This window comes from Capsicum annuum, chromosome 7 (genome assembly GCF_002878395.1).
Source record: "Capsicum annuum cultivar UCD-10X-F1 chromosome 7, UCD10Xv1.1, whole genome shotgun sequence".
NCBI lineage: Eukaryota > Viridiplantae > Streptophyta > Magnoliopsida > Solanales > Solanaceae > Capsicum > Capsicum annuum.
Genome location: NC_061117.1, coordinates 36,768,285 through 36,876,611, shown reverse-complemented (window position 1 = coordinate 36,876,611; position 108,327 = coordinate 36,768,285). Strand labels below are relative to the sequence as shown.

The 108,327-nt window shown below is 34.1% G+C and overlaps 2 long non-coding RNA genes across 5 annotated transcripts; one reads left to right on the top strand and one right to left on the bottom strand.

Annotated features, from left to right (window-relative positions):
• Positions 1–22,183: 22,183 nt before the first annotated feature.
• On the bottom strand, positions 22,184–46,452 carry LOC107877785. 4 transcript variants are annotated; one of them, XR_007042699.1, is made up of 4 exons: positions 45,297–46,452; positions 40,248–40,635; positions 26,464–26,538; positions 22,184–23,635 (listed from the first exon to the last, which is right to left on the bottom strand). It is a non-coding gene; the product is annotated as an uncharacterized LOC107877785 (long non-coding RNA). The 4 variants fall into 4 exon arrangements; XR_001676518.2 differs by lacking the exon at positions 26,464–26,538 and having other exon boundaries at positions 45,297–46,451; XR_007042700.1 differs by lacking the exon at positions 22,184–23,635 and having other exon boundaries at positions 25,418–26,538; positions 45,297–46,451.
• A 1,187-nt stretch (positions 46,453–47,639) lies between these two features.
• On the top strand, positions 47,640–53,886 carry LOC124885564. The gene is made up of 2 exons (XR_007042698.1): positions 47,640–48,437; positions 53,366–53,886. It is a non-coding gene; the product is annotated as an uncharacterized LOC124885564 (long non-coding RNA).
• The last annotated feature ends 54,441 nt before the right edge of the window (positions 53,887–108,327 follow it).

The following is a 108,327-nucleotide window of genomic DNA, read 5'->3' as shown; positions in this document are numbered from 1 at the left end:
TTTTTTTTTAAAATTAAATATATTTTTGGAGGCAGGGGGTGGGGGTGAGGGGTGGGAAAAGTGGGTGGGTGGGCTGGTAGGGGTAGAGGTCGGGTGGGGATAACATATGGAGTAAGAAAAAATTTAAAATAATTTTTAAAAAATTAATTATTTTTTATGGGGGTGGTAGGGGTGGGGGTGATAGGGAATTGGAGGTCGGGGGTAGGGATAGTAATTTTGAGAGTTGTATGAATATTTTCAAGTTGAAAGAGAGTTTTGGAAAATGTTTTCCTTACTTTTTGAAGGGAAGTCTTTTTCTTAAATTTGAGGAAAATAAGTTGATTTAAAAAACATTTAAGCCAAACAAACATGAAAAAACTGAAAAACATTTTCCTTCATACCAAACACACTCTTAGTTAAGTGTACAATTGTTTATTGATTGCCTAGCAATGTATATCTCTCAGTCTAGAATCAGTCAGTGCTTTTTCTTTTTTTAAAAAATGATCCTTGAGGAGGTGAGGGGTTGAGTAGCACACCTATGCCTTATTATAAATAAAAACAAAACAGAACAAAAATACAAGGATGAGGACATAAACCATACCTCCTATCCATGGTGGTTCATGAGTCGGCTAGCCTAATAAGGTCGGCTTACTCATCCCCAATACTATAAAAAGAAACCTAGAAACTATATACGCACCTAAGTAGCGAGAACTCTTCTCAATACAAAGATTCTAGAAAAACATAAATAAGGAAGACTCTCCCCTTACAATGTAAGAGGAAAATAAAAACAAACTAGATATCTTCATAAAAAGCTATATACACAATGATATAGCCTAAATAAAGATATATTAGAACAAAGATGTACAGGTGAAAACTTGTGCCAAGGTTGGGAAAAACTCTACGAAGACCACTGAGGATCATGGAGGTTTGTTTATTCTTTTCAACTGTAATGACCCTTCAGGTTATTATCTCATTTTTGCGCATTTTTGATGTTTTGAGCCTTTCCATAGTGGTTGCAGGTTATTTATGACTTGTCAAAACTGTCGGTTTGATTACTGAATAATTTACTTGGGTTTTAGGCTCATTTCCCAATTTTGAAGCTTTAGTTGTTAATGAATTGATCTCGGACCAAAATTCTTTGTAAACGTCTTTGGATGATAAATGAATAGCTCCTTAGCTCTGAAATATTGATTTTAGGCTAGGGAAACCCTTGGTTCAGGTCCTGAGGGTTTTAAACTTATTTTGGACTATTGGGTGGAAATTGATTAAAACAGAACTCGGTGTGAGACCTGCATTTAATCGAAAAGATCTCGAGTGAAAGTTTTGATGATTTAGTTGAATTTGGTATGGTAGCATAGTTCGTTTGTGCCAACGGGGTTCCAAACGCATCTTGAGCACCCAGTCGAAGTACGTTAGGACTTAAATATTTTTGTTGGTTTCCAACATCTAGTACAACCTCTAGTTGTTCTTCACGATCACTGGGTTTTAGTTGCATTCGTGAAGGGTCAAATTCCTGACCATCACAATCGTGAGCCTTCCTCCCCACATTCATGATGTAGGGTCGAGCTGACCAAATTCCTCTCCCACTTTGAGTTCGCGAAACCTCTCGTCGTGTTCATAAAATACGCCTTGCTAAGCTTTCTCGTTTGAAACATTATCCTCGCAATCATGATGAATAATTCTTCTACACGTTGTGATCATGATCAGGGGTCCTCGCGGCCGCGATGAGTAACCCCTGGGCCTATATATTATTGTCTTCCTCAATTTTCTCTTATTTTCTAAGTCCTAATTTTCCATTATTGGACCCCAGGGCTTGGAGAAGATTTGAAAAAAATCATAAGTTAGAGCTGGAGATGTAGAGAGGACGTTGAGATGATTATTTTTCACTAATTTCATTGTAAGTTTTTTGCCCAAATCCTTTGTTTAATTCTTGTTCTTACCTCTTTTTCACTTATAGTTTGGGGCTGATTTGAGCCCCGATTTATACTCTATTTGTGCTCAAATTTTTCACACATTCCTTGTACTTCGAGGGACCTTACGATGAGTTCAATTTTGGAATTTCATTTGTAGGCTTCCTTATGATGAATTCAATTTTGGAATTCCATTTGTAGGCTTCATGGGCCCATTATTGACTCAATTTTAGGCCCAAAGTTTTATATAGAAATATGGGTATTATTTCGCTCCTACTAATGCATAGATGATTAGTTTGGTCATGTGACATTACTTTTTGGATTGCCGAGCAAAGACGAGGGATTTATGGATGGTTTAAGAATGAGGTTCGACATTGAGGTAGGCTTTGGTCTACTTTTCTATATGAGATTGTGTATAGTATAGATTGCATGTTAGGTAGGGATTATAGGATGGGCTGAGTACTAGTATACCATGACTTAGTCTATTTAGGTAATTTGGGATAGAAAGGTAATCCGAACCTAAGAATAACATGGAAGTCATTTTGAACATAAGGTTGAAGCATACATCGTCATTTGGGTCATAATTTAGCTATAGTTCATAATTTCTATCCCTTTAGGCATTTTATCAAACACCTTACATGCACAACTTAAGGCATAGGTGAAATCATCAAATTTCACAAATCATAAACCACCAAATTCATTGATTCAATTTATATGCTAACGTAGTTTTCATAGTTTCACATAAGGATCCCAACATGGGAATTAAACAACAACCATCACATAACTTGAGCAACCCACAACATAATAATCATGATTCATAATTTAAAATAGGGTTCTTGAGATTTATGGATGAAAGGAATCCATAAATCAGCACAACACATACCTTAGTTTTTGGTTTAGCGAAGATTGATGGAGAAACTTTCTTGAAATTGAATCCCCAATTGAAACTCTAGCTTGTTCTTGAGAGAAAATTGAGAGAAACTAGTATATTTTGGGTGAAGAATGTCTAAATCACGTGTTATTGGGTTTAAATAGGGGTGGGAAATTGACCCTTTTAACCCTGGACACGTCTTTTAATTTCAGTAAAAATTTCCTGAACTGGACCCCTGGCGCGACACAGCGCGATCTGGAATTTGACAATTGAGAAATTGGGGGATGACGTGACGCGGAGCCATCACGTTGCTATTTCATTTGCGACCTGGAAGTTTGGCGCGATGCGCCAGTATCGCGGACCCCTACTGGAATTTTACAATTGCCATTTTCTCTTGTGGCGGGGCGCGCCACTGACTTATATGGTTCTATTTTATGACTGAAACTTAAAATAGTCATACCTTCTTACCTAGTTATCAGATTTGGGCGAATCGTATATCGATAAAAAGCTTATTGAATTTTCCACATGACAAAAAGTAAAAATCTTAAAAATTCCTCATGGAATAAACATTATTCAATTTAAAAGATAATACTAGGCATTCTTGAGACAAAATTAGTTAGGAAACTTCAGGGTATTACAGTAAAGCTTATCAATACAAACATGCACTTGATTGTGATGGTATCACAACTCACCTCCGGAAGAGGCAGAATAATTAAGGGAAGTTATTCTGAAATTTACTCCCGAAATAATAATTTCAAATATTTATTCATGTAATAGTAAATATGAAGTTTACTGAACTAAAAATCACATATACTAGTACAAACAAGTTCATCTATTGACATGAACGATTATGACATTCCAAAGATATGCATATTGAGTATTGGACATGTAATGAAGAATTATAAGATTCTTTAAGAATTATTCATATTGTTTGTTCTCATGATAAGATGGTTAGACCAACTAATGTTGGGATTGAATTCCTTAAATCTTAAAAGTATTAAAGGTGCATAAGGGGCCAGTCGCCTACCATCTGATATATATTAAGATGTATCGATACAAGATAATCACATAACCGTTTCTTATCAAACTACAGTTTGACATCCATAAAATTTTTTGCTCAATATAAATTGAGTTAAGAGTATAGTATCCAGATTTATAAATATCCAAGTTGGTTTAGCATTAAATAAGTTCAGAAAATTAGCTAAATCATTGCTTATGAGAACGAAGCTTCATGTGTTGGTTTGAAATATAATATATTTTACACAAAAGTACTTGTATGTAGCAAATTAATAAATTATGATTAATTCTCCCTCAAAGTTGATTTAGGGTCAGGAACCATATATTTTTCATCTAATAGTTTTAATGTGCAATATACGATTAATGGATATACCATAATGCATAAAGATGAACCCCTCAAAGATGATGGAGGATGTATGTTAGTTTTCTTAACATAAGGGGGAGATTATAAGTAGCTATGAAGTATGTTAGGAATTATCATCAGATCCTTATTTAAAAGATAATTTGAGTCAAATCCCGAAAGTATTTTCAAACTCAAATTTAATCTCATATTTAAGCTACAAGTGCTCATATTATGTGTCCCTAAAAGACAAAGTCTAAGGATACGTAAAGCGTTATAGACCAATCAATTCCAAATGAAATAATCCTAGAAAGAGATAAGGAGAAAATGATAATAAGAAGGAAATGTGTTCTAAAAAGTCTATGACATAACACTTCATGAAGCCTTATGAGAGGTTCATATACCTGAAAATAATGTAGTGATGAGATCTCAAAATATTATGTCACATTGTGAACCGATACAAAATGATATATCACTGATAATATCTTTGATACAATGTTGGCACAATATTATAAAAAATTATGAGGATCTGAATTCTATATTTATTTAAGCATGCTGACGTAGAAATATTTATCAAGTGACGTGAAATAATGCATTTTAGTAAGCATAAAATTCATTTGATTTGCAGTCCAGACACTTGAAGATGTCACACATGAAATATTGAATATTGTCACTTGTTTATATAAAAACTTTTTTAAGGATTCAAAATATTTGAAACATATAAAAATTTCTGAGAAACTTATTTATAATCCATTGCATAAGTTTATAACTTGAAAATTATTAAAGCTCTTGGAGAGTTCACAAAAGCAATAGATTATTTGTTGAAATGAGAAATATACCGAATTTGATTAATTTTGAAGTATCATAGCTTAGTGCAATTGGTGCACTAATGTATCTTGAAAATACTATAAGGCGTGATATTGTCTTTTCAGTTAATTTTTTAGTAAGGTATAGTTCTGCTCCTACTAGGAGACATTGGAATGGGATCAAACACATATTGCAATACCCAAAAACAATTATTGAGATATGACATTATTTTATTCTAAAGATTCCAGTCCTGATCTTGTTAATTATGCTGATGTTTGGTACTTAATTGGCTCGTATAAAAATTGATCTTAAATAGACTGTTCATATGTGGGGGTACTACCCTATCTTGGAGATCTACAAAGTAGTCTATCGTAGCCAGCTCATCGAACCTTGTTGAGATTATAGTTATTATGAAGAAAGTTGAGAGAGTGTGTGGTTGAGGTCCATGATACATCTTATTCGAGAAAAATGTAGTTTGAAATGTGATAAAGTACCCATAAATTTATATGAAGATAATGCAACATTTATAACACAATTTAAGGAAGGATTCATAATGAAACACATTTCGCTAAAACTTTTCTGTACATATGAGCTCCAAAAGAATGGTGATATTGACATGCAACATTTGTTCAAGTGGCAATGTGGCTGATTTATTCACTGTGTCTCTTAAAATTGAAACTTTTAAGAAGATAGTACACAAGATCAGGATGCAAAGATTCAAGAATGTTCTTATTAGGGAGAACTAATATGCGTTGTACTCTTTTTTTCTTATGAGGTTTTGTCCCACTGAGATTTTCTTGTAAGGTTTTTAATGAGTCAATTTATATGAGTATTATTAGAGATGCTTACTATTTTTTCTTCACTAGATTTTTTTTCCACTGAATTTTTTTAGTAATATTTTAACGAGGCATATCTATCAATTTGACATTCAAAGGGGAGTACTATAAATATATTACCATTATAGTGAATGTTTATTTATGAAAAAAGTTAGAAATCTCAACTATTGGGACAAAATTAGTTTTCTCCTATAAATATAGAGACTTTCCTTCATTGTTATAGAGCCCCTCAAGAAATCTTTTAAGAGAAATAAGAATTACTCTCTCTTCTCTTTCTATTCTTCTTTTTCTCTACTTTATATTTCACAACAGTGTGAAATATTTCCTCTATTTTCACATCTCAATTTTTTTCACTTTCTTTTATAGATTTTCCTCTCTTACATTCTCATTTTCTTCTCCAATTTTTTAGCTTTAAACTTCTAAAGTTTTTCAATTTTGATTTTCCTTCTATTACTTGAAGTTCTGCCATTAATGGCGAGCTTCAAGCTCTAGTCATGGATGACGACGAAAAGGGCTAGGTCTGGACACCTTTTTAACCTTCCCCTTCATTTTATTGCAACACCTAACGAACACCACTCTACAACCACCACTAAAGCTGTCACATTTTCCTTTTCGTACTATAACCACCATTAATGGCGAGTTTCAAGCTCTGGCCGTGAATGACGACAAAAAGAGTTAGATCTCGCCAATATGTATCAAAATGCAAATAGATAGCTAATTTCAACACAGTTTGAAGAGTGAACCCTACAAATTGAAAGATGACGAAAGAAATCGCTGAATAACTACACCAAATAGGCTGCCAATTTCAATATTTTTATATGTATTTGATGTCATAAAAATATTTATGTACTTTTATGTGGATAAATCCAAAAAATTTATAGTGGTATATGTAATTCTTAACAAATAAATGCTTTTGTATATGTTTTTCAAAGAATGATAGCAATGTTTAATGGGTCTATGTGTTGTATATGTATGTGTGATGTCAATAAAGCTTGATTAATTTATAATTTTATTTGTATGTCATAACAAATAAATAAATTTATAAATGTATTTCAAAGAATGCTGATAGTATTTTTAATGGATCTATGTGTTGTATATGTATTTGATGTCCTAAAAATAGTTATGTAATTTGTATGTGAATAAGTCTTGAAATCTGCAATTGTGTATGTATTTCAAACAAATAAATAAATTTGTATTTGTATTTCGAAGAATAATAATAGTATCTATGCAGGATGTAAATAGGACTTCTACTACTGAGGTTGTGACCGGATCACAATAAGGCCTGTAGATGTTTTTGTGTTATAAATAAAACCTCCCCTGTTCACAAAAAAAATAATAATTAAAGGGTCTATGTGTTGTATATGTATTTGAGCTCATAAAAACAGTTATAAGAGATATATTTGAGAATACAAAATAATTTATATTTGATAAGTATATATCTTATGCAAATGACATATATTTTTACAACTTGAATTATACAGATAAAAATAAAATTTATTTATATACAGATACAAATGATAAATATAACATATAAATACAAACAATTTATATTAAGGATATGTTTGATACAAAAAAATATAAAATATAAATACAAAAAAAATGAGAGAGAGAATATAAAATACAAAGAGGGTGAGAAATGTTAAAACATAAAATGTAAAAGAACAAAAAAAGAAAAGAGAGAGAGAGAGAGAGAGATAGAATAGTGAAATATAGAATAGAAAAAGGGAGAGATGTGAATATATAAAATAGAAAGAGAGAGAGATATGAAAATATAAAATAAAAAAAGGAAAAAGATAAAGAGAAAAGGAGAAGAGAAAGAAAGACTAAAGATAAAAGCGAGAGAAAGAGAGAAGATCAGGAGAGTATTTTGAATTTTGAAAATCATAAAAAAAAGGTTCCTACTTGGAAATGAAATCGTCGATTAATTGGGTGAATTTAATTTAAGGAATTTGAAATTCATTTATCTTTTTAAATTCAAGTTGTTACCTAAAAATAAGATATTTAATATATGTATTTGATGCTGTCTAGCGCATCAAATACATATTCAAATTGCTATTTTGAATAATTAATAAAAAAAATTATTATGCAGACCCAAATTAATGGATCCAATTTGTTATTTATGAACTTTTCCCATTATTATTTGACGTAAAAATTAGTCACTATTATTTTGGGCCGCTTGTATGATATTAACTAGATATCAACGGCCTATGCTATCACAACCTCGATATATATATATATATATATATATATATAATCTAAATTCTAGTTGTGTCACATAAATTGTATATTGTCTCAATTTATGTGACACAACTAGAATTTAGATAATCAATTATTAAAATAATTTCAGCTTTTAATTATTGTGATTTATAATACTTTTTATTCTATTTCAATTTAAGTGACACTGATATAATTTCATGAGTCGGCAAATATTTTATATCTTTTAAATTTTTTAATTTGTTAATTATATGCTTTATAATTTGTTGTATATAATTTTTTAATAAGATATGAATACTCTCTCCATCCCAGTTTATTCGGCACAGATAAATTTTTGATAGTCCATCATTTTTTTTATTTTTACATTAAGTTCTTAATTATTGTGATTTACAATACTTTTTATCTCATTTTCAAATAATAACTTTGTGCCTTCCTATTTATGTGCATTAATATAATTTTGATGGTCAATTAATTTTTTTATGTTGACATATCATTTTGTGTTTATTTTACCATTTTATGAAATATTTTTAAGTTTTTAAGGCTTAGATAATCATAATAATTAATTAAGCATGATATAGTAAAATAACGATTGAAGCAACGAAGCACACATGTTTTAAATAACTTGAAATGACTAATTTAAAGGGATATAGCAAAACTACTATAAAAAATACTTGTGAAAAAAATTAAGTGGTTCTCATATAAGACGTCAAGTCAGTTTGAAACATCAAGAGTTAATATATCATTTTATGTTTATTTTACCTTTTTCATTAAATATTATTAATTTTTAATACTTATATATGACTTATAATAGTTAACTAGGAGTGATACAGTAAAATTACGGTTGAAGCAGCTGAAGCAGATTTGTCAGAAATACCTATTTTACTTGTTTGTATTAAATATTATTAATTTTTTAATACGTAAATGACTTATGATAATTAATTAGGGGCAATATAGTAAAATAACGATTGAAACAGCTGAAGCAGGCAGCACAAACAGACATGTCGGCATACTGCCTGCTTCAATAGTGAAACTTGCTTTATGTCTTCCTCTGTCCCATTTCAATTTATGTGACACTAATAAAATTTCGACAGTCAATCAAATTTTTATGTTGACATATCATTTTGTGTCTATTTTATCTTTTTTTTACAAAATATTATTAATTTTTTAATGCTTAGATGACCATAATAATTAACTAGGGATGATATTAACTCGTCAAAACCCACAAAACTCTGAATCTCGATAGGATAAGTATGTCTATCATAATCATGAATCACTGCTATCTTGGCTGGATCAATCAAAATACCATCATTGGTCACCATATTACCTAATAAAGAGATAGAATCCAACCAAAACTCACACTTAGAAAACATGACATACAACTTCTCATCACATAGCCTCTAAAGTACAATCCTCAAATGCTTTACATGGTTGGCCTCATTCTTAGAATAAACTAAGATGTCATCTATAAATACAGCAAAGGAGTAGAGATACAGTCAAAATACCTGGTTCATTAACTCCATGAATGTTGTAGACGCATTAGTCAACCAAAAGACATAATCAAGAACTTCTAATGACCATATCGAGTTTGAAAAGTCATCTTTGGAACATCCGTAGCTCTAATCTTCAACTGGTGATACTTGGATCTCAAATCAATCTTGAAAAACACCAAAGCACCCTGAAGTTGATCAGAAAGATCATCAATGCGTGGAAGAGGATACTTGTTCTTAACCATTTCCCTATTCAACAACCTATAATCAATACACTTACTCATAGAACCACTTTTTCTTTATGAACAAAACAGGAGCACCCCAAGGAGATACACTAGGTCTACTGAACCCCTTACTTAACAAATCCTGCAACTGCTTCTTCAACTCAGCCGGGACAATCCTATAGGGAGGGAGGGAAATGGACATGGTGCGCGACTTCACACCAATAGAAAAATCAATATCACAATTCGAGATATACTATTCAAATCCGTAGAAAACACATCCATGAACTCCTAAATAACTCAAATAGAATTTATAGGAGGCGGTGATGCAAACGTCTCAAATTTTGGTCTCTGAATGATAACATTGAATCATTCTCGTGATCATTTTTTCCTTCTTCTTTTTCATCTTCGAGCATCAATTTCTTAAGTTCAATAGGATCCAACTCTGCCAAATTCTCTAACCTACAGAGCTTGTATAGAAGTTGTTTCCTTTTAGCAGTGCGACACAATCAACATAAGTTTTACTTATTTTTAAGAGAAAATCCAATTTCAACTATAAACAAATGTTTTTTTTTAACAAAGATAGTAAGAATTGAATCTTTACTACTCAAATATCCTAAAAAATTTAATTTGAAGATGGGCCGAATCAGATTTTAATTGGACAAAAAATGAATTGATGGTTAGTAATATTAAATGGGGTGATTTTCCATGTAGAGTGGGACATATAGGATTTTGTTATTCACGTGGTGTACTTGGTTCCACATCTAAAACAAATACCACTGCCAGCTCTACAAATACCCTGATGGTACTTGCCACAAGTCTGGCAAAGAGGATAGGTGCAGGCACTGCTAACTCTTTCCTGAGACTTAGAGCCTGGCACTCTATCTCTACAACTCTCTCTGAATCTAGGAGCTGGAGCACTAGCTGAAGAAGGAGCTAGAACTGATGACTTAGGATGAAACTAAGAACGGTTTCCACCTTCTAATTTGGGCTAAGCAGAGTTGAAACTACCTATCTTTGCTCTCTTATTCTGCTTCTCACTCATCTTAATCTTTTGCTCTTCTATCTATTGGGCATGAGTCATAAGACTGGCTAAAGTTATGTCACTATTCAATATTGAAGACCTACACTCATTGACCACACTATCATTCACCCCAAAAAAACTTACTAATCTTGGCCCTGTTGTCTGCAACCACATAAGGGGCATATCCTCTTTCACCGTCATGTTACCCTGCCTGAGGTTGATAATCTCAAACACTTTATCCTCTTTCAGCTCTTGGGGAGGAATCTATCTAAGAATGCAGTGACAAATTCCTCACACTCAATGGGCCCTGCATCATCTGGCCTTTCTGACTTCTACTGTTTAAACCAGGTGTGAGCAATGTCCTGCAACTGATATGCATCTAGCTCAGCTCTCTCACTATAAGTAACCCCTATGATGTCTATAATCTTCTGAACCTGATCGATGAATTACTGAGGGTCCTCATCTAACTTAGACCTGAGAAAGGATAGAGGATTTATTCGGATGAAGTCTCGAATCCTGGCTACAACTGAACTGGCCACTGAGTTGTCCGAAATGACAGCTAGTCATTTATTCTGAGTAGCAACTGACTGAGCAAGAGTAGTGAATGCAACTCTGAACTCTGCATGAGAAATATGTTCGCCCAAAGGATTTTCGGGCTGAGGGGCTGACTGATTCCCATTTCTTCTTTTAGGAGGCATATGTTGTAGAAGAAAGGAAGAAATAGATCAGACTGAGAGATTAACTTAAGATTATGCTCACTAACACGACATGAATACTGAAAGAAGGGAAACTATTCCTAAAACATCTCATAGCCTCCTTTACATAAATGTGGCACACAATACACCCATGTACAAGACTCTACTAGATGCGACTTTCAGACTTCCTAAGATACTATTGAACCTTAGTCTCTGATACTAAGTTTTTAACACCCCGAATATGATACCTGAAATGCTACACGATGCCCATGACCCCAAAGGACCACAAGCTGATAAAACATAACATCTGGATGGGGCATAAAAACCCCAAAACAACTAAAATAACCATCTGAACATTATAGTCTGAAAAGCCTCTAACTGTCTGAATAAGGAGTTGATGGGACATGTCCCCAACTAACTCCATCTACTGAAAACTAAAACTGAATTAATGAAATAACTCATAATATCATCCTCGAATAGTAAGGGCTCACTGCTAAACCTGGCTGCTACTGATGTTCTGGAGCTCGTGCTCTGAACCTATGGTATAAAAACACCATAGCACAAATGCGTCAATACGATTGAATGTACTGGTAAACATGTGAGGTAGGCTAAATGCAAGGGTTCACATGCATGAACTATACTAACTGGCTGGATAACATGAACGTGAGAATGCATGCATAAATACGTAATAACTGTAACAGAGATTGTGATGACATGATTACTGATCTTGAGTGCTGATAACATGAGATACTGATAGTGTATAACTAAAAGAACTGATACTGAGCGACTGTATCTGACAGTCTAGTTTCTGATGGAACTAGCTGAGTTCCATACTATTCTGAGTTGACTGTATTTGACAGTCCTGAATTCTAAAGAACTATCTGAGTTCTTTTACTGAAACTATATGACTGTATTTGATAGTCCTGATCATGTAACTAAAATTGTAGGAAGTATTTATCTAACCGACATACCCCAAATAATCACAATATAACTGAGTTGGGGTCTAATCTGTAACCCCAATTAGAAAGGTATGAATATCGCACCACTGGTAAGGACAATCTGTGAGTAACCCTCATATAACAGGTGACTCTAGTGAGAATGGTGGGAACCCTCATATAACAGGTTAAGCCACCTCATATACCCTCATATAAAAGACTATGAAGTCTCAACCTACGCTGGCTACGTAGTTTAGGATTGCTTCTAAGAATCACATCCTCATATAACAGGTGAGTTCCCATCCTTGGGTTCGCTCGGTGCTAATTGCTACTCCCATCTGAATAGACACTGGACATAATTAATTGAACTGGACTAGACTAATTTCATGGAGTTCCGTTGATTGACGGAATACTACTAAGATTTCTGAATTTACTGAGATTTCCTGAATCACATGACTGACTGAGTTCTATGGATCATGACTTGACTGAGGATATCATGAAACATGACACTGGCTCTAGGTACACAGCTATATTTTTTGGGTACAAGTATCCCAGGACTCTATAGAAGGAAACTAACAAAGCATGACTTTCTTGAATACATGGCCAACATCAACAATTCATACTACGACAGTAGGGGATATTTCATGAAGCACATGGTTATCATAATCTTGTATATAGCTTAGAATGCACGTGATCATGTCTTAACTTCATCATTTTAATATCATAATTATATCATCACACAATTGTATTACACAACAATCCTCTTAGAAATTATTTTAAACATAAGGGAACACGTACATTCATAACTTGGGTCATATTTTAACTATCAAGCATAATTTCTATTCTCCTAGGCATTTTATCAAACACTTGGATTGCATGATTTAAGGCTTAGGCGTGAGCATGAATTTAATACAACCTTACTTCGCAATTCTACCCAATTTCACGATTTCAGTCCACATATTAGCGTAATTTCACAAAGACATAATAAATGTTCCATCTTGGAATTCATACAATAACAACACATGAACATAATTCAGTTCATAGAATGAATATCACAATTTGTAATTTAAAACTTGATTCTTGGGCTTCATGGATGAAAGGAGTCCATGAACAAACACTATGCATACCTTAGATAGAAGATTGTTTATGATTCACGGATAAATTTATTTGGACTTGGATCCCCAATTGAAAACCCGAATGTGTTCTTGAGAGCATTTTGAGGGAAGTGGCTATATTTTGGTGTAAATAGGGCGTAATCTCGTGTTTTTTACTTATATAGGGGTGGGAGAATTACCCCTTTGCCCTTAAAAATGTGGACATTCAATGACTAAATAACTGGGCACCGACGTTACGAGCGACGTGGTGCGTCGATGGTTTCGACGCTATACCCTACACGGCACGTTGTAAATGCAGCGAGCCTCAATTGTTTTGGCTCTTGCAGTCTGCACAACTCGTGACCACTGCGATTAGCGATGAGGCATGCCAAGATCACGTTGGTCCACTGTTTTGGACTTCCAAACTTGCTTGAAACGAGTTTTAAAAAATCTGAAACTTGTCCGAGAATATCTATTGACCTTCCTGATCATGAATTAACAAGAATATGGACCATTAATAGACGTTAAGGTGGCGAAATGAATTTTCCAACTTTAGAAGGCTAAAATTAAGCTAAGTCTGGGCACCTAGCTAGAATTTTCTAAGTCAGTGAGCCCCTTGACAAGCTTACAGGACTGAATTAAGCTTAAGTATTTTACAGGGTCTTAAAGTATCCAAAGAAATAACTAGGCAAGACAAATAAGCCAAATAAAAGACTCAAGTTAATGATACATGTAATTCAACAACATCAAGAAATTACTATACCACTTGATCCACAACAAAGTTAGGGTAATAAGAAACACCCCGATTCCAATACCCTCAAGAAACTGTCATACTCACCGTACTTTTTACACACATACTAAGGGTCTTACAATCGCCCACTAGTCATGACTAATAGAGGATGAGATTCTTCCATGTACCATATCGCAAACATAAGTGCCTACCAATCTTATTTCATCAAAAACCTAATACATCCCACAAACAATCAACATATCCAGACATAGAACAATGATATCAACCAACCCTATAATACCATAAGATTTACATATAAGCTTATTGAAATATGACCATATTTATATAATGCAACAATATTTTTATCCTTTTTCATTCCTTAACAATATACATTGACAAGAAACACTAAGGAATAGTTAATATGCATGTATAACACAAATTGAATTGAACTACATAACCATCACCTATGTCAGGATCTAGGACCCCTATCCAGCACCTTAAATCATCCTATTATTGGTTACCACTATACGTTCTTTGTATACGACCATCATGCATTTCCTTTCTATTTAATAGTTCACTAAACTTAGACTAGTGACCGATAATTCACTACCTTAATTAAATAATAAGGAACCAATAACATTGTATAATACAATATCAGTAGGAAAGCAATAGTATGGTGTAATATGAATATTTCCTTCCAATGCCCAAGTTTATCCATTTTAATCGTTTAAACGTCGTGTTCGAAGGCTTAATCATGAAATCTCTCATCTATCTATGTCACGCTTATGCTTTTTTTTCTCAATATATACTACTAAATTAAATCTAGCTTACCTAGATGCCAACAATAGCTACAAATACAAATTTTGACTCTATGCTAGTCAATACAGACATGAAATCCCCAAGATTTCATTAATTTTACCCTATTCAATCCTAATATCCCTTCTCTATGGCTTGGATGAAACCCTAGAGGGGGTTTAGAGCCTATTCCCCCCTTATGCTACAACTAAGGAGGAGAAATGAAATAAAAATGCATCTATAGAGTTTTTGATCGCGTCATATCGCTATAACGACATGTGTGTCGCTATAGCGAGATAATTCCTACTATAGCAAAATGACATTAGCCCAAAGCCAACTATTTTTAATTTTTAAAATTTTTACTTGCACTGCCCCATAGAAACTTAAGAACGTATATCACGACACAAATTTGGGACCGTGATGGCACCTATTCTGTCCTCCGTGATAGGTAAGTCAAATACATTATTCCAAGAACAACATCTCAAACTCATAGAAGCAGAATAAAATAAGAACATAACCAATCCCGAATAATCTATAAGTAGATTAATAGTCTAGTAAAATCAAATAATCCATAATCCCAGGTTTGGAAGTCACTAGTACAAGCCACTAAATATAAAACCCAAAGAAAGTTTGAGTCTTTCAAAATGTGAAAAATGCATAAGAACAAGGCTGAGGGAGGTTTTAGTAGTTTCTAAAGCTAGTAGCAGCTACCTCAAATCTCCAATGATGCTAGCAAAGAAGGAACCACAGGAACCAATATTTGGAAGTCATCGGATCTATACCTGCACGTAGGGTGCAGAAAATCAAGAGAGAGTACGGAACCATGTGTACTCAACAAGAATCATCTACCAACCCTAATTCAAAGTGGTGACAGTGATACTACGTAAATCAACCAAAAAGAAACATACAACCTGCACTCAAGAAAAACCATCCTAATCTAACAGAATAGTCCAGTTTAACAGTCATAAGGATATCATGCACAATCCAAGAAATTCTCAATCTAGTGAAATAAATAACACATATACAGTAAGTGTAAGACCCCACAAAATTCTAAGCTTAACTTATCCCTTAGAGCTAAGGGATCCCATACTTAGAAATTTCAGCTAGGTGTTACACTTAGGATTATTTTATCATCATAAGTTGGCAATCTTTTTTTCCAGCCCTGAAGACCTTAAAGTTTCAATTTTTAGGTTGACTCATGATCGGGGAAGTCAATAGTTCACCTCAGGTGAGTTTTAAAATTTTTAGATTAGAGTAAGGGCATGTTTGGAATTCAGAAACAGTGGCTCGAGGCGATGAGCCCGCGACGCCTAGCCTAGAGAGGTGCTCCAAGGCTCGCGGATCCTCGCCTAGAGCGGTGCTCCAAGGCCCGTGGTGCCTCGCCTAGAGCGGTGCTCGCTCCAGAGCCTACGATGCCTTGTCTAGTCTAGCCCATGTATTTTCCTGCAGCTTTGTTCTGTGTTTTTAAGGGAAAATGGGTCATTTCCCTTCACCCAATAGCTCCAGAACACAGGATTAAAGCTACAAATAGCAAAATTTATTATTCCTTTCACAAAATCCTCTCAAGAACAATCCCCATCAAGCTCAAGAACCAAGCCTCAATAACTTACCCCAATCTCCACAAAATTTACAATCAAGGTATGTTAGGCGTTTATCTATGGGTTCCTTTCACTCATAGAGTCCACAAATCTATTTTTAAAACTACAAAATTGTTAATTCATGATTTATATGCTTGAAATTGGACTGTATTCATGTTCATGACATTAATAGCGTTTCAATCCATGATAAATTATAAATTCTATGAAATTGAAGTAGCATGTACCTTGAATTGTGTAATTCCCATGTTATAACCCATGAATTTACAAGATTTGGCATTGTAGTTGCAATGTTTATATGTTATTCATGAATATATGCATTAAGTTATGTTCTCCAAATGTTTGATAGAATGTCCATGTGAATTAAAGGGTGAAATCATGACATGCTAGTATATGTACAAGCTTATTCCCTACAAGTGTTTGATAAAATGCTTATGTGATTTGACTAGTGAAAACATAACATGATATTATGTGATCCCATTCATGCACAAGTTCATGTATATCAAGTGTTTAACAAAATGTCTAAATGAGTGTATTGTTAGCAAGCAAGTATTGTTATGCCTTTATGATCATGCTATGTTTTCCTTTCTATGCTATCGAGTCCTGGGGGTATTTAATACCAAAATATCTAGCTGTTTACCTAGATCCACAATCAGTTATAGAATAGTTTTAGTAGCATCATGATCAGTATCCCTAAGTCAGTTTTCAAACTCAGTAAAGCTCTGTATCAGTCCAGTTTATTTTAGTTCAGTTTAATAATCAGTGTTTTTCAGTTGGTTGTAGGATTTAGCACCGAGCGAGTGCAGAGATGGCAGATTCCCCATTAGAGAGTTAGAGTCATTAGTAGCAGTCCCTATAATCTAGAACTATGTAGCCAGCACAGGATGAAGAGTCACCCGTCAGATTAGGCTTGACTACCTCCCAGGGGTCACCTGTTAGATTAGGCTTGGCTCTGCCCAGGTATCACCCATCAGTTAGGCTTGGCATCCTGGTTTTCTAGTGTTAGTACCTGTGGCACAGTATTAGCACCCTTCCAACTAGGGTCACAGGTTGGACCCCTATCAGCTCAGATTTGGGGCATGTCGGTTAGATGATTACCTCCCATAGTCTCAATTTTAGTCTTAGTTTAGAACTCAGTTCAGTTCTACAATATCATGACTGTCAAACACAATCACTTAGTATCAGTAACTCAGTTATCAGTAACTTCAGATATCAGTTACTCAATTATCAGAACTCAGTACTTAACTTCAGAAAAGCTCAAATATAGCATATATATATATGTATGTGCACCGTATTACATACTCAGTATTTACAGCAGTTTCAGTTATCCATGTACTCTTATCTTCGGTTACTCTATATCATTCAGTCAGTTACTGTTCATGCATATGAACCCTTGCATTCAGCCTTACCTCATCTAGCATATCAATACAATCCACGTACTGACGCATACTCTTTCTTTGTGCTATGATTTCTTATATCATAGGTTTGGACGCTCAGGTTCCTGACCACACATAGATAGATTCAGATTCAGCAAGCAGTGTCAGAGTTAGTAGTGAGTCCTCATCTATCGAGGATATATTTTTATTCAGTAGTTCAGTAGTTGGATTTAGTTAGAGGCTTGTCCCATCAACTCCATATCCAGATAGTTAGAGGCTTTCAAACTAGAGTTTTTCAGACAGATATTTAGTTTTCAGTATTCAGTATTTGTTTCAGTTATGAACCTTATGGCAATTTTCAACCTATCTTCCGTATTTTATTTTAGATATATTATCATTCCAGTGTTGTTATTATCCAGTGCTCACAGCAGGTATCGATCATGGGTTAGCTAGTGGTCCTTTGGGGTCGCTAGCACCGTTTAGCATCTAGGGTACAGACTCGGGGCGTTACAGTAAGTACCAGATCAACAAACACAATTTAACCAATCTGAACCAAATGAATCAATGCAATGTATATGCTATGTACACACCTACTGAGAAATGACTTTAAGGTCAGGACCCATAGGAGACTCACAAGGTCTATGTACTGTACACGTATGCACTCCGATCCCAATAAATATACTGTGCAAGCATGCACTCTGATCCCAATAAATATACTGTGCAGGCATGCATTCCGATCCCAATAAATATACTGTGCAGGCATGCACTCTGATCCCAATAAATATAGTGTGCAAGCATGCACTTCGATTCCAATAAATATACTGTACAGGCATGCACTCTGATCCTAATAAATATATTGTGCAGGCGTACACTTCGATATCAATAAATTATATAATAATATTGTGCAGGGGTGCACTTCGATCCCATATGAAATACAATCCATGATGTGTAGGCGTGCAACTCCGACCCTAGATCATCAATAAAGTCAAGCAAAGCACTTCGTGTCTTAAACCAGATTAGACATTAATTTTGAAGTCAACTCAACTTATCAAGTAAGAGTATTCTCAAAACAGTTCAAACATACAATTAACTTATTTTATCCCTTCAAACAACACTGGTACCCGCATAAATGATAGTCACAATCACCTATATAGGACCCCCATTTTCCATTACCCCCATTACATATAACTAACAAATATTCAAATAAGCACTTTAAAAAAGACTCTAAGGGAAGTTTCAACTTGCCTCAAATCCGAGCCCAAATGTCAACTTATGAACTTGTCTTTTCGTAACACTTCTGAATGATCAAAATCTATTCAAATATATAAGCTCCATAAGAGTATGAACTAGTACGTTAAATTTCAAATAAAGCGGATCATTATTTGATCTCCAAATTAATAAATTCTCACTTTAAAAACTCTAGATTTTATACCTCAATTCTATAAATCTTGAAATCTAAAGTAATACTTGAGAAATAGTGAACTTCAAATTCTTCAAAAGCATGAAAATCATTAGACATAAACCAATTTCTATCACTACTTTTCAATTTTCATCACTGTCTATGATCGATAATCAATACATTATTGTTATAAAATATAATTAAACTATCAATTTCATGGCTTATTTTTCCAATCACATGCACTGCCACTGAATATATGAGATTTACCATCACAACATTAATTTTGATTTATTATCATCGCCAACAATCATTGTCTCAAGTTCATATATATAACATTTTTAACCAATAACTTTACAAGAAAACCTAACAATACTTAAGGAATACATCACCCAAGTTAATGGATTTTGCCTAACTTTGGATCTCGTGCCCATTCTACCGAAAGGCATAAAGACAACATGACAACTATATTATTTTTTCTAAGCATTGGACTGTGAATGAATACCAACTCCTTTTCTATTTTGGTTCAACGCTAAAGGCACCAGGAAGCCTTTCACAACTGGTTCATGAGATTTAACACATTATCTCGTAATAATATATATACTAATATATATATATGATATCAAATCAAGATATCTCTAACCTAAAGCATAGTCGAGAGATCTACTTTCAAAGCGCAGATGAGAGAGATAGCACTGCTAACTGTCGTTCCCTCTTTCCCTAATTTTTTCTGATGGTATTAATAAATATGATAACCCTACCCACTAAAATTTATTTTTATACATAGGTGTCAAAAGTTAAGAAAATATTAATTTGGACCATTACTATAAAATAATGTCTAAAAGTTACTAGATGGGTTAAAATAGGACAATTTTATAAAATAATTTCTAGGGTCATTTGTAAGATCCCGCAAAGTTCTCTTGTAGTTTGAGCCTTGAGCGTGTCAAGTAGTGTAATTCTGGCCCTAAAAGATTAAGAAGAGACTTGCCAAGTGATTAGTGTTTTAATCTTGTTGAATTTTCCTGAAAATGACTTTCTATAGTGTAGAGAATTGAATTAGCTTTCCAACGATGCCAATTTCTCCCAAATCCGATGCCTGGGTAAGAAGCTATGGATAATTTAAGTCCTAGTTGTAAAACAGCGTCAATTTAGTGCTTGACGCATCGCAGAGAGGGTCTATTTGACAATTGTCAAATTCCAGTTTAACTCCGCGATAGTGGCGCATCGCAGAGGACCCCAATTTCTCAATAGTCAAATTCTAGTGGCCTAGCGCGATTGTTGCGCTGAAGTTCCAGGTCCCAACCAGTGGGACAACGCGATGGCTCTGTATCACGGTGACTCCCAGATTTCCATTTGTCAATTTTCAGTGAGCCACCGCAATAGTGGCACGTCGCGGTGGCCCATAAAATCGGGTTCCCAGTTTAATTTTTCCATCTTCGTACAAAAGTTAAAAAGGGCACTTTGGACTTTTTCCAAGACTCTTAAACCATACGAAAACCAAATTAGAGTCATTTACAAGCATTCTATGAGTTTTTTCTCAAGTTTTCTCTCAACAAAAACCCTAAGTATCCAAAACCTCTTTCAAGAATCTCAAGAATCCACCATAGATTTTCCAAATTGAGTTGAAATTTAAGTTCTCCAAATTCAAGGGTTGCAAGAACCCTCTCTCAAGAGTAAGAAGAAGAGTTTGAAGCAAGCTTGTTCATCCAATTTCATAATCTAAGGTATGTGGGATTTTGAACAAGGGTAATCCTTTTACCCTTGTGCCCAAAGGCTTATTTAAACTACATTTTTTTGTAATTTATGAGATTTTACATGAAATTGAATTGGGTTTTTCACCCATTGTTATTGGTTGCAAGCTTTTAATGTTTTTCATGAATTGAGAGTCTAATGACATGATTTTTACATGTTTTCTTGAGAAATTGCAGCTGGGTCTATACCCCATGATTCTAATCCTTGAGAAGTTAATAGCTGAAATGTTTGAGATATTGAAGTATATGAGTATGTTGAGATTATGAGCTAAATTGCTGTAAATTCTAGACTTCTATATGATCTATGAATCTATATGCTATCTAATATGCATTTTGATGAGTTTTAACTTGAGATTAAATTATGGGTCATTCATCCCTACTTGAGACTTGCAATTTTATAAACTTTCATTCTATAAGCACCCATGATTTGAGTATTCTGAGATTATTGAGAAGTGTTTTGACCTAATGGTCATAGACCTTTGAAATCCACTTCACTACATGAGATTACAGATTTGATTGTTGGGTTCTTGTGAACCATGAGATTATTTTGAAAGTGGATTTTCATGAGATGAGCGAGATAAACTAAAGGGAGTAGTATTTAGAACCGAGTTGGGTAAGTTACTATGATTTTTTACACCAGAAGTACGTGCCACCATAGGTTTGAGATTTTTGGCCTAAGGCCGAGATGATTGGGCCCGAGGCTGAGATAAGTGATCACCGAGTTGAGGTTATACTCCTTGGCAAGAGTATGACGCCTCTCCCCAATGTGAGGTTTCTTTCTTAGGAGGACAAGACGTTGGACTTCATGTAGCTCGCATGGTTTATGTCGGTTAAGAGAACCTCCCTAAACTAAACTATTTTCCATTGAGATAGAATATTTTCCCTAAAGCTTTGGGATGAGATATTTTCCAAAATGAATGAATTGCTTTGAGTATCTTCCAAAGAAGTAAGTAGTTTTCTCTACTAATACGAGTTGATCACCGATTTTCAAACCAAAGTTATATGATTTTGAGTTCCAAGTGTTTGAGTTCAAAAGAGTTATAAGTTCTTGAGCATTAAAGAAGTTTTACTCCACATGAGATATATGAATGAGTTGAAAGTATTGTTTAAAGTTTCCTTCAGCCTATGAGTAATGAGAATAAGAGAAGAGTGCAGATTTTATAGCCAAAGTATAATGACTCACGAGATTTGTACTACATGCTTCATTCTACATGACTTATGAGTTTTTCATCTTAGACTTATTCAAGTCATGTGAGTCATTCCTATTTGCATGCATGATTTGATTAAAGAGTATTGATATTGTTTTATATAAATGCATACACCTACATATACTCAGTACATTCCCAAGTATTGATCCACATATACATCTATGTGCTACATTATCTTACAATGTAGGTGCAGGTGCTCAATCCCAGCCTTGTCAGTGATTCCCGAGTACCTTTGTCTACATTTCTCTAGCGGTGAGTCCTCATGGTTCGAGGTCTTATCTTCAGATATTTCAGCACTTGAGCGTTTATGTCATTACTTTCAGTTCAGTTTGAGTTAGTTGGGGACCTATCCCAACGAATCTCTTGTTCATGGAGTAGTAGAGGCTTTGTCAGGCTAGTCATCAAACTGTGGTTGTGTTGAGATTTCCAGTATTATGGTCGTTTGGACCGAGTATTACCTTCGTATTTCCTTTCATTTGGTATAACAGTGCCAGTGTTTTGTATATTTCTTCTTGAATGAGTTATTATGAGAAGTGATAGGCTCAAAGGGTTAGCTTGGGGCTACTTGTAGCCCTAAGCACCATGTGACATCCCGAGAGGTGATTTTGGGTCGTTACATCATTACATCATCCACCACTAAAACAAATGTTCATCCTCGAACGTAAAAAGAAATAAGGTACCTAAACTATCAAAGAAATATGGATATCTACTCCGTATGTTGGACTCAACCTCCCAAGTGGATCCAACAACAGGATGATGCCTCCACTGCACCTTCACAGAGACTATCTCCTTGGATCTTAACTTTCTAACCTGCCTATTCAAGATAGCTATAGGCTCCTCCTCAAATGTTAGATTCTTATCTTGACTCACTGAATCACATATAAATCATCTGGATGGTACCTCTTCAACATAGAAACATGAAAAAATGGATGTATGGCTGAACCACTGGACCCTGATAGATCGGAATAGGTTGTTGATCTGGGGTCTGCGGCCCCAACCTAACATGTGAACCCTGTGGAGTGCCAAGTGATCCGCCTCTCTGAACTATAGTCTCCAAAACACCCAACATTATATCCAAGGTATTCTGAAGATGGGATGCAACAACAAACCCTGGTGGTACCTGACTTGGGTGCACATCATCAGCTGGAACCTGAATACCTTCATCACCTACCTCAAACTCATCCTCGAGAGACCCTGCCTACCAGGAATTTGGGCAACTCCTTGAGCTCTCTCTATACCATGACCTTTACCCCTACCACATCTCCTACTCCATCCAGGTATCCCTCTAGCTCAATCAGCTCGGGGATGGTGGGGGCTCCTGACCGTGATCCCAAAGTGGACGAGTCCTCACCATCTGTGAGAGAATAAGATAAGAATTTCAGTATTTAAAGTTAAAAGATCAATATTTTATGATAAGAAAGAGAATAAAATGAATGTTTCCTAAAGTCCTATAGCCTCTCAGAGATAAATAACGGACGTCTCCACACTGATTCGCGAGACTCTACTAGACTCGGCTTGTATTTATGAGACCAATGAACCTGGGGCTCTGATATCCTCTGCACGACCCAAATTTAGGACCGTGATGACACCTATTCCATCCTCCGTGATAGGTAAGTCAAATACCCAATTTCAAAAACAACATCTCAAACTCATAGAAGCGGAAGAAAATAAGAACATAACCAATCCTAAATAACCTAATAATTAGATTAACAGGCTAGTAAAATTAAATAATCCATAATCCCAGGTTTGGAAGTTACTAGTACACGCCACTAAATACAGAACCAAAAGAAAATTTGAGTCTTTCAAAATATGGAAAATGCATAAGAACAAGGTTGAAGGAGATTTCAGTAGTCTCTAAAACCAGTAACAGCTACTTCAAATCTCCAATGATGCTAGCAAAGAAGGAACCATAGGCATCAATATCCGGAGGTCATCGAATCTGCACCTACACGTAGGGTGTAGAAAAAGCAAGAGTGAGTATGGAACCACGTGTACTCAGCAAGCATCGTCGATCGATCCTAATTCAAAGTGGTGACAAGTGACACGACGTAAATCAGCTAAAAACAAACATACAAACCTGCATTCAGGAAAAACTATCCTAATCTAACTGAATAATCCAGTTAAACAGTCATAAGGATATCATACACAATCCAAAAAGTCTCAATCCAGTGAAATAAATAAGACATATATAGTAAGTACTAGATCAATAAACACACTTTAACCAATCTGAACCAAATGAATCAATGCAATGCGATTCAATGCAATACAATGCATATGATATGCACACACCTACCGAGCAATGGCTTCAAGGTCAGAACTCATGGGGGACTCACAAGGTCCATGTATTGTGCAGGCATGCACTCCGATCCCAATAAATATACTGTACAGGCGTGCACTCCGATCCCAATAAATATACTGTGCAGGCTTGCACTCCAATCCCAATATATATATATATATATATTATGCAGACGTGCACTCCGATCCCAATAAATATACAGTGCAGGCGTGCACTCCAATCCCAATAAATATACTGTGCAGGCATGCACTCCAATCCTTATAAATATATATAATAATATTGTGTAGGCATTCACTCCGATCCCATATGAAATGCAATGCATGAAGTGCAGGCGTGCAACTCCGACCCCAAATTATCAATAAAGTCAAGCAAAACACTTCGTGTCTTAAACTAGATCAGGCATAAATTTCAAAGTTAACTCAACTTATCAAGTAAGAGTATTCTCAAAATAGTTCAAACATAGCATTAACGTATTTTATCCCCTCAAACAACACCGGTACCCGCATAGATGCTCGTAATAATCACCTATACGGGACCCCCATTTCTCATTACTCCCATTACACATAACTAACAAATATTCAAATAAGCACTTTGAAAAAAAGTCTAAGAAAAGTCTAAACTTGTGTCACGACCCAAATGGTCATGAGTGGCACCCACACTAATCTTCCTGTGGGAGAACCATTTAAACCGAACCATTACCCAAACACTTAGTCAATATTATATGGTATTATTATAAAATTCAATATAATAACAAATATCCAGGACTAATTATTATTAATGCAGAAATTCAAACAAACTACTTACTAAAATTCTCAAGATCCGAAAGTCATCGTACAAGAACTACTAACGAAGATCATATCTAAAGTGATATCCAAAAATAAAGTAAATAAAGAATGTTTCATTGTCCGAAAGATGGAAAAGAACAAATAAGATGACCCATGGCAGCCTGGAGACTGAGTGCTCACCTTTGGATCAAAATATGCTATCAAACTCTAGAAGTGATGTCATGTATGAGCCTAAAACACTTTCTACACGCCACAAAAGAAGTGTACAGGGTAGTATCAGTACAAACCACTATGTACTGGTAGGAATCATAGGCCAACTCAATTTAATAGCATATACACAATACAAATCAAATAACAAGTAGATAGGCATCGTCACACAACAAATATTCAATGAATCAACAATACAGCAACAATAGGTCAAACAGTGCTCACAAATAAACTACATAACCATTAAGAGTATCAAGCATACTGTAAACATCCACAGAAATAACACAAATATGTACACACATGTTATGGGACTTATTTTTTTTCAAATAGTCATGACCTGTAGGGAACAATCTATGTTTATGCACCGTACCGGCGTGGTATCCGATCCAATATAAATATAAATGTATCGGTGTGGTACCCGATCCAACATGAATATAAATGTATCGGCGTGGTACCCAATCCAACATGAATATTAAAGTACCGGCGTGGTATCCAATCAAACATGAATATAAATGTACCAGCGTGGTACCCGATCCAACATGAATATAAACATACTGCGAGGTACCCGATCCAACATGAATATAAACATACCGGCGTGGTATCCGATCTAACATGAATATAAATGTACCGTCATGATACCCGTTCCAACATGAATATAAGTATTATCAATATCATACAATCCCACAACATACAACACAATGTACCAAGTTTACAAGTACACTTAAAGTCATAAGACAAATCCATCAAGTAAATTGTCAATAAACATTTATACACGCATCAACAATCCAAACGTCAACAATTTCAAGAATGTCCGAATAACAATCAACAAGTATCCAATTTATGAGCCTACACACAATTAAGTTGAGTCTAAACTTCAATTAAACCGTAACCTACCTCAACCGAAGAATCCAAATGCAAGCTAATTTGCGAGGGTCTTGCCCTTCCGTAAATCTTCCAAATGGTTAAAATCTGTTCAAATACATAACACTAAACTTCACCCATCCTTCATTATAATCTAATAATTAATTCACTATTACTTTGTCCAGCATAATTTTTCTTTTTCCAGTTATACGCCTAATTAGATTGGCAAAATAACTAATATTATAAACGTTACATTGTTGAAACAATAACTTCTTGGTTTACAGGCTACGTACTAATGCATGTACTACTTCACTGTGTAAGGCTAAACACTACCCAAATACAATTTCAGTAAAGACTTTGCCTAACCTACAACCTGCAACCTTACTGACTACTGTTCATAAATTCCTATAACATTATTGTTAATTAAAAATATCTACTTATTTACTTTTCCATGATTTGTTGCATCCTACCCACATTCTCATAAAACTAATAGGTACAATCTTATTAAACCATAACCAACTATACTTATACCATTAAATTATAGAAAATCCATTAACTAAAGAAATTAATTAGTCACCTGGAACCGCAGTCAGCACTACTCCACTAGTATTATCGTGCTCCTCTCTTTACAATTGTCTGACTCTACTATTAATATATATGGTAAACCCTACCCAATTAAATTAAATTAAATTCTTGTATTAGCCACATAAGAAAATAACTTAAAACTTTGGCCCATTAATTCACTAATAAAATTAATTATCTAAAATATACCCAACTAATGACTTCACTCACTTCGAAATACCTCAAGAATCGGTACTACTCATTTCCATGAATTATAAATTCACGTATACAAACTATGGAGAGCGCTAAAATAGGGAGGATGAGAAAATTTCACAAATGACTAGGAGGGTCGTTACATTAGATACCAATTAAACAACCGTTCGTCCCTGAACGGACAAACAAGCGACAAGGAAGGAAACTAAGGAATTACCTTAATCAGCAAAAAGATACGGATACTTGTTACGCATGTCTACTTCGATCTCCCAAGTGACCTCCTCAATAGGAAGATTCTTCCACTAGACCTTCACAGACGCAATCTCCTTAGTACTCAACTACGGACAACCAAATATTTAGCCGAGCCTATGCATACCCCCACCACCCCAGACTCGGAAGGTTTAATCAGTATACAAAAATACAAGGCATATTCTTCACCCATACATATCCAATCATCCTATACCTGCTGATAAATATAGGTGCATACTAGTGATAGGCGATGCACATGCAGGAATGAAGGAAAAGTATACCGTCAGTATCACCACTCATCATAACTATCCTCATCAGGACTATCATCATCGTAATTGACCTCTGACTTTGTCGAATATCAACACATCATCAATAGTATTCTCCGACCTTGCCGGGTGTCAACATCATCTCAAGTATCTTCCGATTTTGTCGGGTATCAATATCATCACAATAGTATCCTACGGCCTTACCGGGTATCAACAGATCATCATAATATTGTCCTTCAGCCTTGACGATTATCCACATATCATCATAATAGTCATTACCGAATAATATACACTAAAATACTCAAAAAAAAAAATAGTCAAATCACCATAGAATATCTATCTAGTCAATACTCCCCAACTACTCGTTATTAGCTAACCAACACTCATTATAATAGAATCACTAGTGCGCCAGTCATCACATAACCTCTAGTTATTAGCCTAAACATTATCCTTTACGTAATCTTTATTCATGGGATAGCAACTAACCACTACTTATTTAATAGCCAACATCTAACATCTAGTCAAGGTTCATCACTAGACCGAAACCGCCATTTATCCACCATTCATTATTATCAACTAATCATCCTATATTCGTTAATCATTACTAGACAACACATTACTACTTGTCACCTAACCATTTTTTATTAACTGACTCTAATTCATTATCTAACCATCTTTTACTAACTAATTCTTGCTTAACTATTCATTAGTGAACCATATAGAAACTATTTAAAGTTATTAAATAGTCACCTCTTATGCCAAAAACTCTTATTATCTAGCCACATTAACACACAACTCCTCGTTTATCGACTAATTGACATCACAAACTTAGTCATCAATACCAACTAATCTTCACCTATGTTAGACCCGAGCTTACCATAAACAATGAATTAACCATCGCTAGCTACCATGTTTTAACTAAGAAAGATTCATTAACTAATACATTAGATTCCTAGCCATACAAATGCTATAGTCCCCTAATAGACAACTAGTTACAACATAGCTTAATCGTTAATTAGGTATAACAATCGTAAGATCATATTTAAGCTAAAATCACAACAATTACCGACATAATACTCATGAATGTACCAAATCTATGCATGTTATCACCAATATTCAATCAATAAAGTCGTAAGTAACATACCGGATCATCCTCCGTCCCATACTAGAGAGATATGTATACAAATATATATGTATTCATAAACTGTAATCATATCCTTTAAACTGATAAACACTCCTTGGATATTCATTCATTATCATAACACAGCCCTTGACTCATTAATTCATCCGGAATAGTCACAACATCATAATCACGGCCATAGAGAAATATACATATCCAAAACTCATATCGAGAAATCATATTTATAAGTCGTAGCATATCTCTAATCATCTCACATATAGGAGGTATCTCTCATATTAGAGAAATAATATAGATAAACATGTAATTGTCTGTAGAATATCTTATATTGATAGGTCATACATCATGACTACGAGGAATATCACCTCTCTAGGTCAATTTGCATATCTAAGAGGAAATAGCATCTCTATAGGTCAATCATCAAGTCTAAGAGGAAATAACATCTCTAAATACCCAATATTCCTTCCACAGGAAGTATCATAACTATAACTCAAAATCCACAAACTAGTAACATCAATACAAGCTACCAAGTTATGACATAACCTTATTCTAAGTTTTACTAGCCTCATTTATGTCTAACATCCACAACTTATTCCACAAGACTTAACACAAGTTTAGGCCTAAGTGGGCTAGATGATCCTACTTCTAATCCTCAATTTTCATAATTAGGTACATTATGCCCCAAACTAGGCTAAGGTATCTAGTTCATCTTCTAGATATCAAGTAAGTCATATTCAAGCCTAAGATAACAACTTCAGCTAGAAACAAGGTTACTTAAGTCAACTCTACACAACTTATGGTTTCAAGACTACCACACTAGCCCAATAAGGCTAAATATACAAATCATGCTTTAAATACTAAAATCACATCCCAAACATAGATTTACATCATAACTACGCTACAACTAATCTAAACTAGAAAGGAAAAGTAATAGGATTCAAAAGGGGTATAAACATGCCATTTTACGGGTCCCACAGAATTAGAGCCTACAACACATTATCCTCCACAGCATTGTTAATATACATCTAATCATTATACATTAACCATTCAACAAGAAATATCCACCAAGTATCACTCAAGGAAAGATCAATAATTTCATTTAATAATTCATTTATTCTCCCATTCAGGATCATCCTTAAATATTTTATGAATGTAACTAAGTCATTTGATTTTGCATTGCCACTATCATGAAAATTACTATCCTCTAAAAGTGTAATATATCATCCAACTTTGTGGGACATGTAAATGTATAATTCAACCACAAGGTCAAGTCAATAATACTTTGTCTTCTCAAAATTTTATCTAATGCATAAATCCACCACTACAACTTATGTCCTGATAATCACTAACTCAATATTTTTTAATGAAAAACACTTCACCATCAAGCCAAACCTTTCTTATATCACTAACACAAATTTAAGAAATACAGAGCCATTCTTATTTCTACCTAACAATATTTTTATTACGGGCTTTACTTAACTCTTAATTACCTCAAGGGTGGTCCCCCTACCACTAGAACATAAGCAAGGCCAAATAAAATAAATTGATTATAGGTTATTGACAGTCTCATCATCAATATCATATTTCAGACAAATTGTAACGCCCCGTGTTTCAGGCTAGAATGAAAATCGTCATTTCTATGCGTAGATGATCCAAAATCCATAAATCCTATGCAAATTTTCCATGTTAATCAAGTATGTTGTGTGGTAACCTATTTGAGCATGAATTGAGATCATAAAGGTGCCCTAACTCAAGGACAAGTTGAAAGATTTCCTACCATTCGAGTTTTAGTGAGCGTCGAAACTTGAGTCAACTTCAATCGACCATAGCTCCTTATATATAATGAAATGGGTGGCCTACTATATATTAAATGAAATATATTCGAATTAGATTTACATCGATACCACATTCGCCTAAAACGGACTCAGTGAAGAAGTTAGAGAATTTTTAGTGTCAGCATCCCCGATTGACTGGCCACCGCATCACGATGAGCCTTAGATTAACAATTGTCAATTCCAGGTCACCTCAATTTCCGGCGCGTCGTGGTAAAGTCTTTTACAGCGTTCCAGTTTTGGACTTTAAATTCCAATGTCAAATTACACATTTCCCATGTCCCCAAACCCATCCAAACACGGGATTTAATCTTAAATACACCTAAATACATACACTTTCACCAAAATTCATCAAGAATGCTCTCTAGGATTTAAAACAATAATCCCAAATAACTCAAGATTCAACCGTGGGTTTTCAAAAGCGATTGAAGATTTGGAATCCCCAATCCGCAAGTTTCGAGAATTACCTATTATCTTTCGAGGTTAAGGTAGGCGGGGTTTTCCTAAAATCTCATGGGAATAGAAATCATGATTTTAAGAAAGGGGTTTTCAGATTTATGAATATATTCATGTTTTAGAAATCTTAACGGTATTGTTTGGGTCTTTTGACCTTCCCTACATTGATTTGAAATTGTATATAAGTATATGTATGTGATTTAAGTTAATATTAGAATTGAGAGCATGACTCACATGAAATCCCTCTCTTGATGTGATTGTTCCCCTGTTTCACATGATATAGCTTGTTTTTGAAATACATCTTGAAAAGCATGTTACGAAGTATCTTGATTTATGAATGATTTGACTATGAATCTTGAATTCAAAAGAGAGGGTTGTTTGTATTGAAAAATGTTGAAAATACATATAATGAAATAGTGCATGGATTATGCCAAAAGCACATGACCACCTTATGTTTGACGAGTTCTTGCACAGTTTTGACTTATGCTTTCGGAACATGAAATATCTTATACTGTTTGCATGTTTGGGTGGTCTGAATCGCATTTTAATGAAAGAATCATGTATGATACATTATGGCTCAGAAATAGGACTTGCAAGTCTTGGTGTGATGACACCAACTCAGTTAAAGCCATAGTAATTCAAAATAGAATAGAGCACATATTTGAATTCAAATTTTCAGATTTATGAATTCAGAAAGATGCATGTTTAGAAAAGATTTAAAAATGAGCTTGAAGAGAGTTAGATGGTTACCCGAAGAAAGTATGATTTGAAAGACTCCATGCTAGAAACTATGATTTGCTAACACGGGATTATGGTACCATGCTTTGTGATCTTGTGTACTTTGATTCATGTTATCCCAAATTGGGACTATAGTTAGGAGCCCTGCTTTGTCATCTTGTGCACTACCATAACATGTTGATTTGATTAGGGATTTTGGCACCCTGCTGTGTGATCTTGCGTGTCCCCCTTATAAATACTCCAATTCATATGGAAAACTTAGATTGAGGGCTTGTCCGCCGAGTCAAGGGCGGATTCTATATAGCCCGTGGAATTACAGATTATAGGGTATACCATCTAGCTCAGAAATAAGACAAAGAGTGATTCATGATTTCAAATAAATGTTTGCCCATGTGTATTCATATATCATATGAAAAATATTTTATGAATTACTCTCGCTTATGTTATATATAAATATATTATTTTGGAATGCTCTGCGTACCAGTACATCTGTATTGACGCCCCTTCTTCCTCCAGGTTCTGAGGCTCAGTTTAGAGGTCCAGAGAAATAGTATTTATCAAACAGAGTTGTGGTGTCCAGTTGGTGAGCCTTCTCTATTTCAGAAGGTCAGTCTTTTTAGATTATGTCATTTATTTTTGTTTTGCTCTGCTGGGGACCTTGTCCCATTTTCAGACAGTTGTCAGATTTTCTTGTAGTAGAGATTTCACAGACTGAGTCAGATGTTATTAGATGTAGTTGATTTTCAATTTTCATACTTATGCTGAATTCAGAATTGACCATGTTTTCATAGCAGATTATGTTTCCGCATCTTCTTTATTTATATGAATGTGTGTATGCTTACTAGATAGAGAGGGATATTTTGGGCCCTCATGGTTTAGGATGTCCATCACGGCCAGGCCCTAGTTTGGGTCATGACAAACTTGGTATCAGAGCACAGTTTATAGTCCCAGGGTGTCTACAAAATTGCATCGGGTAGAGTCTTGTTTATTGGTGTGAAGCACGCCACACTTATAAGCAGGAGGCTACTAGGCATTTAGAAATATTTCCCTTTCTTTATTTTCTAGTTCGTGCTATTGAGCCAAAATATTCCTATTCTATACTTTAATTTGTGCTATAGTGTCGCTCATATGAAAGTAAAGCTATCCCAATTCTTTCCTTACTTTGATGTGCCCAGATATATCTCATTACTAGAATGATTTAAGTGCAAAAGTTTATAGTCTAAATGGTATGGTCATTTTTTGGTTGAGTCACATAAGAGTTTGAAATTTGTGCAAGGACTTAAGAAGAATCCCTTACTGCCGCAGAGTGTATTGATTTTAGTGTGAACTTTGATTTCGATGAAATCATACTTTTTGTCCTACGGTATTAAGAGTATTCTTTTTTTTTAGAATTTATACTGCAAATGTCATGCTTAAGAGGGAACGATGTGTAGCAGAATGTTGGAACTGCATTTCCACCCAAATAGTAGTATAAGTTAAGTGTCAGTGTCATGACCTATTGGTAGTGATGTTGGACCAAGAAGTTGGTTATGTGAAGTCACAAAGTTAGAAGTTAGAGTGAGGGTGACTTGTGCATAAATAAATATTTTAGTTGAATAACCGATGTTTGAGGATGATTTACCACTTTATAGTGATGGACTAATCTGGTAGCTAGTAGCATGTATGGATTGTATGGTAGTCTGTGGGAGAAATGTTTGACTCAGATTTTTTTTATACAAAGTAAGATGTGTATTCTTTGATCATTGATTATTGTGTGTCAATTTTCTATCTCTTGTAATATGCAATCTTGTTATCATGGTGTTTTTGAAAAATCAAAGAGTAGTGAAGCCATGTGGGGCTTTTTCGATTTGCTAGCATAGTTGCTTTGTTATTCATTTTATTTTCTTGCTCAAACATAAAAAAATCAAAGTCTAGTGAAGCCGTGGGAGGCCTATTTCGATTCACTAGCAACTTGTTGTTCATCTTGTTATTTTTGTGTTGGTTGGAACTGGGGGTTTAAAGGCGAAATGGCAAGAAAGGTGGTGAGGGCGATTTATTAAATATATGTACAGCTGAATATTTTTGCATGAGATTGAGTTGGTAATAAAGTGATACGTCCTTGTGTGTTAGTTTAGTAGAAGGTAAAGGAGTTATTAGTCAAAGTGAATTATTGTTTGCTTGAAGTATGAAAATGGCTAGATTAGCCAGTAAGTTAGGATTATAGACTCATGGTTTTTTGTGGAATTTGAAAGTAGTCTAAATGTATGCTTGGGTAAGTAGGTGTGATGTGAGAAAATCGTATAAGTAGACAAGATTGTATGCGGTTATGATATAAGATTAAGGGTGACCATGTCTATTATGTGACTTTACCCCCCCTTGACCTTCTTTTTGTTGGTAGTTGTAAACTAGTACTACTTGTGAGAAGGTATGTAGTAGATTTTTGAGGTATTTGGATAGAATGTCCCAATTTGATGGACTAGTATATTATGTCGCCTTCTTTTTAAATGGTAGATGATTGATACTAGACTATTGGCTTGAATTTAATGTAGGATGTGGATGTGAGAATAGTGGCTTTTGTGAGAATTGTGTGTAAGGTTGGGTTGTAAATCATATTTAGCACTAGACATTATGTTTGAATAGTTGATGGCCATGAATGCGGATGTGATGATTTCTTGATTAATGATACTAGTTTTATGGAAGTGATCCAATAGGCTTGAACAGTGTATGCCAGAGCTTAAGTTTGTTTGATTCATAATAAAGTATGATGTTGTATGTATGATGTAGAAGTATGCCCAAAGTGATATGAGGTTGCGATAATTTTTCTAAGGCTATTACATGTTGTGTGTGGCTAGTAGTACCGTTGAGTTGCTAGATGGTATATGGTGTTCTAAATAGCCAAGTTAAGGAGTTCTAATTGATAGTGTTGGGCCTTTTGATATGATCTTGAATTTTCATGATGGAGAGATATAAGTCGGAGTCGCGATATTGATTTGCTATGACGGAAGTAGTATAGTTCATCAGAGGCTTGGTGATATCCATGTTAAATGTTATAATCTAAGTTTAAATTTTTTAAGGTTGAACTAAAAGAAATAAGAGATAAAATGCTATAGGGTGTACACTCCAACTATAGAGATACTTATGAAGATCCAAAGTAAGTGTTCCAGTTTTATGTGATGACTATTAGGTCTATAGAATGATAGAGCGTGTCTCAGAAGGTGGTATTAACAGTGGGTTTTCCACTTCTAGGTGTATCCATTGGGGTTAAGTTATATTAATTGTGTATATTATCGTATTCCATACCCCAGAGTGCAGTGAGTGTAGTTCAGTTTAGAGTCTAGTAAGGGATCTCTCAAACTTAAGATAATATCTTAAAGCTAAGGGGGAGATCATAAAACAAGTGATCCAGACAGGCTCTCAAATTCTAGTAGAGATGTTAGTATGATATAGGACATCAGGAAGTGAGCGTAAGGCTCAACCCATTCTTATCTTCGTATTTTTTAGTTATCCTAATACTTACTCATGGATTATGTTTTAGTTCCATGATCATAGTTCATGTCCATGTATATGAGAGAGAATAACGTTCTCTTCCAGTTCTAAAATGAGGAGTTCCATTTCATTCAATAGTCGGAATCACATTCCATATGTTATGAACTTCAAATTGAGGTCATGCAGCTCATGACTCATGTACTCACTCTTTATAGTGTGATCAGTTCCCATAATTCATGCTATACTCTTAATGATTAACGAGATTATGCTTATAGTCATGTATGCCCTAATTCAGATCACTTTGATGAATCCCTGATATTGATTTGCTATTCCTTCGACCTCAGTTAAGTGTCAAGTCTTATATAATATCCTCTCATATTTCAAGGTCTTATGTTCTAACCTATTAGTGACTCCTCCATATGTGAAGATGGTGGTGATGAGTAAATGTTTCTTGTCAATGAAAGATAATAGTATGCTTGTTTTGGACAAGGCCATAAGTGTGAACTAGGATCTGGGGCCAAGTCTTTGATAAATGTGATGATTAGTGGAAATTTGTGTGTATATGTTCTTGGGGTAGCGCGTGGGAGTTATGTTGATAGTGGATTAGAGAATATGTGAAGTATTTCCTTATGGGTGTTTGCCTTGGAGTTTATATATATAACACTAAACTTCACCCATCCTTCATTATAATCTAATAATTAATTCATTATTACTTTGTCAAGCATAATTTTTCTTTTTTCAGTAATACGCCTAATTAGATTGGCAAAATAACTAATATTATAAACGTTACATTGTTGAAACAATAACTTCTTGGTTTACAGGCTACGTACTAATGCATGTACTACTTCACTGTGTAAGGCTAAACACTACCCAAATACAATTTCAATAAAGACTTTGCCTAACCTACAACCTGCAACCTTACTAACTACTGTTCATAAATTCCTTTAACATTATTGTTACTTAATTAAAAATATCTACTTATTTACTTTTCCATGATTTGTTGCAGCCTACCCACATTCTCATAAAACTAATAGGGACAATCTTATTAAACCATAACCAACCATACTTGTACCATTAGATTATAGAAAATCTATTAACTAAAGAAATTAATTACTCACCTGGAGCCGCAGTCAGCACTACTCCACTAGTATTATCGTGCTCCTCTCTTTGCAACTGTCTGACTCTACTATTAATATATATGGTAAACCCTACCCAATTAAATTAAATTAAATTCTTGTATTGACCACATAAGAAAATAACTTAAAACTTTGGCCCTTTAATTTACTAATAAAATTAATTATCTAAAATATACCCAACTAATGACTTCACTCACTTCAAAATATTTCAAGAATCGGTACTACTCATTTTCAAGAATTATAAATTTACGTATACAAACTATGGAGAGCGCTAGAATAGAGAGGATGAGAAAATTTCACAAATGACTGGGAGGGTCGTTACAACTTGCCTCAAATCTGAGCCCATATGTCAACTTATGAACTTGTCCTTCCATAACACTTCTGAATAATCAAACTCTATTTAAATATATAAGCTCCATAAGAGTATGAACTAGTACGTCAAATTTCAACTAAAGTGAATTATTATTCGATCTCCAAATTAATAAATTCTCACTTTAAAAACTGTAGTTTTTAAACCTCAATTCTATAAATCTTGAAATCTAATATAATACTCGAGAAATAGTGAACTTCAAAATCTTCAAAAGCATAGAAATCATTAGGCATAAACCAATTTTTATCACTACTTTTCAATTTTCATCACCACCTATGATCGATAATAAATACATTATTGTTATAAAATATAATTAAACTATCAATTTCATGCCTTATTTTGTCAATCACACGCACTGCCACTGAATATTAAGATTTACCCTCACAACATTAATTTTGATTTATTATCATCGCCAGCAATCATTGTCTCAAGTTCATATATATATAACATTTTTAACCAATAACTATACAAGAAAACCTAACAGTACTTAAGGAATATATCACCCAAGTTGATGGATTTTGCCTAACTTTGGATCACGTGCCCATTCTACCTAAATTCGTAAGGACATAACAAAATAACTATATTATTTTTTTATAATCATTACACTATGGATGAATACCAACTCCTTTTCTATTTTTGTTCAACGCTAAAGGCACCAGGAAGCCTTTCACAATTGGTTCATGAGATTTAACACATTATCTCGTAATAATATATAGACTACAATATATATATATATGATCCACTCAAGATATCTCAAACCTGAAGCTTAGCCAAGAGATCTACTTTGAAAGTGCATATGAGAGAGATAGCACTGCTAACTGTCGTTCCCTCTTCCCTCAATTTTTTCTGATGGTATTGATAAATATGATAACCCTACCCACTAAAATTTATTCTTATACATAGGTTTCAAAATTTTAAAAAAATATAAATTTAGCCCATTACTATAAAATAATGTCTAAAATTTACTAGATGGGTTAAAACAAGATAATTTTATAAAATAATTTGTAGGGTCATTACATCACCCAAGTTAATGGATTTTGCCTAACTTTGGATCATGTGCCCATTCTATCTAAAGGCATAAAGACATAACATGATAACTATATTATTTTTTTCTAATTATTTAAGGTAAAAGAGGTTAGAGAGACTGTTCGCAGGATGCGAAGGGGTAGAGCGACGGGGCCGGACGAGATACCGGTGGAGTTTTGGAAGTTCGTTGGAGAGGCTGGTATAAGGTGGTTGACTGGATTGTTTAATGAAATCTTCAAGACGGCAAAGATGCCCGAGGCTTGGAGGTAGAGTACCATGATCCCTCTCTATAAGAATAACGGTGACATCCAGAGTTGCAATAACTATAGGGGGATTAAGTTATTGAGTCACTCTATGAAGATTTGGGAGAGAGTGGTCGAGGTGAGGCTGAAACGGATAGTGGCTATTTCGGAAAACCAGTTTGGATTTATGCCTGGCCGCTCGACGACGGAGGCAATTCACCTGGTGCAGAGGTTGGTAGAACAGTATAGGGAAAGGAAGAAGGACCTACACATGGTGTTTATCGACCTGGAGAAGGCTTACGACAAAGTCCCTAGGGAGGTGCTTTGGAGATGCTTGGAGGTGAGTGGAGTACCGCTGGCATATATCACAGCAATTAAGGATATGTATGATGGAGCGAAAACTCAGGTGAGGACGGCGGGAGGAGACTCAGAGCATTTCACTGTCTTGACAGGATTGCATCAGGGATCTACTCTTAGTCCCTTTTTGTTTACGTTGGTGATGGATGTGTTGACGCGGCGTATTCAAGGGGAGGTGCCTTGGTGTATGCTTTTTGCAGACGATGTAGTTCTGATAGATGAGACTCGAGGGGTGTGAATGACAAATTAGAGGTGTGGAGGCAAACTCTTGAGTCTAAAGGGTTCAGGGTGAGCAGAAGCAAGACAGAGTATGTAGAATGCAAGTTTAATGACGTGAGGCGGGAGAATGAGGTAGTAGTGAAGCTGGAATCATAGGAGGTATGTAAGAGGGATAGTTTCACGTATCTCGGGTCCGTGATCCAGAGTAACGGTGATATTGATGAGGATGTCTCATACCGTATTGGGGCGGGATGGATGAAGTGGAAGCTCACGTCGGGGGTGTTGTGTGATAAGAAGGTGTCGTCCAAGCTGAAAGGCAAATTCTACAGGGCGGTAGTCCGTCCGGTCATGTTGTATGGAGCGGAGTGTTGGCCAGTCAAGAACTCCCACATCCGAAAAATGAAGGTGGCAGAAATGCGGATGTTGCGCTGGATGTGTGGGCTGACTAGAGGGGATAGAGTTCGGAATGAGACTATCCGGGAGAAGGTTGGTGTGACTCCAGTGGAGTGCAAGATGCGGGAAGCCCGATTGAGATGGTTCGGACACGTGAAGAGGAGGGGCATGGATGCCCCAGTTCGTAGGTGTGAGAGGCTAGCGTTGGATGGTTTTAGGCGGGGTAGGGGTAGGCCGAAGAAGTACTGGGGTGAGGTGATTAGGCGGGACATGGAGCAGTTACAGCTCACCGAGAACATGACCCTAGATAGGAAGGTCTGGAGGACGCGAATTAGGGCAGAAGACTAGGGCCGGTTTGGGTCGCTAGTGTAGGGAATTACTTGGTGGGGTTTTTATTCTTGTTATGATTCCGTGTTCCATGTTTTATTACGAATCTGTGTGTTTTCCTCTGTTTTCTAATACTTATGGGTGCAGTATGTATGTTATGTAATCTAGTTCTGTGCTTTACTATGAGTTTGTGTGGTGTCTCGTGACTTGAGCCGGGGGTCTATCGGAAACAGCCTTTCTACTTCTTTAGAGATAGAGGTATGGACTGCGTACATCTTACCCCCCAGACCCCACTAGGTGGGAATACACTGAGTTTGTTGTTGTTGTTGTTATTATTACACTATGAATGAATACCAACTCCTTTTCTATTTTTGTTCAATGCTAAAGGCACCGGGAAGCCTTTCACAACTAGTTCATGAGATTTAACACATTATCTCATAATAATATATAGACTACAATATATATATATGATCAACTCAAGATATCTCTAACCTAAAGCTTAACCGACAGATCTACTTTCAAAGAGCAGATGAGAGAGATAGCACTGCTAACTATCGTTCCCTCTTTCCCCAATTTTTTCTGATGGTATTAATAAATATGATAACCCTACCCACTAAAATTTATTCTTATACATAGATGTCAAAAGTTAAGAAAATATCAATTTGACTCATTACTATAAAATAATGTCTAAAAGTTACTAGATGGGTTAAAACAAAATAATTTTATAAAATAATTTGTAGGGTCATTACAACGTACTTTTGAAAAATCTCGTACCTCTTATCGAAATGTTCTCTCATTACAATAAATTTTGAGAGCATTAAATCAATACCTGAGGTTTTTTGAAGGTTCATTTCCTCTTTGCTCTGTTGTTTTGTAGCTTTGTGGACCATCCCATTAGTCCCCATATTAACAACTTCACCATTGAGATAGTATGTTGATCCTGATTAACAAGATCAACAAAAGCATTATAAATAGAAATATTTTTATTGGTCTTATCTATCTGCATTTCACCTTGATTTTGCAGATAATTATCATTGTTCTTCTGTAGACTTTATTTTGTTGAGCTCTTCATTCCTTTGAGAATTTTGATTGTGACATCTAAAATTTCTTCTTTTTTGTGTGTGTCGCTAATCCTTTTGATGTTCTTGTTGCTGACTGTTACTTTCCTTTTGATGTTCCTATTACCTGTCTTTGGTGCTAGAGCTACCAACTTGAACCTGTTGAGATGGATGTGAGTCATATAATATATATTTTTAGTCATTATTTGTCTCACATTTAGTATTTTTATAGTTTTTATTGGAGAACTAATCTTATGAACTGTGCTTAAATTATATTTTATGTGTAGAATTAAAATATATGTAAAGATGAAGAGATATGGAACCAAAACAAATTAAGGATGAAAAATTATAGAAAGAAATCAAATAGATATCTTAACGAATTAAATAGAATATTTTATTAATATTTCTACGAAAATGGGCCTAAAATGTCCTTCAACTATGTGAAATGGTGCAAAAATGCTCTCCGTCTACCTATAGGGCCTAAAATGCCCTTCATGTCTACCTATTGGGCCTAAAATGCCCTTTTCGTCTACCTATTGGGGGTATTCTTCCCTTTTATTTAGGCAAATTACATGAAATAACATTTTTATATACTATATCAAAAATTTATATTTTTTATTTTTATTGCCGACTTTCACGATGCCTCCATACAAATATATGGTATATTTATACCATAAAAATTCATAATATATTTATATATTATGCAAATTATATTTATATCATAAAAATATATTATATATTTATACCATATAAATTATATTTATACCATAAACATACATGGTATACTTTAGATATAAAAAAATTATACCGTGTAATACTGAAAATATATATTTATATTTAATAAATAATTTTTTAACAAAAAAAGTGCTTCCGGCATAATGAGATAGACTATGAATATTTATCCCATAAATTATATATAAAAATATAATAATAATCTGACTTTGACATAAATTATATTTATACAATAAAAATACAGGGTATATATGTACTTCCAACATATCAATTTTTATTCCATAAAAATTTATTCATAAAAAATTATGGTTAATCCATTACATTAGAATTAAAACTACAAGATAACGAAATAATACTAGATGATTAACATACATGAAAACAAAATGAAATATACATGAGCAAATACTGGATGACTTAATTTATTTAAAAATATTTGAATTTTAAATATAAGAGAGAACGATTTGAAAGCAGGGATTATCTTTCCCACTTTTAATTTGAAGATTGAAAAAATATATGTTAAATTAAGGTTAATTGATAATTAGTTATAGCATTAAATTAGTAATTATAATTATCTTTTCTGATTCTTTTAAATGGCTATACATGTAAAAAAAAATTATTTTTATAATATTAAAAAAAAGTACTATTATTTATGTAATTAAGTTTTAAGTATAGTCTTTCCATGTAATTTTCCTAAATAAAAGGGCAAAATAGGTTCAATAGGTAGACGGAAGGGCACTTTAGGTCTAATAGGTAGATGAGAAGGATATTTTTGACCCAATAGCTAGATGCAAAGGGCATTTTTGGCCCAATAGGTAGACAGAGGACATTTTTACACCATTTTACATAGTTGAAGGGCATTTTAGGCTCCTTTCCGATATTTCTATAGCATCAAAACATTATGCAGAAGGTGAATTAAAAACAAGAACATGCGCACGTGGCGACTTATGAAAAGAGAGAGCCGCGATGACCATTACTCTGATTTTATTTTTTTAATCTATTTTGGACTCAATTATTTTATTTAAGAATTTTTCCTACATCTATAAATATTTTGAAAAATCACTTTTTACAAAAAATTTAATTTAGAGAGAGGTAGGAGTCATCGTAAAGGTTGAAGAAAATTGATTTCATCTTTTCTTGTTCTTTATTATTTATTTTTATATTTAATTCTTTGGACAATTTATTGTAATTGCTCTATGTCTATGGAGTTAAACTCTTTATTCTAGGATTATGATAGCGAACAAAATGATTGTTTAGTAAATCTTGATTTGATTTATTTGATTAGCATAATAGTTATTCTTATATTCGTGCTTTTGCTATTTTAAAGATTTGAGACGTTTAAAATATATCTTTGAGCCAGAAATGAAATGACCAAGCTTTACGATTAGAATGAAGAATATAGGGACTAAGAGCTCTTCTTTACTAAAATAAGGAATTAATTTGCCAAAATCGGAGTATACCTAATCACCCTACTTGATTACAAAATGAAAAGATAGATAAATGAGTTTGAATTAGCTTCTCATATCCTCAGATGATGTAGTTGTGAGACTAGTTTGAATAGAGAATTAGAGGATGATCATTCCCGAATCACAAAATCAACTATGTAAATCAACAACTAGATAATCGAATTAGTTGATGAAATTGATATTATACTTGATTATTAGCAAAATCATAATCCTAGATTGATTCATCCATTAATTGTGTAAGAATCCACTCTTTTTTTATTAGTTGTTTATTAGTTATTTTATTTTGAGATAATACCCAATTACCCCCTTGAACTATACCCAAAAAGGCACTAAGGTTGTCAAAATTACACTTTTAATTAGGCACTAAGGTTATCAAAATTACACTTTTAATTAGTTCAGGGGGTAATAGGACCTTCTTTAAGTTGAGGTATGTCATAACCTTTTTGGGTATAGTTCAGGGGGGTAATTGGGTATTTTATCTTTTATTTTTATTTTTAGTTAATTTATAAATATAGCTTAAATCTATTGCTTGAATAAATAATTAGCATAGCTTAATTAAATAAAATAGTTAATCGATATATTTATGTTGGTACGATATTCAGACTTAAAAATCCTACATTTTCGTATGACCGTGTACACTTGTGTGAACTTTTGGACACAGGAGAGACTCAGTGACTAAAGCAACTTCTTGATGCTTTTCCCCTCCATTCTGTTTTACTTATATTTTATTCATTTCTACTTTTGGTAGAACAACCATGAATCAGATGTCCTTGATATGTGCAATAAGAACAATAATCAGGAAGCTAATGATATTGAGTAGCTTGCCATCTCCTTTCTATTAGGTCCTCTTTATCAAATCCCATCCAAATATGAGATGTTCCTTTTATAGTGAGATCAATTTGGAGCTTAACTTTTGCAACACTTTGATACGAGTACGACTACGTAGATGAACATATTTTGAGCATGTCAAAGACAACCGAGAGAAGGCCCGAACTTAAGCGTTAATGAAGTCCAAAACCACCCTATGTATGCACTCCATGGGCAGCCTATTGGAGCATTTTAATTAAAAGGGCATTTTTGTCATTTATGTCTTATTTTGTGCTGTAATATAAATAGACCAACTTAGGGTTTTTGAGACTTGGTTGATCATTGTCAAGACTTGAAACATTGTAACATTTTAGCCTCTCTCTTTAGAAGCCCCAACTGAAACTAGGGCTAGACAAGTGAAGATTCACTTGTGTTTGCATATTGGCTTGAAAGGTTGGTGTTTAGAGGAGGTAAAGGCCCTCTTGTGTCAACGTAGAGTTAGGTTTGTGTCATGGGTAGTGTTAAGGGTCCAAGAGTGTAACAATTCTTGGGATCTTAAGATTGTCCCTTCATTTGGTCTAACTATTTATCTTGTATCTTGATGTATCTATTGGTTCCTTTTTTGTTGTTAATGTACCCATGACTTTCTTGTTGTTGTAATCTTGTTGTTTATGTGTTGATATAGTGAAGCCGTGTGGGGCTCTTTCGATTCACTATAGTCATTGTAATCTTGTGTTCTCTATTTATCTTGTTGAATATTGTGGTTGTTGTCTTGAAAACATAGAAAAGCTGAGTGGGGCCTTTGATTCTCTAGTGTTATTGTCTTGTAGATCTCTTGATTTCCTTGTTTGTGTTTGATCTTGTATCATACTTCCCATAGCTTTCTAAATAGATGCAGTATACAAATATAAAGTTTTACCAATAGGGGATATGAGAGCAGTTTAGGAACTCTTTGTTGTAGCAGTACCTTGAAAATATAGGTAGTGTAACCCAAATTGGAACTATAGGAGTTTCCTCCACAGGATAAAAATAGGGGTCCAAGCCTAAATTCTCATTATTTGCCCTTCAATATATATCCTTTGTTTGGTCCAAATAGTAATATAATGAACTTCATTATCAAGGTCAATATGCATGTGCCTGGGATTGCGGTGAGCAATCTTGGCCCCTCACGTAAGCTGAGTTTGAAGAATGAAAGTTTTCCTCAGTAGCTTAATCTTTGGCATGGTGTTGATGAATTTTTCAATAATTGTATACCTGCATCTCTCAGCCTATTTAACCAAGAAATCCTTTTTTTAAAAAAAAATAACAGCCGGCAAACCTTGGCTAGTGGTGGATTTAGGGGTTGAGAGTTCTATAGATACCTCATATTAGCTTGGTTGGTTCTAAGTCTAGTAGCAAAAGAGTGAATGACAGTAAAGGGAGCTGGCTCAGGGACTATCTTGATTTTGGGATTAGCATTTGAATTGGTGGTGTTATTTTTGGTATTGTTATCAATAGAAGGGGGTGGTTTGTTGTTCCTGGGATTGGGATTATGTCTTTTCAAATTATTGGAAACTTGAGGATGATTTGATTTGTGTTTAGAACAGTTTTTGGGATTGGGGTTAGTTTTGATCTTATTTGGTACCATTAGCTGTTTGATTTACCAAGCTGTTATTCTTAGAGGTCATACCTAATACATCTTTTTGTTGCAAAACGATAGTTAGTCCAACACTAGGTTGTGTAAATTGATTTGGAATTCAATTGAGCATCCCCATTATCTAAACAATTTTTTGTTTAATTCAGAATCTAAAATAGAATTAGAAGTGGTAGGGTACTTACCTGCTACTCATTAGACTTGGATTGCTTATTGATCACCTTCTTTGCAATTTCATGTTGAGTATTGTAATCATTTCTTTCCTTAGTCCCATCTGTTAAGGCCAAAGTAAGACTACATAATATAAAGTTTTCATTTTGTTTCTCAAAAATATGATCCTCTGTGTTGATATGATCAATCCTAGCATCAGGATCCACAAGGAATTGAGAGCTTGCAAAATTATGTATTAAAAATCCGTTTCCAGACACTTGAGCAGGATTGTTTATCCTAAAAGAGAAATTCAATGATCTTCGAGCCTCGTCTATTGGGGCTTTTTGGTTTCACTCCTTCCTTTCAACCTGTTGAATGATCTTAATTTGAGAATTTTGGATTTAATTATCCAGAATTGCTCACCTAAATTTTAGGAATTTTGTTTTGTTGGAACCCTAATTCCAAAATTCGTGTTCTGACTCAAACAAGAAGGGGCTTTTGTCTTATGGAGTTGTATTTTATTCCCTTGCTCCTTTGGCATTGGTTTTGGTCAGAATAACTCACCAGAATCTTATCTCCATCTTCGGTAGACTTGTCGTCAGTCACTATTATCATTAAACTTTCCTGAATATATCTTGACAGGAGCACTATGATGCAAGGAATGATCCCAGTGGTTGTTTCTTGATGAATCTCGCCAGAAATGGTTTGAATTTCATGGCTCAAGTGAGGGGATTCAATCGTGATTCCTTCAAGAATCACAGGATCTGATTCTCGATTAGGACAGTGGCTTGAGGTGATTTTTTTATGGCAAGTAGTTCTTGTGATCAGTGATCATTCTCCATCAGTGTAGAAATATAAATCATTCCAGATTTTTGAAGAGAAATAATTTTTCGAACCCATTCCAAATCTTCTTGTGAAATTGCTACAAGGATCGCTACTCTCTTTTGTAATTTCAAAGATTTGTGGGATGAATTAGTGGACGATTCAAGATGGATTTTTTTCGGAATCTCATTGCACTCCAATTGGGATTGATTTGGTGGTTGGAAAAGGTTCGTTGGCGGCTCCATGGGCATTTTGGCATACCTGGCAGTGTGTATCTCCATAGAGAGAAATTTTAGAGAGAGATTTAGAGAGAGAATCAGTTAGTTAAATTAATTGATAGTATTAGTTAGCAGATTTGCGTCTATAAATGAAGGATTAATGTGTTGCAATTTGTAATGTCCTAAATACGATGACTATCAATTGCGAATCATAGTAATGAAAAGGAATTTTGTTTATAGAAGAGTCAATGGTTACAAGTATACAACTAAAAGATAACTTCTCAAGACGAAGAAGAAGAGATAGAAAGACTAGGTTAGATAGGAAAGACGAATAATAAGAGAAGAACATAAAGAAGACTATAGAAAGAAGAATTTAGGAAAAGAGTACTGGCAATTTAATAATTGCTTTTCCCAATTTCGGTTAGGCTATTTATAGATTTTGCTGACTTAGCCGAGTTGGTAATGAGCTGGACTATTTGATGTATTAATCCCCACCGTTGATTCCTTACAATCTCCACTGTTTATTTAAACTAATTCTCAATTTCCCTTTTCATGATTATTCAATTGCCACATGCGGACATAACAACTTTGGGTCATTACAATCCTTCCCGCTTGAAATTGACCTTGTCCTCAAGGTCAAGGATGATGCACTCGACCGTACAAACGGTTGGTTCTTACTAGTCTGCAACAGGGAGAACTGAACACCCACAAAAGTGCTAGTGCCAACTATAGTAGAACAGGTGAACGAGCTGCTGACGTGAAACCTTGTTAAGCTAAATCATCAACCTAGCAAATGACGAAGGAATTGGTTCCGTCTCATTGCCTAACCTTAAGCCGGATTTGCTTGCACCACAAAGAACCTTGGCTACGCCAATAACAACAATCTTACACTGATGTTTATCGTCACTAATAAACCAAGAACAACTCTTTCACTTCAAAGTCTCACCAGATTTCTTTGTCATTTGTCTTCGAACTACACCAGGACAATAGTAGGAGACACCAATAATGTTGATCATAAGCAACCCACCAGTGAAGCTAATAATTATACCTTTAGGCAGACTTCCAGTAAAGTGTAATTATCCCATGAAGTTATATCTTTTATGGTACCGACAAAGAAAATTATCGATACTAACATATGAAATTTGGAATCCACAGTGCAACTCAACTAGTTCATCAGGCTGAAAAGTGACTTTGTAGGCATCAATTATATCCATGACTATGAGTTGTGAATCACAGTAATGAAAAGGAATTTTGTTTATAGAAGAGTCAACGGTTACAAGTATACAACTAAAAGATAACTACTCAAGACGAAGAAGAAAAGACAGGAAAGACTAGGTTAGATAGGAAATACGAAGAAGAAGAGAAGATAAAGAAGACTATAGAAAGAAGAATTTGGGAAAAGAGTATTGGCAATTCAATAACTGTTTGTCCCAATTTCGGTTAGGCTATTTATAGATTTTGCTGACTTAGCCGAGTTGGTGATGAACTGGACTATTTGATGTATTAATCTCCACTGTTGATTCCTTACGATCTCTACCGTTTATTTAAACTAATTCCCAATTTTTCCTTTTCATGATTATTCAATTGCCACATGCGGACATAACAACTTTGATTCATTACACAATTAGTAGTTCTGTAATAATTCTTGTTGAGTTAAGAAATAGAAATATCTTCTCATTGAGTGCTTATGACCATACAATTTCTTCTCCCATTATTTAAAATTAACATGGTATTAGAGTAATTAGGGAAGATCTAGGATTTTTTCTCAAAGATTTTCAAAGATAAATTGAGAGATTTTGCTGGATTTGTGTTCGTATAGTGATCAAGGACAAATCGTTGGATGGATCGAATAACAGAGCATGTAAAGAATCTTAGAATAGTGGCTCATTAACGATAAATCATAATCATCTTCTCTATCTGAGCTCATCATATGTACCAGGATCATTATCTGTTAGAATTCAACTAACACGAAGGGAGAATTACACGCAATAGAGCTGAGCTATGGAGATAGAGCTGCTTGGAAGAAATAAATTGGGATTTTTGGATGGCTCTGTTCTAAGGAATGATTATGAAGGAGATTTGGATTAAATTTTATATCACTGCGATGTGATTGTTACCTCTTGGCTCACATGCAATGTAAGTAAGGATTTACTTAGCGGAATTCTGTATTCATCGAGTGTGCATTAGATATGGCTAGATCTCAAGAAGCATTTTGATAAGATTAATGGTTCTAAACTTTATCAGTTGTATCAAAGCATTTTTACATTAACACATAGAGTATCGACGATTTTTACTAATTACATGAGGTTGAAATATCTACGGGATGAGCATGATTCAATTTCACTCCCGCCTATTTATGATTGTCATAAGGCTAAGGAATATATAGATCACATGCAGTATCAATGCCTCTTATAGTTTTTAATGGGATAAAATAATAGTTATTCACAAGCAAGAGGCCAAATTTTGATGATGCATAATTTACGTAATGTTAATCAAGTATTTTCCCTTGTCATCCAAGATGAATGCCACAAAGAAATTGCTGTAAAAATCCATCAAAGGATGGAATTTATAGCATTGTATACTACAAGTAACAAGAGATAGAATCAATTTCAGAAAAGAAACTTCAGCTGTCTCTATTGTGTCTAGTGTCACATAAAGGGGCATATTAGGGAAGGATGTAACGGTCGTGTGAAGGAAGATTATTTTTGTTAATTGGTTATCCAGAAAATTTCAAGGGAAAGAGAAAGGCTAATGTAGTGATAGGAGGAGGACAAATGAATGCCAACAAGAGAGACAAATAAACACTTAACAATAAGGCACACAAGAACAAATGTTAAAAGGAAAAAAAATAGTAATGGAAGAACATATGTGAAACACTAAGATTCTCACACAGGAACAATTGTTACAGTTGATAAACAAAACCACACTAGACCTGCTTCAGTAGAAACTCAATGTGATGAGAAAAAACAACATGGTGAGCCACACAGTAATGCCAAAATTGCGGGTAATCTTGGTATAGACTTTCTAGAATGGATTGTAGATTCTGGAGCTACAGATCATATGATAAGTAATAATACATAATGAAAAGATAGTAGGAATGTAGGGAAAGTGTAGTTACCAACAGGTGATTCAGCCAAAGTTTCTTGTATTGTTAAGGGGGAAGATAGATTGGAAAACAACAAGTTAAAATAGTGAAAATGATGTAGCTGTAAATTGTTACAAAGAAACTGCAGGGAAGGAAAAAGTTGAAACTTTCTTTTTGAGTGTTTTCAATTTTCTGGATGGATACAAATGTCTAATGTGCCTCCTATTCATACTAGTCCATGGATGATTCTACATATCCTTCTAGATACATCTACAAGAAAAATTTAGTGATCCTTATCTTTTACTACTCTAGAATATCTAGATAATTCTACAAGATATTTATTCAAGATACTACACTAGAATATTCTAGAAGAACCTATTCTAAAAAATATCTAATATCTAGGAGTTTCTACTACAAAAATATCTACTAACTAGGAGTTTCTAGATAAATCTTAATTTCCTAACACTCGTCCTTAAGATTTTTCAATGAAACTCCCTGCAATGACCTTTGAAACTCAAACTTGTTTGTGGGAAGAGCCTTGGTTAGAATATCGGCTTGTTGTTCAACAAAAATATCTTTCTCAAGAAATTCATTTAGAAATGCAGATTTGACATCTAAATGGTAGATTTTCCACTTGTATTGTGCTGTAAGAGAAATTAGAAATCTTACTATCTCATGCCCGCAACAGGAGAAAACATATCTCCAAATCCCACTCCAGGCTGCTGGGAATAGCCTTTAACTACGAGCCTGGCTTTATGTTTGAAGATGGAGCCATCTAGATTGAACTTCATTCTATAGGCCAATTTGACACCGATGACGTTCTTTTGGTTGGGCCTACCCAATTATCATTTTTATTAATCATGGAAAGCTCCTCCTCCATTGCAGAAATTCAAGATTTATGACCCGCTGCTTCTTCAAAGAAAGATGGTTCAACAAGAACAAAACTGTATTTCTCATAAACTTCAGCTAGTGATCTAGTCTTTAACACAGGAGAATTTGAAGTTAATTCAACATCTGAATTGTGCTATTTTCCAATAATAGGACTGAAAGAAATATCACTCGTCTACGGATTTTGAGCTACAACTGAAGTACTCCCATCTTGGTTCTTTACAATAATATCTCAATTCCAATCATAGTAGCTAGACTCATCCACCGCAAGATCTCTACTGATAAGCACTTTCTTCGTATGAACATTATACAATTTGTACCCTTTTACAGTTGAGCTATAGCCCATCAAAATACAGAGTTCTTCCTTGTTATCTAATTTTCCCCTTTTAGCATCTGGAACATGTGCATAGCAGACTGAACCAAAAACTTTTAAGTGTCTCGCAAATAGCTTTATACCTTTCCATGCTTCAAATGGTGTCATGTCTTGGAGTTCTCCAATTGGTAATCTGTTTAGCAAATAAATTGCGGTATTGACTGCCTCAGCCAAAAAATATTTGGGTATCTTCTTTTCTACTAGCATACATCTCACCATCTCCATCACAGTTCTGTACTTTCTCTCAGAAACCCCATTTTGTTCTGGAGTGTAGTTCATAGTAAATTATTGTTGAATGCCTATATCTTTACAATACTTGCTAAACTGATGTGAAGTATATTTAGTTCCATTATCTGACTTATTATACTTCAACCGGCAGCCACTCTCCATTTCTACCATGGCCTTGAATTCTTTGAAAACCGAAAACACTTAAACTTAGCTACTTAAAAAATAGACCCATGTCATTCAAGCTAGATCATCTATAAAGAGAATAAAATATTTATTCCCACTCAAAGAAGTCATCCTCATTGGTCCACATATATCTGTATGAACCAATTCTAGCTTTTCTTTTGCCCTCCAAAGACTTCCTTTAGAAAAGGATCGTCTATGCAATTTACCAAATTGACATGACTCATAAATATCTCGGCACATGTCAATTTTGGGAACATCAAGGACCATACCCTTGGATTGAATATACATTAATGAACTAAGGTTGTAATGACCAAACTTTTTTGTGCCAAAGACAAGTATCACTTATTTCAACATTGAAAGAGCAACTTTGGCAGAATAGCATAAAACTGGAAAGGAATTACCAATCATGCTAATTTTATCTACTTCACAACCTTTAGGATCATAAATGACACATTTTTTATCCTTAAAAGTAAGTGAATAGTTATTGTGAAGCAACTGAGCAACACTCAACAAGTTTGAGTCAAGCTTGGCGCATAAAGAACATCGTTTATGATTTTTATACCTCCATCAATAAAAAATTTCACTGATCTTCTTCCCTGATCTTGCATCAGTGCACCATCTCCAAGCTTCACTTTGGTCCTATCAGACCTGCCCAAGCTAACAAATAGATTTTCATCAATCTCCATGTGCCTTGTGCATGCACTGTCGACATACTAATTATATCGATCAACATGTGATGTGTGTGAAGCCATGAATACCTCCTTCTCTGTTTTTTCTACTTGGTGATCTTCTGTAAAATTTACTCATTGGGAAGACTAACCTCTTTGAGTTTACTTTTGCCTGTAATACTTCTCAATGTGCCTATACTTCTTGCAGTATCTGTATTAGATAGAAGACCTCTTGGACTTCCGCCAACAATTCTTCTCCAAGTATTTTATCTTCTTACAAATACCACAAGATGGAATTTTCCTCTCCTCGATAATTTACCTTGGTATCCACCAGATTTTACCTCTCCAGAGTGTTCTGAAGAGACCTTTTTGCCTTTCTTTTGTTGCTTGAATTTATGCCTTACTTGAAAAACATCTTTGACTATCCCTTTACTTCTCATAGTTACTAGTTGCTCTTGGATTTGCAACTTAGAGATCAACTCAATTTTTGAAAGAGTAGTCAAGTCACAAGACTTTTCAATAGCTGAGATTTTTTATCCAAAATTTTTTGGAAGGCTGACCATGATCTTCTCTACAATCTTATGATCTGGAAAGTTTTCACTAAGTATCCTTATTTGGTTCATAATATCCATCAACTTGGAAGAGTATTCTTTTACACTATCTGAATCCTTCATCTTCAAGAGCTCAAACTTTCTCTTCAAAGCTAAGACCTTAATAGACTTAACTCTATTGTTGCCTTCAAACTCCTCATTTAGCTTATCCTAGGCTTTTTTTCCTATCTCACAAGCCATAATCCTTGTAAACATTACTTTCGTAAGGCTTGAATATATGCAGGCAAGAGCTCTTGGAGATTAGTCACAAACTCATCATACTTTTTAATATCATTGAGAGTTGGGTTGTCTCTCAATGGCTGAACAACAGGTTCTCCTCTCTCAATGACATTCCACAAGTTGAAAGCCTTCAAATAAGCCTTCATTTTAATGGCCCAACTATGATAATTCTCGCCAGAAAAAATTGAAGGATCCATCGTTGGTTGATTTTCTGGTGCCATATTTTCCAAAAAACAAATCCAAGAAAAGACCTTAAAAAATGAGTCAATCAACAAAAAATAAATTCAGATCCTGTAAGAAATTGGCTCTGATACCATATCAGAAGGAGGGGAAGAGGGATTGTAAAACAACAAGTTGAAACATTGAAAATGATGCAGCTGTAAATTGCTACAAAGAAACTACAGGGAAGGGAAAAGCTGAAACTTTCTTTTTGAGTGTTTTATATTTTCTGGATAGATACAAATGTCTAATGTGCCTCCTATTTATACTAGTCCATGGATGATTCTAGATATCCTTCTAGATATATCTACAAGAAAAATCTAGTGATCCTTATCTTCTACTAATCTATAATATCTAGATAATTCTACAAGATATCTATTCAAGATACTACACTAGGATATTCTAGAAGAACCTATTCCAAAAAAATCTAATATCTAGGAGTTTTTACTATAAAAATATCTACTAACTAGGAGTTTTTAGATAAATCTTAATTTTCTAACACAACATTTAAATTTTATCTTTTATCTATAAACAAGATGACAAAGAATTAAACTATTGTCTCTTTTTTAACCACATGTTTTGTGTTTCAGGACCTCTTCTCTGGGAAGTTCAAGGCAATTGGTGATATAGAGGAAGGCTTATATGTACTGAATTGTCAAGCAAAACAAGAAGAATGAATATGAACAATGTCTACTATTAGGGAAAATGGTGATCCAACACTTTGGTACATAAGATTAGTCCATGTCCCTATTGGAGTTCTTCGAACAATAAAAGATTTCAAAAAATATAGTAGTTTTACTGTAGATCAGTGCACTTGTCCTTAAGATAGACAAACCAGAGTTCTATTTTCCATCAGTGCTACTAAGACAGATGGTGTGTTTGATTTAGTTCATATGGATGTTTGAGGCCTTCACAAGGTAGCTACTCATAATTACATGGGATATTTTCTTACCTTAGTTGATGAAAAATCTAGATAGACATAAAAGTTTTTGATTGCCTTGGAGTTTGATGTAATTGTTGTTCTCAAACAATTTCTGTTAATGATAAAGAATCAGTTTGGGAAATATGTTAAAGTGTTCAGGTCTGATAATGGAGGAGAATTTTTTATGCTAACTGTCATGGATTATTTGTAATGCATGGTATAATTAATTATATGTATTTTTTACACAGTCAATAACAAAATAATGTTGTGGAGAGGAAATATAACAAAATAAAATTATGAAAAGAAAACATAGACACCTATTAGAAATTGCTAGAGCCATTAAATTTTAGGGTCATTTGCCTAGTAGATTTTGGGGAGAATGTATGAAAGCTGCAACACATATAATCAGTAGAATACCTTTGTAAGGTGTTTTATGACGAACAACCTTCTTTGTCACATCTTAAGGTGATTGGTTGTCTTGCATTTGCTACGAATTTGTTGAGATGAGATAAATTCACTTTAAGAAAAGGAAAACTATTTTGTTTGGTTATGCTGTAGATCAGAAGTGATGGAAACTGCTAGATGTTATTCAAGGACTATACTTGTTAGAAAAGATGTTATTTTTTATGAAATTGTTTTCCCTTTTAATCTAAAGATCTTGATTTAGAGGATGATCAACAATTTGTTATCTCATATCCACATGCTATAGGATCTAAGCATACTCCATGTGTTATATCTGCACCTGTAATAATAGATGACATTTTGTTTGAGATTGCGTAGAATAGGCCACCTTCTTGTGAACATGTTAATGATAGTTCATCAGCTTGCCTAGTTAATGAGCACACTCCATCAGGTATCGCAGTATGCATACAGAATTAAAGAAGATAATAGTTCTTCTCAGGATCATAAACAAACATCAGTGTCTACTCTACCTATTGCTACTAGAAAATCAAGAAGGTCTGTTAATCCTCCCATATGGCACACAAACTATGTATTTCCAAGGACGAAAGTAGCTGGAAGTTATTTGTATTCTATTGTAAATGTGGTAGATCATAATAATATTTCACCATTTTATAGGAGCTTTGTCACTAATTTCTCTCAAGAGAAGGAGCCTACTTCTTATCATGAAGCTATACAGAATCCAAAACGGGTTGGAACTATGAAAAATGAAATACAAGCATTTAAGGACAATTACACATGAGAGATCACTCAACTTCCTAAGGACAAGAGGGCAATAGGATGTAAATAGGTATATAAAATAAAGTACAATTCTAGTGGATAAATAGATAGGTTCAAAGCTAGGTTGGTTTCCATGGGACACAGCTTGGTGATCTGTGGAAATTCTTTGATCTCTTGAAAATTTAACAAGCAGAACACTATCTCAAGGATTTCAACAAAGGCTGAATATAGGAGTCTGGCATCAACTGTAGCTGAGATTGTATGGCTGGCTAGTCTTTTTAAGGAGTTGGGAGTTCTTGTGGAGTTGCCTCTGCCTATATACTATGACAGCATGTCTTCTATTTAGATTTCAGTCAATCCAGTTTTTCATGAGCACACCAAACACATAAATACAGATTGCCATTTTATTCAAGAAAATATTCGACTTGAAATGGTTCAACCAACATAGGGGGTGTTTGGATGAACTTATTTTAAGTGGCTTAAAAGCTACAAGCCAAAAGCCAAAAGCAGGTAACAACCTACTTTTGACTTTTGGCTTATTTTTGTACTTTCAAGCTAAAGTAAAGTGCTTCTCAGCACTTTTTATTCTTGTCAAACACTTTCAAAAATAAAAAAAATGCTTAAAAGTCAAAAGCACTCAAAAATAAATCAATTCAAACACCCTCATAGTCTAATACAGAGGAGCAGCCAGCAGACTTGCTTATCAAAGGTCTCACTCGTATTTAACATACTTATCTTTACCAAGCTAGGAATGAAAAATGTTTTTCATACCCCTAGATTAAGGGTGGGTGTTAAGCAATTAGTTAAGTGTACGGTTGTTCATTAACTGGCAGTATACAACTGTCAGTCTAGAATCAGTTAGTTAAATTAATTAATTAATAAGATTAGTTAGCTGATTTGTGTCTATAAATAGAGGATCAATGCATAGCAGTTAGTAGTTTTGTAATCATTCTTGTTCAGTTAAGAAATGGAAATATCTTCTCATTGAGCTCTTATGTTCATACAATTTCTCCTATTCTCTAAAATTAACAATTACTGTTTTTTTTCAAAGTTTTGCACTTCAATTTTCACATTATTGCTTTTAAATTTTTTATCTTTTTGCTCTCTTCTTAATAGTGATTTATTCGTTTGAAGATGAATTACAATTGCATTACTACATTGTGAATAAGGTTTGTAATATTTTCTAAATTTTAGGAAATCAAGAAAATAAATTAGTTATATCTTTTATCCTCATAGTCATAAATTCATACTAGACCTTTTTAGATTTTTAACATTGAAAAAATGGCAGTTGCAATAATTATTTAAGAGCTGAGTTTTTTAAGAGCTTGGTGAATGGAGGTCATGAATGGACTAAAGAGAGATTAGGAGGGAGAAGGGTTAACTTTAATAGCTGTTTTTTCTTTTGTACTGTTAGTTTTAGGTGTACTAGTCTTAGTATACGCGCTCCGCGCGTGTAGTTTACTTTAATGAGTTTAATTTTATAAAATTACTACGATGTCTATTTTTTGGCGAGAAGAAGTTTGTGTTTAACTAATAAATTTAGAAACCACTTTAGAGCAACTATTACTATTTGACTAAGTTTTTAAAGTGCTTTTAAATGTATTTTTCTCAAAAATGCTTTTAGAACAAAATTAAATTCATTAATCAAGCACAAATAAATATAAATATTTTTGTTCATAAGAAAACAAATCTGAAAATCACAAAATTGAATATCCATTCACAAAACTTACAACTCTAATTCATAAAGTTCTATATAATAAAAAATATACTCATAAACCTAGAAAATTATTGAACTTGAAGTTAAAATAACATGACGTTATGCAGCGCTTACATTACAATCATTCACAAAATAAGATTACAAAGAAAACTATAATAAAAATATCTTAAGATTTAATATGCTTTAATCAAGTGACCTACATATAGAAAAACTGATATTACAAACACAAAACCTAGAGAGAATAATCTCTCCAAAACAAAACACTTTACTTGTGAATGCTATTATATTATTTGCAGCAATAAAGAATCCCCAATATATATTAGTCCAAATTTTTTTCCTCCAACAAAGGATTAATCTAATATGGAAGAAATATTTTTAAAAGAATATATATTTTCCATAAATTTTTTTTTTAATTATGGCAGAAAATTTGAGTAAATACTAATAAAAAATAAACACTCTCAAACTTGGAATAAAAAGGCAATATTTAATACAAAAATTAAAGATTTATTTAAAAAATTTCATAATTAGAAAGTCCATAAATTACGTGATATTTAATATAAAAATTAAAGATTTGTTTAAAACTTTCCTTAATTAGAAAGTCCATAAATTACAAAAATAAATATTTATAATGTACGTTTTTAGGGCTCTTTAAACTTTTAATAATTAATTAATAATTGAAGGAAATAGGTGAAACGACAATTTTATCTATTATGAAATTTTTTAATAAAGGATAAAAAGTTCAAATCACTTTTCTAAGGTTTTCACACTTTTAATATATTATAGATTATAGATTATAGATGACTAAAATCATTGATCTTTTAATACATAACGGACAATTTTAATTAAGTGGATATATTAGGGACTAAAATAATCTAAAGCCCATACATTAATTAAGGACCATTTTGATCATTTTCCCTCAAAAATACATCTACTTTAATTTTTTATTATTTGATTTATCTATTCAAATTATCATTTTCATATTTGGACGACGGATTAGCACGCCTACTTCAAACAGAAACAATGTTTGGCCAAACTCATTTGCAGCCTGCACTCAGTGTCCCTTTCTTCTATCCTGATCTTTTCTCTTCTTTCATTTACTTTGACAGGATAGTATAACACTGAGCCTTTTGGTAATGAATTTTTTCACCTTATTCAAAAATCTTTGTTCGATCATAAAAATATTAAATACAACTTGAAGTTGTATTTATAATTTAAAAAACAGTTCAATACTTGTTTTCACTTTTTTCTTTGAAAAAAAAATCCTAAATTTTTTATTTTCATAAAATAGTCCCATTTAAATTATATTACATTTTAAATCACATTTTACTTTTTTAAAAATATATTTAAATTTTAAAATTTTATTTCAAAAATTATGACCGAATGCAATTTCAACTCCAACTTTAGAAATTTTCAAATAAAGTTAATTATTTTTTTGTTTTCATGGTCAAACGCCTACTTGATTAGGTCTCAATTCAAACTTGTCAATAAAAGGGTATTTACTAAATAGTTTTGTCATTATTTAGTCATCCTATTATAATTCAAGTATAATTTGTACACACTAAGACAACATAATGACACATCTACCATATTTCCAACTCTATTCTCATAGTTTTTCAATAAAATCAAGGTAAAAATTGAAAAGAAAAATTCGTTCAATTTTATTTAATGTAAAATTGAACACATACTTTTTATTAAGACAATAAATTAAAAAATCAAAAAGAAAGATATGAACACTATATTAGAAGGTAAACAACTTAAAAAATATCATCTCTTCTGGTCTTCATTCTTGATGATAATCTTGTTTCGTTTCTCTTAACTTCACATACATAATTCAATCAAAAATCAAATGTTTTAAAAATACTTTAGTGCTATATAAGTCTTTCTTTCTCTATATTGCTTTAAACTGTTTTTGGCTTGAACCGAGAGTCTAGGAAGATTGAATTACAGGTGACAAAAAAAGTTTTAAAACAAAGTGTAAGTGACTCTAGTCTTAAAAATTGAGTGTAGGTGACAATTATTAAATGATGGATTAAAAAAGTTAGAGAATTGCTCACAAATTTTTTATTTTACACTTTGACTCAATATAAACTCTAATATAACTAAAAATGGAGGGGAAAAATGTGGGTCTCTACTTTGTCTCTTTTCGCTTTGGTTGTTGTTTTCTCTCTTTTCGCAAATTGTTGTTCATTGTTGCGGTTGTTTTCTTCTTCCTCTTCTTCATTATCATCATCTTCTTCTTCATTTGTCGTACCATTTTTGTAGTTTTTACCGCTATTGCTGCTACTAGACCAAAATTTTTAGGTCAAATTTTGTTCGTTTATCATTGGACATTACTTCATAGGTGATTTTGGTAAGTAAAATTATGATTTTTAGTTGAATTTCTCATCCAGGTATATTGCTGTCAACAATGGATAGAATCTGAAGTTGAATCAAACTAATGACTCACCTATTGCAACAGAATCTGAAGCTAAATCCAACAAATGACTCATCTGTTAGATTCATGCATACAACACTATGGAACCTAAAGTTAAATCCAACAGATGAGTCATCTATTGCAACAGATGACTCATCTGTTGGTATTCATGTTACAATGCACAAAACCTAAATTTAATTCCAATAGCTGAGTCATCTGCTGCAACAGGTGACTCATCTATTGGATTCATATCATAACACTAGGATAAACCTGAAGCTAAATTCCAACATATGAGTCATTCGTTGCAATAGATAACTCATCTGTTGTAATACTAATAATGATAGTGTAGTGTATATAATTTTTTTGTTGTTGTATATACTATACTATCATTATTAATTATACTGTAATATCATTATTAATTTTTTTAACAAATGTCTTTAGGTACCATTAATGGATGGATCAATAATAATAGGGGTTGATTGTCATGATGAATAGATAGAGAAGAATAATCGATATATTTGGCGTTGGAAGAATAGTAAAATATTAGAGCCGATACAGTCCAAAAAATATTTTGTATGATGATTTTGTGAACTTAATCATCAGCTATTGTGAACTAAATTATCAATCAAACTATCTTGTCATTAGTTACATGCACGACTCCATTGAAAATCAGAGGGTTCTACCTTTTAAGATAAGTAATCAGGTTCGTTTGCATGCTTATCTGAGTGATGCAACTAGGCCAGTTTTAAGGGTGTACATGGTTAAAAAATTCATAGAGAATGAGAATCAGAATGTAGAACAAAAACAACAAGAACAAAAAGATATGTTTGATGATAAATTGAATAATGTGGACATGAATATTCCAAATGATGAGAGAGTGGAGATAAAGTGAAGGTGAAGGAGGATCAAACACCTATGCCTGTTGTTATAAGTAATACAGTGGGGGCAGTTCTCAATCAACACCATCGAGCAATATTCAAGATAATGAGACTAATTTTTACAAGGGAATGACATTTAAGAATAAGGAAGAACTAGTTACTTCATTGAATATTGCTTGCTTGAAAAGACATTTCAGACCTAAGAAGGTCATTAATTTGCGCAATATGTATTGTTTTAAATGTGCTCATACGAAGTGAAAGTGGTGGTTGAGGATTGTGAAATTCATAAGTTCTGACAGATTCATCATTAAAACTTATGAAAAGTATCACACATGTGGTTCGAAGCATATTAGAAGCCATAATCTGTACGTCACGGCAAAGGTCATCGGTAAACTTCAAAAATAGATTCCCCAATGGAGAAGACCTTTCTTCAAGATAAATGGCCAATTAACTCCGTACAGAATTGGGTTATAAAGTGAGTTATTGAAATATTTATAAGGACATGGAGATTACAAAGTCATTGGTTAAAGGAACACATGAGTAAGGGTATGCCGTGCTTGATGCCTACCATTACATGCTTGAGTCCACAAATTCTGAAAGTAAGACGGTGTTGTAGGTTGATGAAAATGAAAGGTTCAAGTACTTTTTTGTAGCATATGGTGCATGAATTCCTGGTTTTCAACAATTAGAAAATTCATAGCCGTTGATGGGGCATTCTTAAGAAGCAAGTATGAAGGAGTTTTAATATCGGTGCTGGCAAGGGATACAGAGAATCACATCTTTCCTGTCGCTTTTTATGTAGTGGACAAGGAATGTGATACCCCATATCAATATTTTTTTGAACAAATACAAAGCTAGGTAAATGATTGTAACGACCCAATTTTTTAGAACCGGAATATCACACGGTACTTATGATCCCGAAGGACCACAAGCCAACCCTCTATTGATATCTGTACCTGGACAGTGCATAATATAGATAATAAATGCAGAAACTGGCCATAAGGTTCAAAACATCTAAAAATACTCAAAATTTAAAACTAAATACTGATACATCTGCTCGAAAAACCTCTAAACTGTCTGAGCTATAGAGCTGATGGGACATATCCCCAACTAACTCCATCTACTGAAAATAAATAGAATCTAATGCAATAATGATAAAAGGATCATTCTCGAATGAACAGGGCTCACTGCTATGTCTACTGCTGCTGACTGGGGCTGACCTGCTAAGGGTACTCTGGATCTTGTGCCTCTGAACTTATGGTGTCAAATAAAACACCATAGCACAAATGTGACAGTACGAGAATATACCGAGTATACACATAAGGTAAGGCTAAATACAAGGGCTCATGCATGAACAATTACTTAACTGAATAATCATGAGAGTATTGAATGAGAACACATGCATGAATGCACAACCTATAACTAAAATCATCATGACTCGAAATACTAAAACTCGATTACTGCTTTACTGACATCTGAACTCACTACTAATACTGAGATATTGAACAACTGAATCATCTAATACTGATAACAGAGTACTGAAGTTGAGATCTGTCTTATCTAGCGAATGATCTAAAAAACTGATGATACTAAAACTGATTAAGTGAATCTACTCATATCAGTGACTGAATTTTGAGCTTTCTACTCTCGACTGACTGCATCAGAGATCAAAACTCTCTAACAGATGATTCTGGAATCTACTATCAATGATAAAAAATGATTATATCTGAGATCAAACCTATCTAGCGGAAGATCTCTGAATCTGATAATAATAATACTCAACTGAATCTGAGATTGAGATCAAACCTATCTAGCGAGTGATCTCTAGATCTAATAATGAGATTGCTCAACTGAATTTGAGACTGAGATCAAGCCTATCTAGTGGGTGATCTCTGGATCTGATAATGAGATTACTCAACTGAATCTGAGACTGAGATCAATCCTATCTGACGGGTGATCTCCAAATCTGATAGCAAGAATACTCAACTGAATCTGAGACTGAGATCAAGCCTATCTGATGAGTAATCTCTAGATCTGATACTGAATAACTTTATATGGGGCCAATCATATCTGACGGGTGGTCCATAAATTAATGGAACTATCTGAGTTCCTCTCTAAGATAGATAACTGTATCTAACAGTCCTTATTTCTGAAGATTGATACTGAAACTGCAACTGTGGGAAATAGTCACTTAACTGATATTCCCCAAATCTCAACTGGTGGAGTCCAACCTGTAATCCCAGTTGAAAGGGTGTCAATACCGTGCCACGGATAAAGACCTCTCTATCCAAGCCTATCTGACAGGTGACCCTCGCAGGAAGTCAAGCCTAAGGCATATAATAGTCAAGCTTATCTGGCAGGTGACCAGCCTTTCCTGATGGGTGACTCCTACATCCTGCACTGGATATGGAGTTTTAGAGTTCAAGGATTGCTCCTAACAACTTTGCTTTTCTAACGGGGAGCTGTCATCCTTGCCCTTGCCCGGTGCTAGCTCCTACTCCCAACTAAAAGAATCTAAACTGATTTTTAACTTAACGCAAACTAAGCTGAATCTGGCACTGATCATTTTTCTCGAATGGTCTGACTGAGTTAAACTGAATTCACTTGGTTCTGTATCTGACGGAATGCTACTGAATCTCGTTATCTGACTGAACGACACTAAACTTTGAATACAGTACTCAATTACTACAGAGGTCAGAATTGGACACTTGAATACTACTAGATCTGAGCTGGGTACAGAACTGAAGCTAGATTACTAGCGATACTGAGATTATGGTGGTTACAGATATTATTAAGATTTCTTAAGTTCTGTATCTATCTAAGAATACAGAGTTTTATAACTCACTGAGTTTTGAGAATCATGGCTCGACTGAAATTATCATGAAAACTGACATGGGCTCTAGACAACAGCTAAATTGTCTGGTATAAATACCTCCAGGACTCGATAACATAAAAGTAAAACATAACCATTCTTCAATAATCAATACCATGAACAATCATTCACCATAACAATCACTAAGGCATCACTTCAAGCATTTGGGAATCCTAAACATGTAATAACATAGAGGGACATGCTATTGGATCATACTCCATTCAACAAGGCCTTGCATCAAACACTTAGCATGTATTAAAGTCTTAGCATGTATCAAAGAGCACATAATTGGGGAATTTCATGCTATCATGTCACAATTCATTCACTAAGGCTTTTCAATAAACACTTGACATACATGGGCTTGCACATAATTGGGGATTTCTAGTCAACATGCTATAATGGTTCTAATTCCTTCACATAAGCATTTTATCAAATATATGGGGAGCATGCTTTGCTTATTCAACAATTTTCTTCACTCCATTAACATAAAAACATCACTTAACAAGCAACTTGAAGAAGGTTTATCATGAACATCACATGAATATCACATACTAGGGTCAAAGCTTGAAAACCTTACAAACAAACATGAATCAAAACTCAATAATAGAATGAACAACAATTTCAACTCACATGAATCATGAAAACCCACAAACATAAGATCTTTGAATTTTAGAAAAGGGTTCTTGAGCTTCTTGGATGAAAGGGACCCAAGAATCAACATCTACATACCTTAGAGAAACTCTTTCTTAAAAGCTCTTGGGAGATATTCTTGATCTCTTTTGATTTTTCTTGAATAAGAAATAAGGGTTTTGATTTTGTAGAAATCCTAGTTTTTTTATGTTGAAGATAAGAAATAAAGTTGTGAGCCTTGATAAGATATAAATAGGGGATGAAAAAAGTGTGAAAATACCAAAAAAGCCCTTTAAAAATCGAGTTAAAAAATGTTGAACGGGGGCTGCAATAGTTGAAGCAACGGTCCGTCGCTCAGTCTGACGATTCATCGGATTGTCCGTCGTACATTGGCCTGGAAAAGAATACACTGCCTCGAGGTGATGGTCGAAGCGACGGTCTGTTGGACCGTCCGTCGCATGTTGGCCAAGATGAGGTCACACTGCCTCAGCGTGACGGTCTGTCACAGCCTCGATGATCCATCGGATCATCCATCGCACGTGACGGTCTCAGTGATAGTTCGTCGCTGCCTTAACGGTCCGTCGTCCTGACCATCGCACTTGGGTGTCACTTCCTTTGTTGCGATGGGATGGGCGACGGTCCATCGCAAGATCGACGGTCCGTCAACCCAGCCATCACACCTGGGCGGTTCCAACTATTTTCAGTAAAACGGCCATAACTTCCTAGTCCAATGTCAAATTTTGACAAAATTGGTATCGATGTAAATCTTAATCAATGATCTACATGACAAAAAATCGATATTACGAAAATTCTACACAGTTCAAAATATTTCTCACTTGGGAAGACACTTCTCAACCTTTTTGGACCGAATTTACGCTTCACTTGACATGCTCTAAGACTTAGACTACGAGAGAAATTTACGGGGTCTTACAATGATATCGATGAGTTGTGTATAATTTCATATATGCATCCAAGTATCTAAAAGATAGGTTCAATTTTCTACCTTTTAGCTTACTTTGATTGTTGCATGAGGCACCCTGGGGAAAATATTTAAAACAACTAGCACAACTCAAAGGTCGTGTCTCATTTTGATAAAGAAGCTAAAGTGTATGATAGAGCTATGTTTTTTGAACATTTTAGTCAAATAATGGATATGGAGCCCAAGGCAGCACAACATCTCGAATGTATCGGTTTTAAGATACGGAGTCGAGCATTTTGTCCGAGAACTAGGTACATTATTATAAATTTAATATCTTATTTGAGTTTATTGTAATACTATGTCGTACTAAGTTATTTTTTTATATAGGTATAATATTATAACGTCAAACATAGCTAAATCAGTGAATGCAATATTTGACGTTGAAAGAGAATTTCCCCTTTATGGCGCTATTTGATGAAATAAATATGAGGTTTTCCAAATTATTTTACGAGAGGTGTATGGAGTTGGTGAACTCACCTAACAGACTTGTCCTTCAATGGAAACAAAACTATCAAAGTATGTCAGTTCGAGAAATAAGTTATTGGCCTATCAAATAGATAATTACAAGTTCAGTATCAACGGTCATGGTGATTGTAACGCCCCAAAAATCTGTCTCGAGACATCACAGGATGCTTAGGACAACAAGTGATCCCAAGCTAACCCTTCTACTGGCATAACGCATAAGCAACTAAATGATGTGCATAAAACGACTGAGTTCACTGCACGAAAACATAATAATGATGGAATCTGAAAAAAATACAATATCAATAAAACTTTTACATTCTGATAAATTCTAAAAGAGGGACTGAAAATACATAACTGACTCTAACTGACATCTGTGAAACCTCTACTATACTGGCTATAGATAGCTGGGACATGACCCCCAACTATCCCAAATCAATACAACTAAATAAATAAAATAAAATACTACTCAAACTATATAAGTGACTAGATCCCTTGAATCAAGAGGACTCATCACCTGCTGACTGGAAGCTACAATCTATCTGATTATGGTATAAGTGCTACAACTAAATTTATACCTACATTATGAGATAATGTAGCACATAGACAGACATATATGTGGATCAGTACTTTGAGGATGTACTGAGTATATGGGGGTGAATGTATAAGTAAAACATAATATCAATCATTATAATTTGTAAACGATGCATGCTAAATGTAAATGACTCACGTAAGCTGGAATATCTAAAATATTGAAATATACAACAATAGGAAGCAAAACATACTTTATAAATCTTGTGAGCCATAACATTTAGTTCTAAAGGATGAGCTTGTATTCTCTCTTTAAATCATATTGTTTAGGTGTAGAAAGGACTCACTCTAAAATCTAAATTCTAAAAGCTAAAATCCAAAGTTACTATCTTTCTTTAAAATATAATCTGAGTAAAACTTGTGCGCCTTCACACTTAGTTTTCTAAAAACTTTTCTGTTACTCTCTCTGTTCTAAGATCTCTAGTCTGAAAGGAAACTCTTTAGAAATTGTTATGAAAAAGAAAATACTTCATCTCAAGACTTTAAGAATTTTAAAACCATAGCTTTCAAAAAATATGATTTTATCTTAAGGCTTTAAGCCAATAGACTATTTTAAGAGTGGGGGCATCTTTTGGGAGTTTCTTCTAACCGACATAAACCATGTGAGCTGACATGGATTCCAACGTCTTGTCAATGTTAGGGAGAGCTTTTCTACCTTTGCCATCGAAATAGAACCTTAACTTAAGTGATCACAATCTTAGTCATCCACGTAGAAGTGGGAATAATCTTAATCCTACGGTGGCACGAAGTTCTGGGGCATGAAACCTTGGAATCATACCCAACTCGGTGCTAAATACTACTCCCATACTTACGCTGAGAACTTTAGGAACTCCACTTTAAAATAAGCACAAAGTTTTGCAAGAAAACCAATTATGCTCTTTTCTTTTCTTTAAATCTCAACTCATATGAACAAAGTGGATTCTTTATCTTAGCTTAGGACCAAAAAGGACAAATCTTTATCAAAATTTGAGAATAATCTTAACTGAGGATGCTCATAACACAAATAATCTCAAAATAGCAATCTTAATTAGGGCGTAGTGACCCATGCATCAATCTCATGTTAAAACATCTCAAAATTCATGCTTGATAATGTAAATATTCATAAATCATCTTAAAATCTGGAAATTTCAGCAATATGCATGAACTTATGAACATACTTATATAATTCAACTTCTAAATCATTGAGAATATCATAAGCTTGTAAATAACAACAATGGGTATAAACCCCAACTTGAATTCCATGGAAAAATCATATATAATTCAGAAAATCTACAATTAAAATAAGTCTTTGGGCACAAAGATGAAAGATTTATCCTTGTTTAAACCCCATATACCTTAATTGGTGATCTTTGATGAAAAACTTGAATCTTGGATTCCTATTGATGCTTTGAAGATGAATTCTTAGATCCCTTGTGTTGGAAATCCTAAATCATGAATTTCTTTGGAGAATTAATGGAGGAATTTGGATTTCTTAGGGAGAAAGTTTGATAAACTAGGGTTTTGCTTGAGAGAGATTTGATGAAATGAATGTAAAGTGCTTTGAAGGGGTTTAATTCACTATTTAAGATGGACTAGGGTCTGGGAGAATGACCAAAATGCCCTCTTTAAACTCCCAAGCGAAACTGAAAAAAGAAACATTTTGCGAACTGGGTGGCCACCGCCACGCACCACTATCGCGGTGGCTCACTGGATTTTGGAAAATCAGGAACTAGGCTCCCTCCGCGATGCGCCACAATTGCGGAGCCCTTATGTTTGTCATTTTGTCCACTGGCACGATGCACCAGGATCGTGGAGTCCTACTGGAATGGGACAATTGGGAAAATGGGCTTCTGCACGATGCAGGGCTATCGCGGAGGGCCACTGGAATTTGACAATTGCAGATTTCTCCTTCTCCGCGACACGCCAAGTGCCCAGGTGGCACACTATCTACTTAAAAATTCCATAACTCATTCACCGAGTGTCGGATTTGGGCGAATTTGGTATTAATGGAAAGCTTATTCAATTTCTCACACAATGAAAAGTGGAAATCTTGAAAATTCCACATGAAATAAATATTATTCATCTTTGAAGAATATTCTTAACATTCTAGGGATTAATTTAAGCTAGGAAAAATATGGGGTATTACAATATCTCCCCCTTGAGAACATTCGTCCCTGAATGATACTGACTTGGTTGAGATACTAGGAAAAGACTGAAATGATACGCAGGATACTTATGAATTGAATCATGACTTAATATCTAAATCTGAAACTGATGCATGATGCATGTACTGAGCTGAATCCACAATTTACATAGATGCGAACAGACTATATCTTGAAATATCCATACTCACGAAATTTCAAGTAGCAAGACTAGACTAAATTGGAAGATGGAAAACTAAGGAAATTTATCTGTCGGACTGTTATACTGGATTGCTGACTATACGGACTGAATCATACTAAATGCTCATAATCAGATGGAGTATTTCTTCAACAAATTTCTAAGAAACTTCTAGTGCTATTAGGGAGTAATGAACTATGGGCATAATCTGAACAAAACATCTGAATAGGAAACTACAACATTGCTACGACTCTATAGCATGGAACTTAGACCTATAAATCATAAGTCAGGATAGAATTTCTATGCCTTAATCAAAGCAACTTCTTACTTTCAAGCTTAGCAACACTTCTCAACCACTCCCCCAACTATACTATTCCCCTCAAATACCATACACGCTTGATTCAACCTATAATTCTCACATGGCATTGATAAATCCTTCTACTAAAGTCTAAACTGAACTAAATCCTCTCATCATGGTCAGGCATGACTCGGAATCACAAGGTACTGCATACAACCTCTTATACTAGCCTGAACCATGAACTAAATACCCCAAGCATTGTCACACAACTACCTACACTAGGATGACTCTTCTTATCATTTTAACAACTAAATTCAACCTCTTACTAGAAATCCATTAATGCATCACACGCCTATCCCCTTATACACTAACATGACGTTCAAGCCTATTTTTATATCCACACATGCACTTCTAAACAAATACTCATAAGAGTATCTCTCCTGTATTCTCTAATACCTCTATCAATAATAACCTCCATGCACCATTCAATTCTCAAGATGATACACATAAAACATTCTCAACTAACCAAGTCATACACAAGAAAATAAACTTCTCCTCAAAAATTCTTTCAAACTTATAGACTTACACAAAACCAGCTTACAACAATCTTCCTAAACATAACACATTTACTCTCTCCCATCTACATAATTTTTTTCATCATCACTCTTTTGACCTGGGGGAGGTCACTGAAAGGTTGGACTGCCAGGGTCTAAAACATGAAGGGATACTAAGCAGAACTTGACACTTTACTAAGGCATGAGGAATAGAGTATTCACGACATAGGTTCATTAAAAGGGTCTAATCTAAGGACGTACATGATATAACTCTAGATTTCGCTAATCGTTAAGGGTGTTGCATGAGTACTGGAACTGAATATACTGTAAGGTCTGAATTTGGATTTCATAACTTATGGAATGTGATTCCAAATGCTGGATGAACCGAAACTCCTCTTTCTAGGAACTGAAAGAGTACATGACTCTCTATTATACGCATGAGTATAAGCTATGGTCAGGGAACTGACACGTAAGGCATGAGTAAATATCGGGATAGCTGAAGTATGAAAATTTATACTAAGATGAGAATGGGATGAGCATTATCCTCTCTTACTGACTTTCTATACTACACTGGCATCACTAACTAGAATCTGGAAGTCTAGCTTAGTTACTTATCCTATAATCTCCCCCTTATCTTTAAGCCATCATTCTAATTCTTGGATCACTGAATAAACTGTAATCTACACTGAAATCACTTTACTCTCGATTCTAGGGTATAATTAATACACATAAAACTAAACTTACCCTGAAGGACTGTATCTTAACGTGTAACACCTAATGCTAGTACCTCCTTTTGAGATTCAACTCTTAGATTTCTATAGCCCCAAAAGTCATCAGATAACAACTTAAACACTCACCAACTTAAATTCTATCACTTAACATGGATAGATCCAAACCCTTGTTGAACCATACTAACTTCCTTCATAGCTTACTAATATCACATCTCTAATCTTACACTAGCACACCCAACGTCATCAACCTATAACTCATAAGTTAACTGACAAGAACATCATATACCATATAGCCTCGTTCATACTTAGCAATTCAAGGGTACTACTAATCACACAACACGTAATAACCTTAGAAAATAATGCAACCCCATATCACCTTGGGCATACTTCTTCATCATACATACTACATCATACTTAATTACAAATAACTGAACTCAAACTCTTGCATACACCGTTTAGGCCTACTAAATCAATTCCATATAACTAATATCACTAATCAAGAAATCATTACATCCACTTTGATGACCATCAACTGTTCAAACTTAATGTCTAGTGCTAAACATAGTTCAAAAACCCAACCTCACATACAATTCTAACTTGGAAGCTATGAAATAAACATCAAGAAACACTAGTCCACTAGAATATCATAATAACAATAAACGATCATAATTATATGGCCTATCTTATTTACAATCCATTAACACATCCTCCTTCTACCCATCATTACTATTTACCCTTCTATATACTTAAATTACTATCATAACTCTACGTGTTTCAACTAAACTCCTTTTAGTAATCTCAAGGAAAGCCTAAATTAATGATACTAAACTACCAAACACTTCATAAATATCCTATACCTTTCAATTACAATAATTACGATCAATAACTTCTTCCATGTTTCAAGCAAAAAACAATTCACCTTAACTAATAACTCTTTCTATTCCTTCCACTAAAATATCACATAAGAACATATCACCTTAACACAACTCGTTAACATGCATATGTTTATCCCTATACTTTCTATCAATCTACACTCTCACTTTTCTCGCTATTACTCTTCTATACCCATACTTCCAACTATAATAAGGTTTTACTATTCATAAATCATAACACTGAAGCTCATAATATCCCTTGAATGCAACTTTATTCAATAATCTAGGTTCATACTATCTCCTCTCATGACCACTATCTGTACTGAAAGACTAATGAGGAATCTGAATGTATATCTAATTCAGTTTCAACTGAACAACTCATAAGGATGAGAATATAAACTTTCAACTCAAGGAACTTAACACACTAGGGAGCTCCTCTCAAGCCCCTTGTGTAACTTCTGAAACTTCTGCTAGCAAATCTGAAAAATTTATCTAGGGAGGAATTGGAACTTACTAATTATGTTAGCTCAAGAGTAAGTCATAGATAAGGAATTTCGGGGCAACACATGAATAGATCGAAGAATCTGAGAAAACAACTTTACAGTATGATCTAAAGTAGGAAAGAAAGGAAACTTTTCTTAAATGCCTCGTAGCCTCTCGAAAAAAAGTACAGACGTCTCTGTGCTGTTCTGCAAGACTCTACTGGACACGGCTTCACAGACACCCTAGGACACTTGAACCTTGTGCTCTGATACCAAGTATTTAATGCCCTAAAAATCTTTCTCGAGATGACACACGGTACTTAGGACCACAAGTGATCCCAAGCTAACCCTTCTACTGGCATAACTCATAAGCAACAGAATGATGTGCATAAAATGACTGAGTTTACTGTGTAAAAACATAATAATGATAGAATCTAAAAAAATACAATATCAATACAACTTTTACATTTTGATAAAGTCTGAAAGAGGGACTAAAAAATACATAATTGACTCTAACTGACATATGTGAAGCCTCTACTATACTGACTATAGATAACTGGGTCATGACCCCCCAACTATCCTAAATCAATACGACTAAATAACTAAAATAAAATACTACTAAAACTATGTGACTGACTCGAGACCTTGAATCAAGAGGACTTATCACCTGCTAACTGAAAGCTGTAATCTGTCTGACTATGATATGGGTGCTATAATTGAACTGATACCTACATTATGAGACAATGTAGCACATAGACATATATAAGGATCAGTACTTTGAGGATGTACTGAGTATATAAGGCTGATTGCATAAACAAAACATAATATCAATCATCATAATTTGTAAACGATGCATGCTAAATATAAATGACTCACGTAAACTAGAATATCTGAAATATACAATAATAGGAAGCAAAACATACTTTATGAATCCTGTGAGTCATAACATTTAGTTATAAAGGCTGAGCTTGTATTCTCTCTTTAAATCATACTGTCTAATGTAGAAAGGACACACTCTAAAATCTAAATTCTAAAAGCTGAAATCTAAAGTTATTATCTTTCTTTAAAATATAATCTGAGTAAAACTGGTGAGCCTTTATACTTAGTTTTCTAAAAGCTTTTCTGTTACTCTCTTTGTTCTAAGATCAGTAATCTAAAAGGAAACTCTTTAGAAACTGTTCTGAAAAAGAAAATACTTTATCTCAAGACTTTAAGAATCTTAAAACCATAGCTTTCAAAACATATGCTTTTATCTTAAGGCTTTAAGCCAATAGACTATTTTAAGAGTAGGGTATATCTTTTGGGAGTTTCTTCTAACTGACATAAACTATGCGAGCTGACATGAATTCCAATGTCTTGCCCATATTGGGGAGAGCTATTATACCCTTGTCATCAGAATAGAACCTTAACTTAAGTGATCATAATCTTAGTCATCCACGTAGAAGTGGGAATATTCTTAATCCTACGGTGGCACCTTGAAATCATACCCAACTCGGTACTAAATACTATCCCATACTTACACTCAAAACTTTAGAAAATCCACTTTAAAATTAGCTTAAAGGTTTGCAAGAAAACCAATTATGCTCTTTTCTTTTCTTTAAATCTCAAGTAATATGAACATAGTGGATTCTTTATTTTAGCTTAGGACTAAAAAGGTCAAATCTTTATCAAAATCTGAGAATAATCTTAACTGAGGGTACTCAAAGCACAAATAATCTCAAAATAGCAATCTTAATTAGGGTGTAATGGCCGATGCATCAATCTCATGTTAAAACATCTCAAAATTCATGCTTGATAACGTAAACATCCATATAAATCATTTAGAAATTTCAGCAATATGCATGAACTTATGAACATACTCATATAATTCAACTTCTAAATCATTGGGAATATCATAAGCTTGTAAATAACAACAATGGGCATAAACCCCAACTTGAATTCCATGGAAAAATCATACATAATTCAGAAAATCTAAAATTAAAATAAGTCTTTGGGCACAAGGATGAAAGATTTATCCTTGTTCAAACCCCACATACCTTAATTGGTGATCTTTGATGAAAAACTTGAATCTTGGATTCGTATTGATGCTTTGAAGATGAATTCTTAGATCCCTTGTGTTGGGAATCCTAAATCTTGAATTTCTTTGGAGAATTAATAGAGGAATTTGGATTTCTTGGGGAGAAAGTTTGATGAACTAGGGTTTTGCTTGAGAGAGATTTGATGAAAAGTGAATGTAAAGTGCTTTGAAGGGGTTTAATTCACTGTTTAAGATGGACTAGAGGCTAGGAGAATGACCAAAATGCCCTCTTTAAACTCCCAAACGAAACTAAAAAATGCAATATTTTGTGAATTGGGTGGCCACCGCAACGCGCCACTATCATGGTGGCTTACTGGAATTTGGACAATCTGGAACTGAGCTCCCTCCATGACGTGCCATAATCGCGAAGCCCTTATATTTGTTATTTTGACCACTGACGCGATGCGCCAACATCGCGGAGTCTCACTGGAATGGGATAATTGGGAAAATAAGCTTCTCCATGATATGAGACTATTGCGGAGGGCCACTGGAATTTGACAATTGTGGAGTAAACCTTCTCCGCGATGCGCCAAGTGCCCACGTGGCACACTATCAACTTAAAAATGCCATAACTCCTTCACTGAGTGTTGGATTTGAGCGAATTTGGTATCGATGGAAAGCTTATTCAATTTTCGCACAATGAAAAGTGGAAATCTAAAAAATTCCATATGAAATCAATATTATTCATCTTTGAAGTAAATTTTTAATATTTTTGGAATGAATTTGAGCTAGAAAAAATAAGGGGTATTATAGTAATGTTGCTACGGTCGATCTTCAAAGAAGAACTTGAACATATAGAGTTTTTAACTTAGACAAAATACATTATTCGTATGCTATGACAACACTTCAAACCCAAATGGCACAAATTTTGGAAATCAAATTTATGAGTACTCGTCTCCGTATTATTCAATGAAAAAAATACATAATAGCATATTGTGAGGATATTAATCTAGTCCATCCTAAAGATTCTTGGGTTGTTCGTGTAGAGATTTTGGAGAGAGAAATACCTCCTCCATATGTTGACCCATGCAACCATAAAGAAGACGATATAAGAGAAGGCGTAGAGTTAGAAAATCATTTCCAACAAGTAAAAACAAGTGCTCCATATGTAAGAACATTGGCCACAAAAGAACTACATGCCTGGATCGAAATGCGTCATCATCATTGTAATAATAAATAGTTTAGTTGTTGTAATAGTATATGGTCTTGTCTTATTGTTAGTTTAGTTTGAACTTGATAATTTAACGCATTGTTGGTAATGTATGTTATTCATTATATAAAATATGATTTTAGTTATGGTCCAACAATTAATTTATGTATCAATAAAAAGGGATAGCAGAAAATTAAATTAATACAACAAAGTACAATAATGTTTTCAATAGATTACCCATCTGTTTCAATAGATGGGTAACATATGGGTCATCTGTTTAAAGAAATTAAAAGAGTCCTTGCTACTGGATTAAGTTCTTTTAATAGATGACCCATCTGTTGCAACAGATAGGTTATCCATTGGAATAACTCAAAATAGTAAATGTTACTGGATTGTGTTCTTCCAATAGATGACCCATTTGTTTCAACAGATGAGCTATCTATTGGAAGAACTCAAAATAGTTCTTGATACTGGATTGTGCTCTTCCAACAGATGACTCATCTGTTGCAATAGATGGGTCATCAATTGGAAGAAATTGAAATAGTTCTCACTACTGGATTGTGTTCTCCCAATAGATGGCCCATCTATTATAACATATGGTCCATCTGTTGGAAAAAATCAAAATATTTTTGATACTGGATTAAGCTCTCCCGATAGATGACCCAACTGTTGCAACAGCTGGGTCATCTGTTGGAAGAAATCAAAACTCTTGGTGTTTTATTTTATTTCTTCCAATATATTAGTAATTTCTATTACAACAGATAGGTAATTTGTTCCAACAGATGACCCATCTATTGCAAAAGATGACCTATCTGTTGGAAGAACCTAATTCGGTAGCAAAAACTATTTTGATTCTTCCAACAGAGTAGTCATCTATTGCAATAAATGTACATATCTGTTTAACAATTTCCAATAGATTAGTCATCTATTATAATATTTTATTCATCTGTTGTAATAAATGTTTATATTTGTTTGACCAATTTGATGTTAAATGACTCATTTTAAACCATTATTAGTAAATAGTCTTGTTGTTGGTCTAGCTATGAACTTTATTATTATATGACTCATTGTTGGAAGAAATTAACCTCTTGAAAACCTTCCATCATTCAATGAAATCACGGGAATGGGAAAACAGATGTAAATAACAACTAGAAGCAACCATTCATTCATTCATTCATTCATAATTCATTAAATTCACATACATAAAAATAAAAATAATGCACAGATCCATTACATCCATACGAATGAAAGCTAGGCCTATGTGCTCTAGCTACAAAAATCATGATGGGTGATGATAACGTAAATCTTTGTAGAGTCTACTGAGTGAAGATCATCATCAGATGACCCAAAAAAGGCATCAGATAGTCTCAACCACTGAAGGAACATGTATCAACTCAAGCTCAGGCAAAAATAAAAGAAAAGAGAGAGACAAAGAGAGAGAGAGGAGAAAATTGAGCAAACAAGTTGCTTTTAAATATTTCTGAGAAGAAAGAGGAGACAAGACAAGACAGGGGGACAAAACGATAAATGTTTGAGTTCTCCTAAAAATGTTTGAGTTCCCTAGAATTTATCTTTTTTTATGTTGGATGGAAAATTGATATAAAAAAAATCTTCCAATAGATGACTTATCTGTTGTAACAGTTTAGTCATCTGTTGGAATAAACCAAACCTCTTGAAGACCTATTTTGATTTCTTCCAAAAGATGGATAATCTGTTGCAACAAATGACCTATATGTTGTAAAAAATTAAACAACTATCTAGACCTATTTTGATTTATTTCAACAAATTAGTCATCTATTGCAACAGATATCTATAACTACTTGATAATTTTCAAAAGATGTGTCATCTGTTGCAACAGGTTAATCATTTGTTATTTCAAATCAAGCCACTATTAGTAATAAATAAATTAATTTAACTAAAATTTAAGTTGAATTAATAAGTTCAATTATAATTTCAATTAATTACATTGTAATTAAATAATCAACTAAGTGTATTTGTCCTGAATAGAGTTGTCAATTGACTAATTTAATATGAAATGATTTATATTAAACCATTATTAGTAATAAATAAATAAAAATAAATTTGAATTAATAGATTCAATTACAATTTCAATTAATAGCATACCAATTAAATAATCAACTAAGTGTATTCATCCTGAATAGAGTTGTCAATTGACTAATTTGATGTAAAATGATTTATGTTAAATAATTATTAGTAATAAGTAAATAAATTTATGTAAAATTAAAGTTGAATTAATAAGTTCAATTACAATTTCAATTAATCTCATAACAATTAAATGATCAACTAAGTGTATTCGTCTTAAATAGAGTTGTCAATTGACTAATTTGATATGAAATCATTTATATTAAACCATTATTAGTAATAACTAAATTGATTTAACTAAAATTAAAGATAAATTAATAATTTCAATTACAATTTCATTAATTTCATAGTAATTACATGATCAACTAAGTGTATTCGTCCTAAATAGAGTTGTCAATTGACCAATTTGATGTGAAATGATTTATATTAAATCATTGTTAGTAATAAATAAATTGATTTAATTAAAATCAGTTCTTAATAAAGAGTTCTATTTCAACTTCAATGAATTACATTGTAATTACATGATTAGCTAAGTATATTCGTCCTGAATAGAGTGATCAGTTGACTAATTTGATGTGAAATGATTCAAAATAAATTATTATTAGTAATAAATAAATTTATTTAAGTAAAATTAGATCTTAATTAATGAATTTAATTCTAATTTTAATTAATTTCATAGTAATTACACGATCAACTAAGTGTATTCGTCCTGAATAGAGTGATCGATTGACTAATTTGAGGTGAAATAATTCAAATTAAACCATTATTAGTAATAAGTAAATTTATTTAAGTAAAATTAGATTTCAACTAATGAGTTCAATTGCAACTTTAATGAATTATATTGTAACTATATGATCATCTAAGTGTATAACCTATTGCAATAGATTTAACCTGTTGCAACAGATTTTTATATCTGTTTGATAATTTCCAACAGATGAGACATCTGTTGCAATAGATGTCCCATCTGTTGTAACATATGTCTTTATCTCTTTGGTCATTTTCAATAGATTACTCATCTGTTACAATAGATGAGTCACCCGTTGCAATAGAATGTGTATATTTATTTAATAATTTTCAATAAATGACTCGTCTATTTCAATATATAATGCATCTATTGCAACATAAGAATAAATCTGTTTGATAATTTCCAATAGATGAGTTGTTGCAATAGGTTAGTCATTTGTTGCATTATGCAATGTAGACAAGTATATATCTATTTGATCTTTTCCAATAGACGGGTCATCTGTTGCAACAGGTTAGTCATATGTTGCATTATCCAAATGTCTATATCTATAATGCATTTGTTGAAATATTTGAACTTAGTAATTATTTTTTTTAATAATTCATAAGTTTTCAAATCTAAGGATAGAATGGAATTCATTATAAAATAAATGGACTCCAATTTAAATTTCTAAAATACCGTCATCACCAATTAAACAATACAATTAACTAAAATACTAAAAATAAAAAAATTATCATCAATAATTTTTATACACATCAAGATAAATAAATTACAAAGCAAATTAGGGCTAGAAACTTTTATAGAGTACCCCAGCAGCCCAGACCTATTGCATCCTTGCCATTGTGTTGTCATTAATAAGGTCCTTAGATTTGCCATTTTTGTGCCAGTTAGCAAACATTCAATAAATGCAAGTGTGTATGACCCACACACGACACCAATCTTATTTTTAGCAAAGCCCTATTTTTGACCTTCAAAAACCCATCTATTGTTAAGCAACTTCTCTGGAAAGTAATTTATTATGCCACTTTGCTTCAGTAATTTTGTGAACAACTCCAGTAGTGGCTCCATGCAAACAAAAATTCCCATTCGTCGAAGACTGGTAAGTTGCAGTCATGACTCCCTCATTGATGAGGATCTCAAGAGCCATAAAGTGTTTATTCTTTAAGTTCATGACTGTAAGAATTCTCTTTACCCTGATCCAATTCATGGCATCTGGAAATGGACTCTTTCCTCTACAATTGTCAATCACATATTCATCCCATACAAACTCAACAACTAACTCTTCAATGTTTTGGCACCGGGAGTTGTCACTTCTTCAATGAATTTGTTCTGTCTACCTAAGAAGTTCTTGTAGAAGTTGAGGTCCATGATCCTATACCCAAGATCATAATACTCTGTGAATTTAAGGTGCCTTGCCCTCATGAGGCAAAGAATTTCATTAACATATTATGATATAAGAATGTATTTTTTAAATAAGTTAGTAACTTAAAAAAAATGGAAAGATACAACAGATGGGTCATCTATTGCACAGGTTCTTGAACCTGTTAACAAATTACCCATCTACTATAACCTATGCAATAGATGAGTAATTTGTTACAATAGATAGTCCATCTGTTGCAATATATGAGTCATCTGTTGCATAGCTTTTCTGAACTTGTATTAACAAATTACCCAATCCACTACAATTTATGCAACAGATGGGTAATATGTTGCAACAGATGACTTATAATGTAAGGAATAAAATAGATAGAAAGTTAGAAAAATTAAACTTACCCAGTCCTTATACCACACCTTCATACTTGTCATGTTCTTATAGTCTAGTAGCCTAAGTTCGTGCATATTGGAGGTTTGTGAGGCCTTGTTGGATCTTATATATGTGATCAGACTAAAATTCTTAGTGGGATGAACCAACTTGCATATGTTCACCTTTTTCAGTGGTTCCTTCTCTCCAGTGGCCTCTTGAACATTGGAAGAACCCACTTAAACTTGCTCAATATTGGAAAGAAGAGGAGTTATAATTTTTATTGATTTACTGCTTGAGAGTGCCTTTGTAATTGCTTTTTCTATTTTCTAACCCGTAATGGAGTGAACTGCTCTGTCAACTTCTTAATGGTATGACACCCTTCTTGAATGTCAATTTCTTGACAGCAATAGTCATAGTATCTATTCTTTTAATGAGTTCTTTATGTTTGTCGTTGCACTCTTGGCATTTCCAAACTGAACATAAGCTTGAAGAGGGGCCACTGAAAGGGCTGAGTCCACCACCATCATCATTGTCAACTCTAGTTTCAAATAAATTTTTTTTATGAGCATCAACAATATGCTCATCACAATGCCTAACACCAGCATCACCAACTCCACTAGAAACACCATCACCAACTCCACCACAATACCATCACCATCACCACCACCACCAGTACCATCACCCAAATATGAGGCAGCAACATCACTAAGAACCTCAACATGAGGCTTAGCAAGAACAATCTAACCTTCCCTAGTTGCTCTTTTGATGGATCTTGCTCCAGCCAATTTTTTCTTTATTAAATCCACCACTTGATCTTTTTTTTGTTTGAACAATATCTAGAGTAACAAAAAAAGCATCTCCAACTCTTGCTCAGTAGGTATAAGACAGGGATGCACAACCTATAAATAAAAGTGGATATGTTAAAATTAAATAATAATTTGCAGTAAATTGGATAATATGTTAACACAGAGAACGTATACAATTGATGGATAATTTGTTGCAATAGATGATTTATCTTTTGTAATATATAACTCATTTATTGTAACAAATTACCCATATATTGTATAAGTTATAGTAGATGGGTAATCTATTAACACAAGTTCAGAATACCTAAGCAATAAATAGGTAATTTGTTGCAACAGACTACCCATCTATTGCAATAATTATAGTAGATGGGTAATCTGCAGAGATAAGTTACAACAGATGAACCATCTGTTGTAACAGATAACCTATCTATTATAATGTAATACCCCATATCTTTTCTTGTCCTTAGACTACATATAACTCAGCCCACAAGTCGTAAGCCCGCATACGAGTCATAAGTTGGACTCGTTCCCAAATCAGTGTAGCATGGCGAACATTCTATTACAAGTACGATTTGAACCCTATGTGTCATCAAGAGGGGTATGAGTCGTATAAATATAGTCATAAGGACATCAGTGTTAACACCTTAAAGTTCTATCCAGGATATAAGGAGGGGGCATCTAGTCATATACAAAGGTACGACTCATATGGAGAGAAGTCATATCAATAATAGTGTTGGTTCCCCAAGTTTTGCGTTCATCCTAAGTGACTTTACCAAATCATATAGGCATATTACGAGTTGTCAGTACGACTCGTATCCAGACTAGTACATGTTCTTTGGAATCTGCCAAGCTTACGAGTCAGCAGTCCAGTCATACCCTAACATACGAGTCGTAAGGCCGACTCATACCGACTGGGAACGTAATTTTCTGCAATTTTTTTAGGGGATTTTACGTCTTTCCCCATTCCCTTAAAAGCCAAACCCATACTATTTTGGATTCACAAGGGGTGGTATAAAAGGGCCCAAATTCCCAATTCATGACATAAAACATCAATTTTTCAGAAATAAATCATAAGGGCGGTTTTTTCCTCTCCCTCAAGCAATTAGGATTTGCTCAAGAACAAGAACAACTTCAAGAAATTTCTGCAAGGCTTCTATTTTAGGTATGTGGGATGTTCATCCATGGTTCCCTTTCACCCATGGAGCCCAAAAACCTTCTTTTCATTTATCTCTTATTATGAAGTTTTATATGTTCAAGATGGGTTAAATTCATGTCTTTTCTTAGCAATTAAACTCAATTTCATGCTCACGTATGATCCCATGAAAGGTTAGGTTAATTCATTTTTTAAACTATAATTTCCCATATCATGATTCAAGTGAATTGCATGTTAAACCCCAATTTATGAATTTAGCCATGTAATCATGTTAATGTCTTATGTTTAACACATTTCTAAGTTCAAGTTCATGATTCTCACATATTTGGTGGAATGTTCATGTTTTGAGTCTTTGAACCATGATTCCCATCCTATAGTTTAAGTGTTGATATCATGCTTTATGATCATTCAGTGATGATGGGTTATGAACATTCGATACCTATGTGTTTACTTATATTTCATATCTTTCAAGTAATAATTTAGTGAAACCATGAGTCTTATTATTTACTCAGGTATTTATGATTATGATGAGCACTATCAGTTATATAACAATGTTCAATTGAGTTTAGTTCAGTCCAGTTCCAGTGTCAGTTCAGTTGGGAGTAGGATTTATCACCGAGCAAACCCAAGGATGGGATTACCTACCAGTAGAGGGTGTGACCTTTAGTAGTAGTCCCTGAGTTCTAGAACTACGTAGCTAGCATAGATTTGAGATGTCTTCTTGCTAGTTGAGGGTTGACATCATATCGTATAAGAGCACCTACCAGTAGAGGGTGACTCCTTAGTCCTTTAGGATACCAGTTTAGGGGATCCACACAGCCAGTGTTAGTTCCCGTGGCACAATACTGAAATCCTTCCAAATGGGGTTACAAGTTTGACCCCGATTAGCTTAGATTGGGGCATGTCGGTTACATGATACCTCCCACAGTCTCAGTATAATATTCAATGTATTTTCAGTTCAGGTTTGCTTGACCAAGTATACATATCCTCAGTTATTCAGTTATACAGATTTCAATCTTAGAAATGATTTCAAAAATATGTTTAAACTTGGTCTTGCATTCTTAGATATCACAGTTTTCATGCATTCATGCTTAGTTATTTTATGTTGTTCAGTTAGTCTTTATTTTATATGCACAGTACCCCATGTATTTCTGCCAACCCTCATCTCATACACCAGTACATTCAAAGTACTAACTGCATACTATTCTTTGCACTATGATGTCTTATGTCATAGGTTTGGATGCTCAGTTTTTCAACTGTACTTAGATAGCCCAGCGTTAGGGCAACAGCAGTAGTGGTGAGTCCTCATCCCTCGAGGACATATTATCACTCATTCAGTTATTTTAGTATTTCATTATATTCTGTCAATCAAAGTTAGTTGAGGCCTGTCTCATCAACTCCCTAGTCAGTTTAGAGGCTTCAGGCGCTCAGACAATCAATTAGATAGTCAGTCAGTTCTTTTAGTATTATCAGTTGTTCAGTCAGATAATTTAATTTCCAGTGTTTTTATTCACATGTTTCAGACAAGTTCTTATTTTGTATTTCAGTATACAATTTTATAGTTTCTTTCTAGTTTATCTTTTGCATATGGATTGTATTACTAGTTTATTCAGTGCTCACATCAGCTACCAACTCATGGGTTAGCTTATGGTCACTTGTGGTTGTAAGCACCGTTGTTGCGACTAGGGGGTAGTATCAGGTCGTTATATACATTGTCTTAACTAGAGTAAAATTATTATAGTTAAAAGAAGACCTACTACATCATCAGGAGGGTTGAAGAGATCAAAGGGATTCATTTTTGGGTTGTTCTTAGCAGAAAACCACCTAAGGATTCTTGGATGAGAAACCTCATCCTAGTAGTCCTTGACCTACTGTTGGAGGTGAGCAATGCCTTCAAATGCCCAAGCCTAAAAATGTAAACATGATGCAAAAAAAAAGTCAGAATAATTATTCAATAGCATAAACAAATGAAATACTATAGAAATAGTGATAAATTTACCATGAAAGCCCAAGAAAATCCATATAAGTTGATCGGCTTTGGGGATAACTTTGTTAATAAATATTTGACAGTCAATAAATAGCTTTTATATCCCTATGAATAATTGTTGAATGCATCCAAATTCTGAGCAAGCACCAATAATTCAGGTTCTATGACTTTTTTGATATCTCTAGCCTATATAATGGAATGCACAAATGTAACACCCCAAATTTGGTACCCAGAACACTACATAGTGCTCATGACCCCGAAGGACCACAAGCGAACCCTGACTGATATCTGTACCTTTATACTATATAACATCATGTAAAAATGCAAAAATAATAGACTGAAACATGTCGTAAGGTTCAAAATGGATAAAACATAATATCTGAGGGTACGGTATATCAATACCAAAACATAAACTGAAATAAACTATCTGAACCTACTGGTCTGAAAAGCCTCTAACTGACTAAACTGTCTAAATAAGGAGTTGATGGGATATGTCCCCAAATAACTCCAACTACTGAGATAAACTAAGTAATGAAATAATAAAGTAATGATCGTGTCCTCGGAGCATGAGGACTCACTGCTAACTCTGACTACTGAGACTGGAATGCTACTGGTGCTCTGGAGCTCGTGCTTCTGAACCTATGATATAAAACACCATAGCACAAATGCGTCAGTACGATTGAATGTACTGGTATGCATGTGAGGTAGGCTGAATACAGAGGGTTCAAATGCATGAATAATACTAGCTGACTATATAACATGAACGTGAGAATACATGTATGAATAAATAATTGTAAGTGAATTCATGATGATACTGACTACTGAGTCTAAATACTGATAACATAAGTTACTAATAACTAATACTGAGCAACTGTATCTGATAGTCTAGGTTCTAATGGAACTAACTAAATTCCATACTATTCTAAGTTGATTATATCTGATAGTCTTGAATTTTGTAGAACTATCTGAGTTCTATTATTGAGACTGAGATTGAAACTGTAACTGTGGGAAGTAGTCATCTAACTGACATGTCCTAAATAAAGCAATATAGCTAAGTTAGGGTCCAATCTGTAACCCCAATTAGAAGGGTGTCAATACCGTACCATCGAAAAGGATAAGTTGTGAGTAACCCTCAACTGACAGGTACTTAAATGAGAATGGTGGGAACCCTCAACTGGCAAGTAAGCCACCTCATCAACCCTCAGCTGGTGGGTTAGATGTCTCAACCTATGCTGGCTATGTAGTTCTAGAATGCATGGATTGCTTCTAAGAATCACACCCTCTACTGGCAGGTGAGTTCCCATCCTTTGGTACACTCGGTGCTAAATCCTACTCCCATCTGAATAGACACTGAACATGATTAACTGAGCTGAACTGGAATGAGTTAATCGAGTTTCGTTGACTGACTGAATACTACTAAGATTACTAAATTACTGAGTTTTCCTGAGTCACATGACTTACTGAGTTCTATTGACCATGGCTTGAATGAGAGTATTGTGAAAACATAACACTGCTCTAGGCACACAGCTATGTTGTTAGGTACAAGTACCCCTAGGACTCGACAGAAGAAAACTGACAAGGCATGACATTCTTGAATACACGACCAACATCAACAATCCACAATATTATAAGTTGGGGATTTCATGAAGCACATGGTTATCATAAACTTGTACATGATAGGAATGCATATTATAAGTATCATAATTTCATACTCTAAATCATGAGTATTCCAACAAAACATATACATTGCACATCAATAGCATGGGAGTCATTTGAACATAAGGGTAAAACATGCATTTATCATATGGGTTACAATTGAGCTATAATACACAATTTCTATCCTCTTAGGCATTTTACCAAACACCTTACATGCACAACTTAGGGCATAGGTGCAACCATCAAATTACACATAATTAACAACTCCATTCATGGATTTTAACTTGCATGCTAACGTAGTTTTATGAAAAACACGTAAAGATTCCAACTTGGGAATCGTACAACAAGATAAACATGGATACAAAATAACCCACAACATAAACATCATGATTTATAATTTGAAATAGGGTTCTTGAGCTTTATGGATGAATGGAATCAATAAAGCAATACTATGCATACCTTGGATGGAAGATTCTTGAAAACAAATAGTGAAATTCTTGAAATTAATTCCTCAATTAGAAACCCTAAGCTTGTTCTTAAAGGATTTGACAGATAAACCACTATAATTTGGGTGAAATGGGGTTGAATTACATGTTTGTGACTTATATAGGGGTGGGAAATTGACCCTTTTGCCTTGAGGACGTGGCCATTTAATGACTAAAAATTAGGTATCGACACTACAAGCAACGCGGCGCATTGATGGCTGCGATACGATACTCGATGCGTCGCACCATGATCGCTTCGAGCCTCAAAAGTTTTGGCTCTGGCAGCCTGTACAAATGTTGACCAACACGATTAGCGATGTGGCACGCCAAGATTGCATTGGTCCACTGTTTTGGGACTCTGAATATGATCTAAACGTGTTCCAAAAAATCTGAAACTTGTCCTGGAACACCTATTGACCTTCCTGATGATGAATTAATAAAAATAATGTCCATTAAAGGACATTAAGATAGCGAGATGAGATTGCCAAGATTAAAGGACTGAATTAAGCTCAGAAGTTTCGCGAGGTCTACAACAAACCAAACTAAGAACAATGGCTCCTTATACTTCTTATGAACCTTTTAATTTGTAGATCATTTATCAACTTCTTGACTTTTTATCTAGGCCCAACAATGGCCAACAACTCATTTATTTTTTCTTTGTCTTTGATGGTTTAGGTGGATAATGTCTTGGTTAATGTCTTTCCTTTCTTTGATGGTGGTTTGGGTGTCATGGTTGCCTTTTATTGTTTCAAGGGTGTTACTTTTGGAAGAGGTTTATGTGGTTGATGGTATTTAAGGCCATTCACTATGGCAAACTTCTTCATGCCAAAACAAACCAGCATGCCACGGTAGTTTATCTAGATTTCATCCATTTTCTTGTCGTCCTTCTTCAATTCTTCATCATCACCCTTGTACTTTATCCTGCAATTGAGAAGACCATATACCATGGTCATTTAAAAGTATACACAGTTTTCCTCTAGCAGATTAAGAAAGTATCCAAAGTAACTGAGCTTAAAAGAATCCTCCAATTTTTCCTCCCTCAAAATCTTCCTAAAATATCAAAAATTTTCCACATGAGAGATTAACTACAAAATCACTAGTTAAATTAGTAGAGTTATATATCGACATCCCAACTTGAAACTTGTCAATACTAAAAGTTTTGACAAAATCATGTTAGGATTTTGATCTACGTTCACTTTCAATTGATGACGTAACAATATCATCTTTATTATTTTTCTCATTTTTTTTTAGAATCATCTTTTTCCTCATCACCTCCTACCTCATTTTCTTTTTCCCTTTCTTCCTTACTTTCTATTTCCTCTTCTTCTTCACCTTTCTCCCCGTCTTCTTTATTTTAATCTTTTTCATCCTCATTATTTTCACCATTTTCCTCACTTTTATTTTCATCACCGCCCTTTACAAACTTTTCTTCAACTCCCTCAACATCCTTTTCTACATTATCTCTTTCCTCAACTTCCTTATCTACAAAAGGTTTTCCTTCATCTGTTTCTAAAAGATCTTCTTCAGTAAGCTCCTCAAAACCCATCTGTTCTTTAGCCTTTTTGGTTGGTTGTTAGAAGTTGATCTATTTTTTTTTCTTTTGGGAGACATCTTTTATCTACAAATAAGATAAAAATAAAAAAGATTACAATTGATGTGTGCAGTATTTTAAAAAAAGCAACACAATATTTAATAAATACAACACATTACAAAAATATTTTTAATAGATGAACCACCTGTTGTAACCATAGGTCATCTATTGGAAGAAATCAAAAAGTGTTGCTACCGGTTAATTTCTTCCAACAGATGACATATCTATTGGAACAGGTGGGTCATCTATTGGAAGAGTTGTTTTGATTTATTCCAATAGATGAGCCATCTATTGCAATAAATGGGGCATCTATTGAAATAATTCATGTCAGTCAATCAACAAATGACCCATCTATTACAAAAGATGGGTTATCTATTGGAAGAAATTAAAATAGGTCTTCCAACATATTACACATCTTTTGGGCAATACACCAACAACACCAGCAATATCAACAACATCAACAAAACAAAAAACAAAACAAACATACCAGAACACAAATAAATAAAAAACAAACAAACAAAACAACACCAACAACATCAACAGTAACAACAACACCAACCAACAACCAACACAGTTAATATTTACCAATGACACCAACAAATATCAAGTGATGTGAAGTGATTCAATACAACAACACAAACAACAAGACAAAATTATCAACCTCTGAAAAAGGTCAAAGTTTAAGTTTGTGCAATTTTTACCAAAAGAACAACAACAAGAAGAACAACAAGAAATCATATTTTACTCAAAAAGGGAAGATAACCCATTTACATTTTACATCAACCACCATACTAAGAGAACAACTACGACAAAAACTAAGGTTTTCACGGGTTCTTACTTTTTTAGCATCAAAACTCAAAATTGTTAACTCATTCTTAAAGATAATATAACTAAAGTTCTTCCTTTTCATTATTAATTAAAAATTCCTAATTTTTAAAAAATACAATAAATATCGAACTCTTACCTGCAAAGAGAAAGAAAATGATGGATACAAGGAAGGAGGAAGTAAAAATATGGAAATTGATGTAGTCAAAAATAGAAAAAGAAATTGATCTATCGTAAAGGGTTTGAGCAATCTATAGAAACAAGGTTGAATAGTTGAGAAGAAATAAAAATGAAATGTTTTTGAGATTTTTGAAAACTGATGAAAATAATTGAAATGATTGATCCCTTTTATTCTTATTACGCATTAATTTGTGGGTTGGTTTGTATTTGAAAAAAAAAAATAACAAGTTTTGAAAATATTTATTTGGTCCCAATTATATTATCTTAGTTAATATTTTAAAAGTGATTTTGATTTTGACTCATCCCTTTAGTCAAAACTAACTGGAGTTAATTTAATTTGATGTGAAACTAATTTATATCCAACCATTATTAGCAATAAATAAAATTAATTTCACTAAAATTAGCTTTCATTTAATAAGTTCAATTGTAATTTTAATGATTTCTTCCAATAGATGAACCATCATTTGCGATAGATGGGGCATCTGTTGCGATAGATGGGTTATCTGTTGAAAAAATTAAAATAGGTCTTCCAACAAATGACCCACCTGTTATAATAGATGGGTTATTTATTGGTTAAATGGCATGAATTATTCCAATAGATGCCCCATCTGTTGCAATAGATGGCTCATTTATTGGAATAAATCCAAACAACGCTTTCAATAGATGACACACCTGTTGCAACAGATGAATCATCTATTAGAAAAAATCAAAATAGTCTTTCTACTGATTTGTTTTCTTCCAACAGATGGACCATCTATTGCAATAGATGCCTATATCTGTTTGATAATTTCCAACAAATGAGACATCTGTTGCAATAGATATGTTATCTGTTGTAATAGGTTAGTTATCTATTATAACAGATGTCTATATCTGTTTGATAATTTTCAACAGATGTGTCATCTATTGCAATAGATAATGCATCTGTTGTAATATTTGAATTTAGTAATTCATTTCAATTAATAAGTTCAAATCTAAGGATGAATTAGAAGTCATGAGAAAATAACTAGTTATCAATTAAAATAAAATTCATTAAAAAAATACATCCAATTTTTCATAAATTACATTAAATAATTTAATAAATAAATGAAATATAAAATTGTGTGGGTACAGATGATGAATATTTACAATTTAAGTTTTGAAGTTAATATTTACAGAATCAAGTGATAAAGATCTACTCAATATTTACTAGTTGTGCTTCATCCGGTGGTATGAAATTTGGCTTTGATAGTGGTATATCTTCACTGTCACACTTTCATAATTCTAAAAAAATGTAGCATACCTTTTATGGAGCAATTCGACATCAACTCCATGATTTGGTACTTGTAATCCATCGCTCAAATACTCGGCATAAGCGACAACAAAAACACTGTTATTTCTGCATTTATAAAAATCAGATAATACATATCTAATTAATTTAAAAGTTGCAAAATTTATGAAAATAAATCATGATAAGTACTTACAGGATACCACTAGATTGTTGAGAAATTCCTTCATTCTACTTCAAATGGATTACCTTGTGAAAAATGGCTATCGCCCATTTTATCTTGGTATGCTTCAATCATCGATCAATCAGTATGAATCTTTTTGGTCTAAAAAGAAACTTAATACCTATGTATAATATAGAAATAAATGTGTTGAACATATTATCAGACATTACAATTAAGTAAAAATAACATTATTTAACAGATACAATTAAACAAAATAAATATCAAATATAGTATTAATAGTAAGATAAATGGCATTTAAACCTCATCATTCTAGCAAGTGTTGGGTTGTGACATCAAATGAACCAATTCTTTATTTTGGGATGTGCAACAATAAAATTGAACATATCAAATCCAAGATCTGATTATTTCAATTTGTAGTGGTCGGCCTTTTGTTTTCTGCATTATTTATATGTGTTAATATCATGTTTGTATAAGAAAAAGTTTATGAATTAAAGTTTTTAAAAATGCTTCATGTTGTTACATATTTATTGGCATGATACTTTAACAGCCCATCAGTAATCCATTATGAATAATTGTTGATCAACTATATTGGAGGCTCATCTGAGATGTTGAACCCTTTAAATAGATAATACTGACGTTCATTCAAACTTTCATCCGGACTAACATAATTCACTTTTTCCACCTCTTTGAAAGCAGTTGATGGATTATCCACTATGATATATTATTCAATGGTAGCATGTACTATGACATCCACCTAAAAAGCTAAAATTGTCAGTGCTTATCACAAATATACAAACAAAATAAAAGAAAAAAGATACGTAAAGTTATGCAGAAGATGGGTAATATGTAGCAACAGATATCCCATTTTTTGTAACAGATTACCCATCTATTACAACAGATATGTAGTATGTTGGAACAGATGATAAATATTCACCATTTTCAGCTCATGCTTCTCTCTTGTGGCCCTTATACATTGCTCAACAGTACAAGAAAAAGAGTTGCAATTTTTCTTTTTTGATATTTGATAATACCTTGAAAATTGATTTTTTTCTCCTCTTAACCTTAACGTCTAATGAAATCCTCTTTGATGGAATGACACCCCATTAGATGTCAATTCCTTTACAATACTAGTTAATGCATTAATAACATTAATCACTCCATCATGTTCTTTTTGCACTCTTGACTTTTGCATGCACAACATAAGCTAGAGGGTCAAGATTTTCAAATGATTGACTACCCTTTATGTGTGATAAATATGTAGTATGCCGATTTAAAAAAGGGGTTCGACCACCAAAATTAGTAAAAACAATATGATTATAATCATGATTCTTTCTTGTTTCAAAAAATGCAAGAGAAGCATCCACCAACTTATCAACACCACCAACTCCAATAGCAGCACCATCACCACTACCACCATCAATAGCAACTCCATCACCACCACCATTACCAACAACAACTCTATCACCACAGTTGCACCATCAACAACAACATTACCAAGAATAACCCCTCCCCCCAAAGTGTTTCTCTTTTGATAGTTGTTGCTCCAACCAATTCATTTTATATTTAATCAACTAACTTAGGGTCCAATAAAGTATGCACGAATCATAAAATAATAACAAATAGTACTTCAACTCTTGATTAGTCGAAACAAGCCATGGATACACAATCTAAAATAAATCAGTACATATATTAGAATGATGGATAAATTATCTAAATAAATTATTAGTTAAACTTAGACTTATATTTTTGAGGGGGTTGAAAAGATCAAGAAATTTTACGTTTTTATCATTTCTTCTTGGTAGTTCACTTGTTGTATGAGATAAGGAATGGATTTAAATGCCCAAACCTATAAATTATGCCAATAAATTAAAAAAAATATTTAATAAAAACTAAATAAACATAAAAAAGGAAATATTTATCATGAAATCTCATGGAAATCCATATAAATTGACTGTCTTTGGAGTTAACAGAGTCAACAAATATTTGACAATCATTTTAACTTTCATGACCCATGGATAGCTGTTAAATGCTTCAAGATCTTTAGAGAGATTTATTAAACCAATTGGTATATTGTTGTTACTGTCTCTTTCCCAAAGAATATTATCTACAAACCAAACCAAGCACAATGATTGATTATTTTTCTTTGAAAGTCTTTTATCTTTCAACTCTTCTATCAAATTTACATTTTTAAAGCTTGGACCAACAAGGGACAATAAGTCATCACTATCACTTGACTTGTATTTTGGTGTGAGGGGTGCTTTTTTGTATTATAATAGGTATAGGTTGAGAAGGAGGATAACATTTTAGTCCAGTAACTATGACAAACTCCTTCCAACCAAAACAACCTGGCATACCATAGTAATGTATCCACTCCTCATCCATCTTAAATTTATTTTCATACATAAATCTACATTTGAGAAGATCATACACTATGGTCATTTAGAAATGAGCATTATTGTCCTCCGACAAATCAAGATATTTCTCAAAGCAGCTGTCCCTAAAATAAGCATCCAATTTTTATTCTCAAAGTATTTTTATGAAGGTATCAAAATATTTTTCCATGGCTGACTTTACCACAGAATCATCAGTTAAACATATGGCACTAAAACGCTGTATTCTCACATGAAACTATCAATACTTAAGGATTTGACAAACTCTCCAGTGGAAGGGCTATTAGGATTAATATTAGCATTTGGATCATGTTGACTTTTAGAACTAAATTCAACATCTCTTTTGAAGCTTTTTTGTTCCTTGTGTTTATTTTCTTCTGCTTCTAATTGAAATATCGCTTGTACAACAAGCTCATATAGTGGTGAATGTAGCCTAGCTACTTTACTGATTTATTTACTTGGACTAGATTCACTTTCTTTTCTTTTAAGAGACATATTATCTAAAAATAAGAGGAAAATAAAAAAGATTATAACTGATTTATGCATCATTAAAAAAAGGATAATAGTAAATCTAACAAGTACAACACAATAAAATAATAGTTCCAACACATCACTCATCTGTTGGAAATAATAAAAATAGTTTCAGTACTATTTTAATTTCTTCCAATAGATGGATAACTTGTTGAGACAAATGGATAATTTGTTGGAAGAGATAAAAATAATATTGTCAATAATATTTTGATTTCTTCCAATAGATGGGTCATCTATTGCAATGATGGGTTATTTGTTGCAACTGATGGCTCATCTGTTGGAAGAAATCAAAATAATATTGAAACTATTTTTATTTCTTTCAACAGATCACTCATCTATTACAACAGTTGTATAATCTATTGGATGAATCATAACAGTTATTCCAACAAATAACTGTCAAGGCTTCTGATTTCTTCCAACAGATAACCTATCTGTTGCAACAGATTGCCCATCTGTTAGAAAAAATCATCAAAATTCTTGATAGTCATCAGTTGGAATAACTGTTATAATTTTATCCAACAGATGGATTATCTCTTGCACCAAAACAAACCAGTAACAACAAAATTTTAGCTACATAAATATATACATCAACAACAATATCACCATTTATCAATACACCATATTTACCGATACAACAACAATAATAACATAAATATTTACCAAGATTGCTAACACCAACAAATAAACAACCCAAATAAATCAACACCAGTATTTAGATTTACTAATACATCAACACCAACAACATCAATTTACTGTAACAACTCAAATTTTGATGAATTATGTGAAATAGGTATTTTTGTATGTTTTGACCATTTTACCCCTCCCATGGTTTCCTTATAGTATTTCTGGGGTGTGGAAATAATTGACACTATTCTCGATGCATTTTGGTGTGAATTATTTAAAAATATGATTTTTGGTGGCTTCGAGAGCCTTATAGTTGACTTCAGTTAACATCTTTTAATTTGTGCATCGGATGGCAAAATGGACTGCACCAGAAGATCCAAACGTCAACTTTAGGGTGGTAACATAGTTGGTTTGATGTTATGGATGTTAAATCTCATTTTGACCCTCAGTTTGGAAAGTTGTAAAATTAGGTTTCGGGGGTCAGCTTTGTAAAAATAATATTTTTGTAATATCTGATATCGCCAATGAGTTTAAGGCATTGAATTTGGTAGGATAGCATATTTTATTTGCGTTCACAAAATTTCGGATGAATTCCAAGGGGTCCTCAGATACTTGAAATTTTTCAAGTCTTAGCTGTACACTCGCTTATGCGAGCCACGTGTTATTTTACGACTCGGTAATACAGCCTAAAATGTCACATATGCGACATCAGCATTGCATACGCGATGCTTATGTAAGCGGTGATAAGAGCATCATCACGATACTGGCCACCAGTCCAGGTACCGCGTATGCGACACCTAGTCACATATATGATTCTTGGACTATATATATACCCATGTTTTGCCTTTTTCCCTATTTTTGAGACTTGGAGCTTAGGATTTCACAATTTTGAGCAATTTTTTCCATTTCTAAGCTTGGTAAGCTTCTAAACACCTATGTCAACTACTTTAATTTAATTTTCTCATCAAATTCTTGTTTTAACATGAATTAAAGTGGAAAATTAGGAATTTTGGCCTGGAAGGCCTAAAACTTATATTTCTTTGATTCAAACCCTATTTTGAACCCGTTTTCACTAGGATAAGTTTCTAATCTTATAATTATCAGTTTTCTCTCAATTTCATCATCAAAACAACTTCAGATTCTTAATTTCAAAAAGGATTATTGGGGATTTTGTTGGTAAAGCTTAAACATGATATTTCTTCAATTTGGATCTCATTTTTAACTCATATTCATTTGGGTTTTCACTATAGACTCCTAAAAGTATGGGAAATATATTTCAAAGATAAAATTATGATTTTGCCGTTTTTTTGAAAACTCATTTTGGGATCCGTTTTGACCTCGACTTGAAAATAGGCACTATGAGTATCATTGGCTTTTTTTATGCATAGATTCTATATTTCCATGTTTTAGCTAATTTTGAGTCCGTTCGGGAGGAGTAAGGCTTCAAAGTGAAGTCTTGTGGACTAATTTTTTGGCATTCGAGGTAGGTTAAATCTTAACTTTCTTCAGACTAAGCAGGATAGCTAATGTAGATACAAAAGTATGTTAGGGGAGTGGGAAATAATCATAAAAATGGCTATAATTATTGTGTTGTGTCCTATGGGGACTTATATATTGTTGTATTTGGTGATTTTGGCATATTATTGTCTATGTGTGACTGTGTGAGGTCCTATATAATCTTGTTGACTATGAATATGTGAAATTAATCATGTCTTGTATAATGGAAAAGCCTAATGTGGTATCAATGGCATATTTAATTATATTTCTAATCTCTTGGCACATGGTTTATGTTGGTATACATGGATTGTTGGAGACATTGAGTGGATATTTGCCTCACTTAGTTGGTATATTGGTTGGCTTTGGAAATACTCATTCTGGTTGGTTATGAGCATTATATCCTCATATCATATTCATTCATGAAATATTGGTACCACTGTGGAAATTTTGGAAACACTAGAAACAATGATTTTTCTTATAGAAAATGTGACATCTTTAAAACCTTTAATCAATAGATATGCCAAAGAGGAGTTATGGATATTAGTTGTATACGAATTAACGAACCCCCATGGATCCTACGTCGGAAAGCTTTATCTCTGTAGGTGTATACAGAGGTTGTACGACAACTTCGGCTATCATCATCATTATCATTATCATCATCATCATCTCCATGGCATTTGTATTTACTTTGTACATATCAGTGAGGTTTTATTTTCTTTGATATCATACCTGTTTGTGTGTATTTTCTTTTTGTATTCGTATGTGTGATACTTGTCAACTTATTTTTCTTTCTCATACTTGCTATGATGTATGTGAATATTATTGAACTATTAGTGGAGAATGTGTGGGCTACCGTATGGATATTTTCTGGTTGTAGGTGGCGTGCCTTTAGCATGTATTTTGTATGCTTTATTTTTCTACTTTTCTTAGTCGATCTATGATACCCAATGAGTACAAATGAATCTTACTCACCCCTACTATGTGTAACGCTCCGATTCTGGTACCCCAGATGCTACACGATGCTCATAATTTTGAAGGACCACAAACTAACCCATGACTGGTACCTACTGCAATAACTGAGTAATAACATTGTATAATGCAGAATAAAGGGCTAAAATTCCATAAGGTTCAAAACTGTAATACTAATGAAAAAAAGATAAAGTTTGATAAAACATCAGAATCAGAAATACTAAATACTGTCTGAACATCTAGTCTAAAAATCCTCTAACTGAACTATCTAAACTATGGATTTGATAGGAAAATCCCCCGACTAACTTCATCTACTGAAATACTAAATGTAATGAGATAATGAAATAAAAGAATATCCTCTAATGATGAGGACTCACTGCTAGTCTACTGTTGTTGGCTGAATCTGAATCTATCTTTGTGAGATCGGGAACCTGAGCGTCTGAACCTATGGTATAAAACACCACAGTGCAAGAGAAAAAGTATGTGTCAATACGTGTGAATGTACTGGTATGCAAAGTGAGGTATCCTGAATGTAGTGGTTCACATGCATGAACTATAACTGACTAAATAACATAAACATGACTGCGTAAGAATACATGCATAAATACATAGCTGTAACTAAAGTCATAAGGATTCTGAATACTGAGTTTACTAATAACACAAATTACTGATAATTGATATAACTAATAACTCATATACTGTTTATGGAGTAACTGTATCTGACAGTCTTATTTCTGATAAAACTAGCTGAGTTCTGCATTAAGCTGAGTGACTATATCTGACCGTCCTGAAATCTGTAGAACTATCCGAGTTCTTTACTGAAGACTGAGACTGAGACTGTGGGAGGTAATCATCTAACCAACATGCCCCTTTTTTGAATAGATTTGGGGTCCAACCTGTAACCTTAGTTGGAAGGGTGTCAGTACCGTGCCATGAGTAAAGACACTAAAGAGATACCCTCATCTGATAGGCTCTTAAATGAGAACGGTGGGAGCCTCAACTGTCAGGTTAAGCCACCTCATCAACCCTTAACTAGTAGGTTTTGATGTCTCAACCTACACTAGCTACGTAGTTCTGGAATACAAAGACTATTTCTAAGGATCACACCCTCTGCTGGCAGGTGAGTGCCCATCCTTGCGTTCACTCGATGCTAAATCTTACTCCCGACTGAATAGACACTGAACTGATTTCCTAGTTCATACTAGGTTGGACTGATCTATTACTGATTATACTAATTAACTGAACTGAACTGAGTTTACTAAGTTTTGTTTACTGACGGAATACTAGTGAGTTTTGTTATCTGACTGAGTTTACTGAGGACTGAACTGAATACTGAATGGTACTATATTGATATTGATTTTATTGAGTTTTCCTGAATTTTGTAACTAAACTAGAGTACTACTGATCGTGATATGATTGAGACTATTCTGTAACTGACATTGGCTCTAGGCATAGCTAAATTATTAGGTATTAAATACCCCAGGACTCGATAGCATGAAAATAATAAGACATGACAATTCTTGAATACTTGACAGTAGTCAACAACTCACAATACGATCTATAAGATATTTCATCAATCATATTGAAAGTCATAAACTTGCACATGAATAGGAATGCATACTAACACATCATAATTTCATTGGGAAAAGGCATCGTTTCCACCCCAAACTATACCCAAAAAGTTGAAGCCACACCTAAACTATACTAGTGACCTATTACACACCTAAACTATACAAGGTGAAACTATTTACACCCTGTCAGGCTACCACCACTTGCATGTGGTGTAGTGTTTTATACACGCTTCCACGTCAGCACCACGTCAGTAAAAAGTAGCATTTTTTTATAGTTAATGTGTGTAATAGGTCACTTATATAGTTTAGGTGAGGATTCGACTTTTCGACTATAGTTTGGGGTGGAAATGATGCCTTTTTCCTTAATGTTTTTAGTCGTTTACTTTTGTTATTTAATAGGTTGGACGGACCTAAAATAAGTGTAACACACGCGCCTTAGAATGGGGGTCATGGGGAGGTAATAATATCACTTTTATATAGTTAAGGTGTGTAATAGGTCACTTATATAGTTTAGGTATGGCTTTAACTTTTCGACTATAGTTTGGGGTAGAAACGATGCCTTTTCCCTAATTTCATTAAACCAATCTCATGAGCATTCCATCAAACACATACAAGGTATAACTTTAACATGGAAGACATTGTGAACATGTGGGTATAGCATAAGTTCATCATTTAGACCAACAAAGGATCACAAAAGCACCATAGTCTCAATTTAGCATTTTATCAAACATATGGTAGGCGTAGCTTTATACTTAGGTATGATCACTAATGCTAATACATCATGACTTCATAATTCAAGGGTTTCAATATAAGAGAATAAAAATTCAACTTATATGCTATCATAATATCAAGAAACACATAAAGATTTCAACTTGGAATTCAACAACATCAACATGATTACATTTAAACCCACAACATGGAAATCACAATTCATGTTTTTAAAAAAAGTTTCTTGAACTCCAAGGGTGGAAAGGACCCTTGGATGAATACTTTACATACCTTGTTGAAGAATTTCTGGAAATTAATGGTGGAATCTTAAGTTCTTGATTTGAAATTTTAAAACCCTAAGGCTTGTTCTTGAGAGAAATTGAGAAAGAATGTGTTTATTTTCTTCCTAGGGTATTAAATTTTATGTTTTGAGGGTTGAGATTTGGGAGAAAAAGAACCAAATACCCTCAAGAATACAGTCTTTTAATGAGTGAAAACTAGATTGCAGATGCATAGGTTGATGCGGCGCGGCACTGGCACCGATGCATATCCAATGCGTTGTGCCAAGATCGCACCAACTCACTATAATTTGACGCTGGTAGCTGGGGAAAATACTAACCAATGTGATAGGCAACGCTGCGCGCCAAGATTGCATTGGTACACTATTTTGGGATTCCAAAGGAGCTTTAAACGAAGTTCAAAAAATTCAAAACTTATCCGGGAACACCTATTGACCTTCATGAGCATGAATTAACTAAAATATATACATTTAAAGGACTTTAACATCGCAAAATGAGATTGTCAACTTTCAAAGGCCTAAAAATAAACTAAGTCTGAATACTTGGCTAGAATTTTCTAAGTCTGGACCCCTTAACGAGCTTAAAGGACTGAATTAAGCTAGGAATTTTGTGGGGTCTTACACTGTGCCTTTTTGGTACAGATCCAAGTTCGAGTGCGCCTCACGGTGGTTGACTTCAAGGGATACTATGGAGCTATTTAAGGTAGTGGTTGGGTTCTTGCTTCCGAAGGCGATGACTACCTTTTCTTATTTAGACTATATCTTTATTTTTATTTAGAGACAAAGTTTCTCATATTTTGGATATCTTATGTATTTTGGATCTCGAGTTGTACTAGTTAGTTCTTATACTATCACACTAGATTTTGGGATTATGGTACTATATCTTTGGTTATGGTCTTCTACTTTCATTATATTGTGTGGTTCAATTTTTTTATAAAAGTTGTACTTTAAGCTATTTTTGTTATTTTCTCTTTTTGTATCAGCTTGTACGACAGCTTACTTATCCAAACTTACCACGACAAGTGCTATCATGACCCTTGATTTTTTAATCATGACCAATTGGCATCAGAGCAGCCAAGTCATTGGTATTAATAGTGTAAGAATGAGGTATCTAATAGTGTCTCACAGGTCGGTATGTAGACATCCATATCTATCTTTGAGGGGCTATAAGATGTCTTTAGGAAATTTTTTTTATTTTATCCCTTATCATATGGATTTCCTTCATACCTTGTGTTCTAAGTCATACTTCACTCATTTTAAAAGATGGTGATGACTAGATCTCATGAGGTTAGAGACATGGAGCCTTCATTTGAAGGGAGAGCCTAGTCTAGAGGGTGAGTTGCAAGTTATGGATGGGAACTAGGTAGTAGATGGGTTCATGGATCTTCCCTATCCTGGAGAAGTGCTAGGGGACTTTCCCCTAATCCTCGGTTGAGCGTGTAGGAGATGTGCTTCTTACTTTGATCTTATCGAGTTTTTTTACCCTAGTCTTGGAGATGTTGATTTATTTGTTGACCTATTTGGAGGGTCCTTCTTTGAGTGTGCCTGGTGTTCCCCTACTTTCGAGTATTAGACCTCTGTAGGTGTCATAGTCTATTTGTGGTGTTCTTACAGCCCTAAGTATGGATCCTCTAATTGCACCTACTTTTGCATTTGCTACTCCCCAGACTTCAAATGTTTTTCTTTCTTCAGCACCTACATTTGAGTATGGTATTCTAAGGTTACAAGTTCAACCTTCATCTATATTACCTCCCCAGGTAGGATCTCAACCAGCTAAACTCACCATGTCTCTTTTTATTGTGAGTACAATTATGTCTTTTGTAGATCAGAAGAGGTTTGAGAGATTCACTCATTTAGGTCCTCCTAAATTGAATGGTTTTATAGATGAGATACCTATGAGTTCTAGACTGGCTGTCATGAGAAGTTGCATAACTTGGGTTTGCTTGAGGCACATGGTTTTGTATATACTACTTACCAGTTGAGAGATACTGCTCGATATTGGTGGAGGTTATTTGTTCTTTATAGACCTCTTAATTCTACTGAGATGACTTGGGACCAGTTTGCTTAGTCCTTTTTGAAGTGGTTTGTGTTGTATAGTCTAAGGGATCGAATAAGAGATGAGTTTGATCACCTAGAGCAGGGCTTCTGTTGTAGACTATGAGGCCCGCTTCCATGCCTTGTCTAGATATTTTTATTCCAGCATTGCCAATAATTATAAGAGATTCAAAAGTTCATAAAGGGGTTGGATATTTCTTTTTAGCTAGCTATGTCTTAGATGGTAGTGTTAGGAGCATTATTTCAGAGTATAATAGATCATGCTAAGATGACTGAGGGTATTCTTAGAGCATCTTACGAAGTCACCAAGAGGATGTGCCATCTGGAAGAGTTTAGAGGTCACACTTCTCGAGGTAGAGATTTCAAAGGTTTTCATGGGTATCATGGTAGACTAGTGCAGGCAGCCTTGCAGATTTCAGGTAGTGGGTCTTCTAGTTCAGCATTCTTTCTATTCCAATCATACTTCACTCTATTGATTTAGTTTATAGAGCTTCTTATGTGTGTAATGAGACTATTATTTGGCCAAGAACTATCCTTATCGTGTGTTCAGAGCTACTCCTATTTCAGTTGTGAGAGGTTGGGGTTTTATTAGAGGTGCATGAGACAAAGGTAGTAGTGCCTGTGGTGGTGGTCGCGAGGCTACTTAGGGTCATGGACAATACTATGCTATACCATTCATACCATAGGCAAAGGCTTTTGATATTGTTATCATAGGTATCATCCCCATTTGTTTCAGACCTATATCTATATTATTTGATTTGAGATCAACTTTCCTCTATGTATCTACATATTTTTCTTTGGGTTTTGATTCTACTAGTGAGCCTTTTGCTATACCTATTCATGTATCTACCTATGTAGGAGACTCTTTAGTGGTGGATCGGGTGTACTGATCTTGTGTTGTGACTTCTGTTGGGCATGAAACTTGGGTAGATTTACTTGTATTGGATATGGTAGCTTTTGAAGTCATCTTGGGTATAGACTGGTTGGCTCTTTATAATGTTTTCCTAGATTATTATGCTTAGATTGTGACTTTAGCTTCATTAAGTATGCCAAAGATAGCTTGGAAGGGTGCATTTAATTAGAGTCCTAAAAGAGATATATTATATATTCAGGCTCGTCAATTGGTAGAGAGGGGATTTTTGTCTTTTTTGACTCATATTCGTGTTACTACTGTTGCATTACCTCCTTTGGATTTTATTTATGTGGTTCGCTAGTTCGTGGATGTTTTTTCAATGGATTTGCCTGCTATGAGTTTGGATCATGATATTGACTTTGCTATTGATATTGATCAAGACACCAATCCTATTTCTGTTCCTCCCTATAGGATGGCCCCAACCAAGTTGAAAGAATTAAAAGATCAGTTGTAGGAGTTGTTGTATAAGGGATTTATCCAACCTAGTGTATCACCTTGAGGTGTGTCTATCTTATTTGTGAAGAAAAAGTATAAGTCTATGCATATATAAATTGATTATCGATAGTTGAACAAAATAATGGTCAAGAATAAGTATATTTTTCCATATGTTGATGATTTGTTTAACCAGCTTCACGGTGTTTTGGTGTTTTAAAGATAGATTTGAGATCTAGGTATCACCAGTTGAGGATTAGAGTTTTTGATATTCTGAAGATAACTTTTCGGATTCGGTACGGTCATTATGAGTTCTTGGTCATGTCCTTAGGGTTGACCAATGCCCCAACTGCGTTCATGGGGTTGATGAACCGGGTATTTTGACCTTATCTCGACTTCTTTAATATTATATTTATAGATGATATCTTAGTTTATTCCAAGAATGAGGCCGATCACAAAGAGTATTTATGGGATTATGCTTCAGAGATTGAGGCATGAGAAGTTGTATGATAAGTTCTCCAAGTGTGAGTTTTGGTTGGAGTATGTCTCTTTCTTGCATCATGTGGTGACTAAGGATGGTATTATGGTTAATCCAACCAAGATTGCAATGTTTTGAGATTGGGATATACCTACTTCGCTCACTAAGATGTGGAGTTTTATTGTCCTGACAGGTTATTATCGATGTTTTAATGAGGGTTTCTCATTTATTACATCCTCGTTAATTAAGTTGACTTAAGAGAAGATTTTTTTAGTGGTCTAATGTTTTTAAGGTGAGCTTTAAAAATCTCAAGTATTTGTTGACTTCAGCTCCTATCTTGACTTTGTCGAAAAAGAGTGTAGGAATCACGATCTTTTATGATACTTCAGGTGTTGGGTTAGGTGTGGTGTTGATATAGAAGGGTAAAGTGATTGCATATGCTTCTCGTTAGTTGAAGCCCTATGAGAAGAATTACCCTATCCATGATGTGGATTTGTATGCGATTTTATTTGCCTTGAAGTTGTGGAGACACTACTTGTATGGAGTCTATTGTTATATTTTTTCGATCATCATAGACTTCAGTACTTCTTCACCCAGTGAGATCTTAACATAAGACAACGGTGTTGTCTTGAGTTACTTAAGGATTATGACTTGACTATTCTCTATCATCCGGGCAAGGCTAATGTGGTTGATGCAAAAGTCGACTAGAATAGGTATCTTGGCGCATTTTTTAACCCAGGAGAGGCCGTTGGCCATAGAAGTTCAGTCTTCAGACAACCAGGTGGTTAGGCTAGATATTTCGACACCTAAATATGTTTTGGCATTCGTAGAGGCTAGGTCTTCTTTGATAGAGTAGATTTGAGCTCATTAATTTGATGATATGGGATTGAGGTTGTTCGGGATAAGGTGTTGAGTGGTAAGGCTAAGGAAGCTTTACTTGATTCAAATGGTGTTTTGAGGATTAGAGGTCGAGTTTATGTACCGAGAGTAGGCAATTGGATTAGATTGATTTTGGAAGAGGCTCATTATTCCAGGTATTCCATTCATTCTAGCATGACTAAGATGTATTAAGATTTAAGGTAGCATTATTGGTAGGGTTTTATGAGGAGAGATGTAGTGGATTTTGTAGCTCCTTGACTATGTTTCCAGCAGGTGAAGGCTGAGCATTTGAGTCCAGGTAGTTTGCTTCAGAGGTTACCTATTCTCGAGTGAAAATGAGAATAGATCACTATAGACTTCGTGAATAGATTGCCTTGTACTTCTCATGGTTATGACAGTGTATGGGTCATCATGGATCGATTGGCCAAATCTGCTCATTTCATTCCAGTTCAGGCTTCTTTTAGTGCTGAGAGATTAGCCCAAATATAATGTGTCTTCATGGTGTGCCAGTGTCTATCATCTCAAATCGAGGTTCAATATTCAAATGTCACTTTTGAAAGACTTTTCAAGACGAGTTAGGTAATCGGGTTGATCTTAGTTTGGCTTTTCACTCCCTAGACTAATGGTCAATCAAAGTAGACTATTCAGGTTTTAAAGGATATGCTCTGCACTTGTGTGATGGATTTTGGTGGTCAGTGGGAGCAATATTTAGCCTTGGTAGAGTTTGTGTATAATAATAGATATCATTTCAATATTGATATGGCTCTTTTTAAGGCTTTGTATGGTAGGCGAAGCCGCTCTCCTGTTGGTTGGTTTAACGTTTCTGAGATTAGACCTCAAGGTATAGACTATTTTGTTAGTCCTTGGATAGAATTCAGATCATTCAGGATAGGCTTCCAGCAGCTCAGAGTAGGCAGAAATGTTATACAGACCGTAGACCTCATGCCTTAATATTTGGAGTTAGTGATCGAGTTTTCCTTTGAGTTTCTCCATGAAGTATGGGATAAGGTTTGATAAGAGGGGCAAGCATAGCCTCAGGTATATTGGCCCATTTAAGATTCTTTGGATTGTTAGTGATGTGGCTTATAAGTTGGTCTTACCCCCTAATTTATGAGTTGTTCATCCAGTTTTTCATGTTTCCATCCTTTCCTGTTATATTCCAAATGAGCCTCATATTATTTTTTGGGAAATGGTTCAGTTAGATGAAAGATTGTCTTTTGTTGAAGAGCCTATCTCCATCCTAGTTAGAGATATTAGGCGATTGCACTCTAGAATTATTCTGGTAGTTAAGGTCCAGTGGAAGCATCGACCTGTAGATGAGGCTACTTGGAAGGTCAAGTCTGATATGTGTAGTTCCTATCCCCAACTTTTTGTCAGTTCAGGTATTTCCCTTGCCTTTAGTTCGAGGATGAACTACCTTTTTAGTGGTGGATGATGTAACGACTCAAATTTTGATGAATTATGTGAAATATATAATTCTATATGTTTTAATGATTTTACCCCTCCCCGTGGTTATCTTATAGTATTTTTGGACTGTGGGATGATTGACACAGTTTTCAATGCATTTTAATGTGAAATATGTGAAAATATGGTTTTTGGTGGCTTCGAGAGCCTTATAGTTGACTTTAGTCAATATCTTTTGATATGTGCGTCGGATGGCAAAATAGACAGTGCCAGCAGATCTGAAACGTTAATTTTAGAGTGGAAACATGGTTGATTTGGTTTTATGGATTTTAAATCTTATTTTGACCCTCGATTCGAAAATTTGTGAAAGTTGAGTTTTAGGGGTCAACTTTGTGAAAATGACATTTTTTTGAAAATTTGATATCGCTACTGAGTCCAAAGCATCGGATTGGTAAGGTAGCATATTTTGTTTGTGTTTATAGGATTCCGAATTAATCTAGAGAGATCCACAGAGACAAGTCTCAGCTGGTGCATACTCAGCTGGTGCACTCATTTATTTGAGCCAAGTGACACTTTCGTGACTCGACAGTACAGCCCAAAGTGTTGCATATGCAACATCAGTATTGTGTCCATGACACTCGTGTAAGAGGTGACATGTGTGTGATCGTGATACCGTCCATCAGGCCAGGTACCGCGTACGCGACTCTTGGTCGCGTATGCGAGGCCTGGATTATATATATACCCATATTTTGCCTTTTCCCCTATTTTTGAGGCTTGGAGCTTAAGGTTTCATATGTTTGAGCAATTTTTTCCATCTCTAAGCTTGGGTAAGCTTCAAAACACCTATTTCAACTACTTTACTCTAATTTTATCATCTAATTCTTGTTTTAACATGGATTAAAGTGAGAATTTGAGGATTTTGGTCCAGAAGGCCTAAAACCTGTATTTCTTCGATTAAAATCCCATTTTCACTTGGGTAAGTTTATAATTTTATAATTATCACTTTCTCTCAATTTCATCTTCAAAACAACTTCAAATTCTTGATTTCAAAAAGGATTTTCGGAGATTTCGCCAGTAAAACTTAAACATAATATTTCTTCAATTTAGACCACATTTTTAACTCATTTTTACTTGGATTTTCAGCTGTAGACTCCTAAAAATATGAGAAACATGTTTCAAAGATAAAATTACAATATTGCCTTCTTTTTCAAAAATCCGTTTTGGGGGTCCATTTTGATCCCAACTTAAAAATACGCAATATGGGTATCATTGGCTTTCTTTTGATGCGTAGATTCTATATTTTCATGTTTTAGTTGATTCTAAGTTTGTTCGGGAGGATTAAGTCATCATAGCGAAGGTTTGCAGATCTATTTTAGACATTCGAGGTAGGTTATGGCTTAACTTTCTTCAGACTGGGCTGGATAGTTAATCTACACACAAAAACATGTTAAGAGTGTGGGAACTAATCACAAAAATGGCTATAATTATTGTGTTATGCCCAGGTGGGGGATTGTATATTATTGTATTTGGTGATTTTGAAATATTATTGTCTATTTGTGACCGTGTGGGGTCCTACATGATCTTGGTGGCTGTGAATATGTGAAATTAATTGTATCTTGTATAATGGAAAAGTCTAATGTGGTATCAATGTTGTATTTAATTGTATTTCTACTCTCTTGACATATGATTTATGTTGGCATTCATAGATAGTTGGATATATTATTTGGATCTTTGGCTCACTTGGTTGGTATATTGGTTGGATATGGAAACACCCATTCTGGTTAGTTGTGAGAATTACATCCTCATATCATATACATTCATGAAACATTGGTACTACCGTTGAAGTTTTGGAAATACTGGGAACACTGGCTTTTTTTGATAGAAAATGTGACATCCTTAAAACCCTCTACCGATGGATGTGTCGGAGAGGAGTTATGGATATTGGTATTGGATATTGGATATTGGTTGTATACGGATTGACGAACCTCCCATGGGTCCTACGTCCGGAAGCTTTAGCTCTACAGGTGTATACGGAGGTTGTGTGACAACCTTGGACATCATCATCATTATCATTATCATCATGATCTCCGTTGCATTTGTATTTACTTTATACGTATCGATGAGGTGTTATTTTCTTTGATGTGATACCTATCTATGTGTATTTTTCCTTTGTATTCATATGTGTAATACCTGTCTACTTGTTTTTCTTTCTCGTATTTGTAATATTGTATGTGAATATTATAGAATTGTTGTGGAGACGGTGTGGACTTTCGTTGAGGGAAATTTTTGGATACAGGTGGCGTGCCCTTAATGTGTATTTTGTATGCTTTATTTTTCTACTTTGCTCAGTCACCCTATGATACCTATTGAGTACAAGTGGACTGTACTCAGCCCTACTGTGCCCTTTTAGTGTAGATTCAGGTTTGAGTGCGCCTCACGGTGGTTGACTTTGCGCCATACTTTAAAGCTATTCGAGGTAGCGGTTGGGTTCTTACTTCCCGAGGCTACTACTACATTTTCTTATTTAGACTATGTCTTTATTTTGCATTCAGAGAGAGAGTTGTTTCTTTTTTGGATATCTTATGTATTTCGGATCTCAAGTTGTACTAGTTAGTTCTTACACTGTGACACTAGGTTTTGGGATTATGGTACTATATCTTTGGTTATGTTCTTCCACTTTCATTATATTGTGTGGTTTGGCTTTGTTCTAAAAGCCTTACTTTGAATTATTGTTATTATTTCCCCTTTCCGTATTAGTGTGTGTGATAGGCTTACTTGTCCAGGCTTACCGCAACATGTGCCATCATGACCCTTGGTTTTTGGATCGTGACATTTACCAACAACACAAACAAAATCAACAACACCACTATTCAACTCCAACACTAGAACATTTACCAACATTTACAAATACAACCAACAACAACACCAACACACCTTAAAATTCAAGTTCACTATTTTTACAATATTGTTCGAGAACAAGAACTACAACTAACAACAAAAAAATCTTATTTCACTATGAAAAGATACCATATTTACATCAATCTTATTAAAAGAAGAAATACCACAAATTAGGATTTTCTTGAGTCCCCATTTCGTTTTTAAGCAACAAATATTAAAATTGTTAACCCATACTAGAAGAGAAGTAAACTCAAGTTTCTTTTTTTCTTCATAACTAAAAATCCCTAATTTTATACCTGTCAAGGTCGAAAAGGAATGATGAAGTACTCGAAGTTGTTGTCATTGAAAGTTGCTGGAGAATGTTGTCACATCGATTGACAATTGAAAGTCGTCAGAGATTGAAGGTCATCGATTTGTTGATGACAGTTTTCAAAACTATTGGGAGAATTTTGAGAGAGAGAGAGAGAGTCTAGAGAAGACGTTGGAGAGAGAGAGAGGGGAATTTTGTTGTGGGTTGATATGTATTTTCAAGAAAATTAAGAAGTTTTAAAAATATTGATTGAGTCTCTAATTAACTTAATTAAATTTTTCAAGTGTATTTGACCATTATAGTTAGTCAATATCATCTATACTCAAATAAAACTTAAAAGACTCCTTTCTTTCAATTTTCTCTAAAGTCTATAGGAAACAACCATTCTACTTTACTTTTAATGTAGCGGTAATGTTTGTCTACATTCTATCCTTCCCAAATTGGTAAATCCTATCTTTTGAGATTAACTGAATATGTTTTGTCCTAGATCGTTATTCAAATTCTTTAAAGAAAAAGACAGCCGATATAGATGTACGAAAATTATTTAGTTATTTCAAAATAATTTACATTTGAAGTATATTGATGTATTCTAGAAGCCATCAAGAGATATACTTGAGAAGGCTTACTCTAGAGGTCATCAAGAGATATACTTGGGAAGGCTTACTTTGGAAGCCTTCAAGAGGTTTACTTGAGAAGCTAATTCTTACCTATAAATATTCTAAACTTACTGCAATCCTTATGAATTCCTTAAGAATTCAAAATTTTCCTCTTTAGTTTTTCTCTCTTTTTGGTATATATAATCTTGCTTAATGGTTCATCTATTATTTTAGAGAAAAGACATAATTTCCCCCTTAAACTTGTCCGCTCAACTCACTTTAGCACTTAAACTTAAGTTCCGTTTATTTTGCCCCCTTAACATCTTTAAAGTGTATTAAAATCCCCTCTTAACTGCTCGCGTGTAAACAAGCGTCGTTAGGTGCGTTAAAACTTATTTTTTTGTCTATTTAATTTTTTTAAAATATTCATTTAAAGAAAAAATGCATATATTTGTAGAAAAAAAACACTAATATTATATTTAAAATATAATAGAATTTTTTTTAAAAAAAATATAAAATAGACACCTTTTATTCTTTCTTCTCCAAAACATCAACAACAGTTAAATTCCTCCATTAACAACCTCAAATCCATTCTCCATCAACACTCTTCTTCAATTGTTTTCATTTTCCTCCATTAACAACATCAAAGAACAACCACAAAGACACTAAATTAGAAAAATTTCTCTATTGAACACTTTTTATTCTTTCTTCTCCAAAAAATCCATAGCACTCAAATTCCTCCATTAACAACCGCAAATTCATTCTTCATCAACACTCTCCTATAATTTTTTTCATTTTCTTCCATTAACACTATCAAAGAACAACCACAAGTACACTAAATTAAAAAAAAATCTCCATTAAACATCATCTCAAACTTCAATCCAACTCCCTCAAAATTTAGAAAAAAATTAAATTAAATTGATGATTTTGTCTTTAAACCACTTACCATCAATGAAATTTCTTTTAATTTCTACTTTGGAATTTTTTTGTTAATAAGATAATTTTTGAATTATTTTTTTAAACTCCAAACTTGAATCAGAAATAAGAAAAAAAAAATTCACAAACTCGTTTGTAGGAGAGGGGTTGCGGTTGGTAGGGATTGAAAAAAAATGAAAGTATTTTTGTATTAACAAGAAAGGATGGAGGGAGGGGG